This window comes from Castor canadensis, chromosome 14 (assembly GCF_047511655.1).
Source record: "Castor canadensis chromosome 14, mCasCan1.hap1v2, whole genome shotgun sequence".
NCBI classification, from domain to species: Eukaryota; Metazoa; Chordata; class Mammalia; order Rodentia; family Castoridae; genus Castor; species Castor canadensis.
The window spans coordinates 31751081-31895259 of NC_133399.1; positions in this window are offsets into that span (position 1 = coordinate 31751081).

Genomic DNA, 144179 nt, shown 5'->3' on the forward strand with positions numbered 1-144179 from the left:
GCTTCTAATCCGCAGCACGTGATCTCAGGTTGTGGTTCTAGTGGACTGGCAAGGGAGGAAAAGGCTGCATGGAGGCACAGCACAGGCACCTGTTGATCTGACATAAATTCTCCTCTGGTCTGCAGAGTTCATCACAGCACAGGCAGTGAAGGTTTCAAGAAATTCACCTCATTCACCAGTGTTTCCAGGTGTTGATAAGAATGGGTTCTTCTGAAAGGTACTTTTTTTGATGAAAGCCCAGAAATTCACTTACACAAAGTAGTTAATATTCAGGGATCACAGGCACTCTGTGGGTGGGTTTGTGTGTGGGGCCCCATGTGTGGTTGAAAATAGTTCCTGGATCAGTGTCCATTAGATGCTCTGTTCGGAATAATGCCAGTCAGGAATGCTTCCGAGGAAGGCAGTAATTTTGGGTTTTTCTCTGCGTTGCTGTTCCCGAGGTAAACGGTAATCAATTCTCTGAGGAAGAGACACTCAGGGATCCTTGAATATGTCCAGAGTATGTCAGGCTATCAGGATGCATGTATGTACGTGCAGCGTTACCCTGCTAGAACTGATTTCAGTTCAAGTGATGGCTTCAGGCACTGACTCTCGATTAGGCTTCAGGTGTTCCTTGGCATAATAATGGCAGGATGTCTTCCTTCCAAGGACATTGGTGGAACCGATGTCACTTCACGTGTTTTTCTATGTTTGATCCTTTCCAAAGTGCTTAATTAATTAGAATTTAGGTTCGATCCCAAGTCACTTGAGGAACAGCCTTGTGTGGCACTGATTTTATGTTTTCGGTTCCATGAATGAAAGGTGTACTGTGATGTCCCTCAGAGAACCTTTGCAGATTTGAATGTCCTTCCTGCGAGCTTCATGTTTATTCCATAGGTTGTGGTGTTCCTGAAATCTGCCATTCTCCCGAGAGGTGGTAAGCATTTCAGTGAGTAGAGAACCCTAAGCATTCCTTGGCTGTAGCGTGTGTGTGCCTGTGTACTTCTCCGATCAAAGTGTAGTAAATTCTGTGTGGAGAGGAAGTGAATTCATGTGGTCACCTTGAGGCTCTGGGCATCCAGGGTGTGCGTTTGCATGTTTTGTTCAAGTTAGGAACAGTATAGGCTGGAAGACAGTCCCAGGTTCTCAGTCTGTGATATTTTGTGTCAAATAAGGGAATCCCCTCCCAGATGATGGGAGATGTAGTCGTGAGCCTGAAGTTGTCTCATCCCAGGTTCAGGGAGTTTTCCTGGCTGATTTACCTTCAAAGGGCTTGAGGTGTTTGTGTACTCACCAGCTGAAAGCCTTCTTGTCCTCCAAAGTGAGCGGTCCAGATTGGGAGTAGTTTGGAACAAGACAGAAATGCCATGCCAGTTGAACCTTGAATGATGTGAGGAGGGAACATGGAGGAGAAAAGCAATCCTCAGATCAGAAGTTCTTGCCAGGAAACTGCCACCCAAATGGCTGGAGACTGGCGGGAGAGGGGCCGTAGAGGCAGTGCTTACGTGGTCTGACCAATCGGGACAGACTTGGTTGTGATGTCACAGTTGGATCAGAGCGCCTGGAACATACACATTGGTGAGGCAGCTCCTGCCTGGCCTGTTGCTATGGTAGTGCAGCCAGCCAAACCTGAGGAGCTGGAGGTAGGTGCCACTGTCTTGTGTGGAAGACTTCTCTTTTAATTGGGTCCTAGGTAGACGGGGCACGCATGGCAGGAGCACACGGGAGACCTGAGCATACCAGGATCGAGAGATTCCATTCTTCACAGCTAGCATAACCTTCCGGGCGACACAGGTTTTGGTGTCCATAGTCCTCTGTGTCATTTCGCAGGGAACTCACGAAGCAGAACAGGCCGCCTGGATGTCGCCGTGGTCACAGGCAGCCTTGGTTTCTGCTTCTAATCCTGACCCCGTGATCTCAGGGTGTGGTTCTCGTGGCCTGGCAAGGGAGGAAAGGGTTACATGGAGGCCCAGCACAGGCACTTGTTGATCTAACGTAATTTCTTCTCTTGTCTGCAGGGTCCATTAAACCAAGGGCAGTGAAGGTTTCAAGAAATTCACCTCAAAACCAGTGTTTGCAGGTATTCATAAGTATGGGTGTGGCTGAAAGGGACTTCTCTTAGATGAAAGTCTAGAAATTCACTTACTCCAAAATAGTTAATATTGATGGATCACAGCCAGTCTGTGTGATCCATGTGTGAATGTGTGGGGGCGCATGTGTGGTTAAAAATATTTCCTGGATCAGTGTCCGTTAGATGCTCAAATCCTAATAATGCCAGTCAGGAATACCACTTGGAAGACAGAGATTTTGTGGTTTTGTCCGCGTTGCTGTTCTCTAGATCAACTGTAATCAATTGTCTGAGGCTTGAACTCAGGGACTCTACTTTGAGGCAGTCCACCAGCCCTTTTTTTTGAGAGAGTGTCTTGAAAACTGTTTTCCCCAGCTGTCTTTGAAGCATGATCTTCCTTATCTGTTCCTCCTGAGTCACAAGGATTGCAGGTGGGAGCCACTGGTGCCCAGCACATTTTTGTTTGTTTCATTAAGATAGCTATACAGGATGCTTCATTGTGACATTTCCACATATATATATATATATAGATATATGCATATACATAAGTACGTGTTATAACCCAAATCGGGTCATTCCCTCTATTTTTTGCTTTTCTACTTTATTCAACTTCTCATGGTAGTTTCAAAAGGTTTTAAAATTCTGCCTTCTTCTACAGAAAGCACAACAACCATATTGACCTGGTTAACCTCCTCCTTTTACCCTCTCTCTCTCGTAAATGAGCTCCCCTTAGACCTGTTGTTCGTAATAGTCCTTGTAGGTGTATCAGGTCTCTATTCCATGTGTGAGATAAAACATGTGTCCTTTGGTTTCCCTAACCTGGCTAATTTAACTTAAGTTGATGTTCTGCAGTTCCATCCATTTACCTGCAAACAACAAAATTTCATTCTTATTTAAGGCTGAATAAAATTCCATTGTGTATAAATGCCACAGTTTTTGATCCATGTATGAGTAGTGAGGCGTCTTGGGTGTTTACATATCTTAGCTGTTGTGTATAATGCTGCAGTAAACATGGATGTGCACGTGTCTGTATTGTAACCTGACTTGCATTCATTCAGGGAGATCCCTAGGAATGACAATGCTGGATCACACAGCAATTCTGATTTTAGTTTCGAGAAGCCTCCATACTGTTTTCCATACTTGTTGTGCTAATTTACATTCCCACTAACTGCATATGAGGATTCCTTTTTTTTAGACATCCTTGAAAACATTACTTCTTTGTCTTCTTGACGATTGTCATTACAATGAGAGTGAGTTATAATCTTGGTATGGTTTTGATTCGTGTTTCCTTTATGACTAGCGATGGTGAGCATTTCTTTCTGTAATTTTAGGTCATTTGGCCTTCTGCCTTGGAAAAAGCTCTGTTTAGTTCATTTGTGTATTTCTTCATTGGGTCATTGATTTTCTGGGAATTTAGTTTTGGAGTATATTCTCGGTATTGATTTCAGTCAGATGTATACCTGACTGAAAAGATTTCCCCCATTCTGAAGCCTTGGTTTCCGCTTCTAATCCTCAGCACGTGATCTCAGGTTGTGGTTCTAGTGGACTGTCAAGGGAGGAAAAGGCTGCATGGAGGCACAGCACAGGCACCTGTTGATCTGACATAAATTCTCCTCTGGTCTGCAGAGTTCATCACAGCACAGGCAGTGAAGGTTTGAAGAAATTCACCTCATTCACCAGTGTTTCCAGGTGTTGATAAGTATGGGTTCTTCTGAAAGGTACTTTTTTTGCATGAAAGCCCCGAAATTCACTTACACAAAGTAGTTAATATTCAGGGATCACAGGCACTCTGTGGGTGGGTTTGTGTGTGGGGCCCCATGTGTGGTTGAAAATAGTTCCTGGATCAGTGTCCAATAGATGCTCTGTTCGGAATAATGCCAGTCAGGAATGCTTCCGAGGAAGGCAGTAATTTTGGGTTTTTCTCTGCGTTGCTGTTCCCGAGGTAAACTGTAATCAATTCTCTGAGGAAGAGACACTCAGGGATCCTTGAATATGTCCAGAGTATGTCAGGCTATCAGGATGCATGTATGTACGTGCAGCGTTACCCTGCTAGAACTGATTTCAGTTCAAGTGATGACTTCAGGCACTGACTCTCGATTAGGCTTCAGGTGTTCCTTGGCATAATAATGGCAGGATGTCTTCCTTCCAAGGACATTGGTGGAACCCATGTCACTTCACGTGTTTTTCTAAGTTTGATCCTTTCCAAAGCGCTTAAAGTGTCCCCTGAGTAGGTTAACGCCAGGATTTCAGCCTTTGCAGAGAACATGCGACTAGCGTTGAATAGAGGCCAGCTTCCTGGGTGTCTGTGTCTACCTGTCTGTCTGTCTTTCTTGTGTGTATGTGTGTGTCTTTGTCTCTGTGTTTAATATTTCTAGTTTCTTCATGTATTAATTTCTTTGCTATTTCTCCTAAATTCTCGTACTCCCAACTGTTTCACACTCGTTGAGTGTATGTGCTGCCTAGGCATGCAGAAGGCTCCTTGAATCAAAATCTGTCACTAACGATGGGGAAATAGATGGAATGAACAAGGCTGTGTGATGTTCTATGACTTCTGGTCTTGCTCACAGTTGTAATGAACTCCATAGAATGTAAGAAATTCACATACAAGATAACTATTAATATGTCACTCATTATCTGTGTGCGAGTGTGTGTGGGATATTTGTTGTTTAGTTTCCCAAGACTGGTTGGTAGAATTTAGGTTCGATCCCAAGTCACTTGAGGAACAGCCTTGTGTGGCACTGAGTTTATGTTTTCGGTTCCATGAATGAAAGGTGTACTGTGATGTCCCTCAGAGAACCTTTGCAGATTTGAATGTCCTTCCTGCGAGCTTCATGTTTATTCCATAGGTTGTGGTGTTCCTGAAATCTGCCATTCTCCCGAGAGGTGGTAAGCATTTCAGTGAGTAGAGAACCCTAAGCATTCCTTGGCTGTAGCGTGTGTGTGCCTGTGTACTTCTCCGATCAAAGTGTAGTAAATTCTGTGTGGAGAGGAAGTGAATTCATGTGGTCACCTTGAGGCTCTGGGCATCCAGGGTGTGCGTTTGCATGTTTTGTTCAAGTTAGGAACAGTATAGGCTGGAAGACAGTCCCAGGTTCTCAGTCTGTGATATTTTGTGTCAAATAAGGGAATCCCCTCCCAGATGATGGGAGATGTAGTCGTGAGCCTGAAGTTGTCTCATCCCAGGTTCAGGGAGTTTTCCTGGCTGATTTACCTTCAAAGGGCTTGAGGTGTTTGTGTACTCACCAGCTGAAAGCCTTCTTGTCCTCCAAAGTGAGCGGTCCAGATTGGGAGTAGTTTGGAACAAGACAGAAATGCCATGCCAGTTGAACCTTGAATGATGTGAGGAGGGAACATGGAGGAGAAAAGCAATCCTCAGATCAGAAGTTCTTGCCAGGAAACTGCCACCCAAATGGCTGGAGACTGGCGGGAGAGGGGCCGTAGAGGCAGTGCTTACGTGGTCTGACCAATCGGGACAGACTTGGTTGTGATGTCACAGTTGGATCAGAGCGCCTGGAACATACACATTGGTGAGGCAGCTCCTGCCTGGCCTGTTGCTATGGTAGTGCAGCCAGCCAAACCTGAGGAGCTGGAGGTAGGTGCCACTGTCTTGTGTGGAAGACTTCTCTTTTAATTGGGTCCTAGGTAGACGGGGCACGCATGGCAGGAGCACACGGGAGACCTGAGCATACCAGGATCGAGAGATTCCATTCTTCACAGCTAGCATAACCTTCCGGGCGACACAGGTTTTGGTGTCCATAGTCCTCTGTGTCATTTCGCAGGGAACTCACGAAGCAGAACAGGCCGCCTGGATGTCGCTGTGGTCACAGGCAGCCTTGGTTTCTGCTTCTAATCCTGACCCCGTGATCTCAGGGTGTGGTTCTCGTGGCCTGGCAAGGGAGGAAAGGGTTACATGGAGGCCCAGCACAGGCACTTGTTGATCTAACGTAATTTCTTCTCTTGTCTGCAGGGTCCATTAAACCAAGGGCAGTGAAGGTTTCAAGAAATTCACCTCAAAACCAGTGTTTGCAGGTATTCATAAGTATGGGTGTGGCTGAAAGGGACTTCTCTTAGATGAAAGTCTAGAAATTCACTTACTCCAAAATAGTTAATATTGATGGATCACAGCCAGTCTGTGTGATCCATGTGTGAATGTGTGGGGGCGCATGTGTGGTTAAAAATATTTCCTGGATCAGTGTCCGTTAGATGCTCAGATCCTAATAATGCCAGTCAGGAATACCACTTGGAAGACAGAGATTTTGTGGTTTTGTCCGCGTTGCTGTTCTCTAGATCAACTGTAATCAATTGTCTGAGGCTTGAACTCAGGGACTCTACTTTGAGGCAGTCCACCAGCCCTTTTTTTTGAGAGAGTGTCTTGAAAACTGTTTTCCCCAGCTGTCTTTGAAGCATGATCTTCCTTATCTGTTCCTCCTGAGTCACAAGGATTGCAGGTGTGAGCCACTGGTGCCCAGCACATTTTTGTTTGTTTCATTAAGATAGCTATACAGGATGCTTCATTGTGACATTTCCACATATATATATATAGATATATGCATATACATAAGTACGTGTTATAACCCAAATCGGGTCATTCCCTCTATTTTTTGCTTTTCTACTTTACTCAACTTCTCATGGTAGTTTCAAAAGGTTTTAAAATTCTGCCTTCTTCTACAGAAAGCACAACAACCATATTGACCTGGTTAACCTCCTCCTTTTACCCTCTCTCTCTCGTAAATGAGCTCCCCTTAGACCTGTTGTTCGTAATAGTCCTTGTAGGTGTATCAGGTCTCTATTCCATGTGTGAGATAAAACATGTGTCCTTTGGTTTCCCTAACCTGGCTAATTTAACTTAAGTTGATGTTCTGCAGTTCCATCCATTTACCTGCAAACAACAAAATTTCATTCTTATTTAAGGCTGAATAAAATTCCATTGTGTATAAATGCCACAGTTTTTGATCCATGTATGAGTAGTGAGGCGTCTTGGGTGTTTACATATCTTAGCTGTTGTGTATAATGCTGCAGTAAACATGGATGTGCACGTGTCTGTATTGTAACCTGACTTGCATTCATTCAGGGAGATCCCTAGGAATGACAATGCTGGATCACACAGCAATTCTGATTTTAGTTTCGAGAAGCCTCCATACTGTTTTCCATACTTGTTGTGCTAATTTACATTCCCACTAACTGCATATGAGGATTCCTTTTTTTTAGACATCCTTGAAAACATTACTTCTTTGTCTTCTTGACGATTGTCATTACAATGAGAGTGAGTTATAATCTTGGTATGGTTTTGATTCGTGTTTCCTTTATGACTAGCGATGGTGAGCATTTCTTTCTGTAATTTTAGGTCATTTGGCCTTCTGCCTTGGAAAAAGCTCTGTTTAGTTCATTTGTGTATTTCTTCATTGGGTCATTGATTTTCTGGGAATTTAGTTTTGGAGTATATTCTCGGTATTGATTTCAGTCAGATGTATACCTGACTGAAAAGATTTCCCCCATTCTGAAGCCTTGGTTTCCGCTTCTAATCCTCAGCACGTGATCTCAGGTTGTGGTTCTAGTGGACTGTCAAGGGAGGAAAAGGCTGCATGGAGGCACAGCACAGGCACCTGTTGATCTGACATAAATTCTCCTCTGGTCTGCAGAGTTCATCACAGCACAGGCAGTGAAGGTTTGAAGAAATTCACCTCATTCACCAGTGTTTCCAGGTGTTGATAAGTATGGGTTCTTCTGAAAGGTACTTTTTTTGCATGAAAGCCCCGAAATTCACTTACACAAAGTAGTTAATATTCAGGGATCACAGGCACTCTGTGGGTGGGTTTGTGTGTGGGGCCCCATGTGTGGTTGAAAATAGTTCCTGGATCAGTGTCCAATAGATGCTCTGTTCGGAATAATGCCAGTCAGGAATGCTTCCGAGGAAGGCAGTAATTTTGGGTTTTTCTCTGCGTTGCTGTTCCCGAGGTAAACTGTAATCAATTCTCTGAGGAAGAGACACTCAGGGATCCTTGAATATGTCCAGAGTATGTCAGGCTATCAGGATGCATGTATGTACGTGCAGCGTTACCCTGCTAGAACTGATTTCAGTTCAAGTGATGACTTCAGGCACTGACTCTCGATTAGGCTTCAGGTGTTCCTTGGCATAATAATGGCAGGATGTCTTCCTTCCAAGGACATTGGTGGAACCCATGTCACTTCACGTGTTTTTCTAAGTTTGATCCTTTCCAAAGCGCTTAAAGTGTCCCCTGAGTAGGTTAACGCCAGGATTTCAGCCTTTGCAGAGAACATGCGACTAGCGTTGAATAGAGGCCAGCTTCCTGGGTGTCTGTGTCTACCTGTCTGTCTGTCTTTCTTGTGTGTATGTGTGTGTCTTTGTCTCTGTGTTTAATATTTCTAGTTTCTTCATGTATTAATTTCTTTGCTATTTCTCCTAAATTCTCGTACTCCCAACTGTTTCACACTCGTTGAGTGTATGTGCTGCCTAGGCATGCAGAAGGCTCCTTGAATCAAAATCTGTCACTAACGATGGGGAAATAGATGGAATGAACAAGGCTGTGTGATGTTCTATGACTTCTGCTCTTGCTCACAGTTGTAATGAACTCCATAGAATGTAAGAAATTCACATACAAGATAACTATTAATATGTCACTCATTATCTGTGTGCGAGTGTGTGTGGGATATTTGTTGTTTAGTTTCCCAAGACTGGTTGGTAGAATTTAGGTTCGATCCCAAGTCACTTGAGGAACAGCCTTGTGTGGCACTGATTTTATGTTTTCGGTTCCATGAATGAAAGGTGTACTGTGATGTCCCTCAGAGAACCTTTGCAGATTTGAATGTCCTTCCTGCGAGCTTCATGTTTATTCCATAGGTTGTGGTGTTCCTGAAATCTGCCATTCTCCCGAGAGGTGGTAAGCATTTCAGTGAGTAGAGAACCCTAAGCATTCCTTGGCTGTAGCGTGTGTGTGCCTGTGTACTTCTCCGATCAAAGTGTAGTAAATTCTGTGTGGAGAGGACGTGAATTCATGTGGTCACCTTGAGGCTCTGGGCATCCAGGGTGTGCGTTTGCATGTTTTGTTCAAGTTAGGAACAGTATAGGCTGGAAGACAGTCCCAGGTTCTCAGTCTGTGATATTTTGTGTCAAATAAGGGAATCCCCTCCCAGATGATGGGAGATGTAGTCGTGAGCCTGAAGTTGTCTCATCCCAGGTTCAGGGAGTTTTCCTGGCTGATTTACCTTCAAAGGGCTTGAGGTGTTTGTGTACTCACCAGCTGAAAGCCTTCTTGTCCTCCAAAGTGAGCGGTCCAGATTGGGAGTAGTTTGGAACAAGACAGAAATGCCATGCCAGTTGAACCTTGAATGATGTGAGGAGGGAACATGGAGGAGAAAAGCAATCCTCAGATCAGAAGTTCTTGCCAGGAAACTGCCACCCAAATGGCTGGAGACTGGCGGGAGAGGGGCCGTAGAGGCAGTGCTTACGTGGTCTGACCAATCGGGACAGACTTGGTTGTGATGTCACAGTTGGATCAGAGCGCCTGGAACATACACATTGGTGAGGCAGCTCCTGCCTGGCCTGTTGCTATGGTAGTGCAGCCAGCCAAACCTGAGGAGCTGGAGGTAGGTGCCACTGTCTTGTGTGGAAGACTTCTCTTTTAATTGGGTCCTAGGTAGACGGGGCACGCATGGCAGGAGCACACGGGAGACCTGAGCATACCAGGATTGAGAGATTCCATTCTTCACAGCTAGCATAACCTTCCGGGCGACACAGGTTTTGGTGTCCATAGTCCTCTGTGTCATTTCGCAGGGAACTCACGAAGCAGAACAGGCCGCCTGGATGTCGCCGTGGTCACAGGCAGCCTTGGTTTCTGCTTCTAATCCTGACCCCGTGATCTCAGGGTGTGGTTCTCGTGGCCTGGCAAGGGAGGAAAGGGTTACATGGAGGCCCAGCACAGGCACTTGTTGATCTAACGTAATTTCTTCTCTTGTCTGCAGGGTCCATTAAACCAAGGGCAGTGAAGGTTTCAAGAAATTCACCTCAAAACCAGTGTTTGCAGGTATTCATAAGTATGGGTGTGGCTGAAAGGGACTTCTCTTAGATGAAAGTCTAGAAATTCACTTACTCCAAAATAGTTAATATTGATGGATCACAGCCAGTCTGTGTGATCCATGTGTGAATGTGTGGGGGCGCATGTGTGGTTAAAAATATTTCCTGGATCAGTGTCCGTTAGATGCTCAGATCCTAATAATGCCAGTCAGGAATACCACTTGGAAGACAGAGATTTTGTGGTTTTGTCCGCGTTGCTGTTCTCTAGATCAACTGTAATCAATTGTCTGAGGCTTGAACTCAGGGACTCTACTTTGAGGCAGTCCACCAGCCCTTTTTTTTGAGAGAGTGTCTTGAAAACTGTTTTCCCCAGCTGTCTTTGAAGCATGATCTTCCTTATCTGTTCCTCCTGAGTCACAAGGATTGCAGGTGGGAGCCACTGGTGCCCAGCACATTTTTGTTTGTTTCATTAAGATAGCTATACAGGATGCTTCATTGTGACATTTCCACATATATATATATATATAGATATATGCATATACATAAGTACGTGTTATAACCCAAATCGGGTCATTCCCTCTATTTTTTGCTTTTCTACTTTATTCAACTTCTCATGGTAGTTTCAAAAGGTTTTAAAATTCTGCCTTCTTCTACAGAAAGCACAACAACCATATTGACCTGGTTAACCTCCTCCTTTTACCCTCTCTCTCTCGTAAATGAGCTCCCCTTAGACCTGTTGTTCGTAATAGTCCTTGTAGGTGTATCAGGTCTCTATTCCATGTGTGAGATAAAACATGTGTCCTTTGGTTTCCCTAACCTGGCTAATTTAACTTAAGTTGATGTTCTGCAGTTCCATCCATTTACCTGCAAACAACAAAATTTCATTCTTATTTAAGGCTGAATAAAATTCCATTGTGTATAAATGCCACAGTTTTTGATCCATGTATGAGTAGTGAGGCGTCTTGGGTGTTTACATATCTTAGCTGTTGTGTATAATGCTGCAGTAAACATGGATGTGCACGTGTCTGTATTGTAACCTGACTTGCATTCATTCAGGGAGATCCCTAGGAATGACAATGCTGGATCACACAGCAATTCTGATTTTAGTTTCGAGAAGCCTCCATACTGTTTTCCATACTTGTTGTGCTAATTTACATTCCCACTAACTGCATATGAGGATTCCTTTTTTTTAGACATCCTTGAAAACATTACTTCTTTGTCTTCTTGACGATTGTCATTACAATGAGAGTGAGTTATAATCTTGGTATGGTTTTGATTCGTGTTTCCTTTATGACTAGCGATGGTGAGCATTTCTTTCTGTAATTTTAGGTCATTTGGCCTTCTGCCTTGGAAAAAGCTCTGTTTAGTTCATTTGTGTATTTCTTCATTGGGTCATTGATTTTCTGGGAATTTAGTTTTGGAGTATATTCTCGGTATTGATTTCAGTCAGATGTATACCTGACTGAAAAGATTTCCCCCATTCTGAAGCCTTGGTTTCCGCTTCTAATCCTCAGCACGTGATCTCAGGTTGTGGTTCTAGTGGACTGTCAAGGGAGGAAAAGGCTGCATGGAGGCACAGCACAGGCACCTGTTGATCTGACATAAATTCTCCTCTGGTCTGCAGAGTTCATCACAGCACAGGCAGTGAAGGTTTGAAGAAATTCACCTCATTCACCAGTGTTTCCAGGTGTTGATAAGTATGGGTTCTTCTGAAAGGTACTTTTTTTGCATGAAAGCCCCGAAATTCACTTACACAAAGTAGTTAATATTCAGGGATCACAGGCACTCTGTGGGTGGGTTTGTGTGTGGGGCCCCATGTGTGGTTGAAAATAGTTCCTGGATCAGTGTCCAATAGATGCTCTGTTCGGAATAATGCCAGTCAGGAATGCTTCCGAGGAAGGCAGTAATTTTGGGTTTTTCTCTGCGTTGCTGTTCCCGAGGTAAACTGTAATCAATTCTCTGAGGAAGAGACACTCAGGGATCCTTGAATATGTCCAGAGTATGTCAGGCTATCAGGATGCATGTATGTACGTGCAGCGTTACCCTGCTAGAACTGATTTCAGTTCAAGTGATGACTTCAGGTACTGACTCTCGATTAGGCTTCAGGTGTTCCTTGGCATAATAATGGCAGGATGTCTTCCTTCCAAGGACATTGGTGGAACCCATGTCACTTCACGTGTTTTTCTAAGTTTGATCCTTTCCAAAGCGCTTAAAGTGTCCCCTGAGTAGGTTAACGCCAGGATTTCAGCCTTTGCAGAGAACATGCGACTAGCGTTGAATAGAGGCCAGCTTCCTGGGTGTCTGTGTCTACCTGTCTGTCTGTCTTTCTTGTGTGTATGTGTGTGTCTTTGTCTCTGTGTTTAATATTTCTAGTTTCTTCATGTATTAATTTCTTTGCTATTTCTCCTAAATTCTCGTACTCCCAACTGTTTCACACTCGTTGAGTGTATGTGCTGCCTAGGCATGCAGAAGGCTCCTTGAATCAAAATCTGTCACTAACGATGGGGAAATAGATGGAATGAACAAGGCTGTGTGATGTTCTATGACTTCTGCTCTTGCTCACAGTTGTAATGAACTCCATAGAATGTAAGAAATTCACATACAAGATAACTATTAATATGTCACTCATTATCTGTGTGCGAGTGTGTGTGGGATATTTGTTGTTTAGTTTCCCAAGACTGGTTGGTAGAATTTAGGTTCGATCCCAAGTCACTTGAGGAACAGCCTTGTGTGGCACTGATTTTATGTTTTCGGTTCCATGAATGAAAGGTGTACTGTGATGTCCCTCAGAGAACCTTTGCAGATTTGAATGTCCTTCCTGCGAGCTTCATGTTTATTCCATAGGTTGTGGTGTTCCTGAAATCTGCCATTCTCCCGAGAGGTGGTAAGCATTTCAGTGAGTAGAGAACCCTAAGCATTCCTTGGCTGTAGCGTGTGTGTGCCTGTGTACTTCTCCGATCAAAGTGTAGTAAATTCTGTGTGGAGAGGACGTGAATTCATGTGGTCACCTTGAGGCTCTGGGCATCCAGGGTGTGCGTTTGCATGTTTTGTTCAAGTTAGGAACAGTATAGGCTGGAAGACAGTCCCAGGTTCTCAGTCTGTGATATTTTGTGTCAAATAAGGGAATCCCCTCCCAGATGATGGGAGATGTAGTCGTGAGCCTGAAGTTGTCTCATCCCAGGTTCAGGGAGTTTTCCTGGCTGATTTACCTTCAAAGGGCTTGAGGTGTTTGTGTACTCACCAGCTGAAAGCCTTCTTGTCCTCCAAAGTGAGCGGTCCAGATTGGGAGTAGTTTGGAACAAGACAGAAATGCCATGCCAGTTGAACCTTGAATGATGTGAGGAGGGAACATGGAGGAGAAAAGCAATCCTCAGATCAGAAGTTCTTGCCAGGAAACTGCCACCCAAATGGCTGGAGACTGGCGGGAGAGGGGCCGTAGAGGCAGTGCTTACGTGGTCTGACCAATCGGGACAGACTTGGTTGTGATGTCACAGTTGGATCAGAGCGCCTGGAACATACACATTGGTGAGGCAGCTCCTGCCTGGCCTGTTGCTATGGTAGTGCAGCCAGCCAAACCTGAGGAGCTGGAGGTAGGTGCCACTGTCTTGTGTGGAAGACTTCTCTTTTAATTGGGTCCTAGGTAGACGGGGCACGCATGGCAGGAGCACACGGGAGACCTGAGCATACCAGGATCGAGAGATTCCATTCTTCACAGCTAGCATAACCTTCCGGGCGACACAGGTTTTGGTGTCCATAGTCCTCTGTGTCATTTCGCAGGGAACTCACGAAGCAGAACAGGCCGCCTGGATGTCGCCGTGGTCACAGGCAGCCTTGGTTTCTGCTTCTAATCCTGACCCCGTGATCTCAGGGTGTGGTTCTCGTGGCCTGGCAAGGGAGGAAAGGGTTACATGGAGGCCCAGCACAGGCACTTGTTGATCTAACGTAATTTCTTCTCTTGTCTGCAGGGTCCATTAAACCAAGGGCAGTGAAGGTTTCAAGAAATTCACCTCAAAACCAGTGTTTGCAGGTATTCATAAGTATGGGTGTGGCTGAAAGGGACTTCTCTTAGATGAAAGTCTAGAAATTCACTTACTCCAAAATAGTTAATATTGATGGATCACAGCCAGTCTGTGTGATCCATGTGTGAATGTGTGGGGGCGCATGTGTGGTTAAAAATATTTCCTGGATGCTCAGATCCTAATAATGCCAGTCAGGAATACCACTTGGAAGACAGAGATTTTGTGGTTTTGTCCGCGTTGCTGTTCTCTAGATCAACTGTAATCAATTGTCTGAGGCTTGAACTCAGGGACTCTACTTTGAGGCAGTCCACCAGCCCTTTTTTTTGAGAGAGTGTCTTGAAAACTGTTTTCCCCAGCTGTCTTTGAAGCATGATCTTCCTTATCTGTTCCTCCTGAGTCACAAGGATTGCAGGTGTGAGCCACTGGTGCCCAGCACATTTTTGTTTGTTTCATTAAGATAGCTATACAGGATGCTTCATTGTGACATTTCCACATATATATATATATATAGATATATGCATATACATAAGTACGTGTTATAACCCAAATCGGGTCATTCCCTCTATTTTTTGCTTTTCTACTTTATTCAACTTCTCATGGTAGTTTCAAAAGGTTTGAAAATTCTGCCTTCTTCTACAGAAAGCACAACAACCATATTGACCTGGTTAACCTCCTCCTTTTACCCTCTCTCTCTCGTAAATGAGCTCCCCTTAGACCTGTTGTTCGTAATAGTCCTTGTAGGTGTATCAGGTCTCTATTCCATGTGTGAGATAAAACATGTGTCCTTTGGTTTCCCTAACCTGGCTAATTTAACTTAAGTTGATGTTCTGCAGTTCCATCCATTTACCTGCAAACAACAAAATTTCATTCTTATTTAAGGCTGAATAAAATTCCATTGTGTATAAATGCCACAGTTTTTGATCCATGTATGAGTAGTGAGGCGTCTTGGGTGTTTACATATCTTAGCTGTTGTGTATAATGCTGCAGTAAACATGGATGTGCACGTGTCTGTATTGTAACCAGACTTGCATTCATTCAGGGAGATCCCTAGGAATGACAATGCTGGATCACACAGCAATTCTGATTTTAGTTTCGAGAAGCCTCCATACTGTTTTCCATACTTGTTGTGCTAATTTACATTCCCACTAACTGCATATGAGGATTCCTTTTTTTTAGACATCCTTGAAAACATTACTTCTTTGTCTTCTTGACGATTGTCATTACAATGAGAGTGAGTTATAATCTTGGTATGGTTTTGATTCGTGTTTCCTTTATGACTAGCGATGGTGAGCATTTCTTTCTGTAATTTTAGGTCATTTGGCCTTCTGCCTTGGAAAAAGCTCTGTTTAGTTCATTTGTGTATTTCTTCATTGGGTCATTGATTTTCTGGGAATTTAGTTTTGGAGTATATTCTCGGTATTGATTTCAGTCAGATGTATACCTGACTGAAAAGATTTCCCCCATTCTGAAGCCTTGGTTTCCGCTTCTAATCCTCAGCACGTGATCTCAGGTTGTGGTTCTAGTGGACTGTCAAGGGAGGAAAAGGCTGCATGGAGGCACAGCACAGGCACCTGTTGATCTGACATAAATTCTCCTCTGGTCTGCAGAGTTCATCACAGCACAGGCAGTGAAGGTTTGAAGAAATTCACCTCATTCACCAGTGTTTCCAGGTGTTGATAAGTATGGGTTCTTCTGAAAGGTACTTTTTTTGCATGAAAGCCCCGAAATTCACTTACACAAAGTAGTTAATATTCAGGGATCACAGGCACTCTGTGGGTGGGTTTGTGTGTGGGGCCCCATGTGTGGTTGAAAATAGTTCCTGGATCAGTGTCCAATAGATGCTCTGTTCGGAATAATGCCAGTCAGGAATGCTTCCGAGGAAGGCAGTAATTTTGGGTTTTTCTCTGCGTTGCTGTTCCCGAGGTAAACTGTAATCAATTCTCTGAGGAAGAGACACTCAGGGATCCTTGAATATGTCCAGAGTATGTCAGGCTATCAGGATGCATGTATGTACGTGCAGCGTTACCCTGCTAGAACTGATTTCAGTTCAAGTGATGACTTCAGGCACTGACTCTCGATTAGGCTTCAGGTGTTCCTTGGCATAATAATGGCAGGATGTCTTCCTTCCAAGGACATTGGTGGAACCCATGTCACTTCACGTGTTTTTCTAAGTTTGATCCTTTCCAAAGCGCTTAAAGTGTCCCCTGAGTAGGTTAACGCCAGGATTTCAGCCTTTGCAGAGAACATGCGACTAGCGTTGAATAGAGGCCAGCTTCCTGGGTGTCTGTGTCTACCTGTCTGTCTGTCTTTCTTGTGTGTATGTGTGTGTCTTTGTCTCTGTGTTTAATATTTCTAGTTTCTTCATGTATTAATTTCTTTGCTATTTCTCCTAAATTCTCGTACTCCCAACTGTTTCACACTCGTTGAGTGTATGTGCTGCCTAGGCATGCAGAAGGCTCCTTGAATCAAAATCTGTCCCTAACGATGGGGAAATAGATGGAATGAACAAGGCTGTGTGATGTTCTATGACTTCTGGTCTTGCTCACAGTTGTAAGGAACTCCATAGAATGTAAGAAATTCACATACAAGATAACTATTAATATGTCACTCATTATCTGTGTGCGAGTGTGTGTGGGATATTTGTTGTTTAGTTTCCCAAGACTGGTTGGTAGAATTTAGGTTCGATCCCAAGTCACTTGAGGAACAGCCTTGTGTGGCACTGAGTTTATGTTTTCGGTTCCATGAATGAAAGGTGTACTGTGATGTCCCTCAGAGAACCTTTGCAGATTTGAATGTCCTTCCTGCGAGCTTCATGTTTATTCCATAGGTTGTGGTGTTCCTGAAATCTGCCATTCTCCCGAGAGGTGGTAAGCATTTCAGTGAGTAGAGAACCCTAAGCATTCCTTGGCTGTAGCGTGTGTGTGCCTGTGTACTTCTCCGATCAAAGTGTAGTAAATTCTGTGTGGAGAGGACGTGAATTCATGTGGTCACCTTGAGGCTCTGGGCATCCAGGGTGTGCGTTTGCATGTTTTGTTCAAGTTAGGAACAGTATAGGCTGGAAGACAGTCGAGGTTCTCAGTCTGTGATATTTTGTGTCAAATAAGGGAATCCCCTCCCAGATGATGGGAGATGTAGTCGTGAGCCTGAAGTTGTCTCATCCCAGGTTCAGGGAGTTTTCCTGGCTGATTTACCTTCAAAGGGCTTGAGGTGTTTGTGTACTCACCAGCTGAAAGCCTTCTTGTCCTCCAAAGTGAGCGGTCCAGATTGGGAGTAGTTTGGAACAAGACAGAAATGCCATGCCAGTTGAACCTTGAATGATGTGAGGAGGGAACATGGAGGAGAAAAGCAATCCTCAGATCAGAAGTTCTTGCCAGGAAACTGCCACCCAAATGGCTGGAGACTGGCGGGAGAGGGGCCGTAGAGGCAGTGCTTACGTGGTCTGACCAATCGGGACAGACTTGGTTGTGATGTCACAGTTGGATCAGAGCGCCTGGAACATACACATTGGTGAGGCAGCTCCTGCCTGGCCTGTTGCTATGGTAGTGCAGCCAGCCAAACCTGAGGAGCTGGAGGTAGGTGCCACTGTCTTGTGTGGAAGACTTCTCTTTTAATTGGGTCCTAGGTAGACGGGGCACGCATGGCAGGAGCACACGGGAGACCTGAGCATACCAGGATCGAGAGATTCCATTCTTCACAGCTAGCATAACCTTCCGGGCGACACAGGTTTTGGTGTCCATAGTCCTCTGTGTCATTTCGCAGGGAACTCACGAAGCAGAACAGGCCGCCTGGATGTCGCTGTGGTCACAGGCAGCCTTGGTTTCTGCTTCTAATCCTGACCCCGTGATCTCAGGGTGTGGTTCTCGTGGCCTGGCAAGGGAGGAAAGGGTTACATGGAGGCCCAGCACAGGCACTTGTTGATCTAACGTAATTTCTTCTCTTGTCTGCAGGGTCCATTAAACCAAGGGCAGTGAAGGTTTCAAGAAATTCACCTCAAAACCAGTGTTTGCAGGTATTCATAAGTATGGGTGTGGCTGAAAGGGACTTCTCTTAGATGAAAGTCTAGAAATTCACTTACTCCAAAATAGTTAATATTGATGGATCACAGCCAGTCTGTGTGATCCATGTGTGAATGTGTGGGGGCGCATGTGTGGTTAAAAATATTTCCTGGATCAGTGTCCGTTAGATGCTCAGATCCTAATAATGCCAGTCAGGAATACCACTTGGAAGACAGAGATTTTGTGGTTTTGTCCGCGTTGCTGTTCTCTAGATCAACTGTAATCAATTGTCTGAGGCTTGAACTCAGGGACTCTACTTTGAGGCAGTCCACCAGCCCTTTTTTTTGAGAGAGTGTCTTGAAAACTGTTTTCCCCAGCTGTCTTTGAAGCATGATCTTCCTTATCTGTTCCTCCTGAGTCACAAGGATTGCAGGTGGGAGCCACTGGTGCCCAGCACATTTTTGTTTGTTTCATTAAGATAGCTATACAGGATGCTTCATTGTGACATTTCCACATATATATATATGTAGATATATGCATATACATAAGTACGTGTTATAACCCAAATCGGGTCATTCCCTCTATTTTTTGCTTTTCTACTTTATTCAACTTCTCATGGTAGTTTCAAAAGGTTTTAAAATTCTGCCTTCTTCTACAGAAAGCACAACAACCATATTGACCTGGTTAACCTCCTCCTTTTACCCTCTCTCTCTCGTAAATGAGCTCCCCTTAGACCTGTTGTTCGTAATAGTCCTTGTAGGTGTATCAGGTCTCTATTCCATGTGTGAGATAAAACATGTGTCCTTTGGTTTCCCTAACCTGGCTAATTTAACTTAAGTTGATGTTCTGCAGTTCCATCCATTTACCTGCAAACAACAAAATTTCATTCTTATTTAAGGCTGAATAAAATTCCATTGTGTATAAATGCCACAGTTTTTGATCCATGTATGAGTAGTGAGGCGTCTTGGGTGTTTACATATCTTAGCTGTTGTGTATAATGCTGCAGTAAACATGGATGTGCACGTGTCTGTATTGTAACCTGACTTGCATTCATTCAGGGAGATCCCTAGGAATGACAATGCTGGATCACACAGCAATTCTGATTTTAGTTTCGAGAAGCCTCCATACTGTTTTCCATACTTGTTGTGCTAATTTACATTCCCACTAACTGCATATGAGGATTCCTTTTTTTTAGACATCCTTGAAAACATTACTTCTTTGTCTTCTTGACGATTGTCATTACAATGAGAGTGAGTTATAATCTTGGTATGGTTTTGATTCGTGTTTCCTTTATGACTAGCGATGGTGAGCATTTCTTTCTGTAATTTTAGGTCATTTGGCCTTCTGCCTTGGAAAAAGCTCTGTTTAGTTCATTTGTGTATTTCTTCATTGGGTCATTGATTTTCTGGGAATTTAGTTTTGGAGTATATTCTCGGTATTGATTTCAGTCAGATGTATACCTGACTGAAAAGATTTCCCCCATTCTGAAGCCTTGGTTTCCGCTTCTAATCCTCAGCACGTGATCTCAGGTTGTGGTTCTAGTGGACTGTCAAGGGAGGAAAAGGCTGCATGGAGGCACAGCACAGGCACCTGTTGATCTGACATAAATTCTCCTCTGGTCTGCAGAGTTCATCACAGCACAGGCAGTGAAGGTTTGAAGAAATTCACCTCATTCACCAGTGTTTCCAGGTGTTGATAAGTATGGGTTCTTCTGAAAGGTACTTTTTTTGCATGAAAGCCCCGAAATTCACTTACACAAAGTAGTTAATATTCAGGGATCACAGGCACTCTGTGGGTGGGTTTGTGTGTGGGGCCCCATGTGTGGTTGAAAATAGTTCCTGGATCAGTGTCCAATAGATGCTCTGTTCGGAATAATGCCAGTCAGGAATGCTTCCGAGGAAGGCAGTAATTTTGGGTTTTTCTCTGCGTTGCTCTTCCCGAGGTAAACTGTAATCAATTCTCTGAGGAAGAGACACTCAGGGATCCTTGAATATGTCCAGAGTATGTCAGGCTATCAGGATGCATGTATGTACGTGCAGCATTACCCTGCTAGAACTGATTTCAGTTCAAGTGATGACTTCAGGCACTGACTCTCGATTAGGCTTCAGGTGTTCCTTGGCATAATAATGGCAGGATGTCTTCCTTCCAAGGACATTGGTGGAACCCATGTCACTTCACGTGTTTTTCTAAGTTTGATCCTTTCCAAAGCGCTTAAAGTGTCCCCTGAGTAGGTTAACGCCAGGATTTCAGCCTTTGCAGAGAACATGCGACTAGCGTTGAATAGAGGCCAGCTTCCTGGGTGTCTGTGTCTACCTGTCTGTCTGTCTTTCTTGTGTGTATGTGTGTGTCTTTGTCTCTGTGTTTAATATTTCTAGTTTCTTCATGTATTAATTTCTTTGCTATTTCTCCTAAATTCTCGTACTCCCAACTGTTTCACACTCGTTGAGTGTATGTGCTGCCTAGGCATGCAGAAGGCTCCTTGAATCAAAATCTGTCACTAACGATGGGGAAATAGATGGAATGAACAAGGCTGTGTGATGTTCTATGACTTCTGCTCTTGCTCACAGTTGTAATGAACTCCATAGAATGTAAGAAATTCACATACAAGATAACTATTAATATGTCACTCATTATCTGTGTGCGAGTGTGTGTGGGATATTTGTTGTTTAGTTTCCCAAGACTGGTTGGTAGAATTTAGGTTCGATCCCAAGTCACTTGAGGAACAGCCTTGTGTGGCACTGATTTTATGTTTTCGGTTCCATGAATGAAAGGTGTACTGTGATGTCCCTCAGAGAACCTTTGCAGATTTGAATGTCCTTCCTGCGAGCTTCATGTTTATTCCATAGGTTGTGGTGTTCCTGAAATCTGCCATTCTCCCGAGAGGTGGTAAGCATTTCAGTGAGTAGAGAACCCTAAGCATTCCTTGGCTGTAGCGTGTGTGTGCCTGTGTACTTCTCCGATCAAAGTGTAGTAAATTCTGTGTGGAGAGGACGTGAATTCATGTGGTCACCTTGAGGCTCTGGGCATCCAGGGTGTGCGTTTGCATGTTTTGTTCAAGTTAGGAACAGTATAGGCTGGAAGACAGTCCCAGGTTCTCAGTCTGTGATATTTTGTGTCAAATAAGGGAATCCCCTCCCAGATGATGGGAGATGTAGTCGTGAGCCTGAAGTTGTCTCATCCCAGGTTCAGGGAGTTTTCCTGGCTGATTTACCTTCAAAGGGCTTGAGGTGTTTGTGTACTCACCAGCTGAAAGCCTTCTTGTCCTCCAAAGTGAGCGGTCCAGATTGGGAGTAGTTTGGAACAAGACAGAAATGCCATGCCAGTTGAACCTTGAATGATGTGAGGAGGGAACATGGAGGAGAAAAGCAATCCTCAGATCAGAAGTTCTTGCCAGGAAACTGCCACCCAAATGGCTGGAGACTGGCGGGAGAGGGGCCGTAGAGGCAGTGCTTACGTGGTCTGACCAATCGGGACAGACTTGGTTGTGATGTCACAGTTGGATCAGAGCGCCTGGAACATACACATTGGTGAGGCAGCTCCTGCCTGGCCTGTTGCTATGGTAGTGCAGCCAGCCAAACCTGAGGAGCTGGAGGTAGGTGCCACTGTCTTGTGTGGAAGACTTCTCTTTTAATTGGGTCCTAGGTAGACGGGGCACGCATGGCAGGAGCACACGGGAGACCTGAGCATACCAGGATCGAGAGATTCCATTCTTCACAGCTAGCATAACCTTCCGGGCGACACAGGTTTTGGTGTCCATAGTCCTCTGTGTCATTTCGCAGGGAACTCACGAAGCAGAACAGGCCGCCTGGATGTCGCCGTGGTCACAGGCAGCCTTGGTTTCTGCTTCTAATCCTGACCCCGTGATCTCAGGGTGTGGTTCTCGTGGCCTGGCAAGGGAGGAAAGGGTTACATGGAGGCCCAGCACAGGCACTTGTTGATCTAACGTAATTTCTTCTCTTGTCTGCAGGGTCCATTAAACCAAGGGCAGTGAAGGTTTCAAGAAATTCACCTCAAAACCAGTGTTTGCAGGTATTCATAAGTATGGGTGTGGCTGAAAGGGACTTCTCTTAGATGAAAGTCTAGAAATTCACTTACTCCAAAATAGTTAATATTGATGGATCACAGCCAGTCTGTGTGATCCATGTGTGAATGTGTGGGGGCGCATGTGTGGTTAAAAATATTTCCTGGATCAGTGTCCGTTAGATGCTCAGATCCTAATAATGCCAGTCAGGAATACCACTTGGAAGACAGAGATTTTGTGGTTTTGTCCGCGTTGCTGTTCTCTAGATCAACTGTAATCAATTGTCTGAGGCTTGAACTCAGGGACTCTACTTTGAGGCAGTCCACCAGCCCTTTTTTTTGAGAGAGTGTCTTGAAAACTGTTTTCCCCAGCTGTCTTTGAAGCATGATCTTCCTTATCTGTTCCTCCTGAGTCACAAGGATTGCAGGTGTGAGCCACTGGTGCCCAGCACATTTTTGTTTGTTTCATTAAGATAGCTATACAGGATGCTTCATTGTGACATTTCCACATATATATATATATATAGATATATGCATATACATAAGTACGTGTTATAACCCAAATCGGGTCATTCCCTCTATTTTTTGCTTTTCTACTTTATTCAACTTCTCATGGTAGTTTCAAAAGGTTTTAAAATTCTGCCTTCTTCTACAGAAAGCACAACAACCATATTGACCTGGTTAACCTCCTCCTTTTACCCTCTCTCTCTCGTAAATGAGCTCCCCTTAGACCTGTTGTTCGTAATAGTCCTTGTAGGTGTATCAGGTCTCTATTCCATGTGTGAGATAAAACATGTGTCCTTTGGTTTCCCTAACCTGGCTAATTTAACTTAAGTTGATGTTCTGCAGTTCCATCCATTTACCTGCAAACAACAAAATTTCATTCTTATTTAAGGCTGAATAAAATTCCATTGTGTATAAATGCCACAGTTTTTGATCCATGTATGAGTAGTGAGGCGTCTTGGGTGTTTACATATCTTAGCTGTTGTGTATAATGCTGCAGTAAACATGGATGTGCACGTGTCTGTATTGTAACCAGACTTGCATTCATTCAGGGAGATCCCTAGGAATGACAATGCTGGATCACACAGCAATTCTGATTTTAGTTTCGAGAAGCCTCCATACTGTTTTCCATACTTGTTGTGCTAATTTACATTCCCACTAACTGCATATGAGGATTCCTTTTTTTTAGACATCCTTGAAAACATTACTTCTTTGTCTTCTTGACGATTGTCATTACAATGAGAGTAAGTTGGAATCTTGGTATGGTTTTGATTCGTGTTTCCTTTATGAGTAGCGATGGTGAGCATTTCTTTCTGTAATTTTAGGTCATTTGGCCTTCTGCCTTGGAAAAAGCTCTGTTTAGTTCATTTGTGTATTTCTTCATTGGGTCATTGATTTTCTGGGAATTTAGTTTTGGAGTATATTCTCGGTATTGATTTCAGTCAGATGTATACCTGACTGAAAAGATTTCCCCCATTCTGAAGCCTTGGTTTCCGCTTCTAATCCTCAGCACGTGATCTCAGGTTGTGGTTCTAGTGGACTGTCAAGGGAGGAAAAGGCTGCATGGAGGCACAGCACAGGCACCTGTTGATCTGACATAAATTCTCCTCTGGTCTGCAGAGTTCATCACAGCACAGGCAGTGAAGGTTTGAAGAAATTCACCTCATTCACCAGTGTTTCCAGGTGTTGATAAGTATGGGTTCTTCTGAAAGGTACTTTTTTTGCATGAAAGCCCCGAAATTCACTTACACAAAGTAGTTAATATTCAGGGATCACAGGCACTCTGTGGGTGGGTTTGTGTGTGGGGCCCCATGTGTGGTTGAAAATAGTTCCTGGATCAGTGTCCAATAGATGCTCTGTTCGGAATAATGCCAGTCAGGAATGCTTCCGAGGAAGGCAGTAATTTTGGGTTTTTCTCTGCGTTGCTGTTCCCGAGGTAAACTGTAATCAATTCTCTGAGGAAGAGACACTCAGGGATCCTTGAATATGTCCAGAGTATGTCAGGCTATCAGGATGCATGTATGTACGTGCAGCGTTACCCTGCTAGAACTGATTTCAGTTCAAGTGATGACTTCAGGCACTGACTCTCGATTAGGCTTCAGGTGTTCCTTGGCATAATAATGGCAGGATGTCTTCCTTCCAAGGACATTGGTGGAACCCATGTCACTTCACGTGTTTTTCTAAGTTTGATCCTTTCCAAAGCGCTTAAAGTGTCCCCTGAGTAGGTTAACGCCAGGATTTCAGCCTTTGCAGAGAACATGCGACTAGCGTTGAATAGAGGCCAGCTTCCTGGGTGTCTGTGTCTACCTGTCTGTCTGTCTTTCTTGTGTGTATGTGTGTGTCTTTGTCTCTGTGTTTAATATTTCTAGTTTCTTCATGTATTAATTTCTTTGCTATTTCTCCTAAATTCTCGTACTCCCAACTGTTTCACACTCGTTGAGTGTATGTGCTGCCTAGGCATGCAGAAGGCTCCTTGAATCAAAATCTGTCACTAACGATGGGGAAATAGATGGAATGAACAAGGCTGTGTGATGTTCTATGACTTCTGCTCTTGCTCACAGTTGTAATGAACTCCATAGAATGTAAGAAATTCACATACAAGATAACTATTAATATGTCACTCATTATCTGTGTGCGAGTGTGTGTGGGATATTTGTTGTTTAGTTTCCCAAGACTGGTTGGTAGAATTTAGGTTCGATCCCAAGTCACTTGAGGAACAGCCTTGTGTGGCACTGATTTTATGTTTTCGGTTCCATGAATGAAAGGTGTACTGTGATGTCCCTCAGAGAACCTTTGCAGATTTGAATGTCCTTCCTGCGAGCTTCATGTTTATTCCATAGGTTGTGGTGTTCCTGAAATCTGCCATTCTCCCGAGAGGTGGTAAGCATTTCAGTGAGTAGAGAACCCTAAGCATTCCTTGGCTGTAGCGTGTGTGTGCCTGTGTACTTCTCCGATCAAAGTGTAGTAAATTCTGTGTGGAGAGGACGTGAATTCATGTGGTCACCTTGAGGCTCTGGGCATCCAGGGTGTGCGTTTGCATGTTTTGTTCAAGTTAGGAACAGTATAGGCTGGAAGACAGTCCCAGGTTCTCAGTCTGTGATATTTTGTGTCAAATAAGGGAATCCCCTCCCAGATGATGGGAGATGTAGTCGTGAGCCTGAAGTTGTCTCATCCCAGGTTCAGGGAGTTTTCCTGGCTGATTTACCTTCAAAGGGCTTGAGGTGTTTGTGTACTCACCAGCTGAAAGCCTTCTTGTCCTCCAAAGTGAGCGGTCCAGATTGGGAGTAGTTTGGAACAAGACAGAAATGCCATGCCAGTTGAACCTTGAATGATGTGAGGAGGGAACATGGAGGAGAAAAGCAATCCTCAGATCAGAAGTTCTTGCCAGGAAACTGCCACCCAAATGGCTGGAGACTGGCGGGAGAGGGGCCGTAGAGGCAGTGCTTACGTGGTCTGACCAATCGGGACAGACTTGGTTGTGATGTCACAGTTGGATCAGAGCGCCTGGAACGTACACATTGGTGAGGCAGCTCCTGCCTGGCCTGTTGCTATGGTAGTGCAGCCAGCCAAACCTGAGGAGCTGGAGGTAGGTGCCACTGTCTTGTGTGGAAGACTTCTCTTTTAATTGGGTCCTAGGTAGACGGGGCACGCATGGCAGGAGCACACGGGAGACCTGAGCATACCAGGATCGAGAGATTCCATTCTTCACAGCTAGCATAACCTTCCGGGCGACACAGGTTTTGGTGTCCATAGTCCTCTGTGTCATTTCGCAGGGAACTCACGAAGCAGAACAGGCCGCCTGGATGTCGCCGTGGTCACAGGCAGCCTTGGTTTCTGCTTCTAATCCTGACCCCGTGATCTCAGGGTGTGGTTCTCGTGGCCTGGCAAGGGAGGAAAGGGTTACATGGAGGCCCAGCACAGGCACTTGTTGATCTAACGTAATTTCTTCTCTTGTCTGCAGGGTCCATTAAACCAAGGGCAGTGAAGGTTTCAAGAAATTCACCTCAAAACCAGTGTTTGCAGGTATTCATAAGTATGGGTGTGGCTGAAAGGGACTTCTCTTAGATGAAAGTCTAGAAATTCACTTACTCCAAAATAGTTAATATTGATGGATCACAGCCAGTCTGTGTGATCCATGTGTGAATGTGTGGGGGCGCATGTGTGGTTAAAAATATTTCCTGGATCAGTGTCCGTTAGATGCTCAGATCCTAATAATGCCAGTCAGGAATACCACTTGGAAGACAGAGATTTTGTGGTTTTGTCCGCGTTGCTGTTCTCTAGATCAACTGTAATCAATTGTCTGAGGCTTGAACTCAGGGACTCTACTTTGAGGCAGTCCACCAGCCCTTTTTTTTGAGAGAGTGTCTTGAAAACTGTTTTCCCCAGCTGTCTTTGAAGCATGATCTTCCTTATCTGTTCCTCCTGAGTCACAAGGATTGCAGGTGTGAGCCACTGGTGCCCAGCACATTTTTGTTTGTTTCATTAAGATAGCTATACAGGATGCTTCATTGTGACATTTCCACATATATATATATATATAGATATATGCATATACATAAGTACGTGTTATAACCCAAATCGGGTCATTCCCTCTATTTTTTGCTTTTCTACTTTATTCAACTTCTCATGGTAGTTTCAAAAGGTTTTAAAATTCTGCCTTCTTCTACAGAAAGCACAACAACCATATTGACCTGGTTAACCTCCTCCTTTTACCCTCTCTCTCTCGTAAATGAGCTCCCCTTAGACCTGTTGTTCGTAATAGTCCTTGTAGGTGTATCAGGTCTCTATTCCATGTGTGAGATAAAACATGTGTCCTTTGGTTTCCCTAACCTGGCTAATTTAACTTAAGTTGATGTTCTGCAGTTCCATCCATTTACCTGCAAACAACAAAATTTCATTCTTATTTAAGGCTGAATAAAATTCCATTGTGTATAAATGCCACAGTTTTTGATCCATGTATGAGTAGTGAGGCGTCTTGGGTGTTTACATATCTTAGCTGTTGTGTATAATGCTGCAGTAAACATGGATGTGCACGTGTCTGTATTGTAACCAGACTTGCATTCATTCAGGGAGATCCCTAGGAATGACAATGCTGGATCACACAGCAATTCTGATTTTAGTTTCGAGAAGCCTCCATACTGTTTTCCATACTTGTTGTGCTAATTTACATTCCCACTAACTGCATATGAGGATTCCTTTTTTTTAGACATCCTTGAAAACATTACTTCTTTGTCTTCTTGACGATTGTCATTACAATGAGAGTAAGTTGGAATCTTGGTATGGTTTTGATTCGTGTTTCCTTTATGAGTAGCGATGGTGAGCATTTCTTTCTGTAATTTTAGGTCATTTGGCCTTCTGCCTTGGAAAAAGCTCTGTTTAGTTCATTTGTGTATTTCTTCATTGGGTCATTGATTTTCTGGGAATTTAGTTTTGGAGTATATTCTCGGTATTGATTTCAGTCAGATGTATACCTGACTGAAAAGATTTCCCCCATTCTGAAGCCTTGGTTTCCGCTTCTAATCCTCAGCACGTGATCTCAGGTTGTGGTTCTAGTGGACTGTCAAGGGAGGAAAAGGCTGCATGGAGGCACAGCACAGGCACCTGTTGATCTGACATAAATTCTCCTCTGGTCTGCAGAGTTCATCACAGCACAGGCAGTGAAGGTTTGAAGAAATTCACCTCATTCACCAGTGTTTCCAGGTGTTGATAAGTATGGGTTCTTCTGAAAGGTACTTTTTTTGCATGAAAGCCCCGAAATTCACTTACACAAAGTAGTTAATATTCAGGGATCACAGGCACTCTGTGGGTGGGTTTGTGTGTGGGGCCCCATGTGTGGTTGAAAATAGTTCCTGGATCAGTGTCCAATAGATGCTCTGTTCGGAATAATGCCAGTCAGGAATGCTTCCGAGGAAGGCAGTAATTTTGGGTTTTTCTCTGCGTTGCTGTTCCCGAGGTAAACTGTAATCAATTCTCTGAGGAAGAGACACTCAGGGATCCTTGAATATGTCCAGAGTATGTCAGGCTATCAGGATGCATGTATGTACGTGCAGCGTTACCCTGCTAGAACTGATTTCAGTTCAAGTGATGACTTCAGGCACTGACTCTCGATTAGGCTTCAGGTGTTCCTTGGCATAATAATGGCAGGATGTCTTCCTTCCAAGGACATTGGTGGAACCCATGTCACTTCACGTGTTTTTCTAAGTTTGATCCTTTCCAAAGCGCTTAAAGTGTCCCCTGAGTAGGTTAACGCCAGGATTTCAGCCTTTGCAGAGAACATGCGACTAGCGTTGAATAGAGGCCAGCTTCCTGGGTGTCTGTGTCTACCTGTCTGTCTGTCTTTCTTGTGTGTATGTGTGTGTCTTTGTCTCTGTGTTTAATATTTCTAGTTTCTTCATGTATTAATTTCTTTGCTATTTCTCCTAAATTCTCGTACTCCCAACTGTTTCACACTCGTTGAGTGTATGTGCTGCCTAGGCATGCAGAAGGCTCCTTGAATCAAAATCTGTCACTAACGATGGGGAAATAGATGGAATGAACAAGGCTGTGTGATGTTCTATGACTTCTGGTCTTGCTCACAGTTGTAAGGAACTCCATAGAATGTAAGAAATTCACATACAAGATAACTATTAATATGTCACTCATTATCTGTGTGCGAGTGTGTGTGGGATATTTGTTGTTTAGTTTCCCAAGACTGGTTGGTAGAATTTAGGTTCGATCCCAAGTCACTTGAGGAACAGCCTTGTGTGGCACTGATTTTATGTTTTCGGTTCCATGAATGAAAGGTGTACTGTGATGTCCCTCAGAGAACCTTTGCAGATTTGAATGTCCTTCCTGCGAGCTTCATGTTTATTCCATAGGTTGTGGTGTTCCTGAAATCTGCCATTCTCCCGAGAGGTGGTAAGCATTTCAGTGAGTAGAGAACCCTAAGCATTCCTTGGCTGTAGCGTGTGTGTGCCTGTGTACTTCTCCGATCAAAGTGTAGTAAATTCTGTGTGGAGAGGACGTGAATTCATGTGGTCACCTTGAGGCTCTGGGCATCCAGGGTGTGCGTTTGCATGTTTTGTTCAAGTTAGGAACAGTATAGGCTGGAAGACAGTCCCAGGTTCTCAGTCTGTGATATTTTGTGTCAAATAAGGGAATCCCCTCCCAGATGATGGGAGATGTAGTCGTGAGCCTGAAGTTGTCTCATCCCAGGTTCAGGGAGTTTTCCTGGCTGATTTACCTTCAAAGGGCTTGAGGTGTTTGTGTACTCACCAGCTGAAAGCCTTCTTGTCCTCCAAAGTGAGCGGTCCAGATTGGGAGTAGTTTGGAACAAGACAGAAATGCCATGCCAGTTGAACCTTGAATGATGTGAGGAGGGAACATGGAGGAGAAAAGCAATCCTCAGATCAGAAGTTCTTGCCAGGAAACTGCCACCCAAATGGCTGGAGACTGGCGGGAGAGGGGCCGTAGAGGCAGTGCTTACGTGGTCTGACCAATCGGGACAGACTTGGTTGTGATGTCACAGTTGGATCAGAGCGCCTGGAACATACACATTGGTGAGGCAGCTCCTGCCTGGCCTGTTGCTATGGTAGTGCAGCCAGCCAAACCTGAGGAGCTGGAGGTAGGTGCCACTGTCTTGTGTGGAAGACTTCTCTTTTAATTGGGTCCTAGGTAGACGGGGCACGCATGGCAGGAGCACACGGGAGACCTGAGCATACCAGGATCGAGAGATTCCATTCTTCACAGCTAGCATAACCTTCCGGGCGACACAGGTTTTGGTGTCCAGAGTCCTCTGTGTCATTTCGCAGGGAACTCACGAAGCAGAACAGGCCGCCTGGATGTCGCCGTGGTCACAGGCAGCCTTGGTTTCTGCTTCTAATCCTGACCCCGTGATCTCAGGGTGTGGTTCTCGTGGCCTGGCAAGGGAGGAAAGGGTTACATGGAGGCCCAGCACAGGCACTTGTTGATCTAACGTAATTTCTTCTCTTGTCTGCAGGGTCCATTAAACCAAGGGCAGTGAAGGTTTCAAGAAATTCACCTCAAAACCAGTGTTTGCAGGTATTCATAAGTATGGGTGTGGCTGAAAGGGACTTCTCTTAGATGAAAGTCTAGAAATTCACTTACTCCAAAATAGTTAATATTGATGGATCACAGCCAGTCTGTGTGATCCATGTGTGAATGTGTGGGGGCGCATGTGTGGTTAAAAATATTTCCTGGATCAGTGTCCGTTAGATGCTCAGATCCTAATAATGCCAGTCAGGAATACCACTTGGAAGACAGAGATTTTGTGGTTTTGTCCGCGTTGCTGTTCTCTAGATCAACTGTAATCAATTGTCTGAGGCTTGAACTCAGGGACTCTACTTTGAGGCAGTCCACCAGCCCTTTTTTTTGAGAGAGTGTCTTGAAAACTGTTTTCCCCAGCTGTCTTTGAAGCATGATCTTCCTTATCTGTTCCTCCTGAGTCACAAGGATTGCAGGTGTGAGCCACTGGTGCCCAGCACATTTTTGTTTGTTTCATTAAGATAGCTATATAGGATGCTTCATTGTGACATTTCCACATATATATATATATAGATATATGCATATACATAAGTACGTGTTATAACCCAAATCGGGTCATTCCCTCTATTTTTTGCTTTTCTACTTTATTCAACTTCTCATGGTAGTTTCAAAAGGTTTTAAAATTCTGCCTTCTTCTACAGAAAGCACAACAACCATATTGACCTGGTTAACCTCCTCCTTTTACCCTCTCTCTCTCGTAAATGAGCTCCCCTTAGACCTGTTGTTCGTAATAGTCCTTGTAGGTGTATCAGGTCTCTATTCCATGTGTGAGATAAAACATGTGTCCTTTGGTTTCCCTAACCTGGCTAATTTAACTTAAGTTGATGTTCTGCAGTTCCATCCATTTACCTGCAAACAACAAAATTTCATTCTTATTTAAGGCTGAATAAAATTCCATTGTGTATAAATGCCACAGTTTTTGATCCATGTATGAGTAGTGAGGCGTCTTGGGTGTTTACATATCTTAGCTGTTGTGTATAATGCTGCAGTAAACATGGATGTGCACGTGTCTGTATTGTAACCTGACTTGCATTCATTCAGGGAGATCCCTAGGAATGACAATGCTGGATCACACAGCAATTCTGATTTTAGTTTCGAGAAGCCTCCATACTGTTTTCCATACTTGTTGTGCTAATTTACATTCCCACTAACTGCATATGAGGATTCCTTTTTTTTAGACATCCTTGAAAACATTACTTCTTTGTCTTCTTGACGATTGTCATTACAATGAGAGTGAGTTATAATCTTGGTATGGTTTTGATTCGTGTTTCCTTTATGACTAGCGATGGTGAGCATTTCTTTCTGTAATTTTAGGTCATTTGGCCTTCTGCCTTGGAAAAAGCTCTGTTTAGTTCATTTGTGTATTTCTTCATTGGGTCATTGATTTTCTGGGAATTTAGTTTTGGAGTATATTCTCGGTATTGATTTCAGTCAGATGTATACCTGACTGAAAAGATTTCCCCCATTCTGAAGCCTTGGTTTCCGCTTCTAATCCTCAGCACGTGATCTCAGGTTGTGGTTCTAGTGGACTGTCAAGGGAGGAAAAGGCTGCATGGAGGCACAGCACAGGCACCTGTTGATCTGACATAAATTCTCCTCTGGTCTGCAGAGTTCATCACAGCACAGGCAGTGAAGGTTTGAAGAAATTCACCTCATTCACCAGTGTTTCCAGGTGTTGATAAGTATGGGTTCTTCTGAAAGGTACTTTTTTTGCATGAAAGCCCCGAAATTCACTTACACAAAGTAGTTAATATTCAGGGATCACAGGCACTCTGTGGGTGGGTTTGTGTGTGGGGCCCCATGTGTGGTTGAAAATAGTTCCTGGATCAGTGTCCAATAGATGCTCTGTTCGGAATAATGCCAGTCAGGAATGCTTCCGAGGAAGGCAGTAATTTTGGGTTTTTCTCTGCGTTGCTGTTCCCGAGGTAAACTGTAATCAATTCTCTGAGGAAGAGACACTCAGGGATCCTTGAATATGTCCAGAGTATGTCAGGCTATCAGGATGCATGTATGTACGTGCAGCGTTACCCTGCTAGAACTGATTTCAGTTCAAGTGATGACTTCAGGCACTGACTCTCGATTAGGCTTCAGGTGTTCCTTGGCATAATAATGGCAGGATGTCTTCCTTCCAAGGACATTGGTGGAACCCATGTCACTTCACGTGTTTTTCTAAGTTTGATCCTTTCCAAAGCGCTTAAAGTGTCCCCTGAGTAGGTTAACGCCAGGATTTCAGCCTTTGCAGAGAACATGCGACTAGCGTTGAATAGAGGCCAGCTTCCTGGGTGTCTGTGTCTACCTGTCTGTCTGTCTTTCTTGTGTGTATGTGTGTGTCTTTGTCTCTGTGTTTAATATTTCTAGTTTCTTCATGTATTAATTTCTTTGCTATTTCTCCTAAATTCTCGTACTCCCAACTGTTTCACACTCGTTGAGTGTATGTGCTGCCTAGGCATGCAGAAGGCTCCTTGAATCAAAATCTGTCCCTAACGATGGGGAAATAGATGGAATGAACAAGGCTGTGTGATGTTCTATGACTTCTGGTCTTGCTCACAGTTGTAAGGAACTCCATAGAATATAAGAAATTCACATACAAGATAACTATTAATATGTCACTCATTATCTGTGTGCGAGTGTGTGTGGGATATTTGTTGTTTAGTTTCCCAAGACTGGTTGGTAGAATTTAGGTTCGATCCCAAGTCACTTGAGGAACAGCCTTGTGTGGCACTGATTTTATGTTTTCGGTTCCATGAATGAAAGGTGTACTGTGATGTCCCTCAGAGAACCTTTGCAGATTTGAATGTCCTTCCTGCGAGCTTCATGTTTATTCCATAGGTTGTGGTGTTCCTGAAATCTGCCATTCTCCCGAGAGGTGGTAAGCATTTCAGTGAGTAGAGAACCCTAAGCATTCCTTGGCTGTAGCGTGTGTGTGCCTGTGTACTTCTCCGATCAAAGTGTAGTAAATTCTGTGTGGAGAGGAAGTGAATTCATGTGGTCACCTTGAGGCTCTGGGCATCCAGGGTGTGCGTTTGCATGTTTTGTTCAAGTTAGGAACAGTATAGGCTGGAAGACAGTCCCAGGTTCTCAGTCTGTGATATTTTGTGTCAAATAAGGGAATCCCCTCCCAGATGATGGGAGATGTAGTCGTGAGCCTGAAGTTGTCTCATCCCAGGTTCAGGGAGTTTTCCTGGCTGATTTACCTTCAAAGGGCTTGAGGTGTTTGTGTACTCACCAGCTGAAAGCCTTCTTGTCCTCCAAAGTGAGCGGTCCAGATTGGGAGTAGTTTGGAACAAGACAGAAATGCCATGCCAGTTGAACCTTGAATGATGTGAGGAGGGAACATGGAGGAGAAAAGCAATCCTCAGATCAGAAGTTCTTGCCAGGAAACTGCCACCCAAATGGCTGGAGACTGGCGGGAGAGGGGCCGTAGAGGCAGTGCTTACGTGGTCTGACCAATCGGGACAGACTTGGTTGTGATGTCACAGTTGGATCAGAGCGCCTGGAACATACACATTGGTGAGGCAGCTCCTGCCTGGCCTGTTGCTATGGTAGTGCAGCCAGCCAAACCTGAGGAGCTGGAGGTAGGTGCCACTGTCTTGTGTGGAAGACTTCTCTTTTAATTGGGTCCTAGGTAGACGGGGCACGCATGGCAGGAGCACACGGGAGACCTGAGCATACCAGGATCGAGAGATTCCATTCTTCACAGCTAGCATAACCTTCCGGGCGACACAGGTTTTGGTGTCCATAGTCCTCTGTGTCATTTCGCAGGGAACTCACGAAGCAGAACAGGCCGCCTGGATGTCGCCGTGGTCACAGGCAGCCTTGGTTTCTGCTTCTAATCCTGACCCCGTGATCTCAGGGTGTGGTTCTCGTGGCCTGGCAAGGGAGGAAAGGGTTACATGGAGGCCCAGCACAGGCACTTGTTGATCTAACGTAATTTCTTCTCTTGTCTGCAGGGTCCATTAAACCAAGGGCAGTGAAGGTTTCAAGAAATTCACCTCAAAACCAGTGTTTGCAGGTATTCATAAGTATGGGTGTGGCTGAAAGGGACTTCTCTTAGATGAAAGTCTAGAAATTCACTTACTCCAAAATAGTTAATATTGATGGATCCCAGCCAGTCTGTGTGATCCATGTGTGAATGTGTGGGGGCGCATGTGTGGTTAAAAATATTTCCTGGATCAGTGTCCGTTAGATGCTCAGATCCTAATAATGCCAGTCAGGAATACCACTTGGAAGACAGAGATTTTGTGGTTTTGTCCGCGTTGCTGTTCTCTAGATCAACTGTAATCAATTGTCTGAGGCTTGAACTCAGGGACTCTACTTTGAGGCAGTCCACCAGCCCTTTTTTTTGAGAGAGTGTCTTGAAAACTGTTTTCCCCAGCTGTCTTTGAAGCATGATCTTCCTTATCTGTTCCTCCTGAGTCACAAGGATTGCAGGTGTGAGCCACTGGTGCCCAGCACATTTTTGTTTGTTTCATTAAGATAGCTATACAGGATGCTTCATTGTGACATTTCCACATATATATATATATAGATATATGCATATACATAAGTACGTGTTATAACCCAAATCGGGTCATTCCCTCTATTTTTTGCTTTTCTACTTTATTCAACTTCTCATGGTAGTTTCAAAAGGTTTTAAAATTCTGCCTTCTTCTACAGAAAGCACAACAACCATATTGACCTGGTTAACCTCCTCCTTTTACCCTCTCTCTCTCGTAAATGAGCTCCCCTTAGACCTGTTGTTCGTAATAGTCCTTGTAGGTGTATCAGGTCTCTATTCCATGTGTGAGATAAAACATGTGTCCTTTGGTTTCCCTAACCTGGCTAATTTAACTTAAGTTGATGTTCTGCAGTTCCATCCATTTACCTGCAAACAACAAAATTTCATTCTTATTTAAGGCTGAATAAAATTCCATTGTGTATAAATGCCACAGTTTTTGATCCATGTATGAGTAGTGAGGCGTCTTGGGTGTTTACATATCTTAGCTGTTGTGTATAATGCTGCAGTAAACATGGATGTGCACGTGTCTGTATTGTAACCTGACTTGCATTCATTCAGGGAGATCCCTAGGAATGACAATGCTGGATCACACAGCAATTCTGATTTTAGTTTCGAGAAGCCTCCATACTGTTTTCCATACTTGTTGTGCTAATTTACATTCCCACTAACTGCATATGAGGATTCCTTTTTTTTAGACATCCTTGAAAACATTACTTCTTTGTCTTCTTGACGATTGTCATTACAATGAGAGTGAGTTATAATCTTGGTATGGTTTTGATTCGTGTTTCCTTTATGACTAGCGATGGTGAGCATTTCTTTCTGTAATTTTAGGTCATTTGGCCTTCTGCCTTGGAAAAAGCTCTGTTTAGTTCATTTGTGTATTTCTTCATTGGGTCATTGATTTTCTGGGAATTTAGTTTTGGAGTATATTCTCGGTATTGATTTCAGTCAGATGTATACCTGACTGAAAAGATTTCCCCCATTCTGAAGCCTTGGTTTCCGCTTCTAATCCTCAGCACGTGATCTCAGGTTGTGGTTCTAGTGGACTGTCAAGGGAGGAAAAGGCTGCATGGAGGCACAGCACAGGCACCTGTTGATCTGACATAAATTCTCCTCTGGTCTGCAGAGTTCATCACAGCACAGGCAGTGAAGGTTTGAAGAAATTCACCTCATTCACCAGTGTTTCCAGGTGTTGATAAGTATGGGTTCTTCTGAAAGGTACTTTTTTTGCATGAAAGCCCCGAAATTCACTTACACAAAGTAGTTAATATTCAGGGATCACAGGCACTCTGTGGGTGGGTTTGTGTGTGGGGCCCCATGTGTGGTTGAAAATAGTTCCTGGATCAGTGTCCAATAGATGCTCTGTTCGGAATAATGCCAGTCAGGAATGCTTCCGAGGAAGGCAGTAATTTTGGGTTTTTCTCTGCGTTGCTGTTCCCGAGGTAAACTGTAATCAATTCTCTGAGGAAGAGACACTCAGGGATCCTTGAATATGTCCAGAGTATGTCAGGCTATCAGGATGCATGTATGTACGTGCAGCGTTACCCTGCTAGAACTGATTTCAGTTCAAGTGATGACTTCAGGCACTGACTCTCGATTAGGCTTCAGGTGTTCCTTGGCATAATAATGGCAGGATGTCTTCCTTCCAAGGACATTGGTGGAACCCATGTCACTTCACGTGTTTTTCTAAGTTTGATCCTTTCCAAAGCGCTTAAAGTGTCCCCTGAGTAGGTTAACGCCAGGATTTCAGCCTTTGCAGAGAACATGCGACTAGCGTTGAATAGAGGCCAGCTTCCTGGGTGTCTGTGTCTACCTGTCTGTCTGTCTTTCTTGTGTGTATGTGTGTGTCTTTGTCTCTGTGTTTAATATTTCTAGTTTCTTCATGTATTAATTTCTTTGCTATTTCTCCTAAATTCTCGTACTCCCAACTGTTTCACACTCGTTGAGTGTATGTGCTGCCTAGGCATGCAGAAGGCTCCTTGAATCAAAATCTGTCCCTAACGATGGGGAAATAGATGGAATGAACAAGGCTGTGTGATGTTCTATGACTTCTGCTCTTGCTCACAGTTGTAATGAACTCCATAGAATGTAAGAAATTCACATACAAGATAACTATTAATATGTCACTCATTATCTGTGTGCGAGTGTGTGTGGGATATTTGTTGTTTAGTTTCCCAAGACTGGTTGGTAGAATTTAGGTTCGATCCCAAGTCACTTGAGGAACAGCCTTGTGTGGCACTGATTTTATGTTTTCGGTTCCATGAATGAAAGGTGTACTGTGATGTCCCTCAGAGAACCTTTGCAGATTTGAATGTCCTTCCTGCGAGCTTCATGTTTATTCCATAGGTTGTGGTGTTCCTGAAATCTGCCATTCTCCCGAGAGGTGGTAAGCATTTCAGTGAGTAGAGAACCCTAAGCATTCCTTGGCTGTAGCGTGTGTGTGCCTGTGTACTTCTCCGATCAAAGTGTAGTAAATTCTGTGTGGAGAGGACGTGAATTCATGTGGTCACCTTGAGGCTCTGGGCATCCAGGGTGTGCGTTTGCATGTTTTGTTCAAGTTAGGAACAGTATAGGCTGGAAGACAGTCCCAGGTTCTCAGTCTGTGATATTTTGTGTCAAATAAGGGAATCCCCTCCCAGATGATGGGAGATGTAGTCGTGAGCCTGAAGTTGTCTCATCCCAGGTTCAGGGAGTTTTCCTGGCTGATTTACCTTCAAAGGGCTTGAGGTGTTTGTGTACTCACCAGCTGAAAGCCTTCTTGTCCTCCAAAGTGAGCGGTCCAGATTGGGAGTAGTTTGGAACAAGACAGAAATGCCATGCCAGTTGAACCTTGAATGATGTGAGGAGGGAACATGGAGGAGAAAAGCAATCCTCAGATCAGAAGTTCTTGCCAGGAAACTGCCACCCAAATGGCTGGAGACTGGCGGGAGAGGGGCCGTAGAGGCAGTGCTTACGTGGTCTGACCAATCGGGACAGACTTGGTTGTGATGTCACAGTTGGATCAGAGCGCCTGGAACATACACATTGGTGAGGCAGCTCCTGCCTGGCCTGTTGCTATGGTAGTGCAGCCAGCCAAACCTGAGGAGCTGGAGGTAGGTGCCACTGTCTTGTGTGGAAGACTTCTCTTTTAATTGGGTCCTAGGTAGACGGGGCACGCATGGCAGGAGCACACGGGAGACCTGAGCATACCAGGATCGAGAGATTCCATTCTTCACAGCTAGCATAACCTTCCGGGCGACACAGGTTTTGGTGTCCATAGTCCTCTGTGTCATTTCGCAGGGAACTCACGAAGCAGAACAGGCCGCCTGGATGTCGCCGTGGTCACAGGCAGCCTTGGTTTCTGCTTCTAATCCTGACCCCGTGATCTCAGGGTGTGGTTCTCGTGGCCTGGCAAGGGAGGAAAGGGTTACATGGAGGCCCAGCACAGGCACTTGTTGATCTAACGTAATTTCTTCTCTTGTCTGCAGGGTCCATTAAACCAAGGGCAGTGAAGGTTTCAAGAAATTCACCTCAAAACCAGTGTTTGCAGGTATTCATAAGTATGGGTGTGGCTGAAAGGGACTTCTCTTAGATGAAAGTCTAGAAATTCACTTACTCCAAAATAGTTAATATTGATGGATCACAGCCAGTCTGTGTGATCCATGTGTGAATGTGTGGGGGCGCATGTGTGGTTAAAAATATTTCCTGGATCAGTGTCCGTTAGATGCTCAGATCCTAATAATGCCAGTCAGGAATACCACTTGGAAGACAGAGATTTTGTGGTTTTGTCCGCGTTGCTGTTCTCTAGATCAACTGTAATCAATTGTCTGAGGCTTGAACTCAGGGACTCTACTTTGAGGCAGTCCACCAGCCCTTTTTTTTGAGAGAGTGTCTTGAAAACTGTTTTCCCCAGCTGTCTTTGAAGCATGATCTTCCTTATCTGTTCCTCCTGAGTCACAAGGATTGCAGGTGTGAGCCACTGGTGCCCAGCACATTTTTGTTTGTTTCATTAAGATAGCTATACAGGATGCTTCATTGTGACATTTCCACATATATATATATATATAGATATATGCATATACATAAGTACGTGTTATAACCCAAATCGGGTCATTCCCTCTATTTTTTGCTTTTCTACTTTATTCAACTTCTCATGGTAGTTTCAAAAGGTTTTAAAATTCTGCCTTCTTCTACAGAAAGCACAACAACCATATTGACCTGGTTAACCTCCTCCTTTTACCCTCTCTCTCTCGTAAATGAGCTCCCCTTAGACCTGTTGTTCGTAATAGTCCTTGTAGGTGTATCAGGTCTCTATTCCATGTGTGAGATAAAACATGTGTCCTTTGGTTTCCCTAACCTGGCTAATTTAACTTAAGTTGATGTTCTGCAGTTCCATCCATTTACCTGCAAACAACAAAATTTCATTCTTATTTAAGGCTGAATAAAATTCCATTGTGTATAAATGCCACAGTTTTTGATCCATGTATGAGTAGTGAGGCGTCTTGGGTGTTTACATATCTTAGCTGTTGTGTATAATGCTGCAGTAAACATGGATGTGCACGTGTCTGTATTGTAACCAGACTTGCATTCATTCAGGGAGATCCCTAGGAATGACAATGCTGGATCACACAGCAATTCTGATTTTAGTTTCGAGAAGCCTCCATACTGTTTTCCATACTTGTTGTGCTAATTTACATTCCCACTAACTGCATATGAGGATTCCTTTTTTTTAGACATCCTTGAAAACATTACTTCTTTGTCTTCTTGACGATTGTCATTACAATGAGAGTAAGTTGGAATCTTGGTATGGTTTTGATTCGTGTTTCCTTTATGAGTAGCGATGGTGAGCATTTCTTTCTGTAATTTTAGGTCATTTGGCCTTCTGCCTTGGAAAAAGCTCTGTTTAGTTCATTTGTGTATTTCTTCATTGGGTCATTGATTTTCTGGGAATTTAGTTTTGGAGTATATTCTCGGTATTGATTTCAGTCAGATGTATACCTGACTGAAAAGATTTCCCCCATTCTGAAGCCTTGGTTTCCGCTTCTAATCCTCAGCACGTGATCTCAGGTTGTGGTTCTAGTGGACTGTCAAGGGAGGAAAAGGCTGCATGGAGGCACAGCACAGGCACCTGTTGATCTGACATAAATTCTCCTCTGGTCTGCAGAGTTCATCACAGCACAGGCAGTGAAGGTTTGAAGAAATTCACCTCATTCACCAGTGTTTCCAGGTGTTGATAAGTATGGGTTCTTCTGAAAGGTACTTTTTTTGCATGAAAGCCCCGAAATTCACTTACACAAAGTAGTTAATATTCAGGGATCACAGGCACTCTGTGGGTGGGTTTGTGTGTGGGGCCCCATGTGTGGTTGAAAATAGTTCCTGGATCAGTGTCCAATAGATGCTCTGTTCGGAATAATGCCAGTCAGGAATGCTTCCGAGGAAGGCAGTAATTTTGGGTTTTTCTCTGCGTTGCTGTTCCCGAGGTAAACTGTAATCAATTCTCTGAGGAAGAGACACTCAGGGATCCTTGAATATGTCCAGAGTATGTCAGGCTATCAGGATGCATGTATGTACGTGCAGCGTTACCCTGCTAGAACTGATTTCAGTTCAAGTGATGACTTCAGGCACTGACTCTCGATTAGGCTTCAGGTGTTCCTTGGCATAATAATGGCAGGATGTCTTCCTTCCAAGGACATTGGTGGAACCCATGTCACTTCACGTGTTTTTCTAAGTATGATCCTTTCCAAAGCGCTTAAAGTGTCCCCTGAGTAGGTTAACGCCAGGATTTCAGCCTTTGCAGAGAACATGCGACTAGCGTTGAATAGAGGCCAGCTTCCTGGGTGTCTGTGTCTACCTGTCTGTCTGTCTTTCTTGTGTGTATGTGTGTGTCTTTGTCTCTGTGTTTAATATTTCTAGTTTCTTCATGTATTAATTTCTTTGCTATTTCTCCTAAATTCTCGTACTCCCAACTGTTTCACACTCGTTGAGTGTATGTGCTGCCTAGGCATGCAGAAGGCTCCTTGAATCAAAATCTGTCACTAACGATGGGGAAATAGATGGAATGAACAAGGCTGTGTGATGTTCTATGACTTCTGGTCTTGCTCACAGTTGTAATGAACTCCATAGAATGTAAGAAATTCACATACAAGATAACTATTAATATGTCACTCATTATCTGTGTGCGAGTGTGTGTGGGATATTTGTTGTTTAGTTTCCCAAGACTGGTTGGTAGAATTTAGGTTCGATCCCAAGTCACTTGAGGAACAGCCTTGTGTGGCACTGATTTTATGTTTTCGGTTCCATGAATGAAAGGTGTACTGTGATGTCCCTCAGAGAACCTTTGCAGATTTGAATGTCCTTCCTGCGAGCTTCATGTTTATTCCATAGGTTGTGGTGTTCCTGAAATCTGCCATTCTCCCGAGAGGTGGTAAGCATTTCAGTGAGTAGAGAACCCTAAGCATTCCTTGGCTGTAGCGTGTGTGTGCCTGTGTACTTCTCCGATCAAAGTGTAGTAAATTCTGTGTGGAGAGGACGTGAATTCATGTGGTCACCTTGAGGCTCTGGGCATCCAGGGTGTGCGTTTGCATGTTTTGTTCAAGTTAGGAACAGTATAGGCTGGAAGACAGTCCCAGGTTCTCAGTCTGTGATATTTTGTGTCAAATAAGGGAATCCCCTCCCAGATGATGGGAGATGTAGTCGTGAGCCTGAAGTTGTCTCATCCCAGGTTCAGGGAGTTTTCCTGGCTGATTTACCTTCAAAGGGCTTGAGGTGTTTGTGTACTCACCAGCTGAAAGCCTTCTTGTCCTCCAAAGTGAGCGGTCCAGATTGGGAGTAGTTTGGAACAAGACAGAAATGCCATGCCAGTTGAACCTTGAATGATGTGAGGAGGGAACATGGAGGAGAAAAGCAATCCTCAGATCAGAAGTTCTTGCCAGGAAACTGCCACCCAAATGGCTGGAGACTGGCGGGAGAGGGGCCGTAGAGGCAGTGCTTACGTGGTCTGACCAATCGGGACAGACTTGGTTGTGATGTCACAGTTGGATCAGAGCGCCTGGAACATACACATTGGTGAGGCAGCTCCTGCCTGGCCTGTTGCTATGGTAGTGCAGCCAGCCAAACCTGAGGAGCTGGAGGTAGGTGCCACTGTCTTGTGTGGAAGACTTCTCTTTTAATTGGGTCCTAGGTAGACGGGGCACGCATGGCAGGAGCACACGGGAGACCTGAGCATACCAGGATCGAGAGATTCCATTCTTCACAGCTAGCATAACCTTCCGGGCGACACAGGTTTTGGTGTCCATAGTCCTCTGTGTCATTTCGCAGGGAACTCACGAAGCAGAACAGGCCGCCTGGATGTCGCCGTGGTCACAGGCAGCCTTGGTTTCTGCTTCTAATCCTGACCCCGTGATCTCAGGGTGTGGTTCTCGTGGCCTGGCAAGGGAGGAAAGGGTTACATGGAGGCCCAGCACAGGCACTTGATCTAACGTAATTTCTTCTCTTGTCTGCAGGGTCCATTAAACCAAGGGCAGTGAAGGTTTCAAGAAATTCACCTCAAAACCAGTGTTTGCAGGTATTCATAAGTATGGGTGTGGCTGAAAGGGACTTCTCTTAGATGAAAGTCTAGAAATTCACTTACTCCAAAATAGTTAATATTGATGGATCACAGCCAGTCTGTGTGATCCATGTGTGAATGTGTGGGGGCGCATGTGTGGTTAAAAATATTTCCTGGATCAGTGTCCGTTAGATGCTCAGATCCTAATAATGCCAGTCAGGAATACCACTTGGAAGACAGAGATTTTGTGGTTTTGTCCGCGTTGCTGTTCTCTAGATCAACTGTAATCAATTGTCTGAGGCTTGAACTCAGGGACTCTACTTTGAGGCAGTCCACCAGCCCTTTTTTTTGAGAGAGTGTCTTGAAAACTGTTTTCCCCAGCTGTCTTTGAAGCATGATCTTCCTTATCTGTTCCTCCTGAGTCACAAGGATTGCAGGTGTGAGCCACTGGTGCCCAGCACATTTTTGTTTGTTTCATTAAGATAGCTATACAGGATGCTTCATTGTGACATTTCCACATATATATATATATATAGATATATGCATATACATAAGTACGTGTTATAACCCAAATCGGGTCATTCCCTCTATTTTTTGCTTTTCTACTTTATTCAACTTCTCATGGTAGTTTCAAAAGGTTTTAAAATTCTGCCTTCTTCTACAGAAAGCACAACAACCATATTGACCTGGTTAACCTCCTCCTTTTACCCTCTCTCTCTCGTAAATGAGCTCCCCTTAGACCTGTTGTTCGTAATAGTCCTTGTAGGTGTATCAGGTCTCTATTCCATGTGTGAGATAAAACATGTGTCCTTTGGTTTCCCTAACCTGGCTAATTTAACTTAAGTTGATGTTCTGCAGTTCCATCCATTTACCTGCAAACAACAAAATTTCATTCTTATTTAAGGCTGAATAAAATTCCATTGTGTATAAATGCCACAGTTTTTGATCCATGTATGAGTAGTGAGGCGTCTTGGGTGTTTACATATCTTAGCTGTTGTGTATAATGCTGCAGTAAACATGGATGTGCACGTGTCTGTATTGTAACCAGACTTGCATTCATTCAGGGAGATCCCTAGGAATGACAATGCTGGATCACACAGCAATTCTGATTTTAGTTTCGAGAAGCCTCCATACTGTTTTCCATACTTGTTGTGCTAATTTACATTCCCACTAACTGCATATGAGGATTCCTTTTTTTTAGACATCCTTGAAAACATTACTTCTTTGTCTTCTTGACGATTGTCATTACAATGAGAGTAAGTTGGAATCTTGGTATGGTTTTGATTCGTGTTTCCTTTATGAGTAGCGATGGTGAGCATTTCTTTCTGTAATTTTAGGTCATTTGGCCTTCTGCCTTGGAAAAAGCTCTGTTTAGTTCATTTGTGTATTTCTTCATTGGGTCATTGATTTTCTGGGAATTTAGTTTTGGAGTATATTCTCGGTATTGATTTCAGTCAGATGTATACCTGACTGAAAAGATTTCCCCCATTCTGAAGCCTTGGTTTCCGCTTCTAATCCTCAGCACGTGATCTCAGGTTGTGGTTCTAGTGGACTGTCAAGGGAGGAAAAGGCTGCATGGAGGCACAGCACAGGCACCTGTTGATCTGACATAAATTCTCCTCTGGTCTGCAGAGTTCATCACAGCACAGGCAGTGAAGGTTTGAAGAAATTCACCTCATTCACCAGTGTTTCCAGGTGTTGATAAGTATGGGTTCTTCTGAAAGGTACTTTTTTTGCATGAAAGCCCCGAAATTCACTTACACAAAGTAGTTAATATTCAGGGATCACAGGCACTCTGTGGGTGGGTTTGTGTGTGGGGCCCCATGTGTGGTTGAAAATAGTTCCTGGATCAGTGTCCAATAGATGCTCTGTTCGGAATAATGCCAGTCAGGAATGCTTCCGAGGAAGGCAGTAATTTTGGGTTTTTCTCTGCGTTGCTGTTCCCGAGGTAAACTGTAATCAATTCTCTGAGGAAGAGACACTCAGGGATCCTTGAATATGTCCAGAGTATGTCAGGCTATCAGGATGCATGTATGTACGTGCAGCGTTACCCTGCTAGAACTGATTTCAGTTCAAGTGATGACTTCAGGCACTGACTCTCGATTAGGCTTCAGGTGTTCCTTGGCATAATAATGGCAGGATGTCTTCCTTCCAAGGACATTGGTGGAACCCATGTCACTTCACGTGTTTTTCTAAGTTTGATCCTTTCCAAAGCGCTTAAAGTGTCCCCTGAGTAGGTTAACGCCAGGATTTCAGCCTTTGCAGAGAACATGCGACTAGCGTTGAATAGAGGCCAGCTTCCTGGGTGTCTGTGTCTACCTGTCTGTCTGTCTTTCTTGTGTGTATGTGTGTGTCTTTGTCTCTGTGTTTAATATTTCTAGTTTCTTCATGTATTAATTTCTTTGCTATTTCTCCTAAATTCTCGTACTCCCAACTGTTTCACACTCGTTGAGTGTATGTGCTGCCTAGGCATGCAGAAGGCTCCTTGAATCAAAATCTGTCACTAACGATGGGGAAATAGATGGAATGAACAAGGCTGTGTGATGTTCTATGACTTCTGGTCTTGCTCACAGTTGTAAGGAACTCCATAGAATGTAAGAAATTCACATACAAGATAACTATTAATATGTCACTCATTATCTGTGTGCGAGTGTGTGTGGGATATTTGTTGTTTAGTTTCCCAAGCCTGGTTGGTAGAATTTAGGTTCGATCCCAAGTCACTTGAGGAACAGCCTTGTGTGGCACTGATTTTATGTTTTCGGTTCCATGAATGAAAGGTGTACTGTGATGTCCCTCAGAGAACCTTTGCAGATTTGAATGTCCTTCCTGCGAGCTTCATGTTTATTCCATAGGTTGTGGTGTTCCTGAAATCTGCCATTCTCCCGAGAGGTGGTAAGCATTTCAGTGAGTAGAGAACCCTAAGCATTCCTTGGCTGTAGCGTGTGTGTGCCTGTGTACTTCTCCGATCAAAGTGTAGTAAATTCTGTGTGGAGAGGACGTGAATTCATGTGGTCACCTTGAGGCTCTGGGCATCCAGGGTGTGCGTTTGCATGTTTTGTTCAAGTTAGGAACAGTATAGGCTGGAAGACAGTCCCAGGTTCTCAGTCTGTGATATTTTGTGTCAAATAAGGGAATCCCCTCCCAGATGATGGGAGATGTAGTCGTGAGCCTGAAGTTGTCTCATCCCAGGTTCAGGGAGTTTTCCTGGCTGATTTACCTTCAAAGGGCTTGAGGTGTTTGTGTACTCACCAGCTGAAAGCCTTCTTGTCCTCCAAAGTGAGCGGTCCAGATTGGGAGTAGTTTGGAACAAGACAGAAATGCCATGCCAGTTGAACCTTGAATGATGTGAGGAGGGAACATGGAGGAGAAAAGCAATCCTCAGATCAGAAGTTCTTGCCAGGAAACTGCCACCCAAATGGCTGGAGACTGGCGGGAGAGGGGCCGTAGAGGCAGTGCTTACGTGGTCTGACCAATCGGGACAGACTTGGTTGTGATGTCACAGTTGGATCAGAGCGCCTGGAACATACACATTGGTGAGGCAGCTCCTGCCTGGCCTGTTGCTATGGTAGTGCAGCCAGCCAAACCTGAGGAGCTGGAGGTAGGTGCCACTGTCTTGTGTGGAAGACTTCTCTTTTAATTGGGTCCTAGGTAGACGGGGCACGCATGGCAGGAGCACACGGGAGACCTGAGCATACCAGGATCGAGAGATTCCATTCTTCACAGCTAGCATAACCTTCCGGGCGACACAGGTTTTGGTGTCCAGAGTCCTCTGTGTCATTTCGCAGGGAACTCACGAAGCAGAACAGGCCGCCTGGATGTGGCCGTGGTCACAGGCAGCCTTGGTTTCTGCTTCTAATCCTGACCCCGTGATCTCAGGGTGTGGTTCTCGTGGCCTGGCAAGGGAGGAAAGGGTTACATGGAGGCCCAGCACAGGCACTTGTTGATCTAACGTAATTTCTTCTCTTGTCTGCAGGGTCCATTAAACCAAGGGCAGTGAAGGTTTCAAGAAATTCACCTCAAAACCAGTGTTTGCAGGTATTCATAAGTATGGGTGTGGCTGAAAGGGACTTCTCTTAGATGAAAGTCTAGAAATTCACTTACTCCAAAATAGTTAATATTGATGGATCACAGCCAGTCTGTGTGATCCATGTGTGAATGTGTGGGGGCGCATGTGTGGTTAAAAATATTTCCTGGATCAGTGTCCGTTAGATGCTCAGATCCTAATAATGCCAGTCAGGAATACCACTTGGAAGACAGAGATTTTGTGGTTTTGTCCGCGTTGCTGTTCTCTAGATCAACTGTAATCAATTGTCTGAGGCTTGAACTCAGGGACTCTACTTTGAGGCAGTCCACCAGCCCTTTTTTTTGAGAGAGTGTCTTGAAAACTGTTTTCCCCAGCTGTCTTTGAAGCATGATCTTCCTTATCTGTTCCTCCTGAGTCACAAGGATTGCAGGTGTGAGCCACTGGTGCCCAGCACATTTTTGTTTGTTTCATTAAGATAGCTATATAGGATGCTTCATTGTGACATTTCCACATATATATATATATAGATATATGCATATACATAAGTACGTGTTATAACCCAAATCGGGTCATTCCCTCTATTTTTTGCTTTTCTACTTTATTCAACTTCTCATGGTAGTTTCAAAAGGTTTTAAAATTCTGCCTTCTTCTACAGAAAGCACAACAACCATATTGACCTGGTTAACCTCCTCCTTTTACCCTCTCTCTCTCGTAAATGAGCTCCCCTTAGACCTGTTGTTCGTAATAGTCCTTGTAGGTGTATCAGGTCTCTATTCCATGTGTGAGATAAAACATGTGTCCTTTGGTTTCCCTAACCTGGCTAATTTAACTTAAGTTGATGTTCTGCAGTTCCATCCATTTACCTGCAAACAACAAAATTTCATTCTTATTTAAGGCTGAATAAAATTCCATTGTGTATAAATGCCACAGTTTTTGATCCATGTATGAGTAGTGAGGCGTCTTGGGTGTTTACATATCTTAGCTGTTGTGTATAATGCTGCAGTAAACATGGATGTGCACGTGTCTGTATTGTAACCTGACTTGCATTCATTCAGGGAGATCCCTAGGAATGACAATGCTGGATCACACAGCAATTCTGATTTTAGTTTCGAGAAGCCTCCATACTGTTTTCCATACTTGTTGTGCTAATTTACATTCCCACTAACTGCATATGAGGATTCCTTTTTTTTAGACATCCTTGAAAACATTACTTCTTTGTCTTCTTGACGATTGTCATTACAATGAGAGTGAGTTATAATCTTGGTATGGTTTTGATTCGTGTTTCCTTTATGACTAGCGATGGTGAGCATTTCTTTCTGTAATTTTAGGTCATTTGGCCTTCTGCCTTGGAAAAAGCTCTGTTTAGTTCATTTGTGTATTTCTTCATTGGGTCATTGATTTTCTGGGAATTTAGTTTTGGAGTATATTCTCGGTATTGATTTCAGTCAGATGTATACCTGACTGAAAAGATTTCCCCCATTCTGAAGCCTTGGTTTCCGCTTCTAATCCTCAGCACGTGATCTCAGGTTGTGGTTCTAGTGGACTGTCAAGGGAGGAAAAGGCTGCATGGAGGCACAGCACAGGCACCTGTTGATCTGACATAAATTCTCCTCTGGTCTGCAGAGTTCATCACAGCACAGGCAGTGAAGGTTTGAAGAAATTCACCTCATTCACCAGTGTTTCCAGGTGTTGATAAGTATGGGTTCTTCTGAAAGGTACTTTTTTTGCATGAAAGCCCCGAAATTCACTTACACAAAGTAGTTAATATTCAGGGATCACAGGCACTCTGTGGGTGGGTTTGTGTGTGGGGCCCCATGTGTGGTTGAAAATAGTTCCTGGATCAGTGTCCAATAGATGCTCTGTTCGGAATAATGCCAGTCAGGAATGCTTCCGAGGAAGGCAGTAATTTTGGGTTTTTCTCTGCGTTGCTGTTCCCGAGGTAAACTGTAATCAATTCTCTGAGGAAGAGACACTCAGGGATCCTTGAATATGTCCAGAGTATGTCAGGCTATCAGGATGCATGTATGTACGTGCAGCGTTACCCTGCTAGAACTGATTTCAGTTCAAGTGATGACTTCAGGCACTGACTCTCGATTAGGCTTCAGGTGTTCCTTGGCATAATAATGGCAGGATGTCTTCCTTCCAAGGACATTGGTGGAACCCATGTCACTTCACGTGTTTTTCTAAGTTTGATCCTTTCCAAAGCGCTTAAAGTGTCCCCTGAGTAGGTTAACGCCAGGATTTCAGCCTTTGCAGAGAACATGCGACTAGCGTTGAATAGAGGCCAGCTTCCTGGGTGTCTGTGTCTACCTGTCTGTCTGTCTTTCTTGTGTGTATGTGTGTGTCTTTGTCTCTGTGTTTAATATTTCTAGTTTCTTCATGTATTAATTTCTTTGCTATTTCTCCTAAATTCTCGTACTCCCAACTGTTTCACACTCGTTGAGTGTATGTGCTGCCTAGGCATGCAGAAGGCTCCTTGAATCAAAATCTGTCCCTAACGATGGGGAAATAGATGGAATGAACAAGGCTGTGTGATGTTCTATGACTTCTGGTCTTGCTCACAGTTGTAAGGAACTCCATAGAATGTAAGAAATTCACATACAAGATAACTATTAATATGTCACTCATTATCTGTGTGCGAGTGTGTGTGGGATATTTGTTGTTTAGTTTCCCAAGACTGGTTGGTAGAATTTAGGTTCGATCCCAAGTCACTTGAGGAACAGCCTTGTGTGGCACTGATTTTATGTTTTCGGTTCCATGAATGAAAGGTGTACTGTGATGTCCCTCAGAGAACCTTTGCAGATTTGAATGTCCTTCCTGCGAGCTTCATGTTTATTCCATAGGTTGTGGTGTTCCTGAAATCTGCCATTCTCCCGAGAGGTGGTAAGCATTTCAGTGAGTAGAGAACCCTAAGCATTCCTTGGCTGTAGCGTGTGTGTGCCTGTGTACTTCTCCGATCAAAGTGTAGTAAATTCTGTGTGGAGAGGAAGTGAATTCATGTGGTCACCTTGAGGCTCTGGGCATCCAGGGTGTGCGTTTGCATGTTTTGTTCAAGTTAGGAACAGTATAGGCTGGAAGACAGTCCCAGGTTCTCAGTCTGTGATATTTTGTGTCAAATAAGGGAATCCCCTCCCAGATGATGGGAGATGTAGTCGTGAGCCTGAAGTTGTCTCATCCCAGGTTCAGGGAGTTTTCCTGGCTGATTTACCTTCAAAGGGCTTGAGGTGTTTGTGTACTCACCAGCTGAAAGCCTTCTTGTCCTCCAAAGTGAGCGGTCCAGATTGGGAGTAGTTTGGAACAAGACAGAAATGCCATGCCAGTTGAACCTTGAATGATGTGAGGAGGGAACATGGAGGAGAAAAGCAATCCTCAGATCAGAAGTTCTTGCCAGGAAACTGCCACCCAAATGGCTGGAGACTGGCGGGAGAGGGGCCGTAGAGGCAGTGCTTACGTGGTCTGACCAATCGGGACAGACTTGGTTGTGATGTCACAGTTGGATCAGAGCGCCTGGAACATACACATTGGTGAGGCAGCTCCTGCCTGGCCTGTTGCTATGGTAGTGCAGCCAGCCAAACCTGAGGAGCTGGAGGTAGGTGCCACTGTCTTGTGTGGAAGACTTCTCTTTTAATTGGGTCCTAGGTAGACGGGGCACGCATGGCAGGAGCACACGGGAGACCTGAGCATACCAGGATCGAGAGATTCCATTCTTCACAGCTAGCATAACCTTCCGGGCGACACAGGTTTTGGTGTCCAGAGTCCTCTGTGTCATTTCGCAGGGAACTCACGAAGCAGAACAGGCCGCCTGGATGTCGCCGTGGTCACAGGCAGCCTTGGTTTCTGCTTCTAATCCTGACCCCGTGATCTCAGGGTGTGGTTCTCGTGGCCTGGCAAGGGAGGAAAGGGTTACATGGAGGCCCAGCACAGGCACTTGTTGATCTAACGTAATTTCTTCTCTTGTCTGCAGGGTCCATTAAACCAAGGGCAGTGAAGGTTTCAAGAAATTCACCTCAAAACCAGTGTTTGCAGGTATTCATAAGTATGGGTGTGGCTGAAAGGGACTTCTCTTAGATGAAAGTCTAGAAATTCACTTACTCCAAAATAGTTAATATTGATGGATCCCAGCCAGTCTGTGTGATCCATGTGTGAATGTGTGGGGGCGCATGTGTGGTTAAAAATATTTCCTGGATCAGTGTCCGTTAGATGCTCAGATCCTAATAATGCCAGTCAGGAATACCACTTGGAAGACAGAGATTTTGTGGTTTTGTCCGCGTTGCTGTTCTCTAGATCAACTGTAATCAATTGTCTGAGGCTTGAACTCAGGGACTCTACTTTGAGGCAGTCCACCAGCCCTTTTTTTTGAGAGAGTGTCTTGAAAACTGTTTTCCCCAGCTGTCTTTGAAGCATGATCTTCCTTATCTGTTCCTCCTGAGTCACAAGGATTGCAGGTGTGAGCCACTGGTGCCCAGCACATTTTTGTTTGTTTCATTAAGATAGCTATACAGGATGCTTCATTGTGACATTTCCACATATATATATATATAGATATATGCATATACATAAGTACGTGTTATAACCCAAATCGGGTCATTCCCTCTATTTTTTGCTTTTCTACTTTATTCAACTTCTCATGGTAGTTTCAAAAGGTTTTAAAATTCTGCCTTCTTCTACAGAAAGCACAACAACCATATTGACCTGGTTAACCTCCTCCTTTTACCCTCTCTCTCTCGTAAATGAGCTCCCCTTAGACCTGTTGTTCGTAATAGTCCTTGTAGGTGTATCAGGTCTCTATTCCATGTGTGAGATAAAACATGTGTCCTTTGGTTTCCCTAACCTGGCTAATTTAACTTAAGTTGATGTTCTGCAGTTCCATCCATTTACCTGCAAACAACAAAATTTCATTCTTATTTAAGGCTGAATAAAATTCCATTGTGTATAAATGCCACAGTTTTTGATCCATGTATGAGTAGTGAGGCGTCTTGGGTGTTTACATATCTTAGCTGTTGTGTATAATGCTGCAGTAAACATGGATGTGCACGTGTCTGTATTGTAACCTGACTTGCATTCATTCAGGGAGATCCCTAGGAATGACAATGCTGGATCACACAGCAATTCTGATTTTAGTTTCGAGAAGCCTCCATACTGTTTTCCATACTTGTTGTGCTAATTTACATTCCCACTAACTGCATATGAGGATTCCTTTTTTTTAGACATCCTTGAAAACATTACTTCTTTGTCTTCTTGACGATTGTCATTACAATGAGAGTGAGTTATAATCTTGGTATGGTTTTGATTCGTGTTTCCTTTATGACTAGCGATGGTGAGCATTTCTTTCTGTAATTTTAGGTCATTTGGCCTTCTGCCTTGGAAAAAGCTCTGTTTAGTTCATTTGTGTATTTCTTCATTGGGTCATTGATTTTCTGGGAATTTAGTTTTGGAGTATATTCTCGGTATTGATTTCAGTCAGATGTATACCTGACTGAAAAGATTTCCCCCATTCTGAAGCCTTGGTTTCCGCTTCTAATCCTCAGCACGTGATCTCAGGTTGTGGTTCTAGTGGACTGTCAAGGGAGGAAAAGGCTGCATGGAGGCACAGCACAGGCACCTGTTGATCTGACATAAATTCTCCTCTGGTCTGCAGAGTTCATCACAGCACAGGCAGTGAAGGTTTGAAGAAATTCACCTCATTCACCAGTGTTTCCAGGTGTTGATAAGTATGGGTTCTTCTGAAAGGTACTTTTTTTGCATGAAAGCCCCGAAATTCACTTACACAAAGTAGTTAATATTCAGGGATCACAGGCACTCTGTGGGTGGGTTTGTGTGTGGGGCCCCATGTGTGGTTGAAAATAGTTCCTGGATCAGTGTCCAATAGATGCTCTGTTCGGAATAATGCCAGTCAGGAATGCTTCCGAGGAAGGCAGTAATTTTGGGTTTTTCTCTGCGTTGCTGTTCCCGAGGTAAACTGTAATCAATTCTCTGAGGAAGAGACACTCAGGGATCCTTGAATATGTCCAGAGTATGTCAGGCTATCAGGATGCATGTATGTACGTGCAGCGTTACCCTGCTAGAACTGATTTCAGTTCAAGTGATGACTTCAGGCACTGACTCTCGATTAGGCTTCAGGTGTTCCTTGGCATAATAATGGCAGGATGTCTTCCTTCCAAGGACATTGGTGGAACCCATGTCACTTCACGTGTTTTTCTAAGTTTGATCCTTTCCAAAGCGCTTAAAGTGTCCCCTGAGTAGGTTAACGCCAGGATTTCAGCCTTTGCAGAGAACATGCGACTAGCGTTGAATAGAGGCCAGCTTCCTGGGTGTCTGTGTCTACCTGTCTGTCTGTCTTTCTTGTGTGTATGTGTGTGTCTTTGTCTCTGTGTTTAATATTTCTAGTTTCTTCATGTATTAATTTCTTTGCTATTTCTCCTAAATTCTCGTACTCCCAACTGTTTCACACTCGTTGAGTGTATGTGCTGCCTAGGCATGCAGAAGGCTCCTTGAATCAAAATCTGTCCCTAACGATGGGGAAATAGATGGAATGAACAAGGCTGTGTGATGTTCTATGACTTCTGGTCTTGCTCACAGTTGTAAGGAACTCCATAGAATGTAAGAAATTCACATACAAGATAACTATTAATATGTCACTCATTATCTGTGTGCGAGTGTGTGTGGGATATTTGTTGTTTAGTTTCCCAAGACTGGTTGGTAGAATTTAGGTTCGATCCCAAGTCACTTGAGGAACAGCCTTGTGTGGCACTGATTTTATGTTTTCGGTTCCATGAATGAAAGGTGTACTGTGATGTCCCTCAGAGAACCTTTGCAGATTTGAATGTCCTTCCTGCGAGCTTCATGTTTATTCCATAGGTTGTGGTGTTCCTGAAATCTGCCATTCTCCCGAGAGGTGGTAAGCATTTCAGTGAGTAGAGAACCCTAAGCATTCCTTGGCTGTAGCATGTGTGTGCCTGTGTACTTCTCCGATCAAAGTGTAGTAAATTCTGTGTGGAGAGGAAGTGAATTCATGTGGTCACCTTGAGGCTCTGGGCATCCAGGGTGTGCGTTTGCATGTTTTGTTCAAGTTAGGAACAGTATAGGCTGGAAGACAGTCCCAGGTTCTCAGTCTGTGATATTTTGTGTCAAATAAGGGAATCCCCTCCCAGATGATGGGAGATGTAGTCGTGAGCCTGAAGTTGTCTCATCCCAGGTTCAGGGAGTTTTCCTGGCTGATTTACCTTCAAAGGGCTTGAGGTGTTTGTGTACTCACCAGCTGAAAGCCTTCTTGTCCTCCAAAGTGAGCGGTCCAGATTGGGAGTAGTTTGGAACAAGACAGAAATGCCATGCCAGTTGAACCTTGAATGATGTGAGGAGGGAACATGGAGGAGAAAAGCAATCCTCAGATCAGAAGTTCTTGCCAGGAAACTGCCACCCAAATGGCTGGAGACTGGCGGGAGAGGGGCCGTAGAGGCAGTGCTTACGTGGTCTGACCAATCGGGACAGACTTGGTTGTGATGTCACAGTTGGATCAGAGCGCCTGGAACATACACATTGGTGAGGCAGCTCCTGCCTGGCCTGTTGCTATGGTAGTGCAGCCAGCCAAACCTGAGGAGCTGGAGGTAGGTGCCACTGTCTTGTGTGGAAGACTTCTCTTTTAATTGGGTCCTAGGTAGACGGGGCACGCATGGCAGGAGCACACGGGAGACCTGAGCATACCAGGATCGAGAGATTCCATTCTTCACAGCTAGCATAACCTTCCGGGCGACACAGGTTTTGGTGTCCATAGTCCTCTGTGTCATTTCGCAGGGAACTCACGAAGCAGAACAGGCCGCCTGGATGTCGCCGTGGTCACAGGCAGCCTTGGTTTCTGCTTCTAATCCTGACCCCGTGATCTCAGGGTGTGGTTCTCGTGGCCTGGCAAGGGAGGAAAGGGTTACATGGAGGCCCAGCACAGGCACTTGTTGATCTAACGTAATTTCTTCTCTTGTCTGCAGGGTCCATTAAACCAAGGGCAGTGAAGGTTTCAAGAAATTCACCTCAAAACCAGTGTTTGCAGGTATTCATAAGTATGGGTGTGGCTGAAAGGGACTTCTCTTAGATGAAAGTCTAGAAATTCACTTACTCCAAAATAGTTAATGTTGATGGATCCCAGCCAGTCTGTGTGATCCATGTGTGAATGTGTGGGGGCGCATGTGTGGTTAAAAATATTTCCTGGATCAGTGTCCGTTAGATGCTCAGATCCTAATAATGCCAGTCAGGAATACCACTTGGAAGACAGAGATTTTGTGGTTTTGTCCGCGTTGCTGTTCTCTAGATCAACTGTAATCAATTGTCTGAGGCTTGAACTCAGGGACTCTACTTTGAGGCAGTCCACCAGCCCTTTTTTTTGAGAGAGTGTCTTGAAAACTGTTTTCCCCAGCTGTCTTTGAAGCATGATCTTCCTTATCTGTTCCTCCTGAGTCACAAGGATTGCAGGTGGGAGCCACTGGTGCCCAGCACATTTTTGTTTGTTTCATTAAGATAGCTATACAGGATGCTTCATTGTGACATTTCCACATATATATATATATATAGATATATGCATATACATAAGTACGTGTTATAACCCAAATCGGGTCATTCCCTCTATTTTTTGCTTTTCTACTTTATTCAACTTCTCATGGTAGTTTCAAAAGGTTTTAAAATTCTGCCTTCTTCTACAGAAAGCACAACAACCATATTGACCTGGTTAACCTCCTCCTTTTACCCTCTCTCTCTCGTAAATGAGCTCCCCTTAGACCTGTTGTTCGTAATAGTCCTTGTAGGTGTATCAGGTCTCTATTCCATGTGTGAGATAAAACATGTGTCCTTTGGTTTCCCTAACCTGGCTAATTTAACTTAAGTTGATGTTCTGCAGTTCCATCCATTTACCTGCAAACAACAAAATTTCATTCTTATTTAAGGCTGAATAAAATTCCATTGTGTATAAATGCCACAGTTTTTGATCCATGTATGAGTAGTGAGGCGTCTTGGGTGTTTACATATCTTAGCTGTTGTGTATAATGCTGCAGTAAACATGGATGTGCACGTGTCTGTATTGTAACCTGACTTGCATTCATTCAGGGAGATCCCTAGGAATGACAATGCTGGATCACACAGCAATTCTGATTTTAGTTTCGAGAAGCCTCCATACTGTTTTCCATACTTGTTGTGCTAATTTACATTCCCACTAACTGCATATGAGGATTCCTTTTTTTTAGACATCCTTGAAAACATTACTTCTTTGTCTTCTTGACGATTGTCATTACAATGAGAGTGAGTTATAATCTTGGTATGGTTTTGATTCGTGTTTCCTTTATGACTAGCGATGGTGAGCATTTCTTTCTGTAATTTTAGGTCATTTGGCCTTCTGCCTTGGAAAAAGCTCTGTTTAGTTCATTTGTGTATTTCTTCATTGGGTCATTGATTTTCTGGGAATTTAGTTTTGGAGTATATTCTCGGTATTGATTTCAGTCAGATGTATACCTGACTGAAAAGATTTCCCCCATTCTGAAGCCTTGGTTTCCGCTTCTAATCCTCAGCACGTGATCTCAGGTTGTGGTTCTAGTGGACTGTCAAGGGAGGAAAAGGCTGCATGGAGGCACAGCACAGGCACCTGTTGATCTGACATAAATTCTCCTCTGGTCTGCAGAGTTCATCACAGCACAGGCAGTGAAGGTTTGAAGAAATTCACCTCATTCACCAGTGTTTCCAGGTGTTGATAAGTATGGGTTCTTCTGAAAGGTACTTTTTTTGCATGAAAGCCCCGAAATTCACTTACACAAAGTAGTTAATATTCAGGGATCACAGGCACTCTGTGGGTGGGTTTGTGTGTGGGGCCCCATGTGTGGTTGAAAATAGTTCCTGGATCAGTGTCCAATAGATGCTCTGTTCGGAATAATGCCAGTCAGGAATGCTTCCGAGGAAGGCAGTAATTTTGGGTTTTTCTCTGCGTTGCTGTTCCCGAGGTAAACTGTAATCAATTCTCTGAGGAAGAGACACTCAGGGATCCTTGAATATGTCCAGAGTATGTCAGGCTATCAGGATGCATGTATGTACGTGCAGCGTTACCCTGCTAGAACTGATTTCAGTTCAAGTGATGACTTCAGGCACTGACTCTCGATTAGGCTTCAGGTGTTCCTTGGCATAATAATGGCAGGATGTCTTCCTTCCAAGGACATTGGTGGAACCCATGTCACTTCACGTGTTTTTCTAAGTTTGATCCTTTCCAAAGCGCTTAAAGTGTCCCCTGAGTAGGTTAACGCCAGGATTTCAGCCTTTGCAGAGAACATGCGACTAGCGTTGAATAGAGGCCAGCTTCCTGGGTGTCTGTGTCTACCTGTCTGTCTGTCTTTCTTGTGTGTATGTGTGTGTCTTTGTCTCTGTGTTTAATATTTCTAGTTTCTTCATGTATTAATTTCTTTGCTATTTCTCCTAAATTCTCGTACTCCCAACTGTTTCACACTCGTTGAGTGTATGTGCTGCCTAGGCATGCAGAAGGCTCCTTGAATCAAAATCTGTCCCTAATGATGGGGAAATAGATGGAATGAACAAGGCTGTGTGATGTTCTATGACTTCTGGTCTTGCTCACAGTTGTAATGAACTCCATAGAATGTAAGAAATTCACATACAAGATAACTATTAATATGTCACTCATTATCTGTGTGCGAGTGTGTGTGGGATATTTGTTGTTTAATTTCCCAAGACTGGTTGGTAGAATTTAGGTTCAATCCCAAGTCACTTGAGGAACAGCCTTGTGTGGCACTGATTTTATGTTTTCGGTTCCATGAATGAAAGGTGTACTGTGATGTCCCTCAGAGAACCTTTGCAGATTTGAATGTCCTTCCTGCGAGCTTCATGTTTATTCCATAGGTTGTGGTGTTCCTGAAATCTGCCATTCTCCCGAGAGGTGGTAAGCATTTCAGTGAGTAGAGAACCCTAAGCATTCCTTGGCTGTAGCGTGTGTGTGCCTGTGTACTTCTCCGATCAAAGTGTAGTAAATTCTGTGTGGAGAGGAAGTGAATTCATGTGGTCACCTTGAGGCTCTGGGCATCCAGGGTGTGCGTTTGCATGTTTTGTTCAAGTTAGGAACAGTATAGGCTGGAAGACAGTCCCAGGTTCTCAGTCTGTGATATTTTGTGTCAAATAAGGGAATCCCCTCCCAGATGATGGGAGATGTAGTCGTGAGCCTGAAGTTGTCTCATCCCAGGTTCAGGGAGTTTTCCTGGCTGATTTACCTTCAAAGGGCTTGAGGTGTTTGTGTACTCACCAGCTGAAAGCCTTCTTGTCCTCCAAAGTGAGCGGTCCAGATTGGGAGTAGTTTGGAACAAGACAGAAATGCCATGCCAGTTGAACCTTGAATGATGTGAGGAGGGAACATGGAGGAGAAAAGCAATCCTCAGATCAGAAGTTCTTGCCAGGAAACTGCCACCCAAATGGCTGGAGACTGGCGGGAGAGGGGCCGTAGAGGCAGTGCTTACGTGGTCTGACCAATCGGGACAGACTTGGTTGTGATGTCACAGTTGGATCAGAGCGCCTGGAACATACACATTGGTGAGGCAGCTCCTGCCTGGCCTGTTGCTATGGTAGTGCAGCCAGCCAAACCTGAGGAGCTGGAGGTAGGTGCCACTGTCTTGTGTGGAAGACTTCTCTTTTAATTGGGTCCTAGGTAGACGGGGCACGCATGGCAGGAGCACACGGGAGACCTGAGCATACCAGGATCGAGAGATTCCATTCTTCACAGCTAGCATAACCTTCCGGGCGACACAGGTTTTGGTGTCCATAGTCCTCTGTGTCATTTCGCAGGGAACTCACGAAGCAGAACAGGCCGCCTGGATGTCGCCGTGGTCACAGGCAGCCTTGGTTTCTGCTTCTAATCCTGACCCCGTGATCTCAGGGTGTGGTTCTCGTGGCCTGGCAAGGGAGGAAAGGGTTACATGGAGGCCCAGCACAGGCACTTGTTGATCTAACGTAATTTCTTCTCTTGTCTGCAGGGTCCATTAAACCAAGGGCAGTGAAGGTTTCAAGAAATTCACCTCAAAACCAGTGTTTGCAGGTATTCATAAGTATGGGTGTGGCTGAAAGGGACTTCTCTTAGATGAAAGTCTAGAAATTCACTTACTCCAAAATAGTTAATATTGATGGATCACAGCCAGTCTGTGTGATCCATGTGTGAATGTGTGGGGGCGCATGTGTGGTTAAAAATATTTCCTGGATCAGTGTCCGTTAGATGCTCAGATCCTAATAATGCCAGTCAGGAATACCACTTGGAAGACAGAGATTTTGTGGTTTTGTCCGCGTTGCTGTTCTCTAGATCAACTGTAATCAATTGTCTGAGGCTTGAACTCAGGGACTCTACTTTGAGGCAGTCCACCAGCCCTTTTTTTTGAGAGAGTGTCTTGAAAACTGTTTTCCCCAGCTGTCTTTGAAGCATGATCTTCCTTATCTGTTCCTCCTGAGTCACAAGGATTGCAGGTGGGAGCCACTGGTGCCCAGCACATTTTTGTTTGTTTCATTAAGATAGCTATACAGGATGCTTCATTGTGACATTTCCACATATATATATATATATAGATATATGCATATACATAAGTACGTGTTATAACCCAAATCGGGTCATTCCCTCTATTTTTTGCTTTTCTACTTTATTCAACTTCTCATGGTAGTTTCAAAAGGTTTTAAAATTCTGCCTTCTTCTACAGAAAGCACAACAACCATATTGACCTGGTTAACCTCCTCCTTTTACCCTCTCTCTCTCGTAAATGAGCTCCCCTTAGACCTGTTGTTCGTAATAGTCCTTGTAGGTGTATCAGGTCTCTATTCCATGTGTGAGATAAAACATGTGTCCTTTGGTTTCCCTAACCTGGCTAATTTAACTTAAGTTGATGTTCTGCAGTTCCATCCATTTACCTGCAAACAACAAAATTTCATTCTTATTTAAGGCTGAATAAAATTCCATTGTGTATAAATGCCACAGTTTTTGATCCATGTATGAGTAGTGAGGCGTCTTGGGTGTTTACATATCTTAGCTGTTGTGTATAATGCTGCAGTAAACATGGATGTGCACGTGTCTGTATTGTAACCTGACTTGCATTCATTCAGGGAGATCCCTAGGAATGACAATGCTGGATCACACAGCAATTCTGATTTTAGTTTCGAGAAGCCTCCATACTGTTTTCCATACTTGTTGTGCTAATTTACATTCCCACTAACTGCATATGAGGATTCCTTTTTTTTAGACATCCTTGAAAACATTACTTCTTTGTCTTCTTGACGATTGTCATTACAATGAGAGTGAGTTATAATCTTGGTATGGTTTTGATTCGTGTTTCCTTTATGACTAGCGATGGTGAGCATTTCTTTCTGTAATTTTAGGTCATTTGGCCTTCTGCCTTGGAAAAAGCTCTGTTTAGTTCATTTGTGTATTTCTTCATTGGGTCATTGATTTTCTGGGAATTTAGTTTTGGAGTATATTCTCGGTATTGATTTCAGTCAGATGTATACCTGACTGAAAAGATTTCCCCCATTCTGAAGCCTTGGTTTCCGCTTCTAATCCTCAGCACGTGATCTCAGGTTGTGGTTCTAGTGGACTGTCAAGGGAGGAAAAGGCTGCATGGAGGCACAGCACAGGCACCTGTTGATCTGACATAAATTCTCCTCTGGTCTGCAGAGTTCATCACAGCACAGGCAGTGAAGGTTTGAAGAAATTCACCTCATTCACCAGTGTTTCCAGGTGTTGATAAGTATGGGTTCTTCTGAAAGGTACTTTTTTTGCATGAAAGCCCCGAAATTCACTTACACAAAGTAGTTAATATTCAGGGATCACAGGCACTCTGTGGGTGGGTTTGTGTGTGGGGCCCCATGTGTGGTTGAAAATAGTTCCTGGATCAGTGTCCAATAGATGCTCTGTTCGGAATAATGCCAGTCAGGAATGCTTCCGAGGAAGGCAGTAATTTTGGGTTTTTCTCTGCGTTGCTGTTCCCGAGGTAAACTGTAATCAATTCTCTGAGGAAGAGACACTCAGGGATCCTTGAATATGTCCAGAGTATGTCAGGCTATCAGGATGCATGTATGTACGTGCAGCGTTACCCTGCTAGAACTGATTTCAGTTCAAGTGATGACTTCAGGCACTGACTCTCGATTAGGCTTCAGGTGTTCCTTGGCATAATAATGGCAGGATGTCTTCCTTCCAAGGACATTGGTGGAACCCATGTCACTTCACGTGTTTTTCTAAGTTTGATCCTTTCCAAAGCGCTTAAAGTGTCCCCTGAGTAGGTTAACGCCAGGATTTCAGCCTTTGCAGAGAACATGCGACTAGCGTTGAATAGAGGCCAGCTTCCTGGGTGTCTGTGTCTACCTGTCTGTCTGTCTTTCTTGTGTGTATGTGTGTGTCTTTGTCTCTGTGTTTAATATTTCTAGTTTCTTCATGTATTAATTTCTTTGCTATTTCTCCTAAATTCTCGTACTCCCAACTGTTTCACACTCGTTGAGTGTATGTGCTGCCTAGGCATGCAGAAGGCTCCTTGAATCAAAATCTGTCACTAACGATGGGGAAATAGATGGAATGAACAAGGCTGTGTGATGTTCTATGACTTCTGGTCTTGCTCACAGTTGTAATGAACTCCATAGAATGTAAGAAATTCACATACAAGATAACTATTAATATGTCACTCATTATCTGTGTGCGAGTGTGTGTGGGATATTTGTTGTTTAGTTTCCCAAGACTGGTTGGTAGAATTTAGGTTCGATCCCAAGTCACTTGAGGAACAGCCTTGTGTGGCACTGATTTTATGTTTTCGGTTCCATGAATGAAAGGTGTACTGTGATGTCCCTCAGAGAACCTTTGCAGATTTGAATGTCCTTCCTGCGAGCTTCATGTTTATTCCATAGGTTGTGGTGTTCCTGAAATCTGCCATTCTCCCGAGAGGTGGTAAGCATTTCAGTGAGTAGAGAACCCTAAGCATTCCTTGGCTGTAGCGTGTGTGTGCCTGTGTACTTCTCCGATCAAAGTGTAGTAAATTCTGTGTGGAGAGGACGTGAATTCATGTGGTCACCTTGAGGCTCTGGGCATCCAGGGTGTGCGTTTGCATGTTTTGTTCAAGTTAGGAACAGTATAGGCTGGAAGACAGTCCCAGGTTCTCAGTCTGTGATATTTTGTGTCAAATAAGGGAATCCCCTCCCAGATGATGGGAGATGTAGTCGTGAGCCTGAAGTTGTCTCATCCCAGGTTCAGGGAGTTTTCCTGGCTGATTTACCTTCAAAGGGCTTGAGGTGTTTGTGTACTCACCAGCTGAAAGCCTTCTTGTCCTCCAAAGTGAGCGGTCCAGATTGGGAGTAGTTTGGAACAAGACAGAAATGCCATGCCAGTTGAACCTTGAATGATGTGAGGAGGGAACATGGAGGAGCAAAGCAATCCTCAGATCAGAAGTTCTTGCCAGGAAACTGCCACCCAAATGGCTGGAGACTGGCGGGAGAGGGGCCGTAGAGGCAGTGCTTACGTGGTCTGACCAATCGGGACAGACTTGGTTGTGATGTCACAGTTGGATCAGAGCGCCTGGAACATACACATTGGTGAGGCAGCTCCTGCCTGGCCTGTTGCTATGGTAGTGCAGCCAGCCAAACCTGAGGAGCTGGAGGTAGGTGCCACTGTCTTGTGTGGAAGACTTCTCTTTTAATTGGGTCCTAGGTAGACGGGGCACGCATGGCAGGAGCACACGGGAGACCTGAGCATACCAGGATCGAGAGATTCCATTCTTCACAGCTAGCATAACCTTCCGGGCGACACAGGTTTTGGTGTCCATAGTCCTCTGTGTCATTTCGCAGGGAACTCACGAAGCAGAACAGGCCGCCTGGATGTCGCCGTGGTCACAGGCAGCCTTGGTTTCTGCTTCTAATCCTGACCCCGTGATCTCAGGGTGTGGTTCTCGTGGCCTGGCAAGGGAGGAAAGGGTTACATGGAGGCCCAGCACAGGCACTTGTTGATCTAACGTAATTTCTTCTCTTGTCTGCAGGGTCCATTAAACCAAGGGCAGTGAAGGTTTCAAGAAATTCACCTCAAAACCAGTGTTTGCAGGTATTCATAAGTATGGGTGTGGCTGAAAGGGACTTCTCTTAGATGAAAGTCTAGAAATTCACTTACTCCAAAACAGTTAATATTGATGGATCACAGCCAGTCTGTGTGATCCATGTGTGAATGTGTGGGGGCGCATGTGTGGTTAAAAATATTTCCTGGATCAGTGTCCGTTAGATGACAGATCCTAATAATGCCAGTCAGGAATACCACTTGGAAGACAGAGATTTTGTGGTTTTGTCCGCGTTGCTGTTCTCTAGATCAACTGTAATCAATTGTCTGAGGCTTGAACTCAGGGACTCTACCTTGAGGCAGTCCACCAGCCCTTTTTTTTGAGAGAGTGTCTTGAAAACTGTTTTCCCCAGCTGTCTTTGAAGCATGATCTTCCTTATCTGTTCCTCCTGAGTCACAAGGATTGCAGGTGGGAGCCACTGGTGCCCAGCACATTTTTGTTTGTTTCATTAAGATAGCTATACAGGATGCTTCATTGTGACATTTCCACATATATATATATATATAGATATATGCATATACATAAGTACGTGTTATAACCCAAATCGGGTCATTCCCTCTATTTTTTGCTTTTCTACTTTATTCAACTTCTTATGGTAGTTTCAAAAGGTTTTAAAATTCTGCCTTCTTCTACAGAAAGCACAACAACCATATTGACCTGGTTAACCTCCTCCTTTTACCCTCTCTCTCTCGTAAATGAGCTCCCCTTAGACCTGTTGTTCGTAATAGTCCTTGTAGGTGTATCAGGTCTCTATTCCATGTGTGAGATAAAACATGTGTCCTTTGGTTTCCCTAACCTGGCTAATTTAACTTAAGTTGATGTTCTGCAGTTCCATCCATTTACCTGCAAACAACAAAATTTCATTCTTATTTAAGGCTGAATAAAATTCCATTGTGTATAAATGCCACAGTTTTTGATCCATGTATGAGTAGTGAGGCGTCTTGGGTGTTTACATATCTTAGCTGTTGTGTATAATGCTGCAGTAAACATGGATGTGCACGTGTCTGTATTGTAACCTGACTTGCATTCATTCAGGGAGATCCCTAGGAATGACAATGCTGGATCACACAGCAATTCTGATTTTAGTTTCGAGAAGCCTCCATACTGTTTTCCATACTTGTTGTGCTAATTTACATTCCCACTAACTGCATATGAGGATTCCTTTTTTTTAGACATCCTTGAAAACATTACTTCTTTGTCTTCTTGACGATTGTCATTACAATGAGAGTGAGTTATAATCTTGGTATGGTTTTGATTCGTGTTTCCTTTATGACTAGCGATGGTGAGCATTTCTTTCTGTAATTTTAGGTCATTTGGCCTTCTGCCTTGGAAAAAGCTCTGTTTAGTTCATTTGTGTATTTCTTCATTGGGTCATTGATTTTCTGGGAATTTAGTTTTGGAGTATATTCTCGGTATTGATTTCAGTCAGATGTATACCTGACTGAAAAGATTTCCCCCATTCTGAAGCCTTGGTTTCCGCTTCTAATCCTCAGCACGTGATCTCAGGTTGTGGTTCTAGTGGACTGTCAAGGGAGGAAAAGGCTGCATGGAGGCACAGCACAGGCACCTGTTGATCTGACATAAATTCTCCTCTGGTCTGCAGAGTTCATCACAGCACAGGCAGTGAAGGTTTGAAGAAATTCACCTCATTCACCAGTGTTTCCAGGTGTTGATAAGTATGGGTTCTTCTGAAAGGTACTTTTTTTGCATGAAAGCCCCGAAATTCACTTACACAAAGTAGTTAATATTCAGGGATCACAGGCACTCTGTGGGTGGGTTTGTGTGTGGGGCCCCATGTGTGGTTGAAAATAGTTCCTGGATCAGTGTCCAATAGATGCTCTGTTCGGAATAATGCCAGTCAGGAATGCTTCCGAGGAAGGCAGTAATTTTGGGTTTTTCTCTGCGTTGCTGTTCCCGAGGTAAACTGTAATCAATTCTCTGAGGAAGAGACACTCAGGGATCCTTGAATATGTCCAGAGTATGTCAGGCTATCAGGATGCATGTATGTACGTGCAGCGTTACCCTGCTAGAACTGATTTCAGTTCAAGTGATGACTTCAGGCACTGACTCTCGATTAGGCTTCAGGTGTTCCTTGGCATAATAATGGCAGGATGTCTTCCTTCCAAGGACATTGGTGGAACCCATGTCACTTCACGTGTTTTTCTAAGTTTGATCCTTTCCAAAGCGCTTAAAGTGTCCCCTGAGTAGGTTAACGCCAGGATTTCAGCCTTTGCAGAGAACATGCGACTAGCGTTGAATAGAGGCCAGCTTCCTGGGTGTCTGTGTCTACCTGTCTGTCTGTCTTTCTTGTGTGTATGTGTGTGTCTTTGTCTCTGTGTTTAATATTTCTAGTTTCTTCATGTATTAATTTCTTTGCTATTTCTCCTAAATTCTCGTACTCCCAACTGTTTCACACTCGTTGAGTGTATGTGCTGCCTAGGCATGCAGAAGGCTCCTTGAATCAAAATCTGTCACTAACGATGGGGAAATAGATGGAATGAACAAGGCTGTGTGATGTTCTATGACTTCTGGTCTTGCTCACAGTTGTAATGAACTCCATAGAATGTAAGAAATTCACATACAAGATAACTATTAATATGTCACTCATTATCTGTGTGCGAGTGTGTGTGGGATATTTGTTGTTTAGTTTCCCAAGACTGGTTGGTAGAATTTAGGTTCGATCCCAAGTCACTTGAGGAACAGCCTTGTGTGGCACTGATTTTATGTTTTCGGTTCCATGAATGAAAGGTGTACTGTGATGTCCCTCAGAGAACCTTTGCAGATTTGAATGTCCTTCCTGCGAGCTTCATGTTTATTCCATAGGTTGTGGTGTTCCTGAAATCTGCCATTCTCCCGAGAGGTGGTAAGCATTTCAGTGAGTAGAGAACCCTAAGCATTCCTTGGCTGTAGCGTGTGTGTGCCTGTGTACTTCTCCGATCAAAGTGTAGTAAATTCTGTGTGGAGAGGACGTGAATTCATGTGGTCACCTTGAGGCTCTGGGCATCCAGGGTGTGCGTTTGCATGTTTTGTTCAAGTTAGGAACAGTGTAGGCTGGAAGACAGTCCCAGGTTCTCAGTCTGTGATATTTTGTGTCAAATAAGGGAATCCCCTCCCAGATGATGGGAGATGTAGTCGTGAGCCTGAAGTTGTCTCATCCCAGGTTCAGGGAGTTTTCCTGGCTCATTTACCTTCAAAGGGCTTGAGGTGTTTGTGTACTCACCAGCTGAAAGCCTTCTTGTCCTCCAAAGTGAGCGGTCCAGATTGGGAGTAGTTTGGAACAAGACAGAAATGCCATGCCAGTTGAACCTTGAATGATGTGAGGAGGGAACATGGAGGAGAAAAGCAATCCTCAGATCAGAAGTTCTTGCCAGGAAACTGCCACCCAAATGGCTGGAGACTGGCGGGAGAGGGGCCGTAGAGGCAGTGCTTACGTGGTCTGACCAATCGGGACAGACTTGGTTGTGATGTCACAGTTGGATCAGAGCGCCTGGAACATACACATTGGTGAGGCAGCTCCTGCCTGGCCTGTTGCTATGGTAGTGCAGCCAGCCAAACCTGAGGAGCTGGAGGTAGGTGTCACTGTCTTGTGTGGAAGACTTCTCTTTTAATTGGGTCCTAGGTAGACGGGGCACGCATGGCAGGAGCACACGGGAGACCTGAGCATACCAGGATCGAGAGATTCCATTCTTCACAGCTAGCATAACCTTCCGGGCGACACAGGTTTTGGTGTCCATAGTCCTCTGTGTCATTTCGCAGGGAACTCACGAAGCAGAACAGGCCGCCTGGATGTCGCTGTGGTCACAGGCAGCCTTGGTTTCTGCTTCTAATCCTGACCCCGTGATCTCAGGGTGTGGTTCTCGTGGCCTGGCAAGGGAGGAAAGGGTTACATGGAGGCCCGGCACAGGCACTTGTTGATCTAACGTAATTTCTTCTCTTGTCTGCAGGGTCCATTAAACCAAGGGCAGTGAAGGTTTCAAGAAATTCACCTCAAAACCAGTGTTTGCAGGTATTCATAAGTATGGGTGTGGCTGAAAGGGACTTCTCTTAGATGAAAGTCTAGAAATTCACTTACTCCAAAATAGTTAATATTGATGGATCACAGCCAGTCTGTGTGATCCATGTGTGAATGTGTGGGGGCGCATGTGTGGTTAAAAATATTTCCTGGATCAGTGTCCGTTAGATGCTCAGATCCTAATAATGCCAGTCAGGAATACCACTTGGAAGACAGAGATTTTGTGGGTTTGTCCGCGTTGCTGTTCTCTAGATCAACTGTAATCAATTGTCTGAGGCTTGAACTCAGGGACTCTACTTTGAGGCAGTCCACCAGCCCTTTTTTTTTGAGAGAGTGTCTTGAAAACTGTTTTCCCCAGCTGTCTTTGAAGCATGATCTTCCTTATCTGTTCCTCCTGAGTCACAAGGATTGCAGGTGTGAGCCACTGGTGCCCAGCACATTTTTGTTTGTTTCATTAAGATAGCTATACAGGATGCTTCATTGTGACATTTCCACATATATATATATATAGATATATGCATATACATAAGTACGTGTTATAACCCAAATCGGGTCATTCCCTCTATTTTTTGCTTTTCTACTTTATTCAACTTCTCATGGTAGTTTCAAAAGGTTTTAAAATTCTGCCTTCTTCTACAGAAAGCACAACAACCATATTGACCTGGTTAACCTCCTCCTTTTACCCTCTCTCTCTCGTAAATGAGCTCCCCTTAGACCTGTTGTTCGTAATAGTCCTTGTAGGTGTATCAGGTCTCTATTCCATGTGTGAGATAAAACATGTGTCCTTTGGTTTCCCTAACCTGGCTAATTTAACTTAAGTTGATGTTCTGCAGTTCCATCCATTTACCTGCAAACAACAAAATTTCATTCTTATTTAAGGCTGAATAAAATTCCATTGTGTATAAATGCCACAGTTTTTGATCCATGTATGAGTAGTGAGGCGTCTTGGGTGTTTACATATCTTAGCTGTTGTGTATAATGCTGCAGTAAACATGGATGTGCACGTGTCTGTATTGTAACCTGACTTGCATTCATTCAGGGAGATCCCTAGGAATGACAATGCTGGATCACACAGCAATTCTGATTTTAGTTTCGAGAAGCCTCCATACTGTTTTCCATACTTGTTGTGCTAATTTACATTCCCACTAACTGCATATGAGGATTCCTTTTTTTTAGACATCCTTGAAAACATTACTTCTTTGTCTTCTTGACGATTGTCATTACAATGAGAGTGAGTTATAATCTTGGTATGGTTTTGATTCGTGTTTCCTTTATGACTAGCGATGGTGAGCATTTCTTTCTGTAATTTTAGGTCATTTGGCCTTCTGCCTTGGAAAAAGCTCTGTTTAGTTCATTTGTGTATTTCTTCATTGGGTCATTGATTTTCTGGGAATTTAGTTTTGGAGTATATTCTCGGTATTGATTTCAGTCAGATGTATACCTGACTGAAAAGATTTCCCCCATTCTGAAGCCTTGGTTTCCGCTTCTAATCCTCAGCACGTGATCTCAGGTTGTGGTTCTAGTGGACTGTCAAGGGAGGAAAAGGCTGCATGGAGGCACAGCACAGGCACCTGTTGATCTGACATAAATTCTCCTCTGGTCTGCAGAGTTCATCACAGCACAGGCAGTGAAGGTTTGAAGAAATTCACCTCATTCACCAGTGTTTCCAGGTGTTGATAAGTATGGGTTCTTCTGAAAGGTACTTTTTTTGCATGAAAGCCCCGAAATTCACTTACACAAAGTAGTTAATATTCAGGGATCACAGGCACTCTGTGGGTGGGTTTGTGTGTGGGGCCCCATGTGTGGTTGAAAATAGTTCCTGGATCAGTGTCCAATAGATGCTCTGTTCGGAATAATGCCAGTCAGGAATGCTTCCGAGGAAGGCAGTAATTTTGGGTTTTTCTCTGCGTTGCTGTTCCCGAGGTAAACTGTAATCAATTCTCTGAGGAAGAGACACTCAGGGATCCTTGAATATGTCCAGAGTATGTCAGGCTATCAGGATGCATGTATGTACGTGCAGCGTTACCCTGCTAGAACTGATTTCAGTTCAAGTGATGACTTCAGGCACTGACTCTCGATTAGGCTTCAGGTGTTCCTTGGCATAATAATGGCAGGATGTCTTCCTTCCAAGGACATTGGTGGAACCCATGTCACTTCACGTGTTTTTCTAAGTTTGATCCTTTCCAAAGCGCTTAAAGTGTCCCCTGAGTAGGTTAACGCCAGGATTTCAGCCTTTGCAGAGAACATGCGACTAGCGTTGAATAGAGGCCAGCTTCCTGGGTGTCTGTGTCTACCTGTCTGTCTGTCTTTCTTGTGTGTATGTGTGTGTCTTTGTCTCTGTGTTTAATATTTCTAGTTTCTTCATGTATTAATTTCTTTGCTATTTCTCCTAAATTCTCGTACTCCCAACTGTTTCACACTCGTTGAGTGTATGTGCTGCCTAGGCATGCAGAAGGCTCCTTGAATCAAAATCTGTCACTAACGATGGGGAAATAGATGGAATGAACAAGGCTGTGTGATGTTCTATGACTTCTGCTCTTGCTCACAGTTGTAATGAACTCCATAGAATGTAAGAAATTCACATACAAGATAACTATTAATATGTCACTCATTATCTGTGTGCGAGTGTGTGTGGGATATTTGTTGTTTAGTTTCCCAAGACTTGTTGGTAGAATTTAGGTTCGATCCCAAGTCACTTGAGGAACAGCCTTGTGTGGCACTGATTTTATGTTTTCGGTTCCATGAATGAAAGGTGTACTGTGATGTCCCTCAGAGAACCTTTGCAGATTTGAATGTCCTTCCTGCGAGCTTCATGTTTATTCCATAGGTTGTGGTGTTCCTGAAATCTGCCATTCTCCCGAGAGGTGGTAAGCATTTCAGTGAGTAGAGAACCCTAAGCATTCCTTGGCTGTAGCGTGTGTGTGCCTGTGTACTTCTCCGATCAAAGTGTAGTAAATTCTGTGTGGAGAGGAAGTGAATTCATGTGGTCACCTTGAGGCTCTGGGCATCCAGGGTGTGCGTTTGCATGTTTTGTTCAAGTTAGGAACAGTATAGGCTGGAAGACAGTCCCAGGTTCTCAGTCTGTGATATTTTGTGTCAAATAAGGGAATCCCCTCCCAGATGATGGGAGATGTAGTCGTGAGCCTGAAGTTGTCTCATCCCAGGTTCAGGGAGTTTTCCTGGCTGATTTACCTTCAAAGGGCTTGAGGTGTTTGTGTACTCACCAGCTGAAAGCCTTCTTGTCCTCCAAAGTGAGCGGTCCAGATTGGGAGTAGTTTGGAACAAGACAGAAATGCCATGCCAGTTGAACCTTGAATGATGTGAGGAGGGAACATGGAGGAGAAAAGCAATCCTCAGATCAGAAGTTCTTGCCAGGAAACTGCCACCCAAATGGCTGGAGACTGGCGGGAGAGGGGCCGTAGAGGCAGTGCTTACGTGGTCTGACCAATCGGGACAGACTTGGTTGTGATGTCACAGTTGGATCAGAGCGCCTGGAACATACACATTGGTGAGGCAGCTCCTGCCTGGCCTGTTGCTATGGTAGTGCAGCCAGCCAAACCTGAGGAGCTGGAGGTAGGTGTCACTGTCTTGTGTGGAAGACTTCTCTTTTAATTGGGTCCTAGGTAGACGGGGCACGCATGGCAGGAGCACACGGGAGACCTGAGCATACCAGGATCGAGAGATTCCATTCTTCACAGCTAGCATAACCTTCCGGGCGACACAGGTTTTGGTGTCCATAGTCCTCTGTGTCATTTCGCAGGGAACTCACGAAGCAGAACAGGCCGCCTGGATGTCGCTGTGGTCACAGGCAGCCTTGGTTTCTGCTTCTAATCCTGACCCCGTGATCTCAGGGTGTGGTTCTCGTGGCCTGGCAAGGGAGGAAAGGGTTACATGGAGGCCCGGCACAGGCACTTGTTGATCTAACGTAATTTCTTCTCTTGTCTGCAGGGTCCATTAAACCAAGGGCAGTGAAGGTTTCAAGAAATTCACCTCAAAACCAGTGTTTGCAGGTATTCATAAGTATGGGTGTGGCTGAAAGGGACTTCTCTTAGATGAAAGTCTAGAAATTCACTTACTCCAAAATAGTTAATATTGATGGATCACAGCCAGTCTGTGTGATCCATGTGTGAATGTGTGGGGGCGCATGTGTGGTTAAAAATATTTCCTGGATCAGTGTCCGTTAGATGCTCAGATCCTAATAATGCCAGTCAGGAATACCACTTGGAAGACAGAGATTTTGTGGGTTTGTCCGCGTTGCTGTTCTCTAGATCAACTGTAATCAATTGTCTGAGGCTTGAACTCAGGGACTCTACTTTGAGGCAGTCCACCAGCCCTTTTTTTTTGAGAGAGTGTCTTGAAAACTGTTTTCCCCAGCTGTCTTTGAAGCATGATCTTCCTTATCTGTTCCTCCTGAGTCACAAGGATTGCAGGTGGGAGCCACTGGTGCCCAGCACATTTTTGTTTGTTTCATTAAGATAGCTATACAGGATGCTTCATTGTGACATTTCCACATATATATATATATAGATATATGCATATACATAAGTACGTGTTATAACCCAAATCGGGTCATTCCCTCTATTTTTTGCTTTTCTACTTTATTCAACTTCTCATGGTAGTTTCAAAAGGTTTTAAAATTCTGCCTTCTTCTACAGAAAGCACAACAACCATATTGACCTGGTTAACCTCCTCCTTTTACCCTCTCTCTCTCGTAAATGAGCTCCCCTTAGACCTGTTGTTCGTAATAGTCCTTGTAGGTGTATCAGGTCTCTATTCCATGTGTGAGATAAAACATGTGTCCTTTGGTTTCCCTAACCTGGCTAATTTAACTTAAGTTGATGTTCTGCAGTTCCATCCATTTACCTGCAAACAACAAAATTTCATTCTTATTTAAGGCTGAATAAAATTCCATTGTGTATAAATGCCACAGTTTTTGATCCATGTATGAGTAGTGAGGCGTCTTGGGTGTTTACATATCTTAGCTGTTGTGTATAATGCTGCAGTAAACATGGATGTGCACGTGTCTGTATTGTAACCTGACTTGCATTCATTCAGGGAGATCCCTAGGAATGACAATGCTGGATCACACAGCAATTCTGATTTTAGTTTCGAGAAGCCTCCATACTGTTTTCCATACTTGTTGTGCTAATTTACATTCCCACTAACTGCATATGAGGATTCCTTTTTTTTAGACATCCTTGAAAACATTACTTCTTTGTCTTCTTGACGATTGTCATTACAATGAGAGTGAGTTATAATCTTGGTATGGTTTTGATTCGTGTTTCCTTTATGACTAGCGATGGTGAGCATTTCTTTCTGTAATTTTAGGTCATTTGGCCTTCTGCCTTGGAAAAAGCTCTGTTTAGTTCATTTGTGTATTTCTTCATTGGGTCATTGATTTTCTGGGAATTTAGTTTTGGAGTATATTCTCGGTATTGATTTCAGTCAGATGTATACCTGACTGAAAAGATTTCCCCCATTCTGAAGCCTTGGTTTCTGCTTCTGATCCTCAGCACGTGATCTCAGGTTGTGGTTCTAGTGGACTGTCAAGGGAGGAAAAGGCTGCATGGAGGCACAGGACAGGCACCTGTTGATCTGACATAAATTCTCCTCTGGTCTGCAGAGTTCATCACAGCACAGGCAGTGAAGCTTTGAAGAAATTCACCTCATTCACCAGTGTTTCCAGGTGTTGATAAGTATGGGTTCTTCTGAAAGGTACTTTTTTTGCATGAAAGCCCCGAAATTCACTTACACAAAGTAGTTAATATTCAGGGATCACAGGCACTCTGTGGGTGGGTTTGTGTGTGGGGCCCCATGTGTGGTTGAAAATAGTTCCTGGATCAGTGTCCAATAGATGCTCTGTTCGGAATAATGCCAGTCAGGAATGCTTCCGAGGAAGGCAGTAATTTTGGGTTTTTCTCTGCGTTGCTGTTCCCGAGGTAAACTGTAATCAATTCTCTGAGGAAGAGACACTCAGGGATCCTTGAATATGTCCAGAGTATGTCAGGCTATCAGGATGCATGTATGTACGTGCAGCGTTACCCTGCTAGAACTGATTTCAGTTCAAGTGATGACTTCAGGCACTGACTCTCGATTAGGCTTCAGGTGTTCCTTGGCATAATAATGGCAGGATGTCTTCCTTCCAAGGACATTGGTGGAACCCATGTCACTTCACGTGTTTTTCTAAGTTTGATCCTTTCCAAAGCGCTTAAAGTGTCCCCTGAGTAGGTTAACGCCAGGATTTCAGCCTTTGCAGAGAACATGCGACTAGCGTTGAATAGAGGCCAGCTTCCTGGGTGTCTGTGTCTACCTGTCTGTCTGTCTTTCTTGTGTGTATGTGTGTGTCTTTGTCTCTGTGTTTAATATTTCTAGTTTCTTCATGTATTAATTTCTTTGCTATTTCTCCTAAATTCTCGTACTCCCAACTGTTTCACACTCGTTGAGTGTATGTGCTGCCTAGGCATGCAGAAGGCTCCTTGAATCAAAATCTGTCACTAACGATGGGGAAATAGATGGAATGAACAAGGCTGTGTGATGTTCTATGACTTCTGGTCTTGCTCACAGTTGTAATGAACTCCATAGAATGTAAGAAATTCACATACAAGATAACTATTAATATGTCACTCATTATCTGTGTGCGAGTGTGTGTGGGATATTTGTTGTTTAGTTTCCCAAGACTGGTTGGTAGAATTTAGGTTCGATCCCAAGTCACTTGAGGAACAGCCTTGTGTGGCACTGATTTTATGTTTTCGGTTCCATGAATGAAAGGTGTACTGTGATGTCCCTCAGAGAACCTTTGCAGATTTGAATGTCCTTCCTGCGAGCTTCATGTTTATTCCATAGGTTGTGGTGTTCCTGAAATCTGCCATTCTCCCGAGAGGTGGTAAGCATTTCAGTGAGTAGAGAACCCTAAGCATTCCTTGGCTGTAGCGTGTGTGTGCCTGTGTACTTCTCCGATCAAAGTGTAGTAAATTCTGTGTGGAGAGGACGTGAATTCATGTGGTCACCTTGAGGCTCTGGGCATCCAGGGTGTGCGTTTGCATGTTTTGTTCAAGTTAGGAACAGTGTAGGCTGGAAGACAGTCCCAGGTTCTCAGTCTGTGATATTTTGTGTCAAATAAGGGAATCCCCTCCCAGATGATGGGAGATGTAGTCGTGAGCCTGAAGTTGTCTCATCCCAGGTTCAGGGAGTTTTCCTGGCTGATTTACCTTCAAAGGGCTTGAGGTGTTTGTGTACTCACCAGCTGAAAGCCTTCTTGTCCTCCAAAGTGAGCGGTCCAGATTGGGAGTAGTTTGGAACAAGACAGAAATGCCATGCCAGTTGAACCTTGAATGATGTGAGGAGGGAACATGGAGGAGAAAAGCAATCCTCAGATCAGAAGTTCTTGCCAGGAAACTGCCACCCAAATGGCTGGAGACTGGCGGGAGAGGGGCCGTAGAGGCAGTGCTTACGTGGTCTGACCAATCGGGACAGACTTGGTTGTGATGTCACAGTTGGATCAGAGCGCCTGGAACATACACATTGGTGAGGCAGCTCCTGCCTGGCCTGTTGCTATGGTAGTGCAGCCAGCCAAACCTGAGGAGCTGGAGGTAGGTGCCACTGTCTTGTGTGGAAGACTTCTCTTTTAATTGGGTCCTAGGTAGACGGGGCACGCATGGCAGGAGCACACGGGAGACCTGAGCATACCAGGATCGAGAGATTCCATTCTTCACAGCTAGCATAACCTTCCGGGCGACACAGGTTTTGGTGTCCATAGTCCTCTGTGTCATTTCGCAGGGAACTCACGAAGCAGAAAAGGCCGCCTGGATGTCGCCGTGGTCACAGGCAGCCTTGGTTTCTGCTTCTAATCCTGACCCCGTGATCTCAGGGTGTGGTTCTCGTGGCCTGGCAAGGGAGGAAAGGGTTACATGGAGGCCCAGCACAGGCACTTGTTGATCTAACGTAATTTCTTCTCTTGTCTGCAGGGTCCATTAAACCAAGGGCAGTGAAGGTTTCAAGAAATTCACCTCAAAACCAGTGTTTGCAGGTATTCATAAGTATGGGTGTGGCTGAAAGGGACTTCTCTTAGATGAAAGTCTAGAAATTCACTTACTCCAAAATAGTTAATATTGATGGATCACAGCCAGTCTGTGTGATCCATGTGTGAATGTGTGGGGGCGCATGTGTGGTTAAAAATATTTCCTGGATCAGTGTCCGTTAGATGCTCAGATCCTAATAATGCCAGTCAGGAATACCACTTGGAAGACAGAGATTTTGTGGTTTTGTCCGCGTTGCTGTTCTCTAGATCAACTGTAATCAATTGTCTGAGGCTTGAACTCAGGGACTCTACTTTGAGGCAGTCCACCAGCCCTTTTTTTTGAGAGAGTGTCTTGAAAACTGTTTTCCCCAGCTGTCTTTGAAGCATGATCTTCCTTATCTGTTCCTCCTGAGTCACAAGGATTGCAGGTGGGAGCCACTGGTGCCCAGCACATTTTTGTTTGTTTCATTAAGATAGCTATACAGGATGCTTCATTGTGACATTTCCACATATATATATATATATAGATATATGCATATACATAAGTACGTGTTATAACCCAAATCGGGTCATTCCCTCTATTTTTTGCTTTTCTACTTTATTCAACTTCTCATGGTAGTTTCAAAAGGTTTTAAAATTCTGCCTTCTTCTACAGAAAGCACAACAACCATATTGACCTGGTTAACCTCCTCCTTTTACCCTCTCTCTCTCGTAAATGAGCTCCCCTTAGACCTGTTGTTCGTAATAGTCCTTGTAGGTGTATCAGGTCTCTATTCCATGTGTGAGATAAAACATGTGTCCTTTGGTTTCCCTAACCTGGCTAATTTAACTTAAGTTGATGTTCTGCAGTTCCATCCATTTACCTGCAAACAACAAAATTTCATTCTTATTTAAGGCTGAATAAAATTCCATTGTGTATAAATGCCACAGTTTTTGATCCATGTATGAGTAGTGAGGCGTCTTGGGTGTTTACATATCTTAGCTGTTGTGTATAATGCTGCAGTAAACATGGATGTGCACGTGTCTGTATTGTAACCTGACTTGCATTCATTCAGGGAGATCCCTAGGAATGACAATGCTGGATCACACAGCAATTCTGATTTTAGTTTCGAGAAGCCTCCATACTGTTTTCCATACTTGTTGTGCTAATTTACATTCCCACTAACTGCATATGAGGATTCCTTTTTTTTAGACATCCTTGAAAACATTACTTCTTTGTCTTCTTGACGATTGTCATTACAATGAGAGTGAGTTATAATCTTGGTATGGTTTTGATTCGTGTTTCCTTTATGACTAGCGATGGTGAGCATTTCTTTCTGTAATTTTAGGTCATTTGGCCTTCTGCCTTGGAAAAAGCTCTGTTTAGTTCATTTGTGTATTTCTTCATTGGGTCATTGATTTTCTGGGAATTTAGTTTTGGAGTATATTCTCGGTATTGATTTCAGTCAGATGTATACCTGACTGAAAAGATTTCCCCCATTCTGAAGCCTTGGTTTCCGCTTCTAATCCTCAGCAAGTGATCTCAGGTTGTGGTTCTAGTGGACTGTCAAGGGAGGAAAAGGCTGCATGGAGGCACAGCACAGGCACCTGTTGATCTGACATAAATTCTCCTCTGGTCTGCAGAGTTCATCACAGCACAGGCAGTGAAGGTTTGAAGAAATTCACCTCATTCACCAGTGTTTCCAGGTGTTGATAAGTATGGGTTCTTCTGAAAGGTACTTTTTTTGCATGAAAGCCCCGAAATTCACTTACACAAAGTAGTTAATATTCAGGGATCACAGGCACTCTGTGGGTGGGTTTGTGTGTGGGGCCCCATGTGTGGTTGAAAATAGTTCCTGGATCAGTGTCCAATAGATGCTCTGTTCGGAATAATGCCAGTCAGGAATGCTTCCGAGGAAGGCAGTAATTTTGGGTTTTTCTCTGCGTTGCTGTTCCCGAGGTAAACTGTAATCAATTCTCTGAGGAAGAGACACTCAGGGATCCTTGAATATGTCCAGAGTATGTCAGGCTATCAGGATGCATGTATGTACGTGCAGCGTTACCCTGCTAGAACTGATTTCAGTTCAAGTGATGACTTCAGGCACTGACTCTCGATTAGGCTTCAGGTGTTCCTTGGCATAATAATGGCAGGATGTCTTCCTTCCAAGGACATTGGTGGAACCCATGTCACTTCACGTGTTTTTCTAAGTTTGATCCTTTCCAAAGCGCTTAAAGTGTCCCCTGAGTAGGTTAACGCCAGGATTTCAGCCTTTGCAGAGAACATGCGACTAGCGTTGAATAGAGGCCAGCTTCCTGGGTGTCTGTGTCTACCTGTCTGTCTGTCTTTCTTGTGTGTATGTGTGTGTCTTTGTCTCTGTGTTTAATATTTCTAGTTTCTTCATGTATTAATTTCTTTGCTATTTCTCCTAAATTCTCGTACTCCCAACTGTTTCACACTCGTTGAGTGTATGTGCTGCCTAGGCATGCAGAAGGCTCCTTGAATCAAAATCTGTCACTAACGATGGGGAAATAGATGGAATGAACAAGGCTGTGTGATGTTCTATGACTTCTGGTCTTGCTCACAGTTGTAATGAACTCCATAGAATGTAAGAAATTCACATACAAGATAACTATTAATATGTCACTCATTATCTGTGTGCGAGTGTGTGTGGGATATTTGTTGTTTAGTTTCCCAAGACTGGTTGGTAGAATTTAGGTTCGATCCCAAGTCACTTGAGGAACAGCCTTGTGTGGCACTGATTTTATGTTTTCGGTTCCATGAATGAAAGGTGTACTGTGATGTCCCTCAGAGAACCTTTGCAGATTTGAATGTCCTTCCTGCGAGCTTCATGTTTATTCCATAGGTTGTGGTGTTCCTGAAATCTGCCATTCTCCCGAGAGGTGGTAAGCATTTCAGTGAGTAGAGAACCCTAAGCATTCCTTGGCTGTAGCGTGTGTGTGCCTGTGTACTTCTCCGATCAAAGTGTAGTAAATTCTGTGTGGAGAGGACGTGAATTCATGTGGTCACCTTGAGGCTCTGGGCATCCAGGGTGTGCGTTTGCATGTTTTGTTCAAGTTAGGAACAGTATAGGCTGGAAGACAGTCCCAGGTTCTCAGTCTGTGATATTTTGTGTCAAATAAGGGAATCCCCTCCCAGATGATGGGAGATGTAGTCGTGAGCCTGAAGTTGTCTCATCCCAGGTTCAGGGAGTTTTCCTGGCTGATTTACCTTCAAAGGGCTTGAGGTGTTTGTGTACTCACCAGCTGAAAGCCTTCTTGTCCTCCAAAGTGAGCGGTCCAGATTGGGAGTAGTTTGGAACAAGACAGAAATGCCATGCCAGTTGAACCTTGAATGATGTGAGGAGGGAACATGGAGGAGCAAAGCCATCCTCAGATCAGAAGTTCTTGCCAGGAAACTGCCACCCAAATGGCTGGAGACTGGCGGGAGAGGGGCCGTAGAGGCAGTGCTTACGTGGTCTGACCAATCGGGACAGACTTGGTTGTGATGTCACAGTTGGATCAGAGCGCCTGGAACATACACATTGGTGAGGCAGCTCCTGCCTGGCCTGTTGCTATGGTAGTGCAGCCAGCCAAACCTGAGGAGCTGGAGGTAGGTGCCACTGTCTTGTGTGGAAGACTTCTCTTTTAATTGGGTCCTAGGTAGACGGGGCACGCATGGCAGGAGCACACGGGAGACCTGAGCATACCAGGATCGAGAGATTCCATTCTTCACAGCTAGCATAACCTTCCGGGCGACACAGGTTTTGGTGTCCATAGTCCTCTGTGTCATTTCGCAGGGAAATCACGAAGCAGAACAGGCCGCCTGGATGTCGCCGTGGTCACAGGCAGCCTTGGTTTCTGCTTCTAATCCTGACCCCGTGATCTCAGGGTGTGGTTCTCGTGGCCTGGCAAGGGAGGAAAGGGTTACATGGAGGCCCAGCACAGGCACTTGTTGATCTAACGTAATTTCTTCTCTTGTCTGCAGGGTCCATTAAACCAAGGGCAGTGAAGGTTTCAAGAAATTCACCTCAAAACCAGTGTTTGCAGGTATTCATAAGTATGGGTGTGGCTGAAAGGGACTTCTCTTAGATGAAAGTCTAGAAATTCACTTACTCCAAAATAGTTAATATTGATGGATCACAGCCAGTCTGTGTGATCCATGTGTGAATGTGTGGGGGCGCATGTGTGGTTAAAAATATTTCCTGGATCAGTGTCCGTTAGATGCTCAGATCCTAATAATGCCAGTCAGGAATACCACTTGGAAGACAGAGATTTTGTGGTTTTGTCCGCGTTGCTGTTCTCTAGATCAACTGTAATCAATTGTCTGAGGCTTGAACTCAGGGACTCTACTTTGAGGCAGTCCACCAGCCCTTTTTTTTGAGAGAGTGTCTTGAAAACTGTTTTCCCCAGCTGTCTTTGAAGCATGATCTTCCTTATCTGTTCCTCCTGAGTCACAAGGATTGCAGGTGGGAGCCACTGGTGCCCAGCACATTTTTGTTTGTTTCATTAAGATAGCTATACAGGATGCTTCATTGTGACATTTCCACATATATATATATATATAGATATATGCATATACATAAGTACGTGTTATAACCCAAATCGGGTCATTCCCTCTATTTTTTGCTTTTCTACTTTATTCAACTTCTTATGGTAGTTTCAAAAGGTTTTAAAATTCTGCCTTCTTCTACAGAAAGCACAACAACCATATTGACCTGGTTAACCTCCTCCTTTTACCCTCTCTCTCTCGTAAATGAGCTCCCCTTAGACCTGTTGTTCGTAATAGTCCTTGTAGGTGTATCAGGTCTCTATTCCATGTGTGAGATAAAACATGTGTCCTTTGGTTTCCCTAACCTGGCTAATTTAACTTAAGTTGATGTTCTGCAGTTCCATCCATTTACCTGCAAACAACAAAATTTCATTCTTATTTAAGGCTGAATAAAATTCCATTGTGTATAAATGCCACAGTTTTTGATCCATGTATGAGTAGTGAGGCGTCTTGGGTGTTTACATATCTTAGCTGTTGTGTATAATGCTGCAGTAAACATGGATGTGCACGTGTCTGTATTGTAACCTGACTTGCATTCATTCAGGGAGATCCCTAGGAATGACAATGCTGGATCACACAGCAATTCTGATTTTAGTTTCGAGAAGCCTCCATACTGTTTTCCATACTTGTTGTGCTAATTTACATTCCCACTAACTGCATATGAGGATTCCTTTTTTTTAGACATCCTTGAAAACATTACTTCTTTGTCTTCTTGACGATTGTCATTACAATGAGAGTGAGTTATAATCTTGGTATGGTTTTGATTCGTGTTTCCTTTATGACTAGCGATGGTGAGCATTTCTTTCTGTAATTTTAGGTCATTTGGCCTTCTGCCTTGGAAAAAGCTCTGTTTAGTTCATTTGTGTATTTCTTCATTGGGTCATTGATTTTCTGGGAATTTAGTTTTGGAGTATATTCTCGGTATTGATTTCAGTCAGATGTATACCTGACTGAAAAGATTTCCCCCATTCTGAAGCCTTGGTTTCCGCTTCTAATCCTCAGCACGTGATCTCAGGTTGTGGTTCTAGTGGACTGTCAAGGGAGGAAAAGGCTGCATGGAGGCACAGCACAGGCACCTGTTGATCTGACATAAATTCTCCTCTGGTCTGCAGAGTTCATCACAGCACAGGCAGTGAAGGTTTGAAGAAATTCACCTCATTCACCAGTGTTTCCAGGTGTTGATAAGTATGGGTTCTTCTGAAAGGTACTTTTTTTGCATGAAAGCCCCGAAATTCACTTACACAAAGTAGTTAATATTCAGGGATCACAGGCACTCTGTGGGTGGGTTTGTGTGTGGGGCCCCATGTGTGGTTGAAAATAGTTCCTGGATCAGTGTCCAATAGATGCTCTGTTCGGAATAATGCCAGTCAGGAATGCTTCCGAGGAAGGCAGTAATTTTGGGTTTTTCTCTGCGTTGCTGTTCCCGAGGTAAACTGTAATCAATTCTCTGAGGAAGAGACACTCAGGGATCCTTGAATATGTCCAGAGTATGTCAGGCTATCAGGATGCATGTATGTACGTGCAGCGTTACCCTGCTAGAACTGATTTCAGTTCAAGTGATGACTTCAGGCACTGACTCTCGATTAGGCTTCAGGTGTTCCTTGGCATAATAATGGCAGGATGTCTTCCTTCCAAGGACATTGGTGGAACCCATGTCACTTCACGTGTTTTTCTAAGTTTGATCCTTTCCAAAGCGCTTAAAGTGTCCCCTGAGTAGGTTAACGCCAGGATTTCAGCCTTTGCAGAGAACATGCGACTAGCGTTGAATAGAGGCCAGCTTCCTGGGTGTCTGTGTCTACCTGTCTGTCTGTCTTTCTTGTGTGTATGTGTGTGTCTTTGTCTCTGTGTTTAATATTTCTAGTTTCTTCATGTATTAATTTCTTTGCTATTTCTCCTAAATTCTCGTACTCCCAACTGTTTCACACTCGTTGAGTGTATGTGCTGCCTAGGCATGCAGAAGGCTCCTTGAATCAAAATCTGTCACTAACGATGGGGAAATAGATGGAATGAACAAGGCTGTGTGATGTTCTATGACTTCTGGTCTTGCTCACAGTTGTAATGAACTCCATAGAATGTAAGAAATTCACATACAAGATAACTATTAATATGTCACTCATTATCTGTGTGCGAGTGTGTGTGGGATATTTGTTGTTTAGTTTCCCAAGACTGGTTGGTAGAATTTAGGTTCGATCCCAAGTCACTTGAGGAACAGCCTTGTGTGGCACTGATTTTATGTTTTCGGTTCCATGAATGAAAGGTGTACTGTGATGTCCCTCAGAGAACCTTTGCAGATTTGAATGTCCTTCCTGCGAGCTTCATGTTTATTCCATAGGTTGTGGTGTTCCTGAAATCTGCCATTCTCCCGAGAGGTGGTAAGCATTTCAGTGAGTAGAGAACCCTAAGCATTCCTTGGCTGTAGCGTGTGTGTGCCTGTGTACTTCTCCGATCAAAGTGTAGTAAATTCTGTGTGGAGAGGACGTGAATTCATGTGGTCACCTTGAGGCTCTGGGCATCCAGGGTGTGCGTTTGCATGTTTTGTTCAAGTTAGGAACAGTATAGGCTGGAAGACAGTCCCAGGTTCTCAGTCTGTGATATTTTGTGTCAAATAAGGGAATCCCCTCCCAGATGATGGGAGATGTAGTCGTGAGCCTGAAGTTGTCTCATCCCAGGTTCAGGGAGTTTTCCTGGCTGATTTACCTTCAAAGGGCTTGAGGTGTTTGTGTACTCACCAGCTGAAAGCCTTCTTGTCCTCCAAAGTGAGCGGTCCAGATTGGGAGTAGTTTGGAACAAGACAGAAATGCCATGCCAGTTGAACCTTGAATGATGTGAGGAGGGAACATGGAGGAGCAAAGCCATCCTCAGATCAGAAGTTCTTGCCAGGAAACTGCCACCCAAATGGCTGGAGACTGGCGGGAGAGGGGCCGTAGAGGCAGTGCTTACGTGGTCTGACCAATCGGGACAGACTTGGTTGTGATGTCACAGTTGGATCAGAGCGCCTGGAACATACACATTGGTGAGGCAGCTCCTGCCTGGCCTGTTGCTATGGTAGTGCAGCCAGCCAAACCTGAGGAGCTGGAGGTAGGTGCCACTGTCTTGTGTGGAAGACTTCTCTTTTAATTGGGTCCTAGGTAGACGGGGCACGCATGGCAGGAGCACACGGGAGACCTGAGCATACCAGGATCGAGAGATTCCATTCTTCACAGCTAGCATAACCTTCCGGGCGACACAGGTTTTGGTGTCCATAGTCCTCTGTGTCATTTCGCAGGGAAATCACGAAGCAGAACAGGCCGCCTGGATGTCGCCGTGGTCACAGGCAGCCTTGGTTTCTGCTTCTAATCCTGACCCCGTGATCTCAGGGTGTGGTTCTCGTGGCCTGGCAAGGGAGGAAAGGGTTACATGGAGGCCCAGCACAGGCACTTGTTGATCTAACGTAATTTCTTCTCTTGTCTGCAGGGTCCATTAAACCAAGGGCAGTGAAGGTTTCAAGAAATTCACCTCAAAACCAGTGTTTGCAGGTATTCATAAGTATGGGTGTGGCTGAAAGGGACTTCTCTTAGATGAAAGTCTAGAAATTCACTTACTCCAAAATAGTTAATATTGATGGATCACAGCCAGTCTGTGTGATCCATGTGTGAATGTGTGGGGGCGCATGTGTGGTTAAAAATATTTCCTGGATCAGTGTCCGTTAGATGCTCAGATCCTAATAATGCCAGTCAGGAATACCACTTGGAAGACAGAGATTTTGTGGTTTTGTCCGCGTTGCTGTTCTCTAGATCAACTGTAATCAATTGTCTGAGGCTTGAACTCAGGGACTCTACTTTGAGGCAGTCCACCAGCCCTTTTTTTTGAGAGAGTGTCTTGAAAACTGTTTTCCCCAGCTGTCTTTGAAGCATGATCTTCCTTATCTGTTCCTCCTGAGTCACAAGGATTGCAGGTGGGAGCCACTGGTGCCCAGCACATTTTTGTTTGTTTCATTAAGATAGCTATACAGGATGCTTCATTGTGACATTTCCACATATATATATATATATAGATATATGCATATACATAAGTACGTGTTATAACCCAAATCGGGTCATTCCCTCTATTTTTTGCTTTTCTACTTTATTCAACTTCTTATGGTAGTTTCAAAAGGTTTTAAAATTCTGCCTTCTTCTACAGAAAGCACAACAACCATATTGACCTGGTTAACCTCCTCCTTTTACCCTCTCTCTCTCGTAAATGAGCTCCCCTTAGACCTGTTGTTCGTAATAGTCCTTGTAGGTGTATCAGGTCTCTATTCCATGTGTGAGATAAAACATGTGTCCTTTGGTTTCCCTAACCTGGCTAATTTAACTTAAGTTGATGTTCTGCAGTTCCATCCATTTACCTGCAAACAACAAAATTTCATTCTTATTTAAGGCTGAATAAAATTCCATTGTGTATAAATGCCACAGTTTTTGATCCATGTATGAGTAGTGAGGCGTCTTGGGTGTTTACATATCTTAGCTGTTGTGTATAATGCTGCAGTAAACATGGATGTGCACGTGTCTGTATTGTAACCTGACTTGCATTCATTCAGGGAGATCCCTAGGAATGACAATGCTGGATCACACAGCAATTCTGATTTTAGTTTCGAGAAGCCTCCATACTGTTTTCCATACTTGTTGTGCTAATTTACATTCCCACTAACTGCATATGAGGATTCCTTTTTTTTAGACATCCTTGAAAACATTACTTCTTTGTCTTCTTGACGATTGTCATTACAATGAGAGTGAGTTATAATCTTGGTATGGTTTTGATTCGTGTTTCCTTTATGACTAGCGATGGTGAGCATTTCTTTCTGTAATTTTAGGTCATTTGGCCTTCTGCCTTGGAAAAAGCTCTGTTTAGTTCATTTGTGTATTTCTTCATTGGGTCATTGATTTTCTGGGAATTTAGTTTTGGAGTATATTCTCGGTATTGATTTCAGTCAGATGTATACCTGACTGAAAAGATTTCCCCCATTCTGAAGCCTTGGTTTCCGCTTCTAATCCTCAGCACGTGATCTCAGGTTGTGGTTCTAGTGGACTGTCAAGGGAGGAAAAGGCTGCATGGAGGCACAGCACAGGCACCTGTTGATCTGACATAAATTCTCCTCTGGTCTGCAGAGTTCATCACAGCACAGGCAGTGAAGGTTTGAAGAAATTCACCTCATTCACCAGTGTTTCCAGGTGTTGATAAGTATGGGTTCTTCTGAAAGGTACTTTTTTTGCATGAAAGCCCCGAAATTCACTTACACAAAGTAGTTAATATTCAGGGATCACAGGCACTCTGTGGGTGGGTTTGTGTGTGGGGCCCCATGTGTGGTTGAAAATAGTTCCTGGATCAGTGTCCAATAGATGCTCTGTTCGGAATAATGCCAGTCAGGAATGCTTCCGAGGAAGGCAGTAATTTTGGGTTTTTCTCTGCGTTGCTGTTCCCAAGGTAAACTGTAATCAATTCTCTGAGGAAGAGACACTCAGGGATCCTTGAATATGTCCAGAGTATGTCAGGCTATCAGGATGCATGTATGTACGTGCAGCGTTACCCTGCTAGAACTGATTTCAGTTCAAGTGATGACTTCAGGCACTGACTCTCGATTAGGCTTCAGGTGTTCCTTGGCATAATAATGGCAGGATGTCTTCCTTCCAAGGACATTGGTGGAACCCATGTCACTTCACGTGTTTTTCTAAGTTTGATCCTTTCCAAAGCGCTTAAAGTGTCCCCTGAGTAGGTTAACGCCAGGATTTCAGCCTTTGCAGAGAACATGCGACTAGCGTTGAATAGAGGCCAGCTTCCTGGGTGTCTGTGTCTACCTGTCTGTCTGTCTTTCTTGTGTGTATGTGTGTGTCTTTGTCTCTGTGTTTAATATTTCTAGTTTCTTCATGTATTAATTTCTTTGCTATTTCTCCTAAATTCTCGTACTCCCAACTGTTTCACACTCGTTGAGTGTATGTGCTGCCTAGGCATGCAGAAGGCTCCTTGAATCAAAATCTGTCACTAACGATGGGGAAATAGATGGAATGAACAAGGCTGTGTGATGTTCTATGACTTCTGCTCTTGCTCACAGTTGTAATGAACTCCATAGAATGTAAGAAATTCACATACAAGATAACTATTAATATGTCACTCATTATCTGTGTGCGAGTGTGTGTGGGATATTTGTTGTTTAGTTTCCCAAGACTGGTTGGTAGAATTTAGGTTCGATCCCAAGTCACTTGAGGAACAGCCTTGTGTGGCACTGATTTTATGTTTTCGGTTCCATGAATGAAAGGTGTACTGTGATGTCCCTCAGAGAACCTTTGCAGATTTGAATGTCCTTCCTGCGAGCTTCATGTTTATTCCATAGGTTGTGGTGTTCCTGAAATCTGCCATTCTCCCGAGAGGTGGTAAGCATTTCAGTGAGTAGAGAACCCTAAGCATTCCTTGGCTGTAGCGTGTGTGTGCCTGTGTACTTCTCCGATCAAAGTGTAGTAAATTCTGTGTGGAGAGGACGTGAATTCATGTGGTCACCTTGAGGCTCTGGGCATCCAGGGTGTGCGTTTGCATGTTTTGTTCAAGTTAGGAACAGTATAGGCTGGAAGACAGTCCCAGGTTCTCAGTCTGTGATATTTTGTGTCAAATAAGGGAATCCCCTCCCAGATGATGGGAGATGTAGTCGTGAGCCTGAAGTTGTCTCATCCCAGGTTCAGGGAGTTTTCCTGGCTGATTTACCTTCAAAGGGCTTGAGGTGTTTGTGTACTCACCAGCTGAAAGCCTTCTTGTCCTCCAAAGTGAGCGGTCCAGATTGGGAGTAGTTTGGAACAAGACAGAAATGCCATGCCAGTTGAACCTTGAATGATGTGAGGAGGGAACATGGAGGAGAAAAGCAATCCTCAGATCAGAAGTTCTTGCCAGGAAACTGCCACCCAAATGGCTGGAGACTGGCGGGAGAGGGGCCGTAGAGGCAGTGCTTACGTGGTCTGACCAATCGGGACAGACTTGGTTGTGATGTCACAGTTGGATCAGAGCGCCTGGAACATACACATTGGTGAGGCAGCTCCTGCCTGGCCTGTTGCTATGGTAGTGCAGCCAGCCAAACCTGAGGAGCTGGAGGTAGGTGCCACTGTCTTGTGTGGAAGACTTCTCTTTTAATTGGGTCCTAGGTAGACGGGGCACGCATGGCAGGAGCACACGGGAGACCTGAGCATACCAGGATCGAGAGATTCCATTCTTCACAGCTAGCATAACCTTCCGGGCGACACAGGTTTTGGTGTCCATAGTCCTCTGTGTCATTTCGCAGGGAACTCACGAAGCAGAACAGGCCGCCTGGATGTCGCTGTGGTCACAGGCAGCCTTGGTTTCTGCTTCTAATCCTGACCCCGTGATCTCAGGGTGTGGTTCTCGTGGCCTGGCAAGGGAGGAAAGGGTTACATGGAGGCCCAGCACAGGCACTTGTTGATCTAACGTAATTTCTTCTCTTGTCTGCAGGGTCCATTAAACCAAGGGCAGTGAAGGTTTCAAGAAATTCACCTCAAAACCAGTGTTTGCAGGTATTCATAAGTATGGGTGTGGCTGAAAGGGACTTCTCTTAGATGAAAGTCTAGAAATTCACTTACTCCAAAATAGTTAATATTGATGGATCACAGCCAGTCTGTGTGATCCATGTGTGAATGTGTGGGGGCGCATGTGTGGTTAAAAATATTTCCTGGATCAGTGTCCGTTAGATGCTCAGATCCTAATAATGCCAGTCAGGAATACCACTTGGAAGACAGAGATTTTGTGGTTTTGTCCGCGTTGCTGTTCTCTAGATCAACTGTAATCAATTGTCTGAGGCTTGAACTCAGGGACTCTACTTTGAGGCAGTCCACCAGCCCTTTTTTTTGAGAGAGTGTCTTGAAAACTGTTTTCCCCAGCTGTCTTTGAAGCATGATCTTCCTTATCTGTTCCTCCTGAGTCAGAAGGATTGCAGGTGGGAGCCACTGGTGCCCAGCACATTTTTGTTTGTTTCATTAAGATAGCTATACAGGATGCTTCATTGTGACATTTCCACATATATATATATATATAGATATATGCATATACATAAGTACGTGTTATAACCCAAATCGGGTCATTCCCTCTATTTTTTGCTTTTCTACTTTATTCAACTTCTTATGGTAGTTTCAAAAGGTTTTAAAATTCTGCCTTCTTCTACAGAAAGCACAACAACCATATTGACCTGGTTAACCTCCTCCTTTTACCCTCTCTCTCTCGTAAATGAGCTCCCCTTAGACCTGTTGTTCGTAATAGTCCTTGTAGGTGTATCAGGTCTCTATTCCATGTGTGAGATAAAACATGTGTCCTTTGGTTTCCCTAACCTGGCTAATTTAACTTAAGTTGATGTTCTGCAGTTCCATCCATTTACCTGCAAACAACAAAATTTCATTCTTATTTAAGGCTGAATAAAATTCCATTGTGTATAAATGCCACAGTTTTTGATCCATGTATGAGTAGTGAGGCGTCTTGGGTGTTTACATATCTTAGCTGTTGTGTATAATGCTGCAGTAAACATGGATGTGCACGTGTCTGTATTGTAACCTGACTTGCATTCATTCAGGGAGATCCCTAGGAATGACAATGCTGGATCACACAGCAATTCTGATTTTAGTTTCGAGAAGCCTCCATACTGTTTTCCATACTTGTTGTGCTAATTTACATTCCCACTAACTGCATATGAGGATTCCTTTTTTTTAGACATCCTTGAAAACATTACTTCTTTGTCTTCTTGACGATTGTCATTACAATGAGAGTGAGTTATAATCTTGGTATGGTTTTGATTCGTGTTTCCTTTATGACTAGCGATGGTGAGCATTTCTTTCTGTAATTTTAGGTCATTTGGCCTTCTGCCTTGGAAAAAGCTCTGTTTAGTTCATTTGTGTATTTCTTCATTGGGTCATTGATTTTCTGGGAATTTAGTTTTGGAGTATATTCTCGGTATTGATTTCAGTCAGATGTATACCTGACTGAAAAGATTTCCCCCATTCTGAAGCCTTGGTTTCCGCTTCTAATCCTCAGCACGTGATCTCAGGTTGTGGTTCTAGTGGACTGTCAAGGGAGGAAAAGGCTGCATGGAGGCACAGCACAGGCACCTGTTGATCTGACATAAATTCTCCTCTGGTCTGCAGAGTTCATCACAGCACAGGCAGTGAAGGTTTGAAGAAATTCACCTCATTCACCAGTGTTTCCAGGTGTTGATAAGTATGGGTTCTTCTGAAAGGTACTTTTTTTGCATGAAAGCCCCGAAATTCACTTACACAAAGTAGTTAATATTCAGGGATCACAGGCACTCTGTGGGTGGGTTTGTGTGTGGGGCCCCATGTGTGGTTGAAAATAGTTCCTGGATCAGTGTCCAATAGATGCTCTGTTCGGAATAATGCCAGTCAGGAATGCTTCCGAGGAAGGCAGTAATTTTGGGTTTTTCTCTGCGTTGCTGTTCCCGAGGTAAACTGTAATCAATTCTCTGAGGAAGAGACACTCAGGGATCCTTGAATATGTCCAGAGTATGTCAGGCTATCAGGATGCATGTATGTACGTGCAGCGTTACCCTGCTAGAACTGATTTCAGTTCAAGTGATGACTTCAGGCACTGACTCTCGATTAGGCTTCAGGTGTTCCTTGGCATAATAATGGCAGGATGTCTTCCTTCCAAGGACATTGGTGGAACCCATGTCACTTCACGTGTTTTTCTAAGTTTGATCCTTTCCAAAGCGCTTAAAGTGTCCCCTGAGTAGGTTAACGCCAGGATTTCAGCCTTTGCAGAGAACATGCGACTAGCGTTGAATAGAGGCCAGCTTCCTGGGTGTCTGTGTCTACCTGTCTGTCTGTCTTTCTTGTGTGTATGTGTGTGTCTTTGTCTCTGTGTTTAATATTTCTAGTTTCTTCATGTATTAATTTCTTTGCTATTTCTCCTAAATTCTCGTACTCCCAACTGTTTCACACTCGTTGAGTGTATGTGCTGCCTAGGCATGCAGAAGGCTCCTTGAATCAAAATCTGTCACTAACGATGGGGAAATAGATGGAATGAACAAGGCTGTGTGATGTTCTATGACTTCTGCTCTTGCTCACAGTTGTAATGAACTCCATAGAATGTAAGAAATTCACGTACAAGATAACTATTAATATGTCACTCATTATCTGTGTGCGAGTGTGTGGGATATTTGTTGTTTAGTTTCCCAAGACTGGTTGGTAGAATTTAGGTTCAATCCCAAGTCACTTGAGGAACAGCCTCGTGTGGCACTGATTTTATGTCTTCGGTTCCATGAATGAAAGGTGTACTGTGATGTCCCTCAGAGAACCTTTGCAGATTTGAATGTCCTTCCTGCGAGCTTCATGTTTATTCCATAGGTTGTGGTGTTCCTGAAATCTGCCATTCTCCCGAGAGGTGGTAAGCATTTCAGTGAGTAGAGAACCCTAAGCATTCCTTGGCTGTAGCGTGTGTGTGCCTGTGTACTTCTCCGATCAAAGTGTAGTAAATTCTGTGTGGAGAGGAAGTGAATTCATGTGGTCACCTTGAGGCTCTGGGCATCCAGGGTGTGCGTTTGCATGTTTTGTTCAAGTTAGGAACAGTATAGGCTGGAAGACAGCCCCACGTTCTCAGTCTGTGATATTTTGTGTCAAATAAGGGAATCCCCTCCCAGATGATGGGAGATGTTGTTGTGAGCCTGAAGTTGTCTCATGCAAGGTTCAGGGAGTTTTCCTGGCTGATTTACCTTCAAAGGGCTTGAGGTGTTTGTGTACTCACCAGCTGAAAGCCTTCTTGTTCTCCAAAGTGAGCGGTGCAGATTGGGAGTAGTTTGGAACAAGACAGAAATGCCATGCCAGTTGAACCTTGAATGATGTGAGGAGGGAACATGGAGGAGAAAAGCAATCCTCAGATCAGAAGTTCTTGCCAGGAAACTGCCACCCAAATGGCTGGAGACTGGCGGGAGAGGGGCCGTAGAGGCAGTGCTTACGTGGTCTGACCAGTCGGGACAGACTTGGTTGTGATGTCACAGTTGGATCAGAGCGCCTGGAACATACACATTGGTGAGGCAGCTCCTGCCTGGCCTGTTGCTATGGTAGTGCAGCCAGCCAAACCTGAGGAGCTGGAGGTAGGTGCCACTGTCTTGTGTGGAAGACTTCTCTTTTAATTGGGTCCTAGGTAGACGGGGCACGCATGGCAGGAGCACACGGGAGACCTGAGCATACCAGGATCGAGAGATTCCATTCTTCACAGCTAGCATAACCTTCCGGGCGACACAGGTTTTGGTGTCCAGAGTCCTCTGTGTCATTTCGCAGGGAACTCACGAAGCAGAACAGGCCGCCTGGATGTCGCCGTGGTCACAGGCAGCCTTGGTTTCTGCTTCTAATCCTGACCCCGTGATCTCAGGGTGTGGTTCTCGTGGCCTGGCAAGGGAGGAAAGGGTTACATGGAGGCCCAGCACAGGCACTTGTTGATCTAACGTAATTTCTTCTCTTGTCTGCAGGGTCCATTAAACCAAGGGCAGTGAAGGTTTCAAGAAATTCACCTCAAAACCAGTGTTTGCAGGTATTCATAAGTATGGGTGTGGCTGAAAGGGACTTCTCTTAGATGAAAGTCTAGAAATTCACTTACTCCAAAATAGTTAATATTGATGGATCACAGCCAGTCTGTGTGATCCATGTGTGAATGTGTGGGGGCGCATGTGTGGTTAAAAATATTTCCTGGATCAGTGTCCGTTAGATGCTCAGATCCTAATAATGCCAGTCAGGAATACCACTTGGAAGACAGAGATTTTGTGGTTTTGTCCGCGTTGCTGTTCTCTAGATCAACTGTAATCAATTGTCTGAGGCTTGAACTCAGGGACTCTACTTTGAGGCAGTCCACCAGCCCTTTTTTTTGAGAGAGTGTCTTGAAAACTGTTTTCCCCAGCTGTCTTTGAAGCATGATCTTCCTTATCTGTTCCTCCTGAGTCACAAGGATTGCAGGTGTGAGCCACTGGTGCCCAGCACATTTTTGTTTGTTTCATTAAGATAGCTATACAGGATGCTTCATTGTGACATTTCCACATATATATATATAGATATATGCATATACATAAGTACGTGTTATAACCCAAATCGGGTCATTCCCTCTATTTTTTGCTTTTCTACTTTATTCAACTTCTCATGGTAGTTTCAAAAGGTTTTAAAATTCTGCCTTCTTCTACAGAAAGCACAACAACCATATTGACCTGGTTAACCTCCTCCTTTTACCCTCTCTCTCTCGTAAATGAGCTCCCCTTAGACCTGTTGTTCGTAATAGTCCTTGTAGGTGTATCAGGTCTCTATTCCATGTGTGAGATAAAACATGTGTCCTTTGGTTTCCCTAACCTGGCTAATTTAACTTAAGTTGATGTTCTGCAGTTCCATCCATTTACCTGCAAACAACAAAATTTCATTCTTATTTAAGGCTGAATAAAATTCCATTGTGTATAAATGCCACAGTTTTTGATCCATGTATGAGTAGTGAGGCGTCTTGGGTGTTTACATATCTTAGCTGTTGTGTATAATGCTGCAGTAAACATGGATGTGCACGTGTGTGTATTGTAACCTGACTTGCATTCATTCAGGGAGATCCCTAGGAATGACAATGCTGGATCACACAGCAATTCTGATTTTAGTTTCGAGAAGCCTCCATACTGTTTTCCATACTTGTTGTGCTAATTTACATTCCCACTAACTGCATATGAGGATTCCTTTTTTTTAGACATCCTTGAAAACATTACTTCTTTGTCTTCTTGACGATTGTCATTACAATGAGAGTGAGTTATAATCTTGGTATGGTTTTGATTCGTGTTTCCTTTATGACTAGCGATGGTGAGCATTTCTTTCTGTAATTTTAGGTCATTTGGCCTTCTGCCTTGGAAAAAGCTCTGTTTAGTTCATTTGTGTATTTCTTCATTGGGTCATTGATTTTCTGGGAATTTAGTTTTGGAGTATATTCTCGGTATTGATTTCAGTCAGATGTATACCTGACTGAAAAGATTTCCCCCATTCTGAAGCCTTGGTTTCCGCTTCTAATCCTCAGCACGTGATCTCAGGTTGTGGTTCTAGTGGACTGTCAAGGGAGGAAAAGGCTGCATGGAGGCACAGCACAGGCACCTGTTGATCTGACATAAATTCTCCTCTGGTCTGCAGAGTTCATCACAGCACAGGCAGTGAAGGTTTGAAGAAATTCACCTCATTCACCAGTGTTTCCAGGTGTTGATAAGTATGGGTTCTTCTGAAAGGTACTTTTTTTGCATGAAAGCCCCGAAATTCACTTACACAAAGTAGTTAATATTCAGGGATCACAGGCACTCTGTGGGTGGGTTTGTGTGTGGGGCCCCATGTGTGGTTGAAAATAGTTCCTGGATCAGTGTCCAATAGATGCTCTGTTCGGAATAATGCCAGTCAGGAATGCTTCCGAGGAAGGCAGTAATTTTGGGTTTTTCTCTGCGTTGCTGTTCCCGAGGTAAACTGTAATCAATTCTCTGAGGAAGAGACACTCAGGGATCCTTGAATATGTCCAGAGTATGTCAGGCTATCAGGATGCATGTATGTACGTGCAGCGTTACCCTGCTAGAACTGATTTCAGTTCAAGTGATGACTTCAGGCACTGACTCTCGATTAGGCTTCAGGTGTTCCTTGGCATAATAATGGCAGGATGTCTTCCTTCCAAGGACATTGGTGGAACCCATGTCACTTCACGTGTTTTTCTAAGTTTGATCCTTTCCAAAGCGCTTAAAGTGTCCCCTGAGTAGGTTAACGCCAGGATTTCAGCCTTTGCAGAGAACATGCGACTAGCGTTGAATAGAGGCCAGCTTCCTGGGTGTCTGTGTCTACCTGTCTGTCTGTCTTTCTTGTGTGTATGTGTGTGTCTTTGTCTCTGTGTTTAATATTTCTAGTTTCTTCATGTATTAATTTCTTTGCTATTTCTCCTAAATTCTCGTACTCCCAACTGTTTCACACTCGTTGAGTGTATGTGCTGCCTAGGCATGCAGAAGGCTCCTTGAATCAAAATCTGTCCCTAACGATGGGGAAATAGATGGAATGAACAAGGCTGTGTGATGTTCTATGACTTCTGGTCTTGCTCACAGTTGTAATGAACTCCATAGAATGTAAGAAATTCACATACAAGATAACTATTAATATGTCACTCATTATCTGTGTGCGAGTGTGTGTGGGATATTTGTTGTTTAGTTTCCCAAGACTGGTTGGTAGAATTTAGGTTCGATCCCAAGTCACTTGAGGAACAGCCTTGTGTGGCACTGATTTTATGTTTTCGGTTCCATGAATGAAAGGTGTACTGTGATGTCCCTCAGAGAACCTTTGCAGATTTGAATGTCTTTCCTGCGAGCTTCATGTTTATTCCATAGGTTGTGGTGTTCCTGAAATCTGCCATTCTCCCGAGAGGTGGTAAGCATTTCAGTGAGTAGAGAACCCTAAGCATTCCTTGGCTGTAGCGTGTGTGTGCCTGTGTACTTCTCCGATCAAAGTGTAGTAAATTCTGTGTGGAGAGGACGTGAATTCATGTGGTCACCTTGAGGCTCTGGGCATCCAGGGTGTGCGTTTGCATGTTTTGTTCAAGTTAGGAACAGTATAGGCTGGAAGACAGTCCCAGGTTCTCAGTCTGTGATATTTTGTGTCAAATAAGGGAATCCCTTCCCAGATGATGGGAGATGTAGTCGTGAGCCTGAAGTTGTCTCATCCCAGGTTCAGGGAGTTTTCCTGGCTGATTTACCTTCAAAGGGCTTGAGGTGTTTGTGTACTCACCAGCTGAAAGCCTTCTTGTCCTCCAAAGTGAGCGGTCCAGATTGGGAGTAGTTTGGAACAAGACAGAAATGCCATGCCAGTTGAACCTTGAATGATGTGAGGAGGGAACATGGAGGAGAAAAGCAATCCTCAGATCAGAAGTTCTTGCCAGGAAACTGCCACCCAAATGGCTGGAGACTGGCGGGAGAGGGGCCGTAGAGGCAGTGCTTACGTGGTCTGACCAATCGGGACAGACTTGGTTGTGATGTCACAGTTGGATCAGAGCGCCTGGAACATACACATTGGTGAGGCAGCTCCTGCCTGGCCTGTTGCTATGGTAGTGCAGCCAGCCAAACCTGAGGAGCTGGAGGTAGGTGCCACTGTCTTGTGTGGAAGACTTCTCTTTTAATTGGGTCCTAGGTAGACGGGGCACGCATGGCAGGAGCACACGGGAGACCTGAGCATACCAGGATCGAGAGATTCCATTCTTCACAGCTAGCATAACCTTCCGGGCGACACAGGTTTTGGTGTCCATAGTCCTCTGTGTCATTTTGCAGGGAACTCACGAAGCAGAACAGGCCGCCTGGATGTCGCTGTGGTCACAGGCAGCCTTGGTTTCTGCTTCTAATCCTGACCCCGTGATCTCAGGGTGTGGTTCTCGTGGCCTGGCAAGGGAGGAAAGGGTTACATGGAGGCCCAGCACAGGCACTTGTTGATCTAACGTAATTTCTTCTCTTGTCTGCAGGGTCCATTAAACCAAGGGCAGTGAAGGTTTCAAGAAATTCACCTCAAAACCAGTGTTTGCAGGTATTCATAAGTATGGGTGTGGCTGAAAGGGACTTCTCTTAGATGAAAGTCTAGAAATTCACTTACTCCAAAATAGTTAATATTGATGGATCACAGCCAGTCTGTGTGATCCATGTGTGAATGTGTGGGGGCGCAGGTGTGGTTAAAAATATTTCCTGGATCAGTGTCCGTTAGATGCTCAGATCCTAATAATGCCAGTCAGGAATACCACTTGGAAGACAGAGATTTTGTGGTTTTGTCCGCGTTGCTGTTCTCTAGATCAACTGTAATCAATTGTCTGAGGCTTGAACTCAGGGACTCTACTTTGAGGCAGTCCACCAGCCCTTTTTTTTGAGAGAGTGTCTTGAAAACTGTTTTCCCCAGCTGTCTTTGAAGCATGATCTTCCTTATCTGTTCCTCCTGAGTCACAAGGATTGCAGGTGTGAGCCACTGGTGCCCAGCACATTTTTGTTTGTTTCATTAAGATAGCTATACAGGATGCTTCATTGTGACATTTCCACATATATATATATATAGATATATGCATATACATAAGTACGTGTTATAACCCAAATCGGGTCATTCCCTCTATTTTTTGCTTTTCTACTTTATTCAACTTCTCATGGTAGTTTCAAAAAGTTTTAAAATTCTGCCTTCTTCTACAGAAAGCACAACAAGCATATTGACCTGGTTAACCTCCTCCTTTTACCCTCTCTCTCTCGTAAATGAGCTCCCCTTAGACCTGTTGTTCGTAATAGTCCTTGTAGGTGTATCAGGTCTCTATTCCATGTGTGAGATAAAACATGTGTCCTTTGGTTTCCCTAACCTGGCTAATTTAACTTAAGTTGATGTTCTGCAGTTCCATCCATTTACCTGCAAACAACAAAATTTCATTCTTATTTAAGGCTGAATAAAATTCCATTGTGTATAAATGCCACAGTTTTTGATCCATGTATGAGTAGTGAGGCGTCTTGGGTGTTTACATATCTTAGCTGTTGTGTATAATGCTGCAGTAAACATGGATGTGCACGTGTCTGTATTGTAACCTGACTTGCATTCATTCAGGGAGATCCCTAGGAATGACAATGCTGGATCACACAGCAATTCTGATTTTAGTTTCGAGAAGCCTCCATACTGTTTTCCATACTTGTTGTGCTAATTTACATTCCCACTAACTGCATATGAGGATTCCTTTTTTTTAGACATCCTTGAAAACATTACTTCTTTGTCTTCTTGACGATTGTCATTACAATGAGAGTGAGTTATAATCTTGGTATGGTTTTGATTCGTGTTTCCTTTATGACTAGTGATGGTGAGCATTTCTTTCTGTAATTTTAGGTCATTTGGCCTTCTGCCTTGGAAAAAGCTCTGTTTAGTTCATTTGTGTATTTCTTCATTGGGTCATTGATTTTCTGGGAATTTAGTTTTGGAGTATATTCTCGGTATTGATTTCAGTCAGATGTATACCTGACTGAAAAGATTTCCCCCATTCTGAAGCCTTGGTTTCCGCTTCTAATCCTCAGCACGTGATCTCAGGTTGTGGTTCTAGTGGACTGTCAAGGGAGGAAAAGGCTGCATGGAGGCACAGCACAGGCACCTGTTGATCTGACATAAATTCTCCTCTGGTCTGCAGAGTTCATCACAGCACAGGCAGTGAAGGTTTGAAGAAATTCACCTCATTCACCAGTGTTTCCAGGTGTTGATAAGTATGGGTTCTTCTGAAAGGTACTTTTTTTGCATGAAAGCCCCGAAATTCACTTACACAAAGTAGTTAATATTCAGGGATCACAGGCACTCTGTGGGTGGGTTTGTGTGTGGGGCCCCATGTGTGGTTGAAAATAGTTCCTGGATCAGTGTCCAATAGATGCTCTGTTCGGAATAATGCCAGTCAGGAATGCTTCCGAGGAAGGCAGTAATTTTGGGTTTTTCTCTGCGTTGCTGTTCCCGAGGTAAACTGTAATCAATTCTCTGAGGAAGAGACACTCAGGGATCCTTGAATATGTCCAGAGTATGTCAGGCTATCAGGATGCATGTATGTACGTGCAGCGTTACCCTGCTAGAACTGATTTCAGTTCAAGTGATGACTTCAGGCACTGACTCTCGATTAGGCTTCAGTTGTTCCTTGGCATAATAATGGCAGGATGTCTTCCTTCCAAGGACATTGGTGGAACCCATGTCACTTCACGTGTTTTTCTAAGTTTGATCCTTTCCAAAGCGCTTAAAGTGTCCCCTGAGTAGGTTAACGCCAGGATTTCAGCCTTTGCAGAGAACATGCGACTAGCGTTGAATAGATGCCAGCTTCCTGGGTGTCTGTGTCTACCTGTCTGTCTGTCTTTCTTGTGTGTATGTGTGTGTCTTTGTCTCTGTGTTTAATATTTCTAGTTTCTTCATGTATTAATTTCTTTGCTATTTCTCCTAAATTCTCGTACTCCCAACTGTTTCACACTCGTTGAGTGTATGTGCTGCCTAGGCATGCAGAAGGCTCCTTGAATCAAAATCTGTCACTAACGATGGGGAAATAGATGGAATGAACAAGGCTGTGTGATGTTCTATGACTTCTGGTCTTGCTCACAGTTGTAATGAACTCCATAGAATGTAAGAAATTCACATACAAGATAACTATTAATATGTCACTCATTATCTGTGTGCGAGTGTGTGTGGGATATTTGTTGTTTCGTTTCCCAAGACTGGTTGGTAGAATTTAGGTTCGATCCCAAGTCACTTGAGGAACAGCCTTGTGTGGCACTGATTTTATGTTTTCGGTTCCATGAATGAAAGGTGTACTGTGATGTCCCTCAGAGAACCTTTGCAGATTTGAATGTCCTTCCTGCGAGCTTCATGTTTATTCCATAGGTTGTGGTGTTCCTGAAATCTGCCATTCTCCCGAGAGGTGGTAAGCATTTCAGTGAGTAGAGAACCCTAAGCATTCCTTGGCTGTAGCGTGTGTGTGCCTGTGTACTTCTCCGATCAAAGTGTAGTAAATTCTGTGTGGAGAGGACGTGAATTCATGTGGTCACCTTGAGGCTCTGGGCATCCAGGGTGTGCGTTTGCATGTTTTGTTCAAGTTAGGAACAGTGTAGGCTGGAAGACAGTCCCAGGTTCTCAGTCTGTGATATTTTGTGTCAAATAAGGGAATCCCCTCCCAGATGATGGGAGATGTAGTCGTGAGCCTGAAGTTGTCTCATCCCAGGTTCAGGGAGTTTTCCTGGCTGATTTACCTTCAAAGGGCTTGAGGTGTTTGTGTACTCACCAGCTGAAAGCCTTCTTGTCCTCCAAAGTGAGCGGTCCAGATTGGGAGTAGTTTGGAACAAGACAGAAATGCCATGCCAGTTGAACCTTGAATGATGTGAGGAGGGAACATGGAGGAGAAAAGCAATCCTCAGATCAGAAGTTCTTGCCAGGAAACTGCCACCCAAATGGCTGGAGACTGGCGGGAGAGGGGCCGTAGAGGCAGTGCTTACGTGGTCTGACCAATCGGGACAGACTTGGTTGTGATGTCACAGTTGGATCAGAGCGCCTGGAACATACACATTGGTGAGGCAGCTCCTGCCTGGCCTGTTGCTATGGTAGTGCAGCCAGCCAAACCTGAGGAGCTGGAGGTAGGTGCCACTGTCTTGTGTGGAAGACTTCTCTTTTAATTGGGTCCTAGGTAGACGGGGCACGCATGGCAGGAGCACACGGGAGACCTGAGCATACCAGGATCGAGAGATTCCATTCTTCACAGCTAGCATAACCTTCCGGGCGACACAGGTTTTGGTGTCCATAGTCCTCTGTGTCATTTCGCAGGGAACTCACGAAGCAGAACAGGCCGCCTGGATGTCGCCGTGGTCACAGGCAGCCTTGGTTTCTGCTTCTAATCCTGACCCCGTGATCTCAGGGTGTGGTTCTCGTGGCCTGGCAAGGGAGGAAAGGGTTACACGGAGGCCCAGCACAGGCACTTGTTGATCTAACGTAATTTCTTCTCTTGTCTGCAGGGTCCATTAAACCAAGGGCAGTGAAGGTTTCAAGAAATTCACCTCAAAACCAGTGTTTGCAGGTATTCATAAGTATGGGTGTGGCTGAAAGGGACTTCTCTTAGATGAAAGTCTAGAAATTCACTTACTCCAAAATAGTTAATATTGATGGATCACAGCCAGTCTGTGTGATCCATGTGTGAATGTGTGGGGGCGCATGTGTGGTTAAAAATATTTCCTGGATCAGTGTCCGTTAGATGCTCAGATCCTAATAATGCCAGTCAGGAATACCACTTGGAAGACAGAGATTTTGTGGTTTTGTCCGCGTTGCTGTTCTCTAGATCAACTGTAATCAATTGTCTGAGGCTTGAACTCAGGGACTCTACTTTGAGGCAGTCCACCAGCCCTTTTTTTTGAGAGAGTGTCTTGAAAACTGTTTTCCCCAGCTGTCTTTGAAGCATGATCTTCCTTATCTGTTCCTCCTGAGTCACAAGGATTGCAGGTGTGAGCCAGTGGTGCCCAGCACATTTTTGTTTGTTTCATTAAGATAGCTATACAGGATGCTTCATTGTGACATTTCCACATATATATATATATAGATATATGCATATACATAAGTACGTGTTATAACCCAAATCGGGTCATTCCCTCTATTTTTTGCTTTTCTACTTTATTCAACTTCTCATGGTAGTTTCAAAAGGTTTTAAAATTCTGCCTTCTTCTACAGAAAGCACAACAACCATATTGACCTGGTTAACCTCCTCCTTTTACCCTCTCTCTCTCGTAAATGAGCTCCCCTTAGACCTGTTGTTCGTAATAGTCCTTGTAGGTGTATCAGGTCTCTATTCCATGTGTGAGATAAAACATGTGTCCTTTGGTTTCCCTAACCTGGCTAATTTAACTTAAGTTGATGTTCTGCAGTTCCATCCATTTACCTGCAAACAACAAAATTTCATTCTTATTTAAGGCTGAATAAAATTCCATTGTGTATAAATGCCACAGTTTTTGATCCATGTATGAGTAGTGAGGCGTCTTGGGTGTTTACATATCTTAGCTGTTGTGTATAATGCTGCAGTAAACATGGATGTGCACGTGTCTGTATTGTAACCTGACTTGCATTCATTCAGGGAGATCCCTAGGAATGATAATGCTGGATCACACAGCAATTCTGATTTTAGTTTCGAGAAGCCTCCATATTGTTTTCCATACTTGTGCTAATTTACATTCCCACTAACTGCATATGAGGATTCCTTTTTTTTAGACATCCTTGAAAACATTACTTCTTTGTCTTCTTGACGATTGTCATTACAATGAGAGTGAGTTATAATCTTGGTATGGTTTTGATTCGTGTTTCCTTTATGACTAGCGATGGTGAGCATTTCTTTCTGTAATTTTAGGTCATTTGGCCTTCTGCCTTGGAAAAAGCTCTGTTTAGTTCATTTGTGTATTTCTTCATTGGGTCATTGATTTTCTGGGAATTTAGTTTTGGAGTATATTCTCGGTATTGATTTCAGTCAGATGTATACCTGACTGAAAAGATTTCCCCCATTCTGAAGCCTTGGTTTCCGCTTCTAATCCTCAGCACGTGATCTCAGGTTGTGGTTCTAGTGGACTGTCAAGGGAGGAAAAGGCTGCATGGAGGCACAGCACAGGCACCTGTTGATCTGACATAAATTCTCCTCTGGTCTGCAGAGTTCATCACAGCACAGGCAGTGAAGGTTTGAAGAAATTCACCTCATTCACCAGTGTTTCCAGGTGTTGATAAGTATGGGTTCTTCTGAAAGGTACTTTTTTTGCATGAAAGCCCCGAAATTCACTTACACAAAGTAGTTAATATTCAGGGATCACAGGCACTCTGTGGGTGGGTTTGTGTGTGGGGCCCCATGTGTGGTTGAAAATAGTTCCTGGATCAGTGTCCAATAGATGCTCTGTTCGGAATAATGCCAGTCAGGAATGCTTCCGAGGAAGGCAGTAATTTTGGGTTTTTCTCTGCGTTGCTGTTCCCGAGGTAAACTGTAATCAATTCTCTGAGGAAGAGACACTCAGGGATCCTTGAATATGTCCAGAGTATGTCAGGCTATCAGGATGCATGTATGTACGTGCAGCGTTACCCTGCTAGAACTGATTTCAGTTCAAGTGATGACTTCAGGCACTGACTCTCGATTAGGCTTCAGGTGTTCCTTGGCATAATAATGGCAGGATGTCTTCCTTCCAAGGACATTGGTGGAACCCATGTCACTTCACGTGTTTTTCTAAGTTTGATCCTTTCCAAAGCGCTTAAAGTGTCCCCTGAGTAGGTTAACGCCAGGATTTCAGCCTTTGCAGAGAACATGCGACTAGCGTTGAATAGAGGCCAGCTTCCTGGGTGTCTGTGTCTACCTGTCTGTCTGTCTTTCTTGTGTGTATGTGTGTGTCTTTGTCTCTGTGTTTAATATTTCTAGTTTCTTCATGTATTAATTTCTTTGCTATTTCTCCTAAATTCTCGTACTCCCAACTGTTTCACACTCGTTGAGTGTATGTGCTGCCTAGGCATGCAGAAGGCTCCTTGAATCAAAATCTGTCACTAACGATGGGGAAATAGATGGAATGAACAAGGCTGTGTGATGTTCTATGACTTCTGGTCTTGCTCACAGTTGTAATGAACTCCATAGAATGTAAGAAATTCACGTACAAGATAACTATTAATATGTCACTCATTATCTGTGTGCGAGTGTGTGGGATATTTGTTGTTTAGTTTCCCAAGACTGGTTGGTAGAATTTAGGTTCAATCCCAAGTCACTGGAGGAACAGCCTCGTGTGGCACTGATTTTATGTCTTCGGTTCCATGAATGAAAGGTGTACTGTGATGTCCCTCAGAGAACCTTTGCAGATTTGAATGTCCTTCCTGCGAGCTTCATGTTTATTCCATAGGTTGTGGTGTTCCTGAAATCTGCCATTCTCCCGAGAGGTGGTAAGCATTTCAGTGAGTAGAGAACCCTAAGCATTCCTTGGCTGTAGCGTGTGTGTGCCTGTGTACTTCTCCGATCAAAGTGTAGTAAATTCTGTGTGGAGAGGAAGTGAATTCATGTGGTCACCTTGAGGCTCTGGGCATCCAGGGTGTGCGTTTGCATGTTTTGTTCAAGTTAGGAACAGTATAGGCTGGAAGACAGCCCCACGTTCTCAGTCTGTGATATTTTGTGTCAAATAAGGGAATCCCCTCCCAGATGATGGGAGATGTTGTTGTGAGCCTGAAGTTGTCTCATGCAAGGTTCAGGGAGTTTTCCTGGCTGATTTACCTTCAAAGGGCTTGAGGTGTTTGTGTACTCACCAGCTGAAAGCCTTCTTGTTCTCCAAAGTGAGCGGTGCAGATTGGGAGTAGTTTGGAACAAGACAGAAATGCCATGCCAGTTGAACCTTGAATGATGTGAGGAGGGAACATGGAGGAGAAAAGCAATCCTCAGATCAGAAGTTCTTGCCAGGAAACTGCCACCCAAATGGCTGGAGACTGGCGGGAGAGGGGCCGTAGAGGCAGTGCTTACGTGGTCTGACCAGTCGGGACAGACTTGGTTGTGATGTCACAGTTGGATCAGAGCGCCTGGAACATACACATTGGTGAGGCAGCTCCTGCCTGGCCTGTTGCTATGGTAGTGCAGCCAGCCAAACCTGAGGAGCTGGAGGTAGGTGCCACTGTCTTGTGTGGAAGACTTCTCTTTTAATTGGGTCCTAGGTAGACGGGGCACGCATGGCAGGAGCACACGGGAGACCTGAGCATACCAGGATCGAGAGATTCCATTCTTCACAGCTAGCATAACCTTCCGGGCGACACAGGTTTTGGTGTCCATAGTCCTCTGTGTCATTTCGCAGGGAACTCACGAAGCAGAACAGGCCGCCTGGATGTCGCCGTGGTCACAGGCAGCCTTGGTTTCTGCTTCTAATCCTGACCCCGTGATCTCAGGGTGTGGTTCTCGTGGCCTGGCAAGGGAGGAAAGGGTTACATGGAGGCCCAGCACAGGCACTTGTTGATCTAACGTAATTTCTTCTCTTGTCTGCAGGGTCCATTAAACCAAGGGCAGTGAAGGTTTCAAGAAATTCACCTCAAAACCAGTGTTTGCAGGTATTCATAAGTATGGGTGTGGCTGAAAGGGACTTCTCTTAGATGAAAGTCTAGAAATTCACTTACTCCAAAATAGTTAATATTGATGGATCACAGCCAGTCTGTGTGATCCATGTGTGAATGTGTGGGGGCGCATGTGTGGTTAAAAATATTTCCTGGATCAGTGTCCGTTAGATGCTCAGATCCTAATAATGCCAGTCAGGAATACCACTTGGAAGACAGAGATTTTGTGGTTTTGTCCGCGTTGCTGTTCTCTAGATCAACTGTAATCAATTGTCTGAGGCTTGAACTCAGGGACTCTACTTTGAGGCAGTCCACCAGCCCTTTTTTTTGAGAGAGTGTCTTGAAAACTGTTTTCCCCAGCTGTCTTTGAAGCATGATCTTCCTTATCTGTTCCTCCTGAGTCACAAGGATTGCAGGTGTGAGCCACTGGTGCCCAGCACATTTTTGTTTGTTTCATTAAGATAGCTATACAGGATGCTTCATTGTGACATTTCCACATATATATATATATATAGATATATGCATATACATAAGTACGTGTTATAACCCAAATCGGGTCATTCCCTCTATTTTTTGCTTTTCTACTTTATTCAACTTCTCATGGTAGTTTCAAAAGGTTTTAAAATTCTGCCTTCTTCTACAGAAAGCACAACAACCATATTGACCTGGTTAACCTCCTCCTTTTACCCTCTCTCTCTCGTAAATGAGCTCCCCTTAGACCTGTTGTTCGTAATAGTCCTTGTAGGTGTATCAGGTCTCTATTCCATGTGTGAGATAAAAACATGTGTCCTTTGGTTTCCCTAACCTGGCTAATTTAACTTAAGTTGATGTTCTGCAGTTCCATCCATTTACCTGCAAACAACAAAATTTCATTCTTATTTAAGGCTGAATAAAATTCCATTGTGTATAAATGCCACAGATTTTGATCCATGTATGAGTAGTGAGGCGTCTTGGGTGTTTACATATCTTAGCTGTTGTGTATAATGCTGCAGTAAACATGGATGTGCACGTGTCTGTATTGTAACCTGACTTGCATTCATTCAGGGAGATCCCTAGGAATGACAATGCTGGATCACACAGCAATTCTGATTTTAGTTTCGAGAAGCCTCCATACTGTTTTCCATACTTGTTGTGCTAATTTACATTCCCACTAACTGCATATGAGGATTCCTTTTTTTTAGACATCCTTGAAAACATTACTTCTTTGTCTTCTTGACGATTGTCATTACAATGAGAGTGAGTTATAATCTTGGTATGGTTTTGATTCGTGTTTCCTTTATGACTAGCGATGGTGAGCATTTCTTTCTGTAATTTTAGGTCATTTGGCCTTCTGCCTTGGAAAAAGCTCTGTTTAGTTCATTTGTGTATTTCTTCATTGGGTCATTGATTTTCTGGGAATTTAGTTTTGGAGTATATTCTCGGTATTGATTTCAGTCAGATGTATACCTGACTGAAAAGATTTCCCCCATTCTGAAGCCTTGGTTTCCGCTTCTAATCCTCAGCACGTGATCTCAGGTTGTGGTTCTAGTGGACTGTCAAGGGAGGAAAAGGCTGCATGGAGGCACAGCACAGGCACCTGTTGATCTGACATAAATTCTCCTCTGGTCTGCAGAGTTCATCACAGCACAGGCAGTGAAGGTTTGAAGAAATTCACCTCATTCACCAGTGTTTCCAGGTGTTGATAAGTATGGGTTCTTCTGAAAGGTACTTTTTTTGCATGAAAGCCCCGAAATTCACTTACACAAAGTAGTTAATATTCAGGGATCACAGGCACTCTGTGGGTGGGTTTGTGTGTGGGGCCCCATGTGTGGTTGAAAATAGTTCCTGGATCAGTGTCCAATAGATGCTCTGTTCGGAATAATGCCAGTCAGGAATGCTTCCGAGGAAGGCAGTAATTTTGGGTTTTTCTCTGTGTTGCTGTTCCCGAGGTAAACTGTAATCAATTCTCTGAGGAAGAGACACTCAGGGATCCTTGAATATGTCCAGAGTATGTCAGGCTATCAGGATGCATGTATGTACGTGCAGCGTTACCCTGCTAGAACTGATTTCAGTTCAAGTGATGACTTCAGGCACTGACTCTCGATTAGGCTTCAGGTGTTCCTTGGCATAATAATGGCAGGATGTCTTCCTTCCAAGGACATTGGTGGAACCCATGTCACTTCACGTGTTTTTCTAAGTTTGATCCTTTCCAAAGCGCTTAAAGTGTCCCCTGAGTAGGTTAACGCCAGGATTTCAGCCTTTGCAGAGAACATGCGACTAGCGTTCAATAGAGGCCAGCTTCCTGGGTGTCTGTGTCTACCTGTCTGTCTGTCTTTCTTGTGTGTATGTGTGTGTCTTTGTCTCTGTGTTTAATATTTCTAGTTTCTTCATGTATTAATTTCTTTGCTATTTCTCCTAAATTCTCGTACTCCCAACTGTTTCACACTCGTTGAGTGTATGTGCTGCCTAGGCATGCAGAAGGCTCCTTGAATCAAAATCTGTCACTAACGATGGGGAAATAGATGGAATGAACAAGGCTGTGTGATGTTCTATGACTTCTGGTCTTGCTCACAGTTGTAATGAACTCCATAGAATGTAAGAAATTCACATACAAGATAACTATTAATATGTCACTCATTATCTGTGTGCGAGTGTGTGTGGGATATTTGTTGTTTAGTTTCCCAAGACTGGTTGGTAGAATTTAGGTTCGATCCCAAGTCACTTGAGGAACAGCCTTGTGTGGCACTGATTTTATGTTTTCGGTTCCATGAATGAAAGGTGTACTGTGATGTCCCTCAGAGAACCTTTGCAGATTTGAATGTCCTTCCTGCGAGCTTCATGTTTATTCCATAGGTTGTGGTGTTCCTGAAATCTGCCATTCTCCCGAGAGGTGGTAAGCATTTCAGTGAGTAGAGAACCCTAAGCATTCCTTGGCTGTAGCGTGTGTGTGCCTGTGTACTTCTCCGATCAAAGTGTAGTAAATTCTGTGTGGAGAGGACGTGAATTCATGTGGTCACCTTGAGGCTCTGGGCATCCAGGGTGTGCGTTTGCATGTTTTGTTCAAGTTAGGAACAGTATAGGCTGGAAGACAGTCCCAGGTTCTCAGTCTGTGATATTTTGTGTCAAATAAGGGAATCCCCTCCCAGATGATGGGAGATGTAGTCGTGAGCCTGAAGTTGTCTCATCCCAGGTTCAGGGAGTTTTCCTGGCTGATTTACCTTCAAAGGGCTTGAGGTGTTTGTGTCCTCACCAGCTGAAAGCCTTCTTGTCCTCCAAAGTGAGCGGTCCAGATTGGGAGTAGTTTGGAACAAGACAGAAATGCCATGCCAGTTGAACCTTGAATGATGTGAGGAGGGAACATGGAGGAGAAAAGCAATCCTCAGATCAGAAGTTCTTGCCAGGAAACTGCCACCCAAATGGCTGGAGACTGGCGGGAGAGGGGCCGTAGAGGCAGTGCTTACGTGGTCTGACCAATCGGGACAGACTTGGTTGTGATGTCACAGTTGGATCAGAGCGCCTGGAACATACACATTGGTGAGGCAGCTCCTGCCTGGCCTGTTGCTATGGTAGTGCAGCCAGCCAAACCTGAGGAGCTGGAGGTAGGTGCCACTGTCTTGTGTGGAAGACTTCTCTTTTAATTGGGTCCTAGGTAGACGGGGCACGCATGGCAGGAGCACACGGGAGACCTGAGCATACCAGGATCGAGAGATTCCATTCTTCACAGCTAGCATAACCTTCCGGGCGACACAGGTTTTGGTGTCCATAGTCCTCTGTGTCATTTCGCAGGGAACTCACGAAGCAGAACAGGCCGCCTGGATGTCGCTGTGGTCACAGGCAGCCTTGGTTTCTGCTTCTAATCCTGACCCCGTGATCTCAGGGTGTGGTTCTCGTGGCCTGGCAAGGGAGGAAAGGGTTACATGGAGGCCCAGCACAGGCACTTGTTGATCTAACGTAATTTCTTCTCTTGTCTGCAGGGTCCATTAAACCAAGGGCAGTGAAGGTTTCAAGAAATTCACCTCAAAACCAGTGTTTGCAGGTATTCATAAGTATGGGTGTGGCTGAAAGGGACTTCTCTTAGATGAAAGTCTAGAAATTCACTTACTCCAAAATAGTTAATATTGATGGATCACAGCCAGTCTGTGTGATCCATGTGTGAATGTGTGGGGGCGCATGTGTGGTTAAAAATATTTCCTGGATCAGTGTCCGTTAGATGCTCAGATCCTAATAATGCCAGTCAGGAATACCACTTGGAAGACAGAGATTTTGTGGTTTTGTCCGCGTTGCTGTTCTCTAGATCAACTGTAATCAATTGTCTGAGGCTTGAACTCAGGGACTCTACTTTGAGGCAGTCCACCAGCCCTTTTTTTTGAGAGAGTGTCTTGAAAACTGTTTTCCCCAGCTGTCTTTGAAGCATGATCTTCCTTATCTGTTCCTCCTGAGTCACAAGGATTGCAGGTGTGAGCCACTGGTGCCCAGCACATTTTTGTTTGTTTCATTAAGATAGCTATACAGGATGCTTCATTGTGACATTTCCACATATATATATATATAGATATATGCATATACATAAGTACGTGTTATAACCCAAATCGGGTCATTCCCTCTATTTTTTGCTTTTCTACTTTATTCAACTTCTCATGGTAGTTTCAAAAAGTTTTAAAATTCTGCCTTCTTCTACAGAAAGCACAACAAGCATATTGACCTGGTTAACCTCCTCCTTTTACCCTCTCTCTCTCGTAAATGAGCTCCCCTTAGACCTGTTGTTCGTAATAGTCCTTGTAGGTGTATCAGGTCTCTATTCCATGTGTGAGATAAAACATGTGTCCTTTGGTTTCCCTAACCTGGCTAATTTAACTTAAGTTGATGTTCTGCAGTTCCATCCATTTACCTGCAAACAACAAAATTTCATTCTTATTTAAGGCTGAATAAAATTCCATTGTGTATAAATGCCACAGATTTTGATCCATGTATGAGTAGTGAGGCGTCTTGGGTGTTTACATATCTTAGCTGTTGTGTATAATGCTGCAGTAAACATGGATGTGCACGTGTCTGTATTGTAACCTGACTTGCATTCATTCAGGGAGATCCCTAGGAATGACAATGCTGGATCACACAGCAATTCTGATTTTAGTTTCGAGAAGCCTCCATACTGTTTTCCATACTTGTTGTGCTAATTTACATTCCCACTAACTGCATATGAGGATTCCTTTTTTTTAGACATCCTTGAAAACATTACTTCTTTGTCTTCTTGACGATTGTCATTACAATGAGAGTGAGTTATAATCTTGGTATGGTTTTGATTCGTGTTTCCTTTATGACTAGCGATGGTGAGCATTTCTTTCTGTAATTTTAGGTCATTTGGCCTTCTGCCTTGGAAAAAGCTCTGTTTAGTTCATTTGTGTATTTCTTCATTGGGTCATTGATTTTCTGGGAATTTAGTTTTGGAGTACATTCTCGGTATTGATTTCAGTCAGATGTATACCTGACTGAAAAGATTTCCCCCATTCTGAAGCCTTGGTTTCCGCTTCTAATCCTCAGCACGTGATCTCAGGTTGTGGTTCTAGTGGACTGTCAAGGGAGGAAAAGGCTGCATGGAGGCACAGCACAGGCACCTGTTGATCTGACATAAATTCTCCTCTGGTCTGCAGAGTTCATCACAGCACAGGCAGTGAAGGTTTGAAGAAATTCACCTCATTCACCAGTGTTTCCAGGTGTTGATAAGTATGGGTTCTTCTGAAAGGTACTTTTTTTGCATGAAAGCCCCGAAATTCACTTACACAAAGTAGTTAATATTCAGGGATCACAGGCACTCTGTGGGTGGGTTTGTGTGTGGGGCCCCATGTGTGGTTGAAAATAGTTCCTGGATCAGTGTCCAATAGATGCTCTGTTCGGAATAATGCCAGTCAGGAATGCTTCCGAGGAAGGCAGTAATTTTGGGTTTTTCTCTGTGTTGCTGTTCCCGAGGTAAACTGTAATCAATTCTCTGAGGAAGAGACACTCAGGGATCCTTGAATATGTCCAGAGTATGTCAGGCTATCAGGATGCATGTATGTACGTGCAGCGTTACCCTGCTAGAACTGATTTCAGTTCAAGTGATGACTTCAGGCACTGACTCTCGATTAGGCTTCAGGTGTTCCTTGGCATAATAATGGCAGGATGTCTTCCTTCCAAGGACATTGGTGGAACCCATGTCACTTCACGTGTTTTTCTAAGTTTGATCCTTTCCAAAGCGCTTAAAGTGTCCCCTGAGTAGGTTAATGCCAGGATTTCAGCCTTTGCAGAGAACATGCGACTAGCGTTGAATAGAGGCCAGCTTCCTGGGTGTCTGTGTCTACCTGTCTGTCTGTCTTTCTTGTGTGTATGTGTGTGTCTTTGTCTCTGTGTTTAATATTTCTAGTTTCTTCATGTATTAATTTCTTTGCTATTTCTCCTAAATTCTCGTACTCCCAACTGTTTCACACTCGTTGAGTGTATGTGCTGCCTAGGCATGCAGAAGGCTCCTTGAATCAAAATCTGTCACTAACGATGGGGAAATAGATGGAATGAACAAGGCTGTGTGATGTTCTATGACTTCTGGTCTTGCTCACAGTTGTAATGAACTCCATAGAATGTAAGAAATTCACATACAAGATAACTATTAATATGTCACTCATTATCTGTGTGCGAGTGTGTGTGGGATATTTGTTGTTTAGTTTCCCAAGACTGGTTGGTAGAATTTAGGTTCGATCCCAAGTCACTTGAGGAACAGCCTTGTGTGGCACTGATTTTATGTTTTCGGTTCCATGAATGAAAGGTGTACTGTGATGTCCCTCAGAGAACCTTTGCAGATTTGAATGTCCTTCCTGCGAGCTTCATGTTTATTCCATAGGTTGTGGTGTTCCTGAAATCTGCCATTCTCCCGAGAGGTGGTAAGCATTTCAGTGAGTAGAGAACCCTAAGCATTCCTTGGCTGTAGCGTGTGTGTGCCTGTGTACTTCTCCGATCAAAGTGTAGTAAATTCTGTGTGGAGAGGACGTGAATTCATGTGGTCACCTTGAGGCTCTGGGCATCCAGGGTGTGCGTTTGCATGTTTTGTTCAAGTTAGGAACAGTATAGGCTGGAAGACAGTCCCAGGTTCTCAGTCTGTGATATTTTGTGTCAAATAAGGGAATCCCCTCCCAGATGATGGGAGATGTAGTCGTGAGCCTGAAGTTGTCTCATCCCAGGTTCAGGGAGTTTTCCTGGCTGATTTACCTTCAAAGGGCTTGAGGTGTTTGTGTACTCACCAGCTGAAAGCCTTCTTGTCCTCCAAAGTGAGCGGTCCAGATTGGGAGTAGTTTGGAACAAGACAGAAATGCCATGCCAGTTGAACCTTGAATGATGTGAGGAGGGAACATGGAGGAGAAAAGCAATCCTCAGATCAGAAGTTCTTGCCAGGAAACTGCCACCCAAATGGCTGGAGACTGGCGGGAGAGGGGCCGTAGAGGCAGTGCTTACGTGGTCTGACCAATCGGGACAGACTTGGTTGTGATGTCACAGTTGGATCAGAGCGCCTGGAACATACACATTGGTGAGGCAGCTCCTGCCTGGCCTGTTGCTATGGTAGTGCAGCCAGCCAAACCTGAGGAGCTGGAGGTAGGTGCCACTGTCTTGTGTGGAAGACTTCTCTTTTAATTGGGTCCTAGGTAGACGGGGCACGCATGGCAGGAGCACACGGGAGACCTGAGCATACCAGGATCGAGAGATTCCATTCTTCACAGCTAGCATAACCTTCCGGGCGACACAGGTTTTGGTGTCCATAGTCCTCTGTGTCATTTCGCAGGGAACTCACGAAGCAGAACAGGCCGCCTGGATGTCGCTGTGGTCACAGGCAGCCTTGGTTTCTGCTTCTAATCCTGACCCCGTGATCTCAGGGTGTGGTTCTCGTGGCCTGGCAAGGGAGGAAAGGGTTACATGGAGGCCCAGCACAGGCACTTGTTGATCTAACGTAATTTCTTCTCTTGTCTGCAGGGTCCATTAAACCAAGGGCAGTGAAGGTTTCAAGAAATTCACCTCAAAACCAGTGTTTGCAGGTATTCATAAGTATGGGTGTGGCTGAAAGGGACTTCTCTTAGATGAAAGTCTAGAAATTCACTTACTCCAAAATAGTTAATATTGATGGATCACAGCCAGTCTGTGTGATCCATGTGTGAATGTGTGGGGGCGCATGTGTGGTTAAAAATATTTCCTGGATCAGTGTCCGTTAGATGCTCAGATCCTAATAATGCCAGTCAGGAATACCACTTGGAAGACAGAGATTTTGTGGTTTTGTCCGCGTTGCTGTTCTCTAGATCAACTGTAATCAATTGTCTGAGGCTTGAACTCAGGGACTCTACTTTGAGGCAGTCCACCAGCCCTTTTTTTTGAGAGAGTGTCTTGAAAACTGTTTTCCCCAGCTGTCTTTGAAGCATGATCTTCCTTATCTGTTCCTCCTGAGTCACAAGGATTGCAGGTGTGAGCCACTGGTGCCCAGCACATTTTTGTTTGTTTCATTAAGATAGCTATACAGGATGCTTCATTGTGACATTTCCACATATATATATATATAGATATATGCATATACATAAGTACGTGTTATAACCCAAATCGGGTCATTCCCTCTATTTTTTGCTTTTCTACTTTATTCAACTTCTCATGGTAGTTTCAAAAAGTTTTAAAATTCTGCCTTCTTCTACAGAAAGCACAACAAGCATATTGACCTGGTTAACCTCCTCCTTTTACCCTCTCTCTCTCGTAAATGAGCTCCCCTTAGACCTGTTGTTCGTAATAGTCCTTGTAGGTGTATCAGGTCTCTATTCCATGTGTGAGATAAAACATGTGTCCTTTGGTTTCCCTAACCTGGCTAATTTAACTTAAGTTGATGTTCTGCAGTTCCATCCATTTACCTGCAAACAACAAAATTTCATTCTTATTTAAGGCTGAATAAAATTCCATTGTGTATAAATGCCACAGATTTTGATCCATGTATGAGTAGTGAGGCGTCTTGGGTGTTTACATATCTTAGCTGTTGTGTATAATGCTGCAGTAAACATGGATGTGCACGTGTCTGTATTGTAACCTGACTTGCATTCATTCAGGGAGATCCCTAGGAATGACAATGCTGGATCACACAGCAATTCTGATTTTAGTTTCGAGAAGCCTCCATACTGTTTTCCATACTTGTTGTGCTAATTTACATTCCCACTAACTGCATATGAGGATTCCTTTTTTTTAGACATCCTTGAAAACATTACTTCTTTGTCTTCTTGACGATTGTCATTACAATGAGAGTGAGTTATAATCTTGGTATGGTTTTGATTCGTGTTTCCTTTATGACTAGCGATGGTGAGCATTTCTTTCTGTAATTTTAGGTCATTTGGCCTTCTGCCTTGGAAAAAGCTCTGTTTAGTTCATTTGTGTATTTCTTCATTGGGTCATTGATTTTCTGGGAATTTAGTTTTGGAGTACATTCTCGGTATTGATTTCAGTCAGATGTATACCTGACTGAAAAGATTTCCCCCATTCTGAAGCCTTGGTTTCCGCTTCTAATCCTCAGCACGTGATCTCAGGTTGTGGTTCTAGTGGACTGTCAAGGGAGGAAAAGGCTGCATGGAGGCACAGCACAGGCACCTGTTGATCTGACATAAATTCTCCTCTGGTCTGCAGAGTTCATCACAGCACAGGCAGTGAAGGTTTGAAGAAATTCACCTCATTCACCAGTGTTTCCAGGTGTTGATAAGTATGGGTTCTTCTGAAAGGTACTTTTTTTGCATGAAAGCCCCGAAATTCACTTACACAAAGTAGTTAATATTCAGGGATCACAGGCACTCTGTGGGTGGGTTTGTGTGTGGGGCCCCATGTGTGGTTGAAAATAGTTCCTGGATCAGTGTCCAATAGATGCTCTGTTCGGAATAATGCCAGTCAGGAATGCTTCCGAGGAAGGCAGTAATTTTGGGTTTTTCTCTGTGTTGCTGTTCCCGAGGTAAACTGTAATCAATTCTCTGAGGAAGAGACACTCAGGGATCCTTGAATATGTCCAGAGTATGTCAGGCTATCAGGATGCATGTATGTACGTGCAGCGTTACCCTGCTAGAACTGATTTCAGTTCAAGTGATGACTTCAGGCACTGACTCTCGATTAGGCTTCAGGTGTTCCTTGGCATAATAATGGCAGGATGTCTTCCTTCCAAGGACATTGGTGGAACCCATGTCACTTCACGTGTTTTTCTAAGTTTGATCCTTTCCAAAGCGCTTAAAGTGTCCCCTGAGTAGGTTAATGCCAGGATTTCAGCCTTTGCAGAGAACATGCGACTAGCGTTGAATAGAGGCCAGCTTCCTGGGTGTCTGTGTCTACCTGTCTGTCTGTCTTTCTTGTGTGTATGTGTGTGTCTTTGTCTCTGTGTTTAATATTTCTAGTTTCTTCATGTATTAATTTCTTTGCTATTTCTCCTAAATTCTCGTACTCCCAACTGTTTCACACTCGTTGAGTGTATGTGCTGCCTAGGCATGCAGAAGGCTCCTTGAATCAAAATCTGTCACTAACGATGGGGAAATAGATGGAATGAACAAGGCTGTGTGATGTTCTATGACTTCTGGTCTTGCTCACAGTTGTAATGAACTCCATAGAATGTAAGAAATTCACATACAAGATAACTATTAATATGTCACTCATTATCTGTGTGCGAGTGTGTGTGGGATATTTGTTGTTTAGTTTCCCAAGACTGGTTGGTAGAATTTAGGTTCGATCCCAAGTCACTTGAGGAACAGCCTTGTGTGGCACTGATTTTATGTTTTCGGTTCCATGAATGAAAGGTGTACTGTGATGTCCCTCAGAGAACCTTTGCAGATTTGAATGTCCTTCCTGCGAGCTTCATGTTTATTCCATAGGTTGTGGTGTTCCTGAAATCTGCCATTCTCCCGAGAGGTGGTAAGCATTTCAGTGAGTAGAGAACCCTAAGCATTCCTTGGCTGTAGCGTGTGTGTGCCTGTGTACTTCTCCGATCAAAGTGTAGTAAATTCTGTGTGGAGAGGACGTGAATTCATGTGGTCACCTTGAGGCTCTGGGCATCCAGGGTGTGCGTTTGCATGTTTTGTTCAAGTTAGGAACAGTATAGGCTGGAAGACAGTCCCAGGTTCTCAGTCTGTGATATTTTGTGTCAAATAAGGGAATCCCCTCCCAGATGATGGGAGATGTAGTCGTGAGCCTGAAGTTGTCTCATCCCAGGTTCAGGGAGTTTTCCTGGCTGATTTACCTTCAAAGGGCTTGAGGTGTTTGTGTACTCACCAGCTGAAAGCCTTCTTGTCCTCCAAAGTGAGCGGTCCAGATTGGGAGTAGTTTGGAACAAGACAGAAATGCCATGCCAGTTGAACCTTGAATGATGTGAGGAGGGAACATGGAGGAGAAAAGCAATCCTCAGATCAGAAGTTCTTGCCAGGAAACTGCCACCCAAATGGCTGGAGACTGGCGGGAGAGGGGCCGTAGAGGCAGTGCTTACGTGGTCTGACCAATCGGGACAGACTTGGTTGTGATGTCACAGTTGGATCAGAGCGCCTGGAACATACACATTGGTGAGGCAGCTCCTGCCTGGCCTGTTGCTATGGTAGTGCAGCCAGCCAAACCTGAGGAGCTGGAGGTAGGTGCCACTGTCTTGTGTGGAAGACTTCTCTTTTAATTGGGTCCTAGGTAGACGGGGCACGCATGGCAGGAGCACACGGGAGACCTGAGCATACCAGGATCGAGAGATTCCATTCTTCACAGCTAGCATAACCTTCCGGGCGACACAGGTTTTGGTGTCCATAGTCCTCTGTGTCATTTCGCAGGGAACTCACGAAGCAGAACAGGCCGCCTGGATGTCGCTGTGGTCACAGGCAGCCTTGGTTTCTGCTTCTAATCCTGACCCCGTGATCTCAGGGTGTGGTTCTCGTGGCCTGGCAAGGGAGGAAAGGGTTACATGGAGGCCCAGCACAGGCACTTGTTGATCTAACGTAATTTCTTCTCTTGTCTGCAGGGTCCATTAAACCAAGGGCAGTGAAGGTTTCAAGAAATTCACCTCAAAACCAGTGTTTGCAGGTATTCATAAGTATGGGTGTGGCTGAAAGGGACTTCTCTTAGATGAAAGTCTAGAAATTCACTTACTCCAAAATAGTTAATATTGATGGATCACAGCCAGTCTGTGTGATCCATGTGTGAATGTGTGGGGGCGCATGTGTGGTTAAAAATATTTCCTGGATCAGTGTCCGTTAGATGCTCAGATCCTAATAATGCCAGTCAGGAATACCACTTGGAAGACAGAGATTTTGTGGTTTTGTCCGCGTTGCTGTTCTCTAGATCAACTGTAATCAATTGTCTGAGGCTTGAACTCAGGGACTCTACTTTGAGGCAGTCCACCAGCCCTTTTTTTTGAGAGAGTGTCTTGAAAACTGTTTTCCCCAGCTGTCTTTGAAGCATGATCTTCCTTATCTGTTCCTCCTGAGTCACAAGGATTGCAGGTGTGAGCCACTGGTGCCCAGCACATTTTTGTTTGTTTCATTAAGATAGCTATACAGGATGCTTCATTGTGACATTTCCACATATATATATATAGATATATGCATATACATAAGTACGTGTTATAACCCAAATCGGGTCATTCCCTCTATTTTTTGCTTTTCTACTTTATTCAACTTCTCATGGTAGTTTCAAAAAGTTTTAAAATTCTGCCTTCTTCTACAGAAAGCACAACAAGCATATTGACCTGGTTAACCTCCTCCTTTTACCCTCTCTCTCTCGTAAATGAGCTCCCCTTAGACCTGTTGTTCGTAATAGTCCTTGTAGGTGTATCAGGTCTCTATTCCATGTGTGAGATAAAACATGTGTCCTTTGGTTTCCCTAACCTGGCTAATTTAACTTAAGTTGATGTTCTGCAGTTCCATCCATTTACCTGCAAACAACAAAATTTCATTCTTATTTAAGGCTGAATAAAATTCCATTGTGTATAAATGCCACAGTTTTTGATCCATGTATGAGTAGTGAGGCGTCTTGGGTGTTTACATATCTTAGCTGTTGTGTATAATGCTGCAGTAAACATGGATGTGCACGTGTCTGTATTGTAACCTGACTTGCATTCATTCAGGGAGATCCCTAGGAATGACAATGCTGGATCACACAGCAATTCTGATTTTAGTTTCGAGAAGCCTCCATACTGTTTTCCATACTTGTTGTGCTAATTTACATTCCCTCTAACTGCATATGAGGATTCATTTTTTTTAGACATCCTTGAAAACATTACTTCTTTGTCTTCTTGACGATTGTCATTACAATGAGAGTGAGTTATAATCTTGGTATGGTTTTGATTCGTGTTTCCTTTTTGACTAGCGATGGTGAGCATTTCTTTCTGTAATTTTAGGTCATTTGGCCTTCTGCCTTGGAAAAAGCTCTGTTTAGTTCATTTGTGTATTTCTTCATTGGGTCATTGATTTTCTGGGAATTTAGTTTTGGAGTATATTCTCGGTATTGATTTCAGTCAGATGTATACCTGACTGAAAAGATTTCCCCCATTCTGAAGCCTTGGTTTCCGCTTCTAATCCTCAGCACGTGATCTCAGGTTGTGGTTCTAGTGGACTGTCAAGGGAGGAAAAGGCTGCATGGAGGCACAGCACAGGCACCTGTTGATCTGACATAAATTCTCCTCTGGTCTGCAGAGTTCATCACAGCACAGGCAGTGAAGGTTTGAAGAAATTCACCTCATTCACCAGTGTTTCCAGGTGTTGATAAGTATGGGTTCTTCTGAAAGGTACTTTTTTTGCATGAAAGCCCCGAAATTCACTTACACAAAGTAGTTAATATTCAGGGATCACAGGCACTCTGTGGGTGGGTTTGTGTGTGGGGCCCCATGTGTGGTTGAAAATAGTTCCTGGATCAGTGTCCAATAGATGCTCTGTTCGGAATAATGCCAGTCAGGAATGCTTCCGAGGAAGGCAGTAATTTTGGGTTTTTCTCTGCGTTGCTGTTCCCGAGGTAAACTGTAATCAATTCTCTGAGGAAGAGACACTCAGGGATCCTTGAATATGTCCAGAGTATGTCAGGCTATCAGGATGCATGTATGTACGTGCAGCGTTACCCTGCTAGAACTGATTTCAGTTCAAGTGATGACTTCAGGCACTGACTCTCGATTAGGCTTCAGTTGTTCCTTGGCATAATAATGGCAGGATGTCTTCCTTCCAAGGACATTGGTGGAACCAATGTCACTTCACGTGTTTTTCTAAGTTTGATCCTTTCCAAAGCGCTTAAAGTGTCCCCTGAGTAGGTTAACGCCAGGATTTCAGCCTTTGCAGAGAACATGCGACTAGCGTTGAATAGATGCCAGCTTCCTGGGTGTCTGTGTCTACCTGTCTGTCTGTCTTTCTTGTGTGTATGTGTGTGTCTTTGTCTCTGTGTTTAATATTTCTAGTTTCTTCATGTATTAATTTCTTTGCTATTTCTCCTAAATTCTCGTACTCCCAACTGTTTCACACTCGTTGAGTGTATGTGCTGCCTAGGCATGCAGAAGGCTCCTTGAATCAAAATCTGTCACTAACGATGGGGAAATAGATGGAATGAACAAGGCTGTGTGATGTTCTATGACTTCTGGTCTTGCTCACAGTTGTAATGAACTCCATAGAATGTAAGAAATTCACATACAAGATAACTATTAATATGTCACTCATTATCTGTGTGCGAGTGTGTGTGGGATATTTGTTGTTTCGTTTCCCAAGACTGGTTGGTAGAATTTAGGTTCGATCCCAAGTCACTTGAGGAACAGCCTTGTGTGGCACTGATTTTATGTTTTCGGTTCCATGAATGAAAGGTGTACTGTGATGTCCCTCAGAGAACCTTTGCAGATTTGAATGTCCTTCCTGCGAGCTTCATGTTTATTCCATAGGTTGTGGTGTTCCTGAAATCTGCCATTCTCCTGAGAGGTGGTAAGCATTTCAGTGAGTAGAGAACCCTAAGCATTCCTTGGCTGTAGCGTGTGTGTGCCTGTGTACTTCTCCGATCAAAGTGTAGTAAATTCTGTGTGGAGAGGACGTGAATTCATGTGGTCACCTTGAGGCTCTGGGCATCCAGGGTGTGCGTTTGCATGTTTTGTTCAAGTTAGGAACAGTATAGGCTGGAAGACAATCCCAGGTTCTCAGTCTGTGATATTTTGTGTCAAATAAGGGAATCCCCTCCCAGATGATGGGAGATGTAGTCGTGAGCCTGAAGTTGTCTCATCCCAGGTTCAGGGAGTTTTCCTGGCTGATTTACCTTCAAAGGGCTTGAGGTGTTTGTGTACTCACCAGCTGAAAGCCTTCTTGTCCTCCAAAGTGAGCGGTCCAGATTGGGAGTAGTTTGGAACAAGACAGAAATGCCATGCCAGTTGAACCTTGAATGATGTGAGGAGGGAACATGGAGGAGAAAAGCAATCCTCAGATCAGAAGTTCTTGCCAGGAAACTGCCACCCAAATGGCTGGAGACTGGCGGGAGAGGGGCCGTAGAGGCAGTGCTTACGTGGTCTGACCAATCGGGACAGACTTGGTTGTGATGTCACAGTTGGATCAGAGCGCCTGGAACATACACATTGGTGAGGCAGCTCCTGCCTGGCCTGTTGCTATGGTAGTGCAGCCAGCCAAACCTGAGGAGCTGGAGGTAGGTGCCACTGTCTTGTGTGGAAGACTTCTCTTTTAATTGGGTCCTAGGTAGACGGGGCACGCATGGCAGGAGCACACGGGAGACCTGAGCATACCAGGATCGAGAGATTCCATTCTTCACAGCTAGCATAACCTTCCGGGCGACACAGGTTTTGGTGTCCATAGTCCTCTGTGTCATTTCGCAGGGAACTCACGAAGCAGAACAGGCCGCCTGGATGTCGCCGTGGTCACAGGCAGCCTTGGTTTCTGCTTCTAATCCTGACCCCGTGATCTCAGGGTGTGGTTCTCGTGGCCTGGCAAGGGAGGAAAGGGTTACACGGAGGCCCAGCACAGGCACTTGTTGATCTAACGTAATTTCTTCTCTTGTCTGCAGGGTCCATTAAACCAAGGGCAGTGAAGGTTTCAAGAAATTCACCTCAAAACCAGTGTTTGCAGGTATTCATAAGTATGGGTGTGGCTGAAAGGGACTTCTCTTAGATGAAAGTCTAGAAATTCACTTACTCCAAAATAGTTAATATTGATGGATCACAGCCAGTCTGTGTGATCCATGTGTGAATGTGTGGGGGCGCATGTGTGGTTAAAAATATTTCCTGGATCAGTGTCCGTTAGATGCTCAGATCCTAATAATGCCAGTCAGGAATACCACTTGGAAGACAGAGATTTTGTGGTTTTGTCCGCGTTGCTGTTCTCTAGATCAACTGTAATCAATTGTCTGAGGCTTGAACTCAGGGACTCTACTTTGAGGCAGTCCACCAGCCCTTTTTTTTGAGAGAGTGTCTTGAAAACTGTTTTCCCCAGCTGTCTTTGAAGCATGATCTTCCTTATCTGTTCCTCCTGAGTCACAAGGATTGCAGGTGTGAGCCAGTGGTGCCCAGCACATTTTTGTTTGTTTCATTAAGATAGCTATACAGGATGCTTCATTGTGACATTTCCACATATATATATATATAGATATATGCATATACATAAGTACGTGTTATAACCCAAATCGGGTCATTCCCTCTATTTTTTGCTTTTCTACTTTATTCAACTTCTCATGGTAGTTTCAAAAGGTTTTAAAATTCTGCCTTCTTCTACAGAAAGCACAACAACCATATTGACCTGGTTAACCTCCTCCTTTTACCCTCTCTCTCTCGTAAATGAGCTCCCCTTAGACCTGTTGTTCGTAATAGTCCTTGTAGGTGTATCAGGTCTCTATTCCATGTGTGAGATAAAACATGTGTCCTTTGGTTTCCCTAACCTGGCTAATTTAACTTAAGTTGATGTTCTGCAGTTCCATCCATTTACCTGCAAACAACAAAATTTCATTCTTATTTAAGGCTGAATAAAATTCCATTGTGTATAAATGCCACAGTTTTTGATCCATGTATGAGTAGTGAGGCGTCTTGGGTGTTTACATATCTTAGCTGTTGTGTATAATGCTGCAGTAAACATGGATGTGCACGTGTCTGTATTGTAACCTGACTTGCATTCATTCAGGGAGATCCCTAGGAATGACAATGCTGGATCACACAGCAATTCTGATTTTAGTTTCGAGAAGCCTCCATACTGTTTTCCATACTTGTTGTGCTAATTTACATTCCCACTAACTGCATATGAGGATTCCTTTTTTTTAGACATCCTTGAAAACATTACTTCTTTGTCTTCTTGACGATTGTCATTACAATGAGAGTGAGTTATAATCTTGGTATGGTTTTGATTCGTGTTTCCTTTATGACTAGCGATGGTGAGCATTTCTTTCTGTAATTTTAGGTCATTTGGCCTTCTGCCTTGGAAAAAGCTCTGTTTAGTTCATTTGTGTATTTCTTCATTGGGTCATTGATTTTCTGGGAATTTAGTTTTGGAGTATATTCTCGGTATTGATTTCAGTCAGATGTATACCTGACTGAAAAGATTTCCCCCATTCTGAAGCCTTGGTTTCCGCTTCTAATCCTCAGCACGTGATCTCAGGTTGTGGTTCTAGTGGACTGTCAAGGGAGGAAAAGGCTGCATGGAGGCACAGCACAGGCACCTGTTGATCTGACATAAATTCTCCTCTGGTCAGCAGAGTTCATCACAGCACAGGCAGTGAAGGTTTGAAGAAATTCACCTCATTCACCAGTGTTTCCAGGTGTTGATAAGTATGGGTTCTTCTGAAAGGTACTTTTTTTGCATGAAAGCCCCGAAATTCACTTACACAAAGTAGTTAATATTCAGGGATCACAGGCACTCTGTGGGTGGGTTTGTGTGTGGGGCCCCATGTGTGGTTGAAAATAGTTCCTGGATCAGTGTCCAATAGATGCTCTGTTCGGAATAATGCCAGTCAGGAATGCTTCCGAGGAAGGCAGTAATTTTGGGTTTTTCTCTGCGTTGCTGTTCCCGAGGTAAACTGTAATCAATTCTCTGAGGAAGAGACACTCAGGGATCCTTGAATATGTCCAGAGTATGTCAGGCTATCAGGATGCATGTATGTACGTGCAGCGTTACCCTGCTAGAACTGATTTCAGTTCAAGTGATGACTTCAGGCACTGACTCTCGATTAGGCTTCAGGTGTTCCTTGGCATAATAATGGCAGGATGTCTTCCTTCCAAGGACATTGGTGGAACCCATGTCACTTCACGTGTTTTTCTAAGTTTGATCCTTTCCAAAGCGCTTAAAGTGTCCCCTGAGTAGGTTAACGCCAGGATTTCAGCCTTTGCAGAGAACATGCGACTAGCGTTGAATAGAGGCCAGCTTCCTGGGTGTCTGTGTCTACCTGTCTGTCTGTCTTTCTTGTGTGTATGTGTTTGTCTTTGTCTCTGTGTTTAATATTTCTAGTTTCTTCATGTATTAATTTCTTTGCTATTTCTCCTAAATTCTCGTACTCCCAACTGTTTCACACTCGTTGAGTGTAAGTGCTGCCTAGGCATGCAGAAGGCTCCTTGAATCAAAATCTGTCACTAACGATGGGGAAATAGATGGAATGAACAAGGCTGTGTGATGTTCTATGACTTCTGGTCTTGCTCACAGTTGTAATGAACTCCATAGAATGTAAGAAATTCACATACAAGATAACCATTAATATGTCACTCATTATCTGTGTGCGAGTGTGTGTGGGATATTTGTTGTTTAGTTTCCCAAGACTGGTTGGTAGAATTTAGGTTCGATCCCAAGTCACTTGAGGAACAGCCTTGTGTGGCACTGATTTTATGTTTTCGGTTCCATGAATGAAAGGTGTACTGTGATGTCCCTCAGAGAACCTTTGCAGATTTGAATGTCCTTCCTGCGAGCTTCATGTTTATTCCATAGGTTGTGGTGTTCCTGAAATCTGCCATTCTCCCGAGAGGTGGTAAGCATTTCAGTGAGTAGAGAACCCTAAGCATTCCTTGGCTGTAGCGTGTGGGTGCCTGTGTACTTCTCCGATCAAAGTGTAGTAAATTCTGTGTGGAGAGGACGTGAATTCATGTGGTCACCTTGAGGCTCTGGGCATCCAGGGTGTGCGTTTGCATGTTTTGTTCAAGTTAGGAACAGTATAGGCTGGAAGACAGTCCCAGGTTCTCAGTCTGTGATATTTTGTGAAAAATAAGGGAATCCCCTCCCAGATGATGGGAGATGTAGTCGTGAGCCTGAAGTTGTCTCATCCCAGGTTCAGGGAGTTTTCCTGGCTGATTTACCTTCAAAGGGCTTGAGGTGTTTGTGTACTCACCAGCTGAAAGCCTTCTTGTCCTCCAAAGTGAGCGGTCCAGATTGGGAGTAGTTTGGAACAAGACAGAAATGCCATGCCAGTTGAACCTTGAATGATGTGAGGAGGGAACATGGAGGAGAAAAGCAATCCTCAGATCAGAAGTTCTTGCCAGGAAACTGCCACCCAAATGGCTGGAGACTGGCGGGAGAGGGGCCGTAGAGGCAGTGCTTACGTGGTCTGACCAATCGGGACAGACTTGGTTGTGATGTCACAGTTGGATCAGAGCGTCTGGAACATACACACTGGCCAGGCAGCTCCTGCCTGGCCTGTTGCTATGGTAGTGCAGCCAGCCAAGCCTGAGGAGCTGGAGGTAGGTGCCACTGTCTTGTGTGGAAGACTTCTCTTTTAATTGGGTCCTATGTAGACGGGGCACGCATGGCAGGAGCACACGGGAGACCTGAGCACACCAGGATCGAGAGATTCCATTCTTCACAGCTAGCATAACCTTCCGGGCGACACAGGTTTTAGTGTCCATAGTCCTCTGTGTCATTTCGCAGGGAAATCACGAAGGAGAACAGGCCGCCTGGATGTCGCTGTGGTCACAGGCAGCCTTGGTTTCTGCTTCTAATCCTGACCCCGTGATCTCAGGGTGTGGTTCTCGTGGCCTGGCAAGGGAGGAAAGGGTTACATGGAGGCCCAGCACAGGCACTTGTTGATCTAACATAATTTCTTCTCTTGTCTGCAGGGTCCATTAAAACAAGGGCAGTGAAGGTTTCAAGAAATTCACCTCAAAACCAGTGTTTGCAGGTATTCATAAGTATGGGTTTGGCTGAAAGGGACTTTTCTTAGATGAAAGTCTAGAAATTCACTTACTCCGAAATAGTTAATATTGATGGATCACAGCCAGTGTGTGTGATCCATGTGTGAATGTGTGGGGGCGCATGTGTGGTTAAAAATATTTCCTGGATCAGTGTCCGTTAGATGCTCAGATCCTAATAATGCCAGTCAGGAATACCACTTGGAAGACAGAGATTTTGTGGTTTTGTCCGCGTTACTGTTCTCTAGATCAACTGTAATCAATTGTCTGAGGCTTGAACTCAGGGACTCTACTTTGAGGCAGTCCACCAGCCCTTTTTTTGAGAGAGTGTCTTGAAAACTGTTTTCCCCAGCTGTCTTTGAAGCATGATCTTCCTTATCTGTTCCTCCTGAGTCACAAGGATTGCAGGTGTGAGCCACTGGTGCCCAGCACATTTTTGTTTGTTTCATTAAGATAGCTATACAGGATGCTTCATTGTGACATTTCCACATACATATATAGATATATGCATATACATATGTACGTGTTATAACCCAAATCGGGTCATTCCCTCTATTTTTTGCTTTTCTACTTTATTCAACTTCTCATGGTAGTTTCAAAAGGTTTTAAAATTCTGCCTTCTTCTACAGAAAGCACAACAACCATATTGACCTGGTTAACCTCCTCCTTTTACCCTCTCTCTCTCGTAAATGAGCTCCCCTTAGACCTGTTGTTCGTAATAGTCCTTGTAGGTGTATCAGGTCTCTATTCCATGTGTGAGATAAAACATGTGTCCTTTGGTTTCCCTAACCTGACTAATTTAACTTAAGTTGATGTTCTCCAGTTCCATCCATTTACCTGCAAACAACAAAATTTCATTCTTATTTAAGGCTGAATAAAATTCCATTGTGTATAAATGCCACAGTTTTTGATCCATGTATGAGTAGTGAGGCGTCTTGGGTGTTTACATATCTTAGCTGTTGTGTATAATGCTGCAGTAAACATGGATGTGCACGTGTCTGTATTGTAACCTGACTTGCATTCATTCAGGGAGATCCCTAGGAATGATAATGCTGGATCACACAGCAATTCTGATTTTAGTTTCGAGAAGCCTCCATATTGTTTTCCATACTTGTGCTAATTTACATTCCCACTAACTGCATATGAGGATTCCTTTTTTTTAGACATCCTTGAAAACATTACTTCTTTGTCTTCTTGACGATAGTCATTACAATGAGAGTGAGTTGGAATCTTGGTATGGTTTTGATTCGTGTTTCCTTTATGAGTAGCGATGGTGAGCATTTCTTTCTGTAATTTTAGGTCATTTGGCCTTCTGCCTTGGAAAAAGCTCTGTTTAGTTCATTTGTGTATTTCTTCATTGGGTCATTGATTTTCTGGGAATTTAGTTTTGGAGTATATTCTCGGTATTGATTTCAGTCAGATGTATACCTGGCAAAGATTTCCCCCATTCTGAAGCCTTGGTTTCTGCTTCTAATCCTCAGCACGTGATCTCAGGTTGTGGTTCTAGTGGACTGTCAAGGGAGGAAAAGGCTGCATGGAGGCACAGGACAGGCACCTGTTGATCTGACATAAATTCTCCTCTGGTCTGCAGAGTTCATCACAGCACAGGCAGTGAAGCTTTGAAGAAATTCACCTCATTCACCAGTGTTTCCAGGTGTTGATAAGTATGGGTTCTTCTGAAAGGTACTTTTTTTGGATGAAAGCCCCAAAATTCACTTACACAAAGTAGTTAATATTCAGGGATCACAGGCACTCTGTGGGTGGGTTTGTGTGTGGGGCCCCATGTGTGGTTGAAAATAGTTCGTGGATCAGTGTCCATTAGATGCTCTGTTCCGAATAATGCCAGTCAGGAATGCTTCCGAGGAAGGTAGTAATTTTGGGTTTTTCTCTGCGTTGCTGTTCCCGAGGTAAACTGTAATCAATTCTCTGAGGAAGAGAGACTCAGGGATCCTTGAATATGTCCAGAGTATGTCAGGCTATCAGGATGCATGTATGTACGTGCAGCGTTACCCTGCTAGAACTGATTTCAGTTCAAGTGATGGCTTCAGGCACTGACTCTCGATTAGGCTTCAGTTGTTCCTTGGCATAATAATGGCAGGATGTCTTCCTTCCAAGGACATTGGTGGAACCGATGTCACTTCACGTGTTTTTCTAAGTTTGATCCTTTCCAAAGCGCTTAAAGTGTCCCCTGAGTAGGTTAACGCCAGGATTTCAGCCTTTTCAGAGAACATGCGACTAGCGTTGAATAGAGGCCAGCTTCCTGGGTGTCTGTGTCTACCTGTCTGTCTGTCTTTCTTGTGTGTATGTGTGTGTCTTTGTCTCTGTGTTTAATATTTCTAGGTTCTTCATGTATTAATTTCTTTGCTATTTCTCCTAAATTCTCGTACTCCCAACTGTTTCACACTCGTTGAGTGTATGTGCTGCATAGGCATGCAGAAGGCTCCTTGAATCAAAATCTGTCCCTAACGATGGGGAAATAGATGGAATGAACAAGGCTCTGTGATGTTCTATGACTTCTGGTCTTGCTCACAGTTGTAATGAACTCCATAGAATGTAAGAAATTCACGTACAAGATAACTATTAATATGTCACTCATTATCTGTGTGCGAGTGTGTGGGATATTTGTTGTTTAATTTCCCAAGACTGGTTGGTAGAATTTAGGTTCGATCCCCAGCCACTTGAGGAACAGCCTCGTGTGGCACTGATTTTATGTCTTCGGTTCCATGAATGAAAGGTGTACTGTGATGTCCCTCAGAGAACCTTTGCAGATTTCAATGTCCTTCCTGGGAGCTTCATGTTTATTCCATAGGTTGTGGTGTTCCTGAAATCTGCCATTCTCCCGAGAGGTGGTAAGCATTTCAGTGACTAGAGAACCCTAAGCATTCCTTGGCTGCAGCGTGTGTGTGCCTGTGTACTTCTCCGATCAAAGTGTAGTAATTTCTGTGTCGAGAGAAAGTGAATTCATGTGGTCACCTTGAGGCTCTGGGCAGCCAGTGTGTGCGTTTGCATGTTTTGTTCAAGTTAGGAACACTATAGGCTGGAAGACAGCCCCACGTTCTCAGTCTGTGATATTTTGTGTCAAATAAGGGAATCCCCTCCCAGATGATGGGAGATGTTGTTGTGAGCCTGAAGTTGTCTCATGCAAGGTTCAGGGAGTTTTCCTGGCTGATTTACCTTCAAAGGGCTTGAGGTGTTTGTGTACTCACCAGCTGAAAGCCTTCTTGTCCTCCAAAGTGAGCGGTGCAGATTGGGAGTAGTTTGGAACAAGACAGAAATGCCATGCCAGTTGAACCTTGAATGATGTGAGGAGGGAACATGGAGGAGAAAAGCAATCCTCAGATCAGAAGTTCTTGCCAGGAAACTGCCACCCAAATGGCTGGAGACTGGCGGGAGAGGGGCCGTAGAGGCAGTGCTTACGTGGTCTGACCAATCGGGACAGACTTGGTTGTGATGTCACAGTTGGATCAGAGCGTCTGGAACATACACACTGGCCAGGCAGCTCCTGCCTGGCCTGTTGCTATGGTAGTGCAGCCAGCCAAGCCTGAGGAGCTGGAGGTAGGTGCCACTGTCTTGTGTGGAAGACTTCTCTTTTAATTGGGTCCTATGTAGACGGGGCACGCATGGCAGGAGCACACGGGAGACCTGAGCACACCAGGATCGAGAGATTCCATTCTTCACAGCTAGCATAACCTTCCGGGCGACACAGGTTTTAGTGTCCATAGTCCTCTGTGTCATTTCGCAGGGAAATCACGAAGGAGAACAGGCCGCCTGGATGTCGCTGTGGTCACAGGCAGCCTTGGTTTCTGCTTCTAATCCTGACCCCGTGATCTCAGGGTGTGGTTCTCGTGGCCTGGCAAGGGAGGAAAGGGTTACATGGAGGCCCAGCACAGGCACTTGTTGATCTAACATAATTTCTTCTCTTGTCTGCAGGGTCCATTAAAACAAGGGCAGTGAAGGTTTCAAGAAATTCACCTCAAAACCAGTGTTTGCAGGTATTCATAAGTATGGGTTTGGCTGAAAGGGACTTTTCTTAGATGAAAGTCTAGAAATTCACTTACTCCGAAATAGTTAATATTGATGGATCACAGCCAGTGTGTGTGATCCATGTGTGAATGTGTGGGGGCGCATGTGTGGTTAAAAATATTTCCTGGATCAGTGTCCGTTAGATGCTCAGATCCTAATAATGCCAGTCAGGAATACCACTTGGAAGACAGAGATTTTGTGGTTTTGTCCGCGTTGCTGTTCTCTAGATCAACTGTAATCAATTGTCTGAGGCTTGAACTCAGGGACTCTACTTTGAGGCAGTCCACCAGCCCTTTTTTTTGAGAGAGTGTCTTGAAAACTGTTTTCCCCAGCTGTCTTTGAAGCATGATCTTCCTTATCTGTTCCTCCTGAGTCACAAGGATTGCAGGTGGGAGCCACTGGTGCCCAGCACATTTTTGTTTGTTTCATTAAGATAGCTATACAGGATGCTTCATTGTGACATTTCCACATATATATATATATAGATATATGCATATACATAAGTACGTGTTATAACCCAAATCGGGTCATTCCCTCTATTTTTTGCTTTTCTACTTTATTCAACTTCTCATGGTAGTTTCAAAAGGTTTTAAAATTCTGCCTTCTTCTACAGAAAGCACAACAAGCATATTGACCTGGTTAACCTCCTCCTTTTACCCTCTCTCTCTCGTAAATGAGCTCCCCTTAGACCTGTTGTTCGTAATAGTCCTTGTAGGTGTATCAGGTCTCTATTCCATGTGTGAGATAAAAACATGTGTCCTTTGGTTTCCCTAACCTGGCTAATTTAACTTAAGTTGATGTTCTGCAGTTCCATCCATTTACCTGCAAACAACAAAATTTCGTTCTTATTTAAGGCTGAATAAAATTCCATTGTGTATAAATGCCACAGATTTTGATCCATGTATGAGTAGTGAGGCGTCTTGGGTGTTTACATATCTTAGCTGTTGTGTATAATGCTGCAGTAAACATGGATGTGCACGTGTCTGTATTGTAACCTGACTTGCATTCATTCAGGGAGATCCCTAGGAATGACAATGCTGGATCACACAGCAATTCTGATTTTAGTTTCGAGAAGCCTCCATACTGTTTTCCATACTTGTTGTGCTAATTTACATTCCCACTAACTGCATATGAGGATTCCTTTTTTTTAGACATCCTTGAAAACATTACTTCTTTGTCTTCTTGACGATTGTCATTACAATGAGAGTGAGTTATAATCTTGGTATGGTTTTGATTCGTGTTTCCTTTATGACTAGCGATGGTGAGCATTTCTTTCTGTAATTTTAGGTCATTTGGCCTTCTGCCTTGGAAAAAGCTCTGTTTAGTTCATTTGTGTATTTCTTCATTGGGTCATTGATTTTCTGGGAATTTAGTTTTGGAGTACATTCTCGGTATTGATTTCAGTCAGATGTATACCTGACTGAAAAGATTTCCCCCATTCTGAAGCCTTGGTTTCCGCTTCTAATCCTCAGCACGTGATCTCAGGTTGTGGTTCTAGTGGACTGTCAAGGGAGGAAAAGGCTGCATGGAGGCACAGCACAGGCACCTGTTGATCTGACATAAATTCTCCTCTGGTCTGCAGAGTTCATCACAGCACAGGCAGTGAAGGTTTGAAGAAATTCACCTCATTCACCAGTGTTTCCAGGTGTTGATAAGTATGGGTTCTTCTGAAAGGTACTTTTTTTGCATGAAAGCCCCGAAATTCACTTACACAAAGTAGTTAATATTCAGGGATCACAGGCACTCTGTGGGTGGGTTTGTGTGTGGGGCCCCATGTGTGGTTGAAAATAGTTCCTGGATCAGTGTCCAATAGATGCTCTGTTCGGAATAATGCCAGTCAGGAATGCTTCCGAGGAAGGCAGTAATTTTGGGTTTTTCTCTGTGTTGCTGTTCCCGAGGTAAACTGTAATCAATTCTCTGAGGAAGAGACACTCAGGGATCCTTGAATATGTCCAGAGTATGTCAGGCTATCAGGATGCATGTATGTACGTGCAGCGTTACCCTGCTAGAACTGATTTCAGTTCAAGTGATGACTTCAGGCACTGACTCTCGATTAGGCTTCAGGTGTTCCTTGGCATAATAATGGCAGGATGTCTTCCTTCCAAGGACATTGGTGGAACCCATGTCACTTCACGTGTTTTTCTAAGTTTGATCCTTTCCAAAGCGCTTAAAGTGTCCCCTGAGTAGGTTAACGCCAGGATTTCAGCCTTTGCAGAGAACATGCGACTAGCGTTGAATAGAGGCCAGCTTCCTGGGTGTCTGTGTCTACCTGTCTGTCTGTCTTTCTTGTGTGTATGTGTGTGTCTTTGTCTCTGTGTTTAATATTTCTAGTTTCTTCATGTATTAATTTCTTTGCTATTTCTCCTAAATTCTCGTACTCCCAACTGTTTCACACTCGTTGAGTGTATGTGCTGCCTAGGCATGCAGAAGGCTCCTTGAATCAAAATCTGTCACTAACGATGGGGAAATAGATGGAATGAACAAGGCTGTGTGATGTTCTATGACTTCTGGTCTTGCTCACAGTTGTAATGAACTCCATAGAATGTAAGAAATTCACATACAAGATAACTATTAATATGTCACTCATTATCTGTGTGCGAGTGTGTGTGGGATATTTGTTGTTTAGTTTCCCAAGACTGGTTGGTAGAATTTAGGTTCGATCCCAAGTCACTTGAGGAACAGCCTTGTGTGGCACTGATTTTATGTTTTCGGTTCCATGAATGAAAGGTGTACTGTGATGTCCCTCAGAGAACCTTTGCAGATTTGAATGTCCTTCCTGCGAGCTTCATGTTTATTCCATAGGTTGTGGTGTTCCTGAAATCTGCCATTCTCCCGAGAGGTGGTAAGCATTTCAGTGAGTAGAGAACCCTAAGCATTCCTTGGCTGTAGCGTGTGTGTGCCTGTGTACTTCTCCGATCAAAGTGTAGTAAATTCTGTGTGGAGAGGAAGTGAATTCATGTGGTCACCTTGAGGCTCTGGGCATCCAGGGTGTGCGTTTGCATGTTTTGTTCAAGTTAGGAACAGTATAGGCTGGAAGACAGTCCCAGGTTCTCAGTCTGTGATATTTTGTGTCAAATAAGGGAATCCCCTCCCAGATGATGGGAGATGTAGTCGTGAGCCTGAAGTTGTCTCATCCCAGGTTCAGGGAGTTTTCCTGGCTGATTTACCTTCAAAGGGCTTGAGGTGTTTGTGTACTCACCAGCTGAAAGCCTTCTTGTCCTCCAAAGTGAGCGGTCCAGATTGGGAGTAGTTTGGAACAAGACAGAAATGCCATGCCAGTTGAACCTTGAATGATGTGAGGAGGGAACATGGAGGAGAAAAGCAATCCTCAGATCAGAAGTTCTTGCCAGGAAACTGCCACCCAAATGGCTGGAGACTGGCGGGAGAGGGGCCGTAGAGGCAGTGCTTACGTGGTCTGACCAGTCGGGACAGACTTGGTTGTGATGTCACAGTTGGATCAGAGCGCCTGGAACATACACATTGGTGAGGCAGCTCCTGCCTGGCCTGTTGCTATGGTAGTGCAGCCAGCCAAACCTGAGGAGCTGGAGGTAGGTGCCACTGTCTTGTGTGGAAGACTTCTCTTTTAATTGGGTCCTAGGTAGACGGGGCACGCATGGCAGGAGCACACGGGAGACCTGAGCATACCAGGATCGAGAGATTCCATTCTTCACAGCTAGCATAACCTTCCGGGCGACACAGGTTTTGGTGTCCATAGTCCTCTGTGTCATTTCGCAGGGAACTCACGAAGCAGAACAGGCCACCTGGATGTCGCCGTGGTCACAGGCAGCCTTGGTTTCTGCTTGTAATCCTGACCCCGTGATCTCAGGGTGTGGTTCTCGTGGCCTGGCAAGGGAGGAAAGGGTTACATGGAGGCCCAGCACAGGCACTTGTTGATCTAACGTAATTTCTTCTCTTGTCTGCAGGGTCCATTAAACCAAGGGCAGTGAAGGTTTCAAGAAATTCACCTCAAAACCAGTGTTTGCAGGTATTCATAAGTATGGGTGTGGCTGAAAGGGACTTCTCTTAGATGAAAGTCTAGAAATTCACTTACTCCAAAATAGTTAATATTGATGGATCACAGCCAGTCTGTGTGATCCATGTGTGAATGTGTGGCGGCGCATGTGTGGTTAAAAATATTTCCTGGATCAGTGTCCGTTAGATGCTCAGATCCTAATAATGCCAGTCAGGAATACCACTTGGAAGACAGAGATTTTGTGGTTTTGTCCGCGTTGCTGTTCTCTAGATCAACTGTAATCAATTGTCTGAGGCTTGAACTCAGGGACTCTACTTTGAGGCAGTCCACCAGCCCTTTTTTTTGAGAGAGTGTCTTGAAAACTGTTTTCCCCAGCTGTCTTTGAAGCATGATCTTCCTTATCTGTTCCTCCTGAGTCACAAGGATTGCAGGTGTGAGCCAGTGGTGCCCAGCACATTTTTGTTTGTTTCATTAAGATAGCTATACAGGATGCTTCATTGTGACATTTCCACATATATATATATATAGATATATGCATATACATAAGTACGTGTTATAACCCAAATCGGGTCATTCCCTCTATTTTTTGCTTTTCTACTTTATTCAACTTCTCATGGTAGTTTCAAAAAGTTTTAAAATTCTGCCTTCTTCTACAGAAAGCACAACAAGCATATTGACCTGGTTAACCTCCTCCTTTTACCCTCTCTCTCTCGTAAATGAGCTCCCCTTAGACCTGTTGTTCGTAATAGTCCTTGTAGGTGTATCAGGTCTCTATTCCATGTGTGAGATAAAACATGTGTCCTTTGGTTTCCCTAACCTGGCTAATTTAACTTAAGTTGATGTTCTGCAGTTCCATCCATTTACCTGCAAACAACAAAATTTCATTCTTATTTAAGGCTGAATAAAATTCCATTGTGTATAAATGCCACAGTTTTTGATCCATGTATGAGTAGTGAGGCGTCTTGGGTGTTTACATATCTTAGCTGTTGTGTATAATGCTGCAGTAAACATGGATGTGCACGTGTCTGTATTGTAACCTGACTTGCATTCATTCAGGGAGATCCCTAGGAATGACAATGCTGGATCACACAGCAATTCTGATTTTAGTTTCGAGAAGCCTCCATACTGTTTTCCATACTTGTTGTGCTAATTTACATTCCCACTAACTGCATATGAGGATTCCTTTTTTTTAGACATCCTTGAAAACATTACTTCTTTGTCTTCTTGACGATTGTCATTACAATGAGAGTGAGTTATAATCTTGGTATGGTTTTGATTCGTGTTTCCTTTATGACTAGCGATGGTGAGCATTTCTTTCTGTAATTTTAGGTCATTTGGCCTTCTGCCTTGGAAAAAGCTCTGTTTAGTTCATTTGTGTATTTCTTCATTGGGTCATTGATTTTCTGGGAATTTAGTTTTGGAGTATATTCTCGGTATTGATTTCAGTCAGATGTATACCTGACTGAAAAGATTTCCCCCATTCTGAAGCCTTGGTTTCCGCTTCTAATCCTCAGCACGTGATCTCAGGTTGTGGTTCTAGTGGACTGTCAAGGGAGGAAAAGGCTGCATGGAGGCACAGCACAGGCACCTGTTGATCTGACATAAATTCTCCTCTGGTCTGCAGAGTTCATCACAGCACAGGCAGTGAAGGTTTGAAGAAATTCACCTCATTCACCAGTGTTTCCAGGTGTTGATAAGTATGGGTTCTTCTGAAAGGTACTTTTTTTGCATGAAAGCCCCGAAATTCACTTACACAAAGTAGTTAATATTCAGGGATCACAGGCACTCTGTGGGTGGGTTTGTGTGTGGGGCCCCATGTGTGGTTGAAAATAGTTCCTGGATCAGTGTCCAATAGATGCTCTGTTCGGAATAATGCCAGTCAGGAATGCTTCCGAGGAAGGCAGTAATTTTGGGTTTTTCTCTGTGTTGCTGTTCCCGAGGTAAACTGTAATCAATTCTCTGAGGAAGAGACACTCAGGGATCCTTGAATATGTCCAGAGTATGTCAGGCTATCAGGATGCATGTATGTACGTGCAGCGTTACCCTGCTAGAACTGATTTCAGTTCAAGTGATGACTTCAGGCACTGACTCTCGATTAGGCTTCAGTTGTTCCTTGGCATAATAATGGCAGGATGTCTTCCTTCCAAGGACATTGGTGGAACCCATGTCACTTCACGTGTTTTTCTAAGTTTGATCCTTTCCAAAGCGCTTAAAGTGTCCCCTGAGTAGGTTAACGCCAGGATTTCAGCCTTTGCAGAGAACATGCGACTAGCGTTGAATAGATGCCAGCTTCCTGGGTGTCTGTGTCTACCTGTCTGTCTGTCTTTCTTGTGTGTATGTGTGTGTCTTTGTCTCTGTGTTTAATATTTCTAGTTTCTTCATGTATTAATTTCTTTGCTATTTCTCCTAAATTCTCGTACTCCCAACTGTTTCACACTCGTTGAGTGTATGTGCTGCCTAGGCATGCAGAAGGCTCCTTGAATCAAAATCTGTCACTAACGATGGGGAAATAGATGGAATGAACAAGGCTGTGTGATGTTCTATGACTTCTGGTCTTGCTCACAGTTGTAATGAACTCCATAGAATGTAAGAAATTCACATACAAGATAACTATTAATATGTCACTCATTATCTGTGTGCGAGTGTGTGTGGGATATTTGTTGTTTAGTTTCCCAAGACTGGTTGGTAGAATTTAGGTTCGATCCCAAGTCACTTGAGGAACAGCCTTGTGTGGCACTGATTTTATGTTTTCGGTTCCATGAATGAAAGGTGTACTGTGATGTCCCTCAGAGAACCTTTGCAGATTTGAATGTCCTTCCTGCGAGCTTCATGTTTATTCCATAGGTTGTGGTGTTCCTGAAATCTGCCATTCTCCCGAGAGGTGGTAAGCATTTCAGTGAGTAGAGAACCCTAAGCATTCCTTGGCTGTAGCGTGTGTGTGCCTGTGTACTTCTCCGATCAAAGTGTAGTAAATTCTGTGTGGAGAGGACGTGAATTCATGTGGTCACCTTGAGGCTCTGGGCATCCAGGGTGTGCGTTTGCATGTTTTGTTCAAGTTAGGAACAGTATAGGCTGGAAGACAGTCCCAGGTTCTCAGTCTGTGATATTTTGTGTCAAATAAGGGAATCCCCTCCCAGATGATGGGAGATGTAGTCGTGAGCCTGAAGTTGTCTCATCCCAGGTTCAGGGAGTTTTCCTGGCTGATTTACCTTCAAAGGGCTTGAGGTGTTTGTGTACTCACCAGCTGAAAGCCTTCTTGTCCTCCAAAGTGAGCGGTCCAGATTGGGAGTAGTTTGGAACAAGACAGAAATGCCATGCCAGTTGAACCTTGAATGATGTGAGGAGGGAACATGGAGGAGAAAAGCAATCCTCAGATCAGAAGTTCTTGCCAGGAAACTGCCACCCAAATGGCTGGAGACTGGCGGGAGAGGGGCCGTAGAGGCAGTGCTTACGTGGTCTGACCAATCGGGACAGACTTGGTTGTGATGTCACAGTTGGATCAGAGCGCCTGGAACATACACATTGGTGAGGCAGCTCCTGCCTGGCCTGTTGCTATGGTAGTGCAGCCAGCCAAACCTGAGGAGCTGGAGGTAGGTGCCACTGTCTTGTGTGGAAGACTTCTCTTTTAATTGGGTCCTAGGTAGACGGGGCACGCATGGCAGGAGCACACGGGAGACCTGAGCATACCAGGATCGAGAGATTCCATTCTTCACAGCTAGCATAACCTTCCGGGCGACACAGGTTTTGGTGTCCATAGTCCTCTGTGTCATTTCGCAGGGAACTCACGAAGCAGAACAGGCCGCCTGGATGTCGCCGTGGTCACAGGCAGCCTTGGTTTCTGCTTCTAATCCTGACCCCGTGATCTCAGGGTGTGGTTCTCGTGGCCTGGCAAGGGAGGAAAGGGTTACACGGAGGCCCAGCACAGGCACTTGTTGATCTAACGTAATTTCTTCTCTTGTCTGCAGGGTCCATTAAACCAAGGGCAGTGAAGGTTTCAAGAAATTCACCTCAAAACCAGTGTTTGCAGGTATTCATAAGTATGGGTGTGGCTGAAAGGGACTTCTCTTAGATGAAAGTCTAGAAATTCACTTACTCCAAAATAGTTAATATTGATGGATCACAGCCAGTCTGTGTGATCCATGTGTGAATGTGTGGGGGCGCATGTGTGGTTAAAAATATTTCCTGGATCAGTGTCCGTTAGATGCTCAGATCCTAATAATGCCAGTCAGGAATACCACTTGGAAGACAGAGATTTTGTGGTTTTGTCCGCGTTGCTGTTCTCTAGATCAACTGTAATCAATTGTCTGAGGCTTGAACTCAGGGACTCTACTTTGAGGCAGTCCACCAGCCCTTTTTTTTGAGAGAGTGTCTTGAAAACTGTTTTCCCCAGCTGTCTTTGAAGCATGATCTTCCTTATCTGTTCCTCCTGAGTCACAAGGATTGCAGGTGTGAGCCAGTGGTGCCCAGCACATTTTTGTTTGTTTCATTAAGATAGCTATACAGGATGCTTCATTGTGACATTTCCACATATATATATATATAGATATATGCATATACATAAGTACGTGTTATAACCCAAATCGGGTCATTCCCTCTATTTTTTGCTTTTCTACTTTATTCAACTTCTCATGGTAGTTTCAAAAGGTTTTAAAATTCTGCCTTCTTCTACAGAAAGCACAACAACCATATTGACCTGGTTAACCTCCTCCTTTTACCCTCTCTCTCTCGTAAATGAGCTCCCCTTAGACCTGTTGTTCGTAATAGTCCTTGTAGGTGTATCAGGTCTCTATTCCATGTGTGAGATAAAACATGTGTCCTTTGGTTTCCCTAACCTGGCTAATTTAACTTAAGTTGATGTTCTGCAGTTCCATCCATTTACCTGCAAACAACAAAATTTCATTCTTATTTAAGGCTGAATAAAATTCCATTGTGTATAAATGCCACAGTTTTTGATCCATGTATGAGTAGTGAGGCGTCTTGGGTGTTTACATATCTTAGCTGTTGTGTATAATGCTGCAGTAAACATGGATGTGCACGTGTCTGTATTGTAACCTGACTTGCATTCATTCAGGGAGATCCCTAGGAATGACAATGCTGGATCACACAGCAATTCTGATTTTAGTTTCGAGAAGCCTCCATACTGTTTTCCATACTTGTTGTGCTAATTTACATTCCCACTAACTGCATATGAGGATTCCTTTTTTTTAGACATCCTTGAAAACATTACTTCTTTGTCTTCTTGACGATTGTCATTACAATGAGAGTGAGTTATAATCTTGGTATGGTTTTGATTCGTGTTTCCTTTATGACTAGCGATGGTGAGCATTTCTTTCTGTAATTTTAGGTCATTTGGCCTTCTGCCTTGGAAAAAGCTCTGTTTAGTTCATTTGTGTATTTCTTCATTGGGTCATTGATTTTCTGGGAATTTAGTTTTGGAGTATATTCTCGGTATTGATTTCAGTCAGATGTATACCTGACTGAAAAGATTTCCCCCATTCTGAAGCCTTGGTTTCCGCTTCTAATCCTCAGCACGTGATCTCAGGTTGTGGTTCTAGTGGACTGTCAAGGGAGGAAAAGGCTGCATGGAGGCACAGCACAGGCACGTGTTGATCTGACATAAATTCTCCTCTGGTCAGCAGAGTTCATCACAGCACAGGCAGTGAAGGTTTGAAGAAATTCACCTCATTCACCAGTGTTTCCAGGTGTTGATAAGTATGGGTTCTTCTGAAAGGTACTTTTTTTGCATGAAAGCCCCGAAATTCACTTACACAAAGTAGTTAATATTCAGGGATCACAGGCACTCTGTGGGTGGGTTTGTGTGTGGGGCCCCATGTGTGGTTGAAAATAGTTCCTGGATCAGTGTCCAATAGATGCTCTGTTCGGAATAATGCCAGTCAGGAATGCTTCCGAGGAAGGCAGTAATTTTGGGTTTTTCTCTGTGTTGCTGTTCCCGAGGTAAACTGTAATCAATTCTCTGAGGAAGAGACACTCAGGGATCCTTGAATATGTCCAGAGTATGTCAGGCTATCAGGATGCATGTATGTACGTGCAGCGTTACCCTGCTAGAACTGATTTCAGTTCAAGTGATGACTTCAGGCACTGACTCTCGATTAGGCTTCAGTTGTTCCTTGGCATAATAATGGCAGGATGTCTTCCTTCCAAGGACATTGGTGGAACCCATGTCACTTCACGTGTTTTTCTAAGTTTGATCCTTTCCAAAGCGCTTAAAGTGTCCCCTGAGTAGGTTAACGCCAGGATTTCAGCCTTTGCAGAGAACATGCGACTAGCGTTGAATAGATGCCAGCTTCCTGGGTGTCTGTGTCTACCTGTCTGTCTGTCTTTCTTGTGTGTATGTGTGTGTCTTTGTCTCTGTGTTTAATATTTCTAGTTTCTTCATGTATTAATTTCTTTGCTATTTCTCCTAAATTCTCGTACTCCCAACTGTTTCACACTCGTTGAGTGTATGTGCTGCCTAGGCATGCAGAAGGCTCCTTGAATCAAAATCTGTCACTAACGATGGGGAAATAGATGGAATGAACAAGGCTGTGTGATGTTCTATGACTTCTGGTCTTGCTCACAGTTGTAATGAACTCCATAGAATGTAAGAAATTCACATACAAGATAACTATTAATATGTCACTCATTATCTGTGTGCGAGTGTGTGTGGGATATTTGTTGTTTAGTTTCCCAAGACTGGTTGGTAGAATTTAGGTTCGATCCCAAGTCACTTGAGGAACAGCCTTGTGTGGCACTGATTTTATGTTTTCGGTTCCATGAATGAAAGGTGTACTGTGATGTCCCTCAGAGAACCTTTGCAGATTTGAATGTCCTTCCTGCGAGCTTCATGTTTATTCCATAGGTTGTGGTGTTCCTGAAATCTGCCATTCTCCCGAGAGGTGGTAAGCATTTCAGTGAGTAGAGAACCCTAAGCATTCCTTGGCTGTAGCGTGTGTGTGCCTGTGTACTTCTCCGATCAAAGTGTAGTAAATTCTGTGTGGAGAGGACGTGAATTCATGTGGTCACCTTGAGGCTCTGGGCATCCAGGGTGTGCGTTTGCATGTTTTGTTCAAGTTAGGAACAGTATAGGCTGGAAGACAGTCCCAGGTTCTCAGTCTGTGATATTTTGTGTCAAATAAGGGAATCCCCTCCCAGATGATGGGAGATGTAGTCGTGAGCCTGAAGTTGTCTCATCCCAGGTTCAGGGAGTTTTCCTGGCTGATTTACCTTCAAAGGGCTTGAGGTGTTTGTGTACTCACCAGCTGAAAGCCTTCTTGTCCTCCAAAGTGAGCGGTCCAGATTGGGAGTAGTTTGGAACAAGACAGAAATGCCATGCCAGTTGAACCTTGAATGATGTGAGGAGGGAACATGGAGGAGAAAAGCAATCCTCAGATCAGAAGTTCTTGCCAGGAAACTGCCACCCAAATGGCTGGAGACTGGCGGGAGAGGGGCCGTAGAGGCAGTGCTTACGTGGTCTGACCAATCGGGACAGACTTGGTTGTGATGTCACAGTTGGATCAGAGCGCCTGGAACATACACATTGGTGAGGCAGCTCCTGCCTGGCCTGTTGCTATGGTAGTGCAGCCAGCCAAACCTGAGGAGCTGGAGGTAGGTGCCACTGTCTTGTGTGGAAGACTTCTCTTTTAATTGGGTCCTAGGTAGACGGGGCACGCATGGCAGGAGCACACGGGAGACCTGAGCATACCAGGATCGAGAGATTCCATTCTTCACAGCTAGCATAACCTTCCGGGCGACACAGGTTTTGGTGTCCATAGTCCTCTGTGTCATTTCGCAGGGAACTCACGAAGCAGAACAGGCCGCCTGGATGTCGCCGTGGTCACAGGCAGCCTTGGTTTCTGCTTCTAATCCTGACCCCATGATCTCAGGGTGTGGTTCTCGTGGCCTGGCAAGGGAGGAAAGGGTTACACGGAGGCCCAGCACAGGCACTTGTTGATCTAACGTAATTTCTTCTCTTGTCTGCAGGGTCCATTAAACCAAGGGCAGTGAAGGTTTCAAGAAATTCACCTCAAAACCAGTGTTTGCAGGTATTCATAAGTATGGGTGTGGCTGAAAGGGACTTCTCTTAGATGAAAGTCTAGAAATTCACTTACTCCAAAATAGTTAATATTGATGGATCACAGCCAGTCTGTGTGATCCATGTGTGAATGTGTGGGGGCGCATGTGTGGTTAAAAATATTTCCTGGATCAGTGTCCGTTAGATGCTCAGATCCTAATAATGCCAGTCAGGAATACCACTTGGAAGACAGAGATTTTGTGGTTTTGTCCGCGTTGCTGTTCTCTAGATCAACTGTAATCAATTGTCTGAGGCTTGAACTCAGGGACTCTACTTTGAGGCAGTCCACCAGCCCTTTTTTTTGAGAGAGTGTCTTGAAAACTGTTTTCCCCAGCTGTCTTTGAAGCATGATCTTCCTTATCTGTTCCTCCTGAGTCACAAGGATTGCAGGTGTGAGCCACTGGTGCCCAGCACATTTTTGTTTGTTTCATTAAGATAGCTATACAGGATGCTTCATTGTGACATTTCCACATATATATATATATAGATATATGCATATACATAAGTACGTGTTATAACCCAAATCGGGTCATTCCCTCTATTTTTTGCTTTTCTACTTTATTCAACTTCTCATGGTAGTTTCAAAAAGTTTTAAAATTCTGCCTTCTTCTACAGAAAGCACAACAAGCATATTGACCTGGTTAACCTCCTCCTTTTACCCTCTCTCTCTCGTAAATGAGCTCCCCTTAGACCTGTTGTTCGTAATAGTCCTTGTAGGTGTATCAGGTCTCTATTCCATGTGTGAGATAAAACATGTGTCCTTTGGTTTCCCTAACCTGGCTAATTTAACTTAAGTTGATGTTCTGCAGTTCCATCCATTTACCTGCAAACAACAAAATTTCATTCTTATTTAAGGCTGAATAAAATTCCATTGTGTATAAATGCCACAGTTTTTGATCCATGTATGAGTAGTGAGGCGTCTTGGGTGTTTACATATCTTAGCTGTTGTGTATAATGCTGCAGTAAACATGGATGTGCACGTGTCTGTATTGTAACCTGACTTGCATTCATTCAGGGAGATCCCTAGGAATGACAATGCTGGATCACACAGCAATTCTGATTTTAGTTTCGAGAAGCCTCCATACTGTTTTCCATACTTGTTGTGCTAATTTACATTCCCACTAACTGCATATGAGGATTCCTTTTTTTTAGACATCCTTGAAAACATTACTTCTTTGTCTTCTTGACGATTGTCATTACAATGAGAGTGAGTTATAATCTTGGTATGGTTTTGATTCGTGTTTCCTTTATGACTAGCGATGGTGAGCATTTCTTTCTGTAATTTTAGGTCATTTGGCCTTCTGCCTTGGAAAAAGCTCTGTTTAGTTCATTTGTGTATTTCTTCATTGGGTCATTGATTTTCTGGGAATTTAGTTTTGGAGTATATTCTCGGTATTGATTTCAGTCAGATGTATACCTGACTGAAAAGATTTCCCCCATTCTGAAGCCTTGGTTTCCGCTTCTAATCCTCAGCACGTGATCTCAGGTTGTGGTTCTAGTGGACTGTCAAGGGAGGAAAAGGCTGCATGGAGGCACAGCACAGGCACCTGTTGATCTGACATAAATTCTCCTCTGGTCTGCAGAGTTCATCACAGCACAGGCAGTGAAGGTTTGAAGAAATTCACCTCATTCACCAGTGTTTCCAGGTGTTGATAAGTATGGGTTCTTCTGAAAGGTACTTTTTTTGCATGAAAGCCCCGAAATTCACTTACACAAAGTAGTTAATATTCAGGGATCACAGGCACTCTGTGGGTGGGTTTGTGTGTGGGGCCCCATGTGTGGTTGAAAATAGTTCCTGGATCAGTGTCCAATAGATGCTCTGTTCGGAATAATGCCAGTCAGGAATGCTTCCGAGGAAGGCAGTAATTTTGGGTTTTTCTCTGCGTTGCTGTTCCCGAGGTAAACTGTAATCAATTCTCTGAGGAAGAGACACTCAGGGATCCTTGAATATGTCCAGAGTATGTCAGGCTATCAGGATGCATGTATGTACGTGCAGCGTTACCCTGCTAGAACTGATTTCAGTTCAAGTGATGACTTCAGGCACTGACTCTCGATTAGGCTTCAGTTGTTCCTTGGCATAATAATGGCAGGATGTCTTCCTTCCAAGGACATTGGTGGAACCCATGTCACTTCACGTGTTTTTCTAAGTTTGATCCTTTCCAAAGCGCTTAAAGTGTCCCCTGAGTAGGTTAACGCCAGGATTTCAGCCTTTGCAGAGAACATGCGACTAGCGTTGAATAGATGCCAGCTTCCTGGGTGTCTGTGTCTACCTGTCTGTCTGTCTTTCTTGTGTGTATGTGTGTGTCTTTGTCTCTGTGTTTAATATTTCTAGTTTCTTCATGTATTAATTTCTTTGCTATTTCTCCTAAATTCTCGTACTCCCAACTGTTTCACACTCGTTGAGTGTATGTGCTGCCTAGGCATGCAGAAGGCTCCTTGAATCAAAATCTGTCACTAACGATGGGGAAATAGATGGAATGAACAAGGCTGTGTGATGTTCTATGACTTCTGGTCTTGCTCACAGTTGTAATGAACTCCATAGAATGTAAGAAATTCACATACAAGATAACTATTAATATGTCACTCATTATCTGTGTGCGAGTGTGTGTGGGATATTTGTTGTTTAGTTTCCCAAGACTGGTTGGTAGAATTTAGGTTCGATCCCAAGTCACTTGAGGAACAGCCTTGTGTGGCACTGATTTTATGTTTTCGGTTCCATGAATGAAAGGTGTACTGTGATGTCCCTCAGAGAACCTTTGCAGATTTGAATGTCCTTCCTGCGAGCTTCATGTTTATTCCATAGGTTGTGGTGTTCCTGAAATCTGCCATTCTCCCGAGAGGTGGTAAGCATTTCAGTGAGTAGAGAACCCTAAGCATTCCTTGGCTGTAGCGTGTGGGTGCCTGTGTACTTCTCCGATCAAAGTGTAGTAAATTCTGTGTGGAGAGGACGTGAATTCATGTGGTCACCTTGAGGCTCTGGGCATCCAGGGTGTGCGTTTGCATGTTTTGTTCAAGTTAGGAACAGTATAGGCTGGAAGACAGTCCCAGGTTCTCAGTCTGTGATATTTTGTGTCAAATAAGGGAATCCCCTCCCAGATGATGGGAGATGTAGTCGTGAGCCTGAAGTTGTCTCATCCCAGGTTCAGGGAGTTTTCCTGGCTGATTTACCTTCAAAGGGCTTGAGGTGTTTGTGTACTCACCAGCTGAAAGCCTTCTTGTCCTCCAAAGTGAGCGGTCCAGATTGGGAGTAGTTTGGAACAAGACAGAAATGCCATGCCAGTTGAACCTTGAATGATGTGAGGAGGGAACATGGAGGAGAAAAGCAATCCTCAGATCAGAAGTTCTTGCCAGGAAACTGCCACCCAAATGGCTGGAGACTGGCGGGAGAGGGGCCGTAGAGGCAGTGCTTACGTGGTCTGACCAATCGGGACAGACTTGGTTGTGATGTCACAGTTGGATCAGAGCGCCTGGAACATACACATTGGTGAGGCAGCTCCTGCCTGGCCTGTTGCTATGGTAGTGCAGCCAGCCAAACCTGAGGAGCTGGAGGTAGGTGCCACTGTCTTGTGTGGAAGACTTCTCTTTTAATTGGGTCCTAGGTAGACGGGGCACGCATGGCAGGAGCACACGGGAGACCTGAGCATACCAGGATCGAGAGATTCCATTCTTCACAGCTAGCATAACCTTCCGGGCGACACAGGTTTTGGTGTCCATAGTCCTCTGTGTCATTTCGCAGGGAACTCACGAAGCAGAACAGGCCGCCTGGATGTCGCCGTGGTCACAGGCAGCCTTGGTTTCTGCTTCTAATCCTGACCCCGTGATCTCAGGGTGTGGTTCTCGTGGCCTGGCAAGGGAGGAAAGGGTTACACGGAGGCCCAGCACAGGCACTTGTTGATCTAACGTAATTTCTTCTCTTGTCTGCAGGGTCCATTAAACCAAGGGCAGTGAAGGTTTCAAGAAATTCACCTCAAAACCAGTGTTTGCAGGTATTCATAAGTATGGGTGTGGCTGAAAGGGACTTCTCTTAGATGAAAGTCTAGAAATTCACTTACTCCAAAATAGTTAATATTGATGGATCACAGCCAGTCTGTGTGATCCATGTGTGAATGTGTGGGGGCGCATGTGTGGTTAAAAATATTTCCTGGATCAGTGTCCGTTAGATGCTCAGATCCTAATAATGCCAGTCAGGAATACCACTTGGAAGACAGAGATTTTGTGGTTTTGTCCGCGTTGCTGTTCTCTAGATCAACTGTAATCAATTGTCTGAGGCTTGAACTCAGGGACTCTACTTTGAGGCAGTCCACCAGCCCTTTTTTTTGAGAGAGTGTCTTGAAAACTGTTTTCCCCAGCTGTCTTTGAAGCATGATCTTCCTTATCTGTTCCTCCTGAGTCACAAGGATTGCAGGTGTGAGCCAGTGGTGCCCAGCACATTTTTGTTTGTTTCATTAAGATAGCTATACAGGATGCTTCATTGTGACATTTCCACATATATATATATATAGATATATGCATATACATAAGTACGTGTTATAACCCAAATCGGGTCATTCCCTCTATTTTTTGCTTTTCTACTTTATTCAACTTCTCATGGTAGTTTCAAAAGGTTTTAAAATTCTGCCTTCTTCTACAGAAAGCACAACAACCATATTGACCTGGTTAACCTCCTCCTTTTACCCTCTCTCTCTCGTAAATGAGCTCCCCTTAGACCTGTTGTTCGTAATAGTCCTTGTAGGTGTATCAGGTCTCTATTCCATGTGTGAGATAAAACATGTGTCCTTTGGTTTCCCTAACCTGGCTAATTTAACTTAAGTTGATGTTCTGCAGTTCCATCCATTTACCTGCAAACAACAAAATTTCATTCTTATTTAAGGCTGAATAAAATTCCATTGTGTATAAATGCCACAGTTTTTGATCCATGTATGAGTAGTGAGGCGTCTTGGGTGTTTACATATCTTAGCTGTTGTGTATAATGCTGCAGTAAACATGGATGTGCACGTGTCTGTATTGTAACCTGACTTGCATTCATTCAGGGAGATCCCTAGGAATGACAATGCTGGATCACACAGCAATTCTGATTTTAGTTTCGAGAAGCCTCCATACTGTTTTCCATACTTGTTGTGCTAATTTACATTCCCACTAACTGCATATGAGGATTCCTTTTTTTTAGACATCCTTGAAAACATTACTTCTTTGTCTTCTTGACGATTGTCATTACAATGAGAGTGAGTTATAATCTTGGTATGGTTTTGATTCGTGTTTCCTTTATGACTAGCGATGGTGAGCATTTCTTTCTGTAATTTTAGGTCATTTGGCCTTCTGCCTTGGAAAAAGCTCTGTTTAGTTCATTTGTGTATTTCTTCATTGGGTCATTGATTTTCTGGGAATTTAGTTTTGGAGTATATTCTCGGTATTGATTTCAGTCAGATGTATACCTGACTGAAAAGATTTCCCCCATTCTGAAGCCTTGGTTTCCGCTTCTAATCCTCAGCACGTGATCTCAGGTTGTGGTTCTAGTGGACTGTCAAGGGAGGAAAAGGCTGCATGGAGGCACAGCACAGGCACCTGTTGATCTGACATAAATTCTCCTCTGGTC